Raw genomic sequence first — 108492 nt, forward strand, 5'->3', positions numbered from 1 at the left:
CACGGAAATGGGAACGGACACACAGGAATGGGAACGGACACGGGAATGGGAATGGGCATGGGAATGGGAACAGACACGGGAACGGGAATGGGAATGGACACGGGAATGGGAATGGGAACGGGAATGGGAATGGGAATGGGAATGGACACGGGAACAGGAATGGGAATGGACACGGCAATGGGAACAGACATGGGAACGGACACGGGAAAGGGAACGGACACACAGGAATGGGAATGGGCATGGGAATGGGAACGGGAATGGGAATGGGAACGGGAATGGGAATGGGAATGGACATAGGAATGGGAACGGGAATGGGAATGGGAACAGACACGGGAACGGGAATGAGCATGGGAATGGGAACGGACACAGACACGGGAATGGGAATGGATATGGGAACAGGAATGGACATGGGATCAGACATGCGAACAAGAATGGACACGGGAATGGGAATGGGCACGGACACAGGAATGGACCCAGGAATGGACACGGGAATGGGAACGGACACAAGAATGGACACAAAAATGGGCACGGACATGGGAATGGGAACGGACATGGAAACTGGCATGGACACGGGAATGGGCATGAGAATGGGAATGGACATGGGAACAGACATGGAAACAGACACAGAAACGGGAATGGACGTGGGACTAGACATGGATGTGGGAATGGGAACAGACATGGACATGGGAATGAACATGGGAATGGACATGGACACGGGAATGGACATGGACACGGGAATGGACATGGGCAGGAACACGGGCATGGACATGGATATGGGAATGGACATAGGTACGGCCACGGGAACGGCCACGGGCACAAACTCGGACAGGGGAACGGCCACGGCCCCGCTCCCCGGGCACAGCCCCGCACGGGCCGGCAGGTGCCGTGGTGCTGAAGGACAGCTCCGCCCGCCGCGCCGCGGGCAGCGCTGCCTGGAGCGGGGAACGGGCAAGGGAGAGCGGGACACCCCCGTCACCCTCACCATCATCATCCTCACCGTCATCCTCATCCTCACTATCCTCTTCTCACTCATCTGTATCCTCACCCCCATCCTCACCGTCATCCTCTTCCTAACCCTCACCCCCGATCCACCCTCATCCTCACCCCCAACCTCCCCCTCACTCCAACCCCAGAGCCCCGGGCTCCATGCCCAGCTGGGGCCAGTCCCGTCCCCATCCTGGTGTTGATGAGCCCCATATGGGCAGGTCCCGGCAGAGAAGGGCTCTGAAAGCTCCAGCAGCAGCCATGGGGGGGATTGGGCTCTGCTCCCAGGGAACAAGGGACAGGAGGAGAGGGAACAGCCTCCAGCTGTGCCAGGGGAAGGTCAGGTTGGATATTGGGAAAATTTCTTCACAGAAAGGATTGTCCAGCCCTGGCACAGCTGCCCAGGGCAGGGGTGGAGTCACCACCCCTGGAGGTGTTCAAAACACACATGAATGTGGCACTTGGGGACATGGGTTAATGGTGGCCTTGACAGAGCTGGGGGAACAGTGGGACTCCATGATCCCAGAAGGCTTTTCCAACCTAAACGATTCTGTAATTGAACTTGAAGTCCTGTTGTACACAGAGCTGCAGGCAGAGCCTACTCAGAATCTGCTTCTCCATCCATGTATCCATCCTCACCCTCAGGCACCAACCTGGCTGTGGCAACCGGTTCAAGTGTTCCTTATTCCTGGAGCTTTCCAGAAGTTCTGTCCCAAAGTGAACCAGGTCCTTCGGGCCACTCAGCTGTGCCGAGGTGCTGGAGCTGGTTGTCCAGGCTCCCTCAGGATGGCCCTGGGTGGGATCCTGCAGGCACAGGGAAAGTCACTGGAAGCTTTATCCTTCTCCTCACTGTCATCCTGACTTGTGAGGTCAGTGAGGCCCCCAGGAAGGGGGAGCCCACATAGGGGCTGTCACCCGACAAAGAGCACATTACTCCTGAAGGCCACTGTGCCTGAGCTCCACACGCTCCAACAGCTCTGCTCCAGCTGAGGCACTGAGGTGGGGAAATACTTGGTGTGGAGCCAGGAGAGGTTTTACAGGCGGAACGAACAAATGTTCAACATCACCAGGAGTGATATAAGAACTGCAGCCCAGGCTGGAGGCTGAGCTCCTCCGAACCATGTCACAGACACCTGTGGCTCCACAGGCCACAGCTCAGGGGCCACTTCCCTCTGGCTTTTCCACCCTGCCCCTCCCTACTCCTCTGGTGTGTCCATGGCCGGGCTGGGAGGAGACACTGGAACAGCTGAGAGTGCTACTCCTGCAGGTCTGAGGTTCCCTAGTGGGTTTCCTTTCCCAGGACTGCCTGTGCCTGCCCTGTGCACACAGGATCAGACCAGGGTTCTTGGAATCACAGGATGGTTTGGATCAGAAGAGTCTTTGAAACATCATCTGGTCCAACCCCCAGACACCTTCCACTAGACCACATTGCTCCAAGCTCCATCCAACCTGGCCTTGGACAGTTCCAGGAATGGGGCAGCCACAGCTTCTCTGGGCAACCTGTGCCAGGGCCTCACCACCTTCACAGGGAAGAATTTCTTCCCAATATCCAGTGTAAACATCTACTCTTTTTAGCTTAAAGCTGTTCCCCCCGTCCTGTCACTTCATGGCTCAGGGAGAGCACTGCAGCCAGGTCAGCAGTGTCCTGTCTTTTCTGGTCTAAAAAGAGCCTGTGCCCAGTTCAGCACCACCTAATGAGATGAGGCTGCACCAGCCCTGCCCTGTTTGCTGAGAGCTCTGTTTCCAGGGCACAGCACTATTTCCACCTGGGAGTTTCCCCTGCCTGGGAAAACATTATCTGCTCCTCCCACTCCCTGCTCCTGCATCACCAGCAGCTCACACATGGCCCTTGAGGAGAGAAAGGGTTTGCTCAGCCTTCCTCTGGCTTCTCTCCTTCTACTACTGCTGCTGGTATTTCAAGGGAAATATGGTTTATGGGTGTTTTCCTGCTGGTATTCCAAGGGCAATGTGGTTTATGGATTTATTTTTTTTTTATTGCAGACATGGATGGGCTGGCACTCAAGTCCTGGGTTCCTCAGGTGGCAGAGACAGCTCCTTCCTGAGGAGGTGGTGCTCAGACTTCCCTGGGGAATTTGGAGAGTTTCCATTATTACCTGTCACTAATAAACTGGCTGCCTAATGAGGCAGACCCTTGCTGGGGATAACCAGCTACTAAGACACCCCAAATCCACCTCGCCCTCCCTCTGGAAGCTGGACGATGCTTTACCCATTCTGGGAGTGTTACTTGTGCTGAGCTGGAATGAGCAGCATCATGATCACACGTGTTTGTCATGTGGGCCCAGTCCCAGCAAGTCCTGCTGCCTCCCAGCTCCCAGCCAGAATGCAGCTGAGGTTGCTTCATGCAGAGAGAGCAGCCCCAAGAACTCCCCAGGCAGAGCAGCCCTTGCTCCGGCAGCGAGTGAATCAAGGACAAGCATCTAATAGCCAGAAGGTGGGGAAGGAGTGGATGTACTGGGCCTTCTTGGAATGAGGCTGGGAAAGAAGCCATGTGCTGTGGTTCCACTTCAGTGTCAGACAGCAGCAGTCTCCTGCCCGTGGGACGCCTTTGCTCCCTGCTGGCGCCAGGATGTGAGGGAACGGCTGCCTCCAAGGGAAGGGCTCAGGGAGCCCCTCTCCAGGGGCACAGTCTCTCCCTCTGGCACTGCCTGTACCACTCTCATTCACAAATCGCGTGCCCGGGCTGGCTCCGTGCCCTCCCGACCTCAGTGACCTCGTGTGGCGCCGCTTGGCTGCGTTTGGAGGCATCTCTGGAATGATGGCAGCGAAGTCCAGCCCTGGTGCTAAACTGCCCTCCCGGGACAGCCCTTGGAGCAGGGCCTGCCAGGCTTCAGCTCCGATTGCTTCAGCTCCCAAACAATGGGTGCTGGTGGGGACTCTGAGCCAGCCCTCAGGGCACGGACTGGATTCCACAGGATCACTGAGGTTGGAAAAGACCTCCAAGGCCATGGAGTCCAACCTTTGACCAAACACCACGTTATCACCCAGCCCAGAGCACTGAGTGCCATGTCCAGTTGTCCCTTGAACACCTCCAGGGATGGGGACTACAAACCCCTTCCAACATTATACTATCCTTTCCTTGAAGAAATTCCTCCTAATATCCAGCCTGACCCTCCCCTGGTGCAGCTTGAGGCTGTTTCCTCTCCTCCTGTCCCTTGTTCCCTGGGAGCAGAGCCTGACCCCCCCGGCTCCCTCCTCCTGTCAGAGAGATGCAGAGAGTGAGAAGGTCCCCCCTGAGCCTCCTTTTCTCCAGGCTGGGCTCCCCCAACTGCTCCTGGTGCTCCAGCCCCTTCCCCAGCTCCATTCCCTTCCCTGGACACACTCCAGACCCTCAGTGTCTTTCTATCTTGCTGGTCCAACCCAGATGCCCTTGGCTGTTTTGGTGGCACTTCAGGAAGAGCCTGTGCCAATGGCGAGGGGGACTGAGCAGCCCCTGAGACCTTCCACACTCGTGTCATGCCAGAGCACTGTGGTGCCAGGCTGGAAAGAAGGGTCCAGCTGAGCTGCCCATCCTGCTGTTACTGCTGCATTCCCTGCCCTCTCTCCAGGTCCTTTTCTTGCATTGCTGATGAGGGAGGATTTAATTTTGGGTTTCATCCTATATTTGCAGGAAAAAGGCCATTCTGACCCTCCCTGGTGGGAGTCCAAACGCTTGTTCTCTAGCCCAGGAATCATGGGGTGACACAGCCAGCCTGATCCCAGCCTGGCATCTCCAGGGGGAAGGAGCAGGGATGGACAGAGAGCATGGAACTCATTGCCCTCCTACTGCTACTGCTCTTGGAGCACAGGCCTCCTGCGGGTCTTCTCTGTGTGAACCCCAGCCTGTGTCCATCCCACACCAGGTCCTGCTGCCCTGCACCCCAGTGTGGGCTGGAGATCCCCCCAGCTCAGAGGGGAGCAGGGCTGGGATGGGCTGCAGCACTCTCTGCTCTCCCTGCAGACCCCCACCCCAGGCCTTTCCTGTTCCTTCCCTGATATTCTTTACCATCTCCTGGAAGAGACCTGGATGCACATGCTTCACCACTGTTAAAATCATAGAATCTCCTGAGTTGGAAGGACTCACAAGGATCATCCAGTCCAACTCCTGACCCTCCACAGACACCCCAACAATCCCACCCTGTGCCTGAGAGTGTTGTCCAAACCTTCCTGGAGCTCTGGCAGCCTTGGGGCCATGACCTCTGCCCTGGGGAGCCTGGTCAGTGCCCAACCACCCTCTGGGGGAAGAACCTTTCCCTGAGATCCAACCTGACCCTGCCCTGGCACAGCTCCAGCCATTCCGTGGGTGCTGTCACTGGTTACCAGAGAGGAGAGCACACCCCTTGTCCTGCACCCTGAGCTGCCATCAGGCCCTGGAGCCAAGGGATTGGGAGAGCAGTGGTGGAGGTGGCACAGTGGCGGAGGTGTCAGGGCACTCTGTGCCAGCTGTGAGCCAGGGGCAGGCTCTGTGGCTGCCCGGCAGAGCTCCCTGCCCGGGCTGGCTGCAGCCCCATGCTGCTCCCAGCTGTGAGCGCTCGGAGCGAGGGAGGGGAGCAGGGAGAGGGTTTTACAGCCCGCAAGAGCAGATGTTGCTAATTGAGCCTTTGAGCTCCATGCCAAGCCGTGGCATGGAAGCTCTGCCCGGGTTTCAGAACCACTGCCAGGTCGCTGGCTTTGAAGACAGTGGGGGTGGGAGAGGGGGAGGCCGTGCGTGAATATCAGATTGGGCACAGAGCCTGAAGCCAGGCTGATAGACCCACGTCTGCACCAGCAGCTGCTGGGAAGCTCATCCCACTGGAGCAAAGGAGCCCTGGAGTGAGGGTCCTCAGATCTGCTCCTCAGCCAGGGCTGGGCCAGGACAGATTAATGTCTCAGTATAACAAGGAAGGGGGCACCTACAGACGCAGGTGGTTCCTCATTTCTCTGTTATTTCCTTTGGCGGTTAAAGATGAAGCTCTTGTGAGCAACGGCAGGTCCTGGACCTGCCTAGGAAGGAGAGAGGACCTGACGCCTGGCTTGATCAGAGCATCCTACGAGGGCAGTGGGGCACTGGAACAGCCTTCCCAGAGAAGCTGTGGCTGCCCCATCCCTGGAAGTGCCCAAGGCCAGGTTGGAGCCACCTGGTCTAGTGAAAGGTGTCCCTGCCCATGGCAGCGGGTGGATTAGATGGTCTCTCCTGTCCCTTCCCACCCAAGCCACCCCCTGTCCCGGGGGGTCCCGGGGGGTCCCGGTGTCCCCGCGCGGGGGTCGCGCCCGGCGCTGGTCCCGCTGCCCGTCCCTGGCGCTCTGCTGCCCTCTCGCGGCCACCGGGGGGACTGCGGGGACAGCGCCGGGACAGCGCGACCGGGGTCCCCAAGGAACCCCAGAGCTCCCCAAGGAACCCCAGAGCTCCCACCCCATCTCCCCCCGTGGCTCAGGGATGGGTGTTGCTCTGTGCAGCGGTGGTGGAGCCTCCCCCGTGTCCACAGCCCCTGCGGGGACAGGGGTGGTGTTACCTTGGTGAGGAGGTGATGGAGACACCCTTGTGCCCACAGCCCCCGCAGGGACAAGGCAGGTGTCACCCGGACGGGCTGTGGGAGCCGAGACCACTGCCACAAAGCCCAGTCGGGAAGCACCAGTGTGGCTGCTCCCCAGGGACAGGCAAGCTGAGAGCAGGGTGACCCCAGCACTGGCAGTGCCCTCACCCAGCAGGTGCCACCCCCAGGGCTGGGAGAACAGCTCAGCCAGCCAAGGAAAGCACCAAGCCTGGCCAGGGCTCTGCAGGGATAGGGGCATGGCCCCACCACGGCTCTGAAGACCCCCAGGAGCCAGGGCTGGAGGCAAAGCATTATGGGCATCTGCTGCCACCCCAGAGACATCACCTGCAGACAGGTCTGTGCTGGGGACAGGACCCACAGAGCTGGAAATGCCCACACTGAGGTGAAGAAGGAGCTGAGGGCTCCAGGCTGAGCTTAAATGGAACCACAAACAGGTGTGTGGGGAGGCCCAGGTGAGGCTGCTCAGGCTGTGACGGCCCCACAGTGCCCCAGGACCTGCACTCCATCTCTCTTCCCTCAACCTTCCCGCTCTCCCCTCACTCTTTTCCTCCTTTCTCCATCCCACGTGCCTGTGCTGGCTCCTCTGTGCTGAAATGGGGTGGGAGGCTGAAGGGGGGTGGAAGGATGGAGGGCAAGTAGAGGCCAGAGAAAAGTGGGGACTGAAAAAGGTGGGGAGGCTAAAGAGGGTGGGAGGCTGATAAAATTGTAGTGGGAAATGGAGTCTGAGAGTCTGACAAAGAATGTAGACCACTGAAGAATGGGAGGCTGAAAAGGAGCAGGAGTCTAAGGAATAACTGGAGAGCATTAAATTAAGTGGAGGCTTAATATAAAGCTGAGGCCAAAAGGAATAGGAGGACAAGGGGGAGTGGGATGTGGGAAAGAAGTGAGGGGCAAAGGGATGCTGAATAAACAGTAGAGCCTCCCAGAATGCGGAGGTTTAGAGGGAGTGGGAGGTGGGTCTTGGCGTAGTTCCCTCCCTGCCCTTCCCGGCCCCACGGCTCCGTGTCATGGAGCCGGGCGTGCACTAGAGGACAGCCGAGCTCCACGAGAGCGGCCCCGGGCAGGAGCCCCTGCAGCCCCCGCTCTGCCCGCCGGCACCTGCAGCCCCCGGCAACCTGTCCACGGACACCCCCGCCCCGAGCATCCCACATTTTGGAACACCCCACAGCCCGGAGCATCCCCACAGCTCAGAGCAACCCCACAGCCTGAAGCATCTCACCCCTCAGAGCACCCTCACAGCCCAGAGCATCCCTGCCAGCCCCGAGGATCCCTGCCAGCCTCGAGCACTCTTCCAGCCCCGAGCAGACCTGCAGTCCAGAGAACCTCTGGCAGCTCTGGGCATCCTTGGCACCATTCTTGCAATCTCAAACACCCCTGGCAGCATCCCCCAGCCCTGAGAACCCCTGGAAGCATCCCTGTGGCATTTCTGTAGCCTTGAGCATCACTGGAAACATCCCTGCAGCCCCGAGCGCCCCTGGCAGCATGCCTGGAAACATCCCTGCTGCCCCAGGCATTCCCCAGCCCTGAACCCTGCCCAGCACTCTCCAGGCTCTCAGGCCTCCTGAACATGGGACTGACAGGCTTGGGGCTGGCAAAGGTGAAACGGGGGGATTCTTGTGTGTGGAGTTTAGAGATCCTTGTGCTTTATTTAAATCACAAACCAGGCGTGTCACTTCTCAGGAGCACTTCTGGAGGGTCCTGGAGCTGCTGTAGTTGCACAGTAAACATGGGAAATGTTCCCCTTCTCCCCAGTTTAGGGTCAGACTGGGAGGGGGCTCTGGGTGCTGCAGCAGGCCCTGCTGCCAGGAGCTGCCACTTGTGTTAAAATTAGGGAAGGATGAAAGGATATGGGACATCCCAGCCATGGTGGTGTGGTGGGCACACAGCCCATGCTGGGGGTCCCCAGCCAGCCCCCTGCCAGGCCACAGCCTGTTCCCACAGAGGGGGCTCCCAGCTGGGAGCCAGCTCTGCCTCCCGGATCCCATCCAGAGCCAGAAAGTGTTTCCTGATGTTTAACCTCCACTTCACCCCGTCCTCCACGTGCACACAGGCAGCCGTGGCCTCAACACCAGCCTGTCCTGTCCCTGCACCCCTGCTGTGTCCCCCCTCCTCTGCTGCTCCCTGGGGGCAGGGGATGGTCCCTCAGCCCTGTCACAAACCCTCCCAGGTGTCTCCTTCCAGGGGATCAGCTTATCCACCCCATCCCGCAAGGGCAGAGCAAAGCTGGGACCTGTTGGACTGGCACCACCTTTGGAGCGCTCCTTGAGGGGGGGATGCCTTCCCTCTCAGGGGGCCTCCAGCCATCCCACGGCATGGGAAGGTGGGTGTCCCCAGCCCTGCTGCCACCCCCCCGGGTGTTCAGGACCCCTGTGGACCCCTCCTGTGGGCAGTGCGTCCTGGGTGTGGGACCCGGAGGGGCTGGGGTGTGCTCGGGGGAGCAGAGCAGCTGTGTTTACTTTCCAGCTGCTGGAGGGAACAACAGGGGAATTTTTTTTTCTTTATTCATTTTATTTTTTCGAGGCTTTGTGTGTCCTTCACCAGCCAGAAACCATCGTGTAAACATCCTGCTGCTTTGCCAGGAGGGGAGAGTGAGGGGTGGAGGACGTGTCCGGCCTCCCACCCTGCAGGGCTGCCCCTCTTGTGCACCCCCCACTCCTTATAGGGCCAGGGAGCACAGGAGGGTGCTGGCATTCCCCCAGCTTAGCATGGTGCCTGTGACCTGCTCAGTGACCCCAGGGGTCCCAGGAAAGCAGGAGACACCCTGGCTGCAGCCTGCTGTAGGTGCCAGCCCCAAGCACAGCATCCAGCAGCTGAATATCCTGCCAAAAATGGTCAGTGCTGTCCCTTCAGAGGGAGAGGAGTTGGTGCCGGGGTGGCTTTGGGCAGTACCTCCTGGAGGGCAGAGATAGGGGGATGTCCTGGGGGAGCAGGTTGGGATACGTCAGTGAAAGCCCCCAACCTGCACCCCGTGGGCAATGGAGACTTGGCTGGAGAGTGTGTGGGAAGCAGATTGGAATCCCAGTGAGGGACTCCCTGACCCCCCATCATCCTCCCCCCCACGGCAGCGGCCCCGCATCCCCCCTGCCCAGTCCCTGTGGCTGCCGGGGTGGGGGGTGGAGAGATGAGGGGGCACAGAGCCGGTGGCACAGCGCTGGTGGCAGAGGGCTCTGCAAGAATGCAGCCAATCACTCCACAAAGATTCCTGATCCCTCGTGCTGTGTGGGAGCAGGAGGCAGAGGCACGGCCTGGCACACGCTGCTGCCTCTGCCAGGGCTTCATCAGCGGGTTTGTTCCGAGTCATGGCCACTCTGATTAATCCAGGCTGCCTCTCTGGGATGCTGATTTCTGAGCCTGCCAGAGAGCACATTTCTGGTTATTATGCACAGAAAATTGTTCAGGTTCTGGCTGAATTATCGGTGTCCAGGGAAACGGAGCGAGGCCTCCGTGGGACCGATGCTAATGGCTCTGCAGCGGTGCCAGTGATGCTCTGGGGGCGTCAGGCGGCCTCAGGGAGCCTGGGACACACCCCAAGGCTCAGAGGGATATTTATCCTGCACTGGATGGGAGAGAGGAGACCCACCACTGGCCCAGTGCAGCATCATCTCCAGTGGGGAGGAGAGGGAGCATGTGACTTTGAAGGAAACCCTCCCGACCGCAGTGCTCAGACCAAGTGTTGACTCATTTGACATCATTCCCTTGACCAGGGAAACTTGGAAGAGCACAGGCAAGCCATGCTGGAGCCCATCTGCTCCCACTCCTCACAGCCCAGAGAAGGGCACTGTGTACAGTCCCAGGGCTGGGTGAGGACAGGGATTTGCTGGACACTGTTCCTGCTGGGACCGGAGCGCTCCAGCAATGGCATTGCAGAGGAGCATCCTCCGGGAGGAGGCAAGTGGGAGCATCCTGGGTGGGAACTGGGGGGCAGCTCTGTGGCTGAGGGCTGGGATGAGGGCTGTGGGGACACCCAGCCTCGGTGGGGACATCCAACCCCCAGCAGGACCAGGTCCAGCGCCCAGGAGAGGCTCAGTGACAGCGGCTCGGTGTTGTTTGCCCTGTGGCCGGGGTTTGTGACGGGGTCAGGCAGATTGGGTTGTTTTCCTGCACTTTACAATTTCCTATGTGGTACTTTAATAGACGTGAGGGCGCCTGCAGCCTCCGAGGCACTTCGGTTTGGTTTAGAAATGGAAGTGAGTAAAGAAATAAATGCACCCAGGCCTCGCCTCCCCCTCCCTGCCCCCCCTCCCTCTCTCGCTATCTCTCCACAGTCCCTCACTGGCTTCCTCTGGCTTGGGGGAACCTTGTTTAATGCAAACACAATATATTTTTAACGAGGACTGTTAATTAGCTCCGGCCCCAGCCCGCTGTGCATGGCTTCCTCACAGCTGGGCCAAGGCTCTTTCAGAGAATCATGGAATCATTAAGGTTGGAAAAGCTCTCTGGGATCATCAAGTCCAACCATTCCTCCAGCACTGCCAAGGCCACTACTGCCCCATGTCCCCAAGGGCCATATCCACGTGGCTTTTAAACCCCTCCAGGGGTGGAGACTCCGCTGGACAACCCTTTCCATGAAGGAATTTTCCCTAATATCCAACTTAACCTCCCCCGGTGCATTTGGAGGCTATTTCCTCTTGTCCTGTCTCTTGTTCCTTGGGAGAAAAAACGGACACACTTCCTTTCCCCTTTGTGCAGCTGGAGGGCAGGTGCCCACTGGCACCCTGCTCCTGGCACCCTGCTCCTGGCATTCTGCTCCCAGAATGGGCAGCCACTGCCCCAGGGACCTGCCACTGGCACTTGTTTTGTGTTGATAAGGTGCCAGCTGAGCCTTTCTCTGGGCCTTTCCCTGCTCTCCCAGGCCCTGAGGGCAAACATTCCTGGCATATTTGTCATGGTCGGCTCAATACAGCATCCTTCAGAAAAGAAAAAAATCAAATAAAAGAAAATCCGGTTCTTCCACTGCTCCCTTGAACGTTCTTTTACACTTCAGCTTTTTAATTCCAGCCCTGAATAACCCTCTTGGTGGGGAGGCCTGAAGAGCTGCAGCTCTCACCCAGCTGGGGCAGGGCTGGAGGGTGGGCTCAGCTGGTGGGGAGGGGCACAGAGGGAGCCCTCACCCTGTCCCCTACTCCTGGCACCCACAGGGACCCTGCTGTCACCCACCCTGGGCGTGGGGAGAAAGGAGCTGGAGGTGCAAAGGGTGCCTGTGGGGCTTATGTGTGGCAGGGACATGGGAAGGGTGGCACTGAGTGGCCATAAAAGAGAGCTGGAGAGCAGGCAGTGCTAAATGAAAGGGGTCATACTGTTTGTTTTTACTGAGGTAAGGCAAAAGGATCCCAGGGATGCCCCTGGCACCCTGCTGTCAGGTGCTGAGCCCACAGTGGTGGCACTGGACCTGCCACCCTGTGGCTGAGCAGGTGGGTCCAGCACCGCCACCTCATCCCCATTCCATCCCATTGCTCTCTCTCCTCACCTCCCACACTCCTTTTGTGCCCGTTCTTCCACGAAAACCACCACCCTGCACGTTTATAAGTGCTTGTTTTTGAGGTGAGCAGCTGAGCTTCCATCCCAAAGCTCCCGGAGGAATCGCCCTGCCCTGCCACAGGCACTCCCCGGTGCCGCCCGTGCCGCGGCTTGCCGGGAGCCCTCCCTTTCAAAGGACACCTGGCTCCGGGGGCGAGGGCTTCAGAGAACATTCCCAGCTTGGGAAAAAGCCTCCCAGGCTCTTCCCCAGCTGTTTGCCTCCCCGAGCCTCGTGGATGAGGACGCGCCGCTGGCACGTTGCCTCCCCGCCACGCTCGGTGCCACGTCCGAGGTACCACCTCGGCACAGCCAGGGTGGGATGGGCTGCACACCACGGCTGCCCCCCAGGATCTGGAGTCTGGGACAGGACAAAGGGCTGGAGGAGTGAGGGGGCAGTAGGAAGGGGTGCAGCAAAGCCCCTCTCCCCGTGGGCAGCTGCCCTGCGCTGCCGGGGCCCGGCGATGCTCACGGCTTTCCCACTCCCACCCCCTCATCAACCCTGAGGAAAGTGATGTTTTTGGAGAAGAATGAAAGGAAAGCCCAGGAACGCTGGCTGTGCTAATTCTGTCAGGGAGCCAAGAAATATGAAGCACCCCTTTGTTTTTTGGAGCAATTATCCTCTGTGATTTGGCTTTTTGTGTCTCCGTGTGTGCAAAACGAGTCATTATATCCCCCCTTATCTGTGGGGGGATCTGCCCTGTGCTCCCACCCCTCTCCTCCCACCCCTCTCCTCTCACCCACTCCCGGGCAGCACTGGCTGTGCCACACTGAGGCACCCAGCCCAGCTCCCCCTTGAGCAGCAAGTCAGAAAGATGCAGAACATCCCTAAAAACACAGAACCACGGAATCATTGAGGTGCTCTGGGATCCTCCAGGGCCAGAGTCCCACCTGCAAGCTGCATGATAGGGCAGTGGGAACATGGCTTCATGCTCCATGTGCTGCCCTGATCCCACCACTCAGATTTCCAAGCTTCAGGGCCGGGGTTGGGGCTGGCAAAGGTTCTGCAGTGGCCCCAAAGCCTCCCCCTCCTCTGGCCACCCCTGCACTTGGCTCTCCATCACAGCAACTCCTTCTGCAGCCCCTTCCCGAGCCAAGGGCTCCCTGAGACCCCCCTTATCTCTCCACAGGGCTGGCAGGTTTTACGAGGGGCTTTTCTTTTAAGGCACAGAGCAAATCTGTTGTGTGTAAAAGCAGGGCCAGGAATGCTGCAGGGCCAGCGGATGCTGTAGGGCCAGCCCTGCCTGGTGACACGGGTCTGGGGTCCCATCCACAGTGCTGCCACTGTCAAATGGGACATTGGAAACAGCTGCCAGATAAAACATTCCTGGGTTTGCTGGCTGAAGGATTTGAGCAGGGTTCCTGCCTTTCCTCTCATTGCCTAAAGGGAGCTTATAAAAAAGATGGAGAGTGACATTTTACATGGACAGAGAGTGACAGGACAAGGGGAAACTTTTAAATTAAAAGAGAAGACATTCAGGTTGGATGTCAGGAGGAAATCCTTCCCTGTGAGGGTGGGGAGGCCCTGGCACAGGTTGCCCAGAGAAGCTGTGGCTGCCCCATCCCTGGAAGTGTCCAAGGCCAGGTTGGACAGGGCTTGGAGCAACCTGGGATAGTGGAAAGTGTCCCTGCCCATGGCAGGGGGTGGAACAGGATGGGCTTTAAGGTCCCTTCCAACACAAACTGTTCCATGATTTAACAGCCCTCACATCTGTTCTTCCCCCCCGGAAGGGACTCCACGTGCACAGCAGTGGTGGCAGGAGAAAGCTGGAGTGCTTCGTGTGTCCCTGTGCAGAGCAGGACCAGGGAAGCCACAGCAGGATAAACAAGACTGAGCTCCTTGGGCTGCACCACATCCAGCTCTGGGGAACATCCCAGAGCCCCCCTCCTGTGTCCCTGCTCCAGCTGCAGCTGCCTCTGGATTGCAGAGGGCCCGGGCTGGCCGGTAAACACGGCTGGGGGCTGTAAACAACCTGGGCTAAACAGGATGTGAGCGAGTACATCCCTCCCGGCTGTGCCAGGGCCGGCGCACGGACACGGAGCTCCTGCAGGGCCACGGGAACGGGCCAGGAGCCAGCGGAGCTGGGAGTGCTGGGGGGTTGCAGCACAGAACATCCAGCCATGACATCCTGCTCCTGCAATCCCACACCCTCCAAGTGCGCCCTGCACAGCCGGATGGTGGGATGGGCTGGGAGAGCTGGGGGGTCCCAGTCTGGAGAAGGGAAAGCTCCAGGGAGACCTCAGAGCCCTTTCCAGTGCCTAAAGGGGCTCCAGGAGAGCTGGAGAGGGACTTGGGACAAGAGATGGAGGGATAGGACACAGGGAATGGCTTCCCACTGCCAGAGGGCAGGGATAGATGGGATATTGGGAAGGAATTCTTCCCTGTGAGGGTGGTGAGGCCCTGGCACAGGTTGCCCAGAGAAGCTGTGGCTGCCCTATCCCTGGAAGTGTTCCAGGCCGGGTTGGACGGGGCTTGGAGCAACCTGGACTAGTGGGAGGTGTCCCTGCCCATGGCAGAGGGTTGGAATGGGACGATCTGTACAGTTCCTTCCAACCCAAACCATTCTGGGATTCCCTAGTTCCATATGCAGATGCTCCATGTTCAGTCCACATGCAGCTGGGATGCTTTGCCTCCATTTCCTCACAATTGCAAAGGAAGGCTGGGAAGCAGCAGCTGCAAAAGTGCTGGTGAAAAACAAGAAACTGTGACTTAAATTTGATTTTCATATTTGTGTGAAGGTTCTTTGTGCAGTCTTGGAGCTGGAGACCCTGTGGGAGCGTTGATGGGAGCTGCTGCAATTCTGGGAGGATTCAGTGGCAGTTGTGCATGAGGTTTTGTCCCAAAAAGGGAGAGGAAGAAAAAAACTCCCACCTGGAGGAAGCAGTGGAACCCATTTCATGTCGTAATGGCTGGGAAGAGCAAGAGTCCTTGTGCAAAGCAATGCTGGGCTCATGCAATGTCTGGCCAAAAATTAGCTTGCTTGTTTAATGAGCTTCCCACAGGATGAGCACATGAGCAGAGGATTTCCAGTCCGTGGAAGGTGACACAGCAGCACCAGTGGGTGCAGGGGCTCTGGGTGCTCCTCAACATGCCCACATGCCCAAGGCAACTGGGTTTCTTATCAGAAAGGACCTGGCAAAGCCCCAGCTGCTCCAACTCCAATAAAGGAGCTGTCAGCTCCATGGGATGGGGGTCTCCTGGCAGAGGACAGTGGGGGACAAGCCAACTGCTCCCTCTTGGCCCTTCCTTGGGAACATCCTTGCCTGGAGGCTTTAATGGCAAACCCAAATGTGTGTGAGTAGGTGTAAGCCAAGGAGCCTGTGCCAGGTCCTGCTACCTACTTAATACCTGGGGCCTGTGCGGTTGTGAGGATTCCCTGCTGGATAATGAATATTTTTAGCACTCTGCTATAGTGCTCTCAGTGCCCGGAGAGGCCGGTTCCTGGCCGGCCTCCGAAGGCGGTGCTGAGGCTGCTGATGTTATTCCAAGGATGTCTTCCCCTATACAGATCCCAAGGGACTTACAGAATATCCTGATCTCTTTCTCTTTTATTATTTTTTTCCAGCTTTCTCTGATGTAAGCGGAAATAAATCCGCTGCTTTGGAAACAGGGAAAACTGCCGGTCCCGCCGCTGCTCCGGCACCGGGCAGGAGCTCGGACAAAGGGCAGATCTGTCCCTCCTCACCCCCTCCAGAGCCTGGGGCCGAAGGAAAGGTCTGTGCTGAGAGCAGAAGGGGGGGTTGGCCCCTACCCTTTGGTCTGTGTGAGGGGCTCCATCTGGAAGCACTAAGGATGGGGGGAAAGCTGAGTTTCCAGTATTGTGTTTGGCCGGGATCTTGTTGTAGCGACTGCTGTTAATGCAAATCCCGTGTTGATTTTCTCCAGCTCGCTTAGCATGGTCACAAGGCAAAAAAGCAGGATTTCTCTCCAGCTGGAGCCAGCAGCCAGGGTGGAGGAGGAGGAGGAGGAGGAGAAAGAGGAGAAGGAGGAGGAAAAGGAGGAGGAGGACAAGGGGGCCACGAGGGCATTGGGGTGTCAAAGTCCTCCCCAGCTTGAGGCACGACACTGGGCACTGCAGGGAGGAACCCACTGGGATCTCCTCATGGCCCCTGGACATCCCTCTGGGGTATTTCCTGGGCTTTTGGGATTATATTCCCAAAATTGCTGGCAGTTGCTGTGACACCCTCCCCGTGCCCCGAGAAAGAGTCAGCACTGCCTGAGCTCAGGCTGTGCCCAAGGGAGGATCTGTGAGGTGTGTCCCCCCAGGACACCCGCTCCCTTCACAGGGCCCTCCTCTATTTACTGCTCTTAGAAGAGCTCTTTCCTTGCAGTTTTAAGTAGGAATATGGGACAGTCAATGATTCCTGAAGGGAAGCCTCAAGCATTGGCGTGGGCAGCTCATCACAAGCACCCTCAGCCACTCGAGGCAGGATCCGCTTTTCCAAACAAACAGATTAATCCCATGGCCCCGTGAGCGTCCCGGGTGATATCCCCTGAGTTACTCTCCCCTAATCCCAGTGGGATGTTTCCTGCTGGCCAGGCTCAGGGGGAAGGCATTGCTGATAACTGGGAGATGCTTTGGGTGGGAGGTGACGGGATCATCCATCCCACACTGCAGAGGGCACACGTGGCAGCCCCGGGGTCACTTCTCACCTTGGGCTGAGCTCTGGAGAACTTCAACCAGGAATGAGAAAAATCCATGTGACGTGGGGAGTGAGTCCCAACACCTCCTCAGCCGGGGGCTGGAGCTGAGGATTCCTGCCCTCCCAGGGACCTGTGTCTGTGCCCCTCCCCACACCAAGGGTAGGGACAGGGTCAGCAGGTGACAATTTGAGCAAAAACTGATCCCATTCCAGGTTCTTGAAGTCACTGTGCCTTTGTAATGTGCTAATTCCTGGGCCTGGACAATAAGTGATTCCAGATCCCAGAGCAGTTATGCAGGAGGGTGATGGATCTTGGCAGCCCTCCCCGCATCCAGCACAGGGAACCTGCAGCTGCAGTGGAGCACGGCACGGCTCCTGCTGTGGGAGGGAGGGTGCTGGGAAGGGCATCAGCTTCCCAGGGTGCTGCAGGGCTCGGATTTGCCAAGCTGGAATGGCCATGGGTGGCCGTCACATCCCACCTCCTGATCCACCCGTGGTGCCACTGGGTGCCCCCCCAGCTCATCCCACCCTCCTCCCTGGCTGCTGCACGTGTCCCCCACCACAGACATCTGCTTGCTCTTCCCTCCCCCCGGCTCTCCGGGCCGGAGGTGCCGCTTCAGCCTCTCCAAGAGTTCAGGGAGGTCAAAGGCTTTTTCCGATGGTTCTCACTGGGCTGCGTCTTCCCCACAATCGCATCAAGGCAAGAAGCTCCGTGTTATCCACTGCATCTGACCCTGTGCTGAGCTCATTCCTTGGCCAGGATGTTCCCATCCCAGTTGGATTTATTCACCCATCTGCTGGTCCCACAGCACACAGATCCTGGGCTATTTGCCTTTGGATCTGCCCTCCAGGACACCTCTGGCCTGAGCACCCACGGGGTGTGGGTGAGTGGGGGGAGCTCCACGCACCAGTGCCGGGGGGTCCCAACAGCCCCTAAATCTGGGCTCTGCCCCGGCACCCAGGGCAGGGCTCGGAGCCCGAGTGGGGCCTCTGTGCAGGCAGGAGCTTGGCTGGTAGAGGTTGTGCTGGGGCAGAGTCAGACCATGTTTATTTTTTCCTCTAATAAAAAGCTAATAAAGGAGAAAATGAAAAAATAATTTTCTGGAATTTGGCTGTGTCTGCCTGGTTTCCTCTGTCCGATCCGCAGGGACACGGATGTGCCGGCATGTGAGACGTGGGTCACTGCAGCGTGGATGCTGCAGGGTATTGCAGCCCCTTCTCCTTTTCCCTTCCTCTTCTGCTTCCTCTTCCCCTTTTCCCTTTTTTTTTTCACTTTCCCTTCCCCCTTTCCTTCACCTTTTCTTTTCCTTTTTCTTTTCCCCTTGTTTTTCCCTTTCCCTTTGTCTTTTCCGCTTCCGCTTGCCTTTCCCCTTTTCCCTTCCCTTCTGCTTCCTATTCTCCTTTTCCTTTGCCTTCGCCCTTTTCTCTTTTCCACTTCCCCTCCCTTTCCTCTTTTTATTTCCTCTTTTCTTTTTCTCTTTCCCTTTCCCTTCCCCTTCCCCTCCCCATTCCTCTCCTCATTCCCCCTTCCATTCCCCTTTCCATTTTCCTTTCCCTTCTCCCTTCCTCTTCTCCTTCCCCTTTTCCCCTCCCTCCTTGCACAGGACAGGATCTGCACGTGGTGCTGCTCCAGCGCCGCAGGGTCCCATCCCACCATCATCCCACCTCTTCCCCGCTGCCCACCCGGTGCCTGCTGCCCTCTCTGCCCTCTCCACAGCCACATTCACCCCTTGGCAGGGCCCAAACCCCCCTCGTGCCCCCCTCGCTGTTGTTCTGGGCTCCGAGCGCTCCCGGGTGTAAATCCCTGCGCGGGGGCCCGTCCCGCGTTATTTATGCTCCCGGAGGGACCCCGCACGCTCTTTTATCCTCCCCTTTAATCCGAACCAGAGAGGGGCTTGGCTTAAACCAGTCTGCAGCCTTCCCGCTCCGTCCCCCGCCCAGCCCCGCTCCTTGGAAGTTCAGATAAGGGGAAGATTTATACTGGTGGTGGGGGGGGGGTCAAGCGAGAGCCACTTTTGGGGGTTCTTTGAAGATAAATTTAACTTGTTCTTATCTGGGCTCCGTGCACTCAACCAAATGTGAATGCTGTGGGGTTGGGGGGGCTGGTTTTAATCTCTGGCCCCTTCCATTTTGGGTTCATTACAGGGACATCCATCACTCGGGCCAGGTGAATAATTCAGGTCCCTGCTGTCACCCACTGTGGCACTGGGAGCACTGGGGATGCTGGTGGGCAACACTGGGCTCCTGCCTCCCCGGGGGGGCCCAAAGCACTGGCTCATCATCTCTTTGGGGTGGTGGGTGGAAATGGGGGTTCCAGCCCCTTGGGGCACTAATCACACCCCCCCCATCCGCTGACAGCCCCGACCCTGTGACTGGACTAATGAGCAGGGGCTAATTAGTGACCCACGTGCTCAGGGCCGGGCTCTTGGCGCCAGGGGTTATTAAAGCACTGCCAGCCAGGGGTGTGGGGGGGTCCTGTTGGTGGGAGGGGGGTTCACAGACCAGCTGTCCAGGAGCTTTTGCACTTGCCTTGTCCCAGGCCATGAGGCTGCCTTTGCCTGTGGGGTCTCTGCCTGGATCTCGGTGCAGAAGTGCCCCAAAACCTTCAGGGAAGCAGCACTTGTGGGTGGCCCCAGGTGACATCCCGGGGGCACCTGTGCTCCCCACATCTGGGCCGAGCATGTAAATGCTTTTTTAGTGGTTTTGGGGGTTTCTTTTTCACACAGTTTCTTGTGGTATGGAATTTTGGGGTGGAAGGTTGAGGGGTTTTGCAAGTGAAGGACATGTGTGAGCAAGGAAAGGATGAAGAAAAGAAAGTGTACAGGAAATCTTTCCCTCCTGCCTGTTATCTACAAAAAGGCAGCCACAGGTTTGCAGTTCCCTGCTCCCATGGGTCCCATCCCTTCTCTGGAGCCTGCCTGGCACCCAGGGGCTCCCCAGTCGCAGTGCCATGGGGAGCTGGAGCCTCATCCCGGGAGTGGTGGCAGTGCCTGGAGCAGCCATGTGTCACTGCAGAGGCCACTTCCCTCAGCTCCATGGGATGGTTGTGCCTGACCCGTGTCCTCGGGGTCAGCAGGTATTAACAACCCACTCCATTCCTGGGGGGAAAACAAGCCCCCAGCCCAGCCAGGAATGCGCTGCCTTCAGGGAGGCAAAGAGCATCCCGGGATGGGCACTGCAGCTCCAGGGCCCCTCTGAGCCAGGGGCTGGCTCCTATCGCTGATCCCATCACTAATTTATGTCCCAGGGCCTGGGCTGCCAGTGCTGCCTTAATTCACCGGGGGAGGGAGGGCAGGGCCTGGCAGCAGCTGTATATCTGCCGGGGGTTATCTGGGAATCCGTTATCCTGACTCTGGGAAGGGCCAGGCATTGTGGCAGTTGTGCCCTCCCCTGCCAGGATCCCTCTCATCACCCCACTGCACTCCAGACTCGCCTCCCTCCCTGGGAACACCGAGGGGTGGGACAGCTTTGAGACAGGAGCACGTGGGGAAATGGGGAGGGCAATGGCCCTGGATGAGCGTCCTGGAGGATTTGCTTCCCAACAGGCTTTTCCTGCAGTGTCTTCACTGCCTCTTTGGCACAAGGGCTGTTTAACGATGCTCCAACCAGCAAGAAACGGCTAAAGCCAGCCACGAGTGTTCAAAGTTTAAACAGAAAGGACAAACGGTGAACAGGGGAGCTGAGGTGGGAAGGAATGAGATAAATGACTTTCCTGAGGCTGTTCCAGCAGGTCTAGAAGGTGAATTGGTGTCTCATCCACAGAGCAGTGATGTTTCCCGTGTGCTTTGTGCTCTCTCCGTGCAGTGGGCTGGGGGAAAGCTCACAGGAGCCATTTCCTCTCCTTCCCACTCCCCCTGGAAGGCGAAGGCTGTGAGCAGCAGCGATCCATCAGGCTGAGGACATGTATTTGGGTTTCAATGGACTGGAAAGGAGGGAGTACCTGCGGAACAGGAGAGGGTGTTTTGCATCTGGCTGTTGAAAGGTCAGGGGCCCTGGGGATCTCATGGCTTCTCCTGATAAATTGAGGCTCTGTGCTCAGATGCTGTTTAGTGGCAGCCCCTCTCCATCTGGGAATGGGATGGGGACACCTTCCTGGAGCTCAGCAGGGAGTCGCAGGGGCAGGCAGGGAGCAGGCAGAGATGACAAGAGCCACAAGGCTTTGGGAAAGGCAGAGTCCTTCCTTTGGAAAGGACATGGGAAGCCCGAGCCCTGCTGGAGAGCAGCAGGCACAGCCCTGGAGGTCTTCCAGGAGAGAAGGGATGTGAGTGGGAATGGGAAAGGCGAGGCTGAGGGCAGGAGCCTGTGGAATGGGAGCTCAAAAGGCTTTTTTTCAGCCTGGAGGAGCTGAGTTTGCCTGGAGGCAAGAGAAAAGAGCAGAAAATAGGGTAGGTCAGGTGTAAGATGTGGCTTAGGGGGGTGAGACTGAGGCAAAGGTAGGGAACAAAGTCCTTCAGCACTTCAGAGGCAGAAACTGTGCCAGGGAATTTGTGCCTCCACGAGAAACCCACAGGCAATAACAGGGAAGTGAAGGTGGGAAGGACACTGTGGAGGAGGGGGAGGGCTCTCTGCCCCAGACTCCTTCAGAGCAAACGTCCCTGTGATGGCAGTGCCAGGGGCAAGGGGCTGGCACTGCTGAGGAGGGCCCCGAAATCACCAGCACACAGCGATTCCTCAGGACCACCAGCCTCCTCCAGGACTGCTGCAGGGGGAAGCAGCTCAGCTGCCAGACTAAAGATCGGGCTGGGAACTGGCCAAGGAAAAAAATTACTATTAAAAGTGCCGATTCATCAACTTTGTCAGGAGCAGATCAGCACTTTTTGCCTTTTCATTGCAAAAAAAAGAGAAAAACTCCCCAAATTACTGAATGTTTTATTCTCTTCTGTTTCAAAAATCCTGAAATTACAGTTAATGATAGGAAAACATATTAAAAATAAATGATAGTCATGACCAAAACAAAAGCTTGTGAAAATCTGGGGAGAGCACGTTGGGGTTGTCCTGAGCTCCACTGTGCAGATATTTTCCCTTCCCCCGTGTCTTTTTTTGGTTGTTATTTAAGATGTGACGTCCTCAATAGCCATTGCTGCTGCTGGGGATGGATTCGGATGGAGAGGGGTGAGAAGAGCCCATCCAAGAGGATGATGAGGATGGGGCTGGGGTGGCAGGCACCCACAAAGGACCCTGGCATGCTGGGGTGGATGGAGCTGTGAGCTGGGAATTTTACCTGCACCTCCTGCTAACTGCACTCCAACGTTGAACCCGTTTGTTATTCTGCTCCCATGACTTTCCAGAGAGGGATTACAAAGTCCTTGAGGCGTAACTGGGTGCTAAAGTTATAATGAATAACTTTTTAATTAAGCTTGTGGTCCCCAAAAAATACCTCGGTGAAAGATGGGAGAAAATCCCGCGGAGGGAATCTCTGCCCTACAAAGAGCGAGGCTGTGTGAGACCTGTAATGGCTCTAGCAGAAGGGCTCTCCCTTGGATAGAAAGTGAGAAAAGATGTCTTAATTGCTAATCCAGAGGAATTTGGAGCAATAGGCACAATGTCCCCTCCCCAGTTCGAAGAGGATCTGCAGGGGATTCTCGGAGTGATTAATCTTGGGACAAATTCATTATAAACAAAGAGGGGCGAACCCAAAGACTGGAGGCTCCTCTGGAAAAGGGATTTTAGTGGAGGAGAGGAAGCTGAGTGAGGGGTTTGAGCAGCTCCCAGCAGTGACTGCTCTGGGTGACCACGCTGGCCCCAAGGAAGGGCGGTGGTGGCATTTCCTGGCTGCTGTGGCACCAGGGATGTGCTGCTCCAAAGGGAAGAGCCCTGATGCAGCTCGTCATCCAGGGGGCTGGAGCAGTGGAGGCAGGATTCGGGGAGCTGGTGAATGCACCACTGGCTGTGCAGGGTGACTGTGGGGCTGTGGGACATCCCTGACAGTGGGACAGAAGTCCCTCATCCCTGCTGTCCCTTACGAGGGAGGGCACGTGGCTGCAGGACCTCAGCTGGGTGCAGCACCAGGATCCACCAAGGGTGCTGGGAAGAATGTGCTGGGGGGGTGAGGGCAGCAGGGAGGTGGGCAGGGGAACTCTGGTGGGAACCTGCTGGGAAATCACAGAGTCATTTAGTTTGGAAAGGACCTCTAAGACCACTGAGTCCAACCTTTAACCTGGCACTGCCAATTCAGCCTCTCCTGGGAGCTGTGGGTGCAGCTGTGGGTGCCTGGAGACCTGGGGTGCAGAATGGGCACCCCCAGGCACTGTGAGCCTGTGGTTGGACAACAGGAATGTGTTGGAAGGGCTGGCAGGAATGGCAGGACAGGCTGGAATGGCAGGGTTGGCAGGCCTGGAAGGACTGGCAGGGCTGGAAGGGCAGGCAGGAGTGGCAGGACAGGCAGGAATGGCAAGACAGGCAGGGCTGGCAGGGCTGTGGGCATCGTCCTTCCTCCCCAGCCCACTCACTTGGCAGCGCTGACCGGACACCGGAGCAGACCTGGCTGGGGTCTTGTTTTCCCATCTCCGTGTCCGGCGGGGCCCAGGGAAGCCCCCGTGCTCTGACCCGTGACTGGAAGCACTTGCTCAGCCGGGGCTGGAGGATGGGGGCTGGGGAGGGCCGGGGTGAGAGCGGAGCAGGTTGTGTGGTGGGGACGCACGATTTAGCACAGCCACCCTTCCTGTGCTGACACGGGGAGAGCCTGCAGTCCGGGACATTCCTACGGCTGCAAAGCCCATCAAAGACCCCTCACAACTGCAGGCACTCGCTGACTGGGGTGGCCATGCCCTGGCCCCAGGAACCCGTGCAGGGCTTGTGTGGCACCGGGTTTATTTTGGTGCAGAGCTGTGGGATGTTTACATGGCCACACTTTGCTCCTGAGCTGCTGGATCCTGCTGGGCAGGATGTGACCACTCCGTCCAGTGGCTTCTGGGACTCCGGTGCCTTGGAAAAATCCCGTGGGATGTCCCAGGAGAGGATCTGAGTTAAGGACAGTGTGGGATGCCCTGAATTTATGGAGGGGTGAGGTGTCCCTACACTGAGGTGGCTCTGGGATATGGGATGTCCCTGCATGGAGGTGTCTTTAGGGGGTTGGATGGTCTCACACTGAGGTGGCTCGGGGGGGTGTGGGATGTCCCCACATACCTCTGGGTTTGGACAGTTGTGCTGGGCACTGCCCTCGTGCACTGACCCGGGGAGGCTGCGAGTGGGGCTGGGAGGAGCAGAGGTCTTGATCAAAGACGGGTCACTCTGCAAACACATCCGAGCCCCCCCAGCACTCCCCGTCCCACCCCGCGGCTGCCCAGTAATGGCTTTCAGGTGTCCCAGAAGGGGGTCGGGGGGAGGTTCAAAGGGAGAGGTTCAAAGGGAGAGCGGGGGCTCCCCGAGCCAGGGTGACACTCCCGGGGGTGCGGCAGGGCCGGGGGGCTGTGGGGAGATGGGGTGGGGGGCTCCGGTGGCTGGATGGGGAAAGGGTGATGTGAGAGGAGTCCACGCCCTGCGGGGCTGCCACACGCAGCCCCCCCTCCTTGTGCCAGCCAGAGGCTGATGTTGAAACCTCCTATTTGTCAGTCCTGGCATGGAAAAGTTTGGGTGGGGAAAAATTCAAATATGGATATTTTTGAGGCGTTTTTACTTTCCCCTATTTCACTCCAACAACAATGTCCTGTTCCCTGCCCTCCCAATTTTGATGGAATACTCTCAAAACACGAGGTTTTCCATATTTTTTTACATGTGGGGGAGGTGTTGGCCGTTTTCTGACCCGTGCCACCACCCGTTTTACCTCATCCTGGTTATTTGCCTGAGTCACAGTGCCCGTGGAGCTTTGCCAGCACCGGGGTGGATGTGGTGCCACGGCGTTATCGTGGCTGAGAGTATTCCCCGTGTCCCAGGGCGGTGGCACCGGCATGAGGTGGCAGAACCCACACCAAATGTGAGAAAAAGGAGGAGATGAAACTCATTTTATCTCCCCCTGGGGAAAAGAGCCCCCGACCCCGGAAAAAAGGGTCCAGAACTGCCGGGGGGATAATGTGGATAACCAGGGTGGATTTGGGGTGCGGCTGGATGGTGCTGGTCTCACTTGCCTGGTGGATATTCCGGCATCCTGGGGCGATGGGGCTGCTCTGGGAGCAAACACCTGCGGGGCCAGGCACAGGGAACACAAAGGTGAGGGGTGGGATGGAGGGCGAGGGGCTCGGAGGGTCACCCGGCTCCTTATCTCCCGCACTGTTTGCTCCAAGATTAACCAGAGCCTGCAAGATGCGAAAGTCCAAGGAAAACCAGGGCTGGGTCGGGATGATCGGGGGCCTCTCCCCCTTCCCACGGCGGGATGGCCGGGCACTCCAGGAGGGCTGGCGTTTAAAGTCCAGGCAATGGCTGGGTGATTTACGACTCATTATTCTCTAGTGCAAGAGCTGGTTAATGAGCAATGAGGGCTTGGGCAGGCGGGGGGTTGGGGGGAGGCAGGCGGGGCGCGCCCATGGGGAAGGGGATTCTCCCCCAGCTCAGCCTGGCAACTGCCCGGGACAGGAGCGGGCAGGCAGCCCTGGGAAGGCCTGGAAAGGCCATTCCCAGCCCCCTCAACACAGAGACGGGGAAATAACTCCTGGACCTTTTCCATCCTTGATACAGCCTCTGCCACCTTAGCTGTTCTTCCACCACTTTCCAGTCACGCCAGTCATCAGGAGCCCGTTTATCTGACAATGTGGGACCTGGATTTATCTCATGCTTGTGTTGTAAGTGATAACACTTCCCATTCTGCTGACTCCACCAATTTATTTGGAATGGGGTGGACATGGGGAAAAAGACACTCCCCTCCCCAAAGCTGGCCTAAACCAGCTGCACTATGGCAGAACCTGGGTGAGAGGGGAGCAGTTCTGCTTAGCTCCATGTTCCCAAACAGCCGGTTACTTCTGTCTGGGGAGGGGTCTCCCTCCAAATCAGGGTGCTGGAGCAGTTAGGGTGGAAGAAGAGGACTCTCTGCACCCTGTGGCCTCAGGGCTTTGCCTGCTGGGAGCTGCCTCTGACCTGCCCTTCCCAAATCGGGCACAGTGCAGTGTAAACATTAACAGATTAAACCCCCCACAACTAAACCCCAGGGGAAGGAGGGAGGGGAGTGGAAAGGTGAGCCAGGCTGGCAGTGCCTCTTGGCAGTGCCCTGGGAAGGTGCCACAGGGAATGGCTGTGCCTGCACCCTCACCCTGGGGATATGCACCCATGCTGATCCTTTCTTGGCGCCTGGAGCATCCCAAATCCCTGCCAAACCTAGAGCAGGAGCGGGGCCAAGCAGCCCCTGCCTGACCCCAGCTCTCCTGCAGGCCCGTGGATCTGCCTGCTTATCTGGGGTCTTCTGGGGCTCCCCCCATTCCACGGCTGTTCCCAAAGCTTTGATTCCTGCCTGGAGCAGCCCCTCAGCCCAGCCTGGCCCAGAATGTGACCAGCAGGGTCCGGGCTCCTCGGGCAGGGGGGCGGATGGTCTGTGCCCCCGGGGTCAGGGACCACCATCAATCAGTGCCCAAGGGGGGTTCTGCAGCTCGGCAGAGCCTGGGCCATGTGCTGCCCACAGGTCACCGGCTGCGGGCAAAGGGCACTGCCTGGGGGCTCCGTGTTTGCTCTGGGAAGTGGCTCTGGAATAACAGTCCCTGCCCGGCTCACACTCTCAGGCCACCTGTGGGGTGTCCGTGTGGGGGATGCAGAGGTGATGACAGCCCTGCACCTCCCATCCCTGCAGTTGGACCAGCTGGGTGCCACTTGTGCTGTGGGGCCTTTCCAGCCCCCTGGGTGCAGGTGCTGCCCTTCCCATCACAGGAGCCGTGGACCAGCCGGGGAGGGCTTCCCTACCCGGGGGCTGCCAGCATGGGGTGCTCTGCTGAGGGTGTGGGATGCTGTCCTGGCAGGAACGTTCTCCTGCCTGTGTGGATGCTCTCCTGCCCACGTGGGATGCTCTCTGCCTGCCTGGGATGTTCCCTGCCTGCGTGGGGTACTCCCTGCCTGCCCGGCAGGGCTCGTGGGACACAAGCTGTTTGTGTAGAGGCCGATCACAGGCTCCTGTTTTTCCCTTGAATCTGTGATTTCATTACAGCAGTTTTCAACTCAAAGGTCAGCACAAAACCCCAGCTTAACTTCAGGTCTCAGCTGCTGCATCCCCAGCTCTGCAGCAAGGACCAAAGAGTCTGTGTGAGCCACCAGGGTGACAGTGGTGACACCAGACCTGCATCCACCATGCTCTTCTGTGGCCAAAAAGTGGCTGGTCCTGGGAGAGGCAGCCCGGGTAAATCCCAAATCCCGTGGTCCAAGTGGGCTGGAGGAGGCAGCCAACTCCTCCCTCCAAATCCCTCCTGTTTTGTCTGTGCTACAGCTGTAGGGAATGAGCAGATAGTGGTGGAGAAGGGACGGAGGGTCCAAATCTAATTTAAGTCAGCACATTAGGCCAGGGGATTATTTGGCTCAGGGAGTGTTGGCTGCAAACAGGATCCCAGGGAAGCACTCGGCATGAGATCTTGGGAAGAGCTACTGTTCCCCAGGCCAGGGTGTGATACGCTGTAATTAATATCAGTGAGGAATTAGGACGGATTTGGAGACAAAATGGCCTGAGATTAGGTTAAACAGCAACGTGATCTCAGCTTTGTTAGAAATCCACTCCGTAAAGGGCCAGTGATCGCTCACAGCAGCGGGGCTGGGTGACTATCAGGAACTGGCCCCTGTCCCTGCTCTCCCAGGCAGCATTGGGACCATGCACAGCCCTGGGACCCCCCTCATCCTGCACCCGCCGCCCGAGCCATCACCCGCAGTGTGGGGCTCTGGGCAGGGCTCAGAGCTCCTCACACAGATGTTTCAGCTTTTCTTAGTGGCCCATCTTAAGTCCCCTCTGACAGGGGCAGAGGAATCCTCTCTTCCTCCCCAGGGATCGGATGTCAGGGGAATTAAGCAAGAAACAGGATCCAAATCCTCCAGTTCCTCTCTAAGCCGCCTCTTATACCATCGGGTGCCTCCAGGTCGGTCCCTGTGCCTGACCTGGCCTGTCCCCAGCCAGGGGGGTCACACCCCACCCCATCCCTGTGTCAGAGGACAGCTCAGATCAGCAGGGTGGCTCTTTTCTGGGATCAGAGAGACAATGCTGCTTTTGGGGTCCTTTAGGCTTTTTTATAGTCCAAGTGGTTATTGGCTGCAGAAAGCCCAGACTGCAGGTCCAGCAGCAGGAGAAGAGGAGGAGAAGGAGGAGGAGCAGGATAGGGAGGAGGAAGGTGGGAACTGGGGCTGCTTTGCCCAGAGAAATCACCATGTTTGACCCATCCAGCCTTTGGGATTGCTGTGACCCTATTGGCTGCAGAATTAGCCCAGGACAGGAGGAGAAGCACTTTCTGCTGCTGCAGCCCTTGGTTCTGCTTGTGCTTCTGGGGCATCACAACCCAAATTCCTGCAAGATGGAGCTGCAGGACCAGTTTCCACATCTTGCCCAGGACCAGTTTCCACATCATGCCCCTTGCTCGTGCCCATGTGCTCTCCCCGCTGCCAGCAGCCCCAGCATTCCCTGCCCTGGATTCCCTGGCTTCTCCCTCGGCACACGCCGCTGCCCAGCTTGGCCAGGGCTCTCCTTCCCTGTGCCAAAGTCAACAGGGCCCCTGCCCAGCCGGTCCTGGTGCTGACATTCCCCCCCAGCCCATCGACAGGTAGGAAATAAATAATGTTGGAGAGATAAAGCGAGCAAACACGGGGCTGCTGCACTTCAGACGGTGTTTGCTGAGCAGGTGGGTCCCTCCTGCCCGGGCTGAGTCAGTGCCTGGGCAGGGTGGGGCTGGGCCAAGGGGGATGGTGCCCAGGGCAGCTCCCCAAAGCTGGCACTGGGGCTGTAGTGCCTGCTTGTCACCAACTCTGCTCCTCTGTGCCCGTAAAGGGGCACCTGGTCCCTTCTGCCCCATGGTGGGCACCCGTGGATCCGTTCAGAGGGACAACTGCCCCCTCAGCAGACCCTGCTCCTCTTTTCTGTGGGTCACCCTGGGGCCAGGGTGGGTGTCACGAGCCTTGGGTGGCCCCCCAGCACCCTGAGAATTCCCTGGGAGATCACAGAACTGTGGAATGGTTTGGGTTGGAAAGGACCTTAAAGATGACCCAGTTCCAACCCCCTGCCACGAGCAGGGACACCTTTCACTAGACCAGGTTGCTCCAACCTGGCCTTGAACACTTCCAGATGCTCCCCCAGTGCGAGGTGATGCTTGGTTTGATGGTACTGAGTTCTTTGAACCAGGAACTCAGTTTCCAGGGCATCCAAGGGGTTTGTGAGGAGCCCAGAGCAGCTCCAGGGACCTCAGTGGGGCTGCCCATGGTGGTCCCACAGCACCAGGAGCAGCGAGAGCAGCCGGTGTGGCTGGGAGGTGTCCCACACCTCTGCTCTCCATCCAGACATCGGGATGGCTCAGAGGGGTGGGAAGGCAAAGGAAGAGCATCCTGACTCTCATCCTGACCTTCCTTCATCCTGACTTGGGCTGTCCAGAGAGGTTGGTATCCCACAGGCACACTGCAGAACCCAAAGCGCTCGGGAAAACTCCCACCGAGCAGGGCTGAGTTCCTACAAAAGCATTTGGGAAGTCCCTTGAAACATCATGCAGTGCAAATGGAAAAGTCCTGGAAAGCACAAAGAAAATTTTTAGGAAACACCAGGAAAATTCCTAGAAAGACCCTTGTCTGAGGAATTTCTAGAAAACGGTGGAAAAGTCTGAGAAAAGTCCTACACTGAGGATTTCCTGGGTGGGAAAGTTTATTCAAAGTATTTGCAGAATTTCATATCTATTCTACACAGAGGAATTTCTTGAGAGCCCTTGTGGGAATCCTGGAATTCACTGGGATGCTCCCAGGCAAGTTGTCAATAAGGAAATGCCAGAAAACTCCCAAGAGACAGAAAACTCACTGGAAAAATGGAAAATTCTAGGGAAGTTTCTAGATGGAGGACAGTCAATGAAGCTCTAGGGCATTCCTTGAAAATGTTTCAGATTGGAGAAGTCTTATGAAGCCCTTGAACATTCCTGAAAATGTTCTAGACACAAGTCATAGGAAGACCTGTGAAAAATGTAGAAAGGCTTTAGACTGGATTTCCCAGGGTATAGAAAATTCCTAGGAAACTTTGGCATTGCAAGAAAGGATCAAGATGAAGGATTTATGATTTATCCCCAAATTCATAGGAAAAAACCTATAGGAACTGTTGTCGTGGGGATTCCTAGGAAGCTCCAGAAATTTCCCAGGAGGTTCCAGGGGAAGGACCCAGACTCGGTGCCCATCCTGATCCTCTTTACTCCACTTTTCCTCATGGAAAGCTGCACAGGACTCGTGGCATGTGACTGTGCTGTCTCAGGGACCTCAACGTGTTGTTTGATGGCAATGGGCAAACACGACATGGCACTTCAAAGGGCTCTGCTGGGGCTGCAACATCTGCTGCTCCCAAGAGCTGGGAAAACTGCTGGGCCAGGCTCATCCCTGGGCCGGGCTCATCCCTGGGCCGGGCTCATCCCTGGGCTGGGCTCATCCCTGGGCCGGGCTCATCCCTGGGCCGGGCTCGGCAGCACAGCCTGAGTCCTGGCAGGATTTACCTGGAGCTGATCCTGGTTTTGCTCTTGGGTGCTGAGCTGACCCAGTGAGTTGATATTGGGGTTGGAGAGTCCCAAGAGTCACTGAAACCACTTCCCACTTTGTGGGAAAAGCATCTCAGCTGTTTTACAAGAATTGCATTGTCAATTTTTCCACTCACTCCTTTGTAAACCTCTATAATTTTAACTTGTTTGTCTCTTCATCCCCTTTTCCAGGCTGTGGGGTCCTGGCCTATTTTAGCTCCCTCTGTACAAGCACTATCCCAAACCTCGGACCAATGTTACCCCCACCATCTCCTCTTTTCATGGTGTCAGTCTGTCGGAGCCAAGGGGCAGAAGCTCCACAGCAACAGATGAAGGAAAAAAAGGACATCTTCTCTTTTGTTCTCTCTTCTGGCTCTAAGAGTTCTTAATATTCCACTTGCCTTCTTTGACTCCCACTAATCGTTGAAAGGATGCCTTCAAAGAGCTCTCGGCAGCGGCTCCGGGATCCCTTTAACGAGCAGTAATTGCCGACACGGAGCCGCCCTGTAGGGATGGGGGGAACGCTTTTCATGTTCATTACTGTGCAATTGTGAGCAGGGAAGTTCATCTGCCATTTTATTGCTCTGTTCTGCACCAGCACTTACATTCCCCTGCAGTTCCTCAGTGCCAGGTCGGCTGCTTGAGTCATTTGGAGTCAGGTCGGAGCTCGGTGCTGGGTTGTCTCTTCCCTCTCTGGGATCCTTTTGGGGGCACCAGAGGAGGTCCCTGGCCAGACTGCTGTGGGACCTTGTTGAAAGTCCTCTCTGTTGTGGAAACAGGCTGTTCACCCCAAATCCTGCCATCATTAACTGGTGATGAACATGCAAGACCTTCCCATTTGACCTGGGCAGCTCTCTTGCCTCACCAGACTCACCTGAACAACCTTGTAGAGGACTTTCAGAAACACCAAATGTTGCAACTTCTGTGCTCAAAGCCTCTTCCAAAAGCTGAGCTCAATTACTCTAATTGAGCTCATGTTCCAGCAGGGCCGGTGTGGGCAGACCAGCCCCGGCCCCTGCCCTGGCCCCGGGACTGCCTGTGCCTGGTGCTCATCCCACTGGATGATCCTCCTGGAACATCCCAACCTGGAGGCTCAGCAGGTCTCTGTCCCAGCCAGTGCATGAGCTGAGTGACCTGGAAAATCATGTACAGCTTCAACCCAGCCATGAGGAGCTGGGTTGTCCAGGATGGATGATCCTTAGAATCGTGGAACTGCTGAGGTTGGAAAAGCCCTCCAAGATCATGGAGAGCAACCATTCCCCCAGCACTGCCAAGGCCAGCACTAACACGTTCCCAGGTGCCACATCCACATGGCTTTTAAATCCCTCCAGGGCTGGGGACTTCACCACTGCCTTGGGCATCTGTCCCAGGACCATACAGCCCTTTCCATGAGATATTTTCCCAATATCCAGCCTAAACCTTTCCTGGCACAACTTGAGGCTGTTTCCTCTCATCTGTCACTTGTTACCTGGGAGAAAACCCCCATCTGGCTCCCCCCTCCTGTCATGGAGTTGCAGATCCAGAAAGTCCCCCCTGAGCCTCCTTTTCTCCAGGCTGAGCCCCCCCAGCTCCCTCAGACACTCCTGCTGCTCCAGACTCTTCCCAGCTCCCTTCACTTCTCTGAACACACTTCAGCCCCTCAATGCAGCAGCACAAGAATAGCAGAAGCTAGAGGAAGGTAAAGGGGGATTTGGGAAAAGCTCCTTGGGCTTGACAAAGGCTCTGAGATGCTGCTGATGCTCCCCACTCCTTCAGCCAACACCCCCCGAGGTCGGACAGCTGGGAGGGAGGGGGTGGCCAAAGGGCTTCTTTTTATCCAATTTTTCTCCCTTCTTGAGTGAGGAGCTCGACAGGAATTGGCTTAAAATAAACAGAGAAGTCCTTAGGATGGACTGGGCAGGGCTGGCAGGAGCTGCTGAGGTTGGTGCTGCCGCAGACAGGGAGGATGAGGCGTGGGATAGTTCCCAGCATCCATAGGATGTTAGTTTTCGGACTTCATCAATAAGACTCTTCTCCTGCGGCTCCCCAAAATGTTTATGGAAGAGATACAGGAAGGGAGGAAGATCAAACCTGCTCTAGCGAGGCCTTTCTGGTTTTATCTGTGCTTTATGAGGTGACCAGACCTTGGCGGCTCCGTTTTAACTTGTTTTGATCTGGCTGTGCTTTATGACTATTATTCTGAAATGTTTTGACAGGCACAGGCCTCACCCCTCTGAGCTCCTCTGCATCCCCCCTCCACGGGGAGTCCGGGACCACGCTCCCCATCCGAGGCTGGGAAAGTGCTCCCACCGCCCGGATTTTCCATAAAAAAGGCACAATGCAGAGGGAGTTGTGGGGGAGATGGTGCCAGCCCTGAGGATGCTGGAACCACATTCACCTGGGAGGACTTGCCTTGCTCAGGGCCCTTTGTCTTCTCCAAGTGTTGTAGCATTTGGCTTCATGGTGCTTGTTGGTTGTGGGGCTTTCCAAACTTTGGGAGTGGTTTTCCAGCAGATGTTTGGGTTTTCAAGTTGGTTTTTTTCCCCCCCAAAAGTGTCTTTTGTTTGCACATGTTTCACACTCTTAGTTAAAAAAAAACCCAGCTGCAAACCATATTTCTGGGAGGATAATTCCTTTGTGTTTGCAGTGGAAATGGGAATGTTCCAATAAATCGTTCTCGGTTTTATTTAATTCTTTTGTCGGACAATACTTGGATCTGCTGGCTGGATTTGCAGACAGGTCAGATGTGCCCATTCACAGGGACAAGGGATGAGCTGTGCTGGGCTCTGCCAAGGCCAAGGGAGCTGCTGGGAGATGAGAGTGGTTCCTGGGGATCAGTGGCAACACCTTCCCCACCTCCTATTTACAGTCCCTCCATCCAGGTCTCCAACTCAGAAGGTGGAGTTTCCAGGGGCTGGAGCCATGGAGGAAATAATCATGGAATCCAACCCCTCCATGGGTTGGAGGGACTTTAAATTCCATCTCATTCCACCCCCTGCCATGGGCAGGGACACTTTCCACTAGCCCAGGTTAATCCAAGCCCTGTCCAACCTGGCCTTGGACACTTCCAGGGATGGGGCAGCCACAGCTTCTCTGGGCAGCCTGTGCCAGGGCCTCACCACCCTCACAGGGAAGAATTCCTTCCCAATATCCACCTAACCCTGCCCTCTGGCAGTGGGAAGCCATTCCCTGTGTCCTGTCCCTCCATCCCTTGTCCCCAGTCCCTCTCCAGCTCTCCTGGAGCCCCTTTAGGCCCTGCAAGGGGCTCTCAGGTCTCCCTGGCACCTTCCCTTCTCCAGGTGAACCCCCCCAGCTCTCCCAGCCTGGCTCCAGAGCAGAGGGGCTCCAGCCCTGGAGCATCTCTGGGGCCTCCTCTGGACTCTCTCCAGCAGCTCCACGTCCTTGGGCTGCTGTTCCCAGGGCTGGAGGCAGCTCTGCAGGGGGGTCTCACCTGAGGGGGCAGAATCCTCCCCTGCCCTGCTGCCCACGATCCCTGTGGGATCAGCCCAGGGCACGGAGGGGTTTTGGGGTACCCGGGGGGTCTCTGGGCTGGTCTTGCCAAAGTGTGGGCATCCCTGTTGCTGGAAAACTGGCATTGGCTTATCCGGATCCAGGACCTGCTGCCGGTAATTAGGGCTGTGTTGACACTCAGAGCCCGCTCTCTCTCCTCTGTTCACGCCTGCTGATGGACTAAAACCGCCCCGCTTTGTTGTTCGCCTCGCGGAGCGAGTGCGGATGATTAGGAGATGAGTGTAAAATTGCCTCCTGCTAATTTATGCAGATTTCCTCCCCTTTTCCTGGGCTCCGCTGCCCGTTTCCCTCCCGGCTGTTCCTGCCGCCGGCCCCCAGCCCTCTGCCCACCCTTGGTAGTGCCCTGCCTTGGGGATGCCCATTTCCCTGGCATCGAGAGCCCCGTGCCGTGGAATTTGGGGAGCCCCTTCGGCATCGCCGGCACCGGCCGGCGGGATGCTGGGGCGGAGGCATCCCTGGTTATCCGCATCCCTCCACCGGGCCGGGTGGAAGGAGGATCGGGCCAGGTGGGAGGAGGATGGGCAGGCAGCGAGCTGCGGCTGCGTTTGCATCTCCGTGGGTGTTTTCTTCATTAAAATGCTGTGGGAAGAGGTTACCTCACCTGCCTCCGTGTTTGTTGCTGCTCAGATGGAAGCAGGAGCCCTTTGTCAGAGGGAATGTGAAGGAGTTTTGGCTGGAAGGGCTTTCCGTGGGCTGGTGAGGACACGTGGGCATCCGGCCGTGGCCGTGCCGGCTGCCCACGGAGGTACCGAGGCTTTGGCGAGGGAAGACGGGGCAGGGCACTTTCGGATGTGTGGGTTCGATCTGGGCTGCCCCGGCGGCGAAGCTCGATGTCTCTTTTCATGGCCAAAGCCCTGTCCTTGTCTGTCACCTGCATTTCTGAGCTCATCTCTCCAAGGACCCCTTCGCCCCCCGTATCTCCTGTGGGCGGGTTGTTGCCAGGAATTATCATCTGCCGCAGAATTGCTTTGATCTGTTGCTCGTGGGAAAAGAAAACACGGATTTTCTCTCTCTTTATTTTATTTTAAGCATCGTTTATCAGTGCAGCAGCACCTTTAGGGGAAGGGGCGTGTGGGCAGGGCCCCCCAAACCATCCACCCCCTGAGCCTGGTGGCATCCAGGCATCCAGGAGGGTGGGAGGGCTCGAGGTGGGGGTGGCAGGAACCCTCCGTGCCCACCTTGGCGCGGGGCTTCGCACAGCTGGGCACACACCGGGCTCCAAACGCTCTCCCTTCCCTGCCTCCAGGCAGCGCTTATCGAGGCTGGACATGCCTTGGAGGCAGAGCTGAAATGGATGCTGCTCACTGAGCTCCTTAATTGCTTTTAGTTGTAGACTTATTAAAGAACAAGATTTAAATACCGTCAGGGGGAGGGAAAAAAAAAAGCTCAATAAAAACGAGCTGAAGAGGGAGCAGAGAAGCTTCCCGTGGTGCTGAGTGGAGTTACGGCGAGGAGTCATCAGCTTCCAGGTTTCCTATTTTGCCTCCAAATCTGCTTTGAGTTTAAGCAAATCCCCGAAGATTGCCCATGAATAGTCATGCGGGAGCTGCCCGTGCCTGTGCTCCAGCCTGCATCCCAAAAAATGAGCTTCCTGGCAGAGGGAAGATGAGAAAAAGCACCCGGTTTTCCTTGAATATTCCTTATTATTCGGGGAAGACTTGCAGACACTAGTTAGTGCTTGTGCTGAGATCTGATAGGAAAAGCAGCGTTTGCCCAATTATGGAATGGAAACGGTACCGGGGGGTCGCAGCCAAGGGGAGGGAGCGGCTCCCGCGGCTCCGGCGGCCGAGCCCGGGCACAACCCCCTGCCAGGCAGGGAGAGCTGCCCCTGCCCCGCTCCTGGCACAGCCCTCCTGCCTCTGTGTGCGTGGGTGTCTAAATGGGAGCAAGAAAAACCATCATGATTTACCTGGGGGAAATCCAAGAGCGAAAAGAAGCCAAAACCCCTCAGAAAAAACTTCCCTTGATCCCCCTTTGGCGTGTTCAGGGGGTCGGGGAACGGGAGATGAATTCTGGGTGTGTCCTGAGTGATGGAGGCAGATCATGAGGTTCATCCCGAGAAAACATGCTGGAAAGGGCTTTAGGAGAAAGACTCCCGTGCTTCTCCTCGGTGCTGATTGGGGTGAGCTGGGAAGATGGGGCTGCAAAACCCAGACTGAGCCGGTTGTTCTTGGTGTGTCCAGGTGCTGGGGGCTCTCAGTGGGATGAGGGATTCACCCAGGGATTGGAATTTGCCAAAACTTGCCTCTCCTTTTCTTGGTAGAACAGACCTTTCCTCGGTGAGGTTTCTGGAAGTTGCTCTGGAGCTGATGTGGAGATTTCAAATATCAAGTGAACACAAAGCCATGGGTCATGTGTTTCTTCCTACTGTATCTGATAACCCTACCAGCCATCTCCTTTCTCTGGAATGCCTGAAGGAAGCAGGAAACTCAGGTTTTTTGGTGGAAATGCAGGGAGCAAATGGCTCAAAGAGGAGGAAAACGGGAAAAAATGGGAGAAGAATGGGATGGTAAATGGGAAAGAAATGGGAGAAAATGGGATGCTGGCAGGGCAGGAATTCTTGCACCTTTGGAACCAAATGCTCTGGGCTCAGGGTCTCCTTCCCCTTCACTGAACCCAAAACCGTCCAGTCTGACCCCAGAAATGCCGTTGTCCATGTCTGAAGCTGGGCAAAAACAAGGAGAGGAGGGATATCCCTGGGCTCTCAGGGGTGTCCCTCTGTTCTCAGGGGTCTGTCTTTCTCTCAGGGGTGTCCCTGTGGCCTGGCAGGGCTGCTGGAGCTGGGAATTGCTGCTGGAGGCTGGCGGGGAAGGGGGTCGGCCGCACCGGGCCGGTCCGTGCCGTAGCTGCAGCTCGTTAAACTCTGGCTGGAGGCGAGAGAGATCCCTCGATAAAGATGTGAAGCAAAATCGCGGGTAAGTACAGTAATCTCCCAACTTCCCACCGGGGTGTGAGCGCTGAGGTTGTAAATAGGCTGAAATCAAAGACTCATAAACCATGCAAATTGCTCCGTGTGTGTTTGTCTGTCTCCTTCCCATGTCTTTGCCCCTCACCTCCTTCCTCTGAATCTCTATCTTTTCTATCTCTCCGCTTTCCATGAGCTCTGCTCTGCTCCCGACGAGCCTGTTCAGGCGAGGGAGGGAGCCTTTAAAAGGCATTTTTGTGGTTTTGGGCAACAAGTCAAAAAAAAAAAAAGCCTTTTTTTTTCCTTGCCACCCTGCCCCCTCCCATTCCAGACTCAGGGACACGTCACCCCAAACCTACCCAGCCATCAAAATAAACATTAATTAAGATATTTCCAGTGATGTTCACTGTCACAAATTACCAGCCCCACAAAGGATACATTGCAACTGCTCAGGATGTCAGTTTATCCCGATTGCAGAGATAAAGCTGAATTTCTCCGCTTTCCTCTCCTGCCTTTCACCCTGTCCTGCTCCTCACCAGGAACCAGCAGGGCTGGAAAAGCAACGGCACTGTCTCCAGCTCCCTGGGGTGCATCCCCCAAACCTGCACTGTCCCTGGGCACCATGGCACCTTGATCCACCTGAAGAGTGGATTTTAGGGTGTTGAGACCTGTGGGAAAACGGGGTCTCTTCCCAAAGCCCAGGGTGGATGGGGATGGGTTGGGAGGTGTGGGGAGTCTGGGGTGTGGGGATGCAGGGATGCAAAGGTATGGAGATGATGGGATCTAGGGATTCAGGGTTGCAGGGCTATGGGGATGATGGGATCTAGGGATTCAGGGATGCAGGGCTATGGGGATGATGGGATCTAGGGATTCAGGGATGCAGGGCTATGGGGATGATGGGATGAGGGGTGTAGGGGTGCAGCAAGGTAGAGACACAGGCGTGCAGGGCACAGGGGATGCAGAGATGTAGGGATGCAGGAATGCAGAGATGGATGAATGCAGGATTGTAGGGATGCAGGGTTGTAGGAATGCAGGGATGCAGAGGAGTAAGGACACAGGGGCACAGGGATGGAAGGCCACACGGATACAGGATTGCAGGGGTGCAGGGTGCAGAGGTAGGAGGGTGTAGGGGTGCAAGGGTGCAGCAGTGTGGGGTACAGGGTGCCGGGTCTCGCTGTCCCAAAGGCAGCGTGGGCCGCCCGGCACAGCCCGGCTGCCAGGAGCCGGAGCTGGCAGGGCAGGGTGGGGAGGCAGGAAAGGGAGCCCCGCTCCTCCTCCCCTCGGGGAGAGCTGTGGCTCTCGGCAGGAGGGTTGTGAGTACACACAGACTCTCTGGAGCCTCCCATGTAAATCCTGGCAGGACCCAGCCAGCTCTGAGCTCATTCACGTGAGATCACCGTCTTGGTCGGGGCACCGCGGGTGGGGACGTGCTGGGATCTCTGTGGGACCCTGCCCCGAGGGGGAACTGGGAGAAGGGCTCAGCCCATCCAGCCCCTCTCCCTCCAGGTCCCTCTTATAGTGGCATCGTGACTATGTGACCACATCCAGCATTCCTCAACCTCCTCCAGCCAGCAGGAACCCACCCTGCTGCCCAGACATGGGCTCTGGTCCTGGGGATGGGAGGGGGGCACTGGGGATCAGGTCTGACCCTGGGGATAGGAGCTGTGATCCTGGGGATAGGAGATCTGATCCTGGAGATGGCAGGTCTGGCACTGGGGATGGAAGGTCTGGCACTGAGGATCAGGTCCTGGGGATGGAAGATGTGACACTGGAGGTGGAAGGTTTCATCCTGGGGATGGCAGTCTGGCCCTGGGAATGGAATGTGTGACACTAGGACTGGCAGGTCTGGCACTGGGGATCAGGCCTGATCCTGGGGATGGAAGGTCTGACGTTGGCAATGGAAGGCCTGGCACTGGGAATGGCAGATGTGGCCCTGGGGATAGAATATCTGGCCCTGGGGGCAGGAACACATTTGTTTTCCACCATATCCAAGGAACCAAGGTTGTGACCAGCAGGGAAGCAGCCCCGGGAGCCACGAGCCTGATCCTGTGAGCACCCCACGGCAGCACGACACCGGCACAGCCTCCGGGCTCCCGGCAGCTTCCCCCGGGCAGGACACAGCCCGAGGTCACCTCCTGTTCCTCTGCCACCCTCCACCACTTCCCCTTCGGTGCTCAAACCTTGCGGGACATTTGCATGCAGCGGTGACTTCCCCTCGCCGCTCCCGCTCCAAAGAAAACAGATCCATGTGTTTGCAGATCTCGGCTTACATACCATTCCTCCGGCTTCTGCTCCTTTTTGGGGCTTTTCCTTCTTTCGCTGGATCGGTGACCTGAAACTGCACTTTGTGTTTTCCCTGGGAGAGGTGGATGAGAGGAGCTCTGGCATAGCTGCATATTAAACCCGACCTGCCCCGCGGATTTTCCCGAGGTGCCGCTGCCGCTCTCCCCCTCCAACAAGTTTTTAATCACTCGCCCCAGATAGATCCGATTAGATTTATTTTTTTTTCCCCCCACTAACAAAACCATGGAGTTTCCTGTGCTCCTTTCCAGCCGTTTAGGCCCCTTTTCATGTTTCCCTGCCTGTGGAAGGGCTCCCGGCACACCAGGATAGTGGTGGGAATTTCAGCGACAAGCTGCTTATCTTCTCTGCCAGGTCATTAACGTGTGGTTGTGCCTTTTGCCGGGTCATTAAAGGAGATGCTAAGGAATGACCTCGGCAGTGTCCCCTTGGATACTCCTGCATGCATCTCCTGCCTCCTCCAACAAGCTCTGCACAAGTGGGGACACTGTATTTATTATTAGTATAAATTATATATTTATATATACAAATACATGTATAGCCATATATAAATATATAAAAATACATTTATACACATATATAAATATATATCTATACATATATAAATATAGATAAATACACATCATCCATATACTCGATGATCTTTGTGGGTCCCTTCCAATTCAGAATATTCTGTGATTCTGTGATAAATACACATAAATTTATATACATAAATATAAAAACACATATATATCCAACTGTTTGTATAAATGAGTATATGTAAATATTCCCCCCCATATTTCTGTTGGAATCTACCACTGTGTAGTTCCCACTGCTCCCACTCCAGCCAATTTGAGGCATTTTCATTATATTTTCAACAATATTGTTTGAAGAGTTAAAAGCAGCTCCCCAGTACGTCTCACCCCTCACCACTACTCTTACAAGAGCAAGGTGATCCACTTCTGGTGGGATTGTAGCGTGAAGAGCTTGGATTTTTGGGCATTTCTGGATGTTCACACCTGTCTCCCCTCGGCTGCCCTCACTCCATGTTTAGGGAGGCACCAACTGCCTGCCAGGGATCTGCCCTGCGGTTTTGGTTTTCCATGTCGCTTCCCTCTCCCTGTCATCCCCCCAGCTGCACTCTGCCCTTATCCAGGGCACAGCCAAAGACATGGATTTGCTCAGAGCTGGGCAGGGATGTGTCCTGCCCCGAGCAGGAGCGGGAGGGTTGAGCCAAGCAGGAGTTGAGCCTCTCACCCATTTCTGCAGCCTCATTAATTAAGGCCGGTATTCCTTCCTGCCCAGAGCTCCGGATGAAAGGGAGCAGCTCCACTGAAGATGTTCAAGCATTAAGCCTCTACTCCAGTTCCATTAAAGCTCCTGATTAAAGTGCTGGACCCCGGACAATGCTAAGTGCTTTCCTGAATCAGGTTCCCTGACTTCCCAGTGCCGGCTGCTGCTCTCCCAGCTCCTGCTTTCTCTCCCCTTCCCCGCAGCCCAACCCCTTTTCAACCACCTTTTAAATTTTCTCTTTCTTGCAGGGTTTTATTATTCTTATTTAATTTTTTTTTTTTAAAAAAAACCCCAAATCCATGAGTGGCCACTTCTGAAAGTGATAAAAATCTTATTCCCTGCCTTTGGATTTTTTTTCCAGGCAATTGTAGCTTGCAACACCTTAATTATCGCGTCTCTGAAAACTGGTTAAAGATTTTAATACTTCCTTCCCTGGCCCATTATACAGCGACTTCTCAGCCCCATAAAATGTGCCTCTGGAGCCCGATGGCCTCGTGCTGCTGCATTTCCCTGCTCTGTCCTTCCCAGATGGATTAAACACCCTCAGCTCCCCCTTTTCCGCTCCCCCGGCCCCCCGGGCAGGTGGGAAGCGCCAGATTTTCAGGTGGAATATGGGCTTTTTAATTTAAATCCTATGACACAGCCAGCAAATATGTTGCATCATTTTAATCAGGCAGCACATCTGCAGAAGGTGCAAGTTTCCCGGAGCCTGAGCGCAGGAATGATGGAATAAATCCCGGGAAAGGCAAATCCTTGACATCACCTTCATTGCTGGATTTGATGCTCTGATTTCGCTGCCTCCCTGGCACCCGTCCTGCCCTGCTGGCTGCTGTTCCATGGGTACAGGGCTTGTTGGACCTCTCCATGTATCTCATGCCCTTAAAAAAAAAAATCCCTGTGGGTCTTTTTTTCACAAAGATTTGGGTTAATCATGAATTTTGGCCCCATCTGTGCAGGGCTCCTTGGAAAAGCACTTTTCAAGTGCCAAGCCATTTGGGATCCAGCCCGGTGGGATCTCATCCCTTTCATCCCAGAAAACATCTCCCTGGCCCCACGGTGCCTTTGGGATGAGAGAAGTTTATTCCCCACCGATGTTTTATTTAGGTGAGTTTTAAATAACTCCAGTGCTTTCCTGGGGGAACCGTCCCCCGGATTTCTGCACTAAGCACTTTTTCCTGGTGTTCAGCCTGAATTTTCTTCTCTTTGCTCTGTTTTATCCCATTTCTCTTTCCACGAGGAAATGTCTCAGGTAGTTTAAATGTGAAGTGGCTGTGGAACACATTCAGGGCTGCAGCTCATTATCTGATGAGGGTGTGACTGGGCGCAGAGAGACGGTGCCAGCTGGGGGGGATGGAGAGCTGAGAATTTTGGGAGCAATGCCAAAGGATTTCCATCACTTCTGTCCCACTTTGTCCCTTTAGAATGGAGCAGGTGAGGTGAATTCCCTGGATCCTCCCCCAAAATGTCATTATTGTTTTAAATGAGGTTTCAAGGCAGGTGAAGAGGGAGGAGAGGGAAGCCAAGAGACCAGAGAATCACTGCAGGAATGGGACTGTGGGATGTGTGGGAAGGGCACATGGATGTGGCACGAGGCAGCTTCTGGATCCCAAAAAGACGAAGATTTGGGAATTCAGTGATGCCCTTTCTTATCCCTCACCAGTCGTAGGCAAGGACTCCAGGGAGCACCAGGTCTGTGGGTAGCTGGAGAATCCTGGATCCCTCATGGAATGGGAGCCTGGAGAAGTGCCACCCTCTGGGACACTGGGGATGGAGCCTGTGTGGGAGCTGAGTCCCTGAAACTCGTGACACCCACACACAGGGACATCCGGGTCAGCCCTGGGAGTGCTGGGGAAGAAGGGCAGGAAAAGGGAGGGGAGATGGGAATCCCAGTCGCTCCTGGTGAAAGCACAAGGATCACCTGCCACACCTGGGATTTTGGACAAGGATGGGGTGTCATTGCCCCCCAGCTGCTCAGACCCTCCGGGGTATTGATCCCTTCCTGCTGCTGCTGGCTCTGCTCCCGCCGGGAGCTCAGCCCACTTCCCGGTGTCACCGGGGCAGCTGAGCCTGGGAATCCTTTTCCAATTAATTTATTGGGTTTTTTTCCCAGAACCATTGGAAGAATTGCCCTGATTTGGCACTGCTGATTCCCTTACCATGGCTGGCTGGGAGAAGCAGGATTTTGTCCTTGAGTGACTTTACCAGGCAGGTGTTTCCTGCTGCGGGACAGGACTGGGAAGGGTTGGGAAAGAGTATCCCGTTCTCCCGGAGTGATGCTCACCTCTCCAAGGTGTCCCACTGCCCCGGATGAGGCCTGGCCCCATTCCACGGGGCCTCTCCCACCTTATGAGTGTTTGGTTTGGTGTTGCTGAGGCATTCCAGAGTGGGCAGAGCCCATGATCCGGGTTTTTCCCGGCACGCAGCCATCCCGGAGTGCCAGGTGTGGCTGTGCCTTTGAACCCTCCATAAAGTGGCTCCTGGTGACCTTTGGATCCTCGTCGGGCTCTGCCCCCCCCCGTGCCTGGATCACCTGCTCCTTCCCCTCATCCCGAGGATCCTCCAGCACCACCAAACTGGTGCCCACTGCTTTGAGGAGACGGGGTCTGATCCCAAACTGTTCCCAAAGTGATCCCGAGGGGATCCTGGCGGCAGGGTGGTTCGGACACAGGGAACCCGTGGGGACAGGATCCTCCTTCTGAAGGATTCCGGGGCTCTGGATCCCACCCGAGCCTGTGCTGGGAGATCGGCATCGCCATGGCAACGGGCCCTGATGTCAGCGCAGGGATGGAGGGGCAGGAGAGGGGGAATGGGCAGGGAGAGGGCAGGGAATGGGCAGGGAGAGAAGGAATGGGCAGGGAGCAGGCAGGAAAAGCAGAACTGGGCAGGGAACGGGCAGGGAACAGGCACGGAATGGGCAGGGAATAAGCAAGGACCCCTGGGACCCAGCTGGGCCTGGTCAGGCACTCAGATATATAAAAATAACATTTTGGAATATTTTTTCCTCATTTCTAAGTTTTTTCCCCCTATTTTGAGTCAGAATTCCCTCATTTGGGTCTCTGGAACAGCCCAAATCCTGCTGCCCACCTGCTCCCAGGGACCCCCCATGCCCCCAGCTTGGGGTTTTCCTTGAAAAGGCAGAAAAATCACATTTAAATCTTTATCTTTTAAAAATTTTTATTAATAAGAAGCAAATTGACTCCGGATTTTTTTTTTTTTTTATAATTTCTTTAATAGATACTAAACCAACCCGAAGGTTTTGTAGTTTTTTTGTCATGGAAAGTGAAGGGATTTGAGCTTAAATTTCAATTTTTTTAATGGAAACGGAACTGACTGGGGAGGTTTTGGTTTATTTTTGTACTTGAAAGTGACTTTTTGTTTGTTTTTCAATTTTCTCAGTAAAAACGAAAGTGACGCCAAAGTTTGTTGGTTTATTTTTGAAATAGAAAGAAACTGACTTGAGGGGTTTTTTTAATCTCCTTAATAAAAAGTGAACAGACCCGGGAGGGCTTTTTACTTTATTTTTAAACTTTATTAATAGAAATTAAACCAACTCCAAAGGGGTTTATTACTGGTTTTCTAATAGAAAGCGAATTGACTCCAATAATTTTCTTAATAGGAAGAAAATTAATTCTGGGGTTTGGGTTTTCCCTCCCCATGGCTCAACTAAAACAACAACAACAAAAAAATTAAAAAATGGCAAAAAACTCCCAAAGCTCCAGAAATATTAAAAAATCCTGCACAATTAAAAAAAAATTCCATCAGAAAACTTTTAAATAAAACTTTAAAGAAGGTCAAAAACTCTCAAAAAAATGAAAAATAAAAACCCTTACAAAATAAAATTAAAAAGTCTAAAAAGTCTGAAAACAAAAAAAAAATAGAATTAAAAAAATCAAAAATCAAAAATCAGAGGACTTAAAAAAATTTAAAAACCTGTGGAAAAAAGACTCGTCAAAAATACTTTAAAAACCCTCCCAAAATTCCAAAAAACTCCAGAATCGCAAAAATCTGAAAAAAAAATATAAAAGAAAGAAAAAAAACCCTTCAAAATACTTCAAGTGACTTTAAAAACCCCACAACTAAAAACATGGGGAAAAGTCCAAAAAATCTTTTTTAAAATCTTTTTAAAAACCCTGGAAAAGAGTAAGAAAAAAACAACGAATATTTAAGAAAAGCGGGGAAAAAAACCCCCAGATCTTTTAAAAAAACTGGGAAAAAAAAAAAACAAACACGTTTAAACCCTTTAACCCGCTCCGAATCCTGGAATGTTTTTTTGGAATATTTCGGGTCCCGTTCGGGGCGTGGCCGGCGGCGGCCGCTGGGGGGCGCTGTAGGACCGCGGCTGAATGGGCGGGCGAGGCCAAGCGGGGCGCGCAGCGGGGGGGTGGAGGGGCGACGGGATGGGGACGGGGCCGGCGGGGCGCCGGTACCGGCGCCCCGCCGGCCCGTCCCCATCCCGTCGCCCCCTCTCACTCCGTTAACTCGACAGTAACCGACACAACTGGGGGGTGAGGGGGTGTCATAAAAAAACCCCAAAATTTCCGCTCTCCCCTTAAGAACCCACAATGGGCGTGCCCGCCCGCAAGGCCCCCCCCGCTCCGCTCGCCCATTGGCCGCCGCTCCGGGCTGCCCGCGCCGCTGCCTGCGCGGAGGGGTAGAGCGGCTGCCGCGGCGGGCGGCGCCTCAGTCGGTGCGGGGCGGGCGGAGGCGGCGGGTCGGGAGAGGAGCGGCAGGAGGTGGAGGAGGAGGCGGCGGAGCGCGATGGGCGCCTGACGCCCGGCCCGTCCCGCCGCCGAGGGACGATGGCGCGGCCCCGCGGCGGGCGGTGGCTGCTGGGTGTCCTGCTGGCCCTGTGCCGCCTCGCCGCGCCGCTCGCCAAGAGCCTGGAGCCGGTGTCGTGGAGCTCCGCGAACCCCAAGTACGTGCGGCGAGAAGGGGGGCGGGAGCAAGGGGGAGGGGGTGAAAACGCGCCTCGCACCCCCCCCGCGGGCAAAAATGTACCGAAACCACGGTAGCCGTACGAATTTAACGGAAACGGCGAGGTTTTCAAGGGAAAATCGCACCCGGAGGCTGCGGGCGGCGGACGGAGCGACCCCCGGCTGAGGACGGACCCGCGGCGATGCCGCGCTGCTTTTTGTACCAAAAAAACCCCCAACACCTCCTCTCCTTTTTTCCCCCCCGTTTTTAACGATGCTTTTGCTTCGCGCAGCTTTTCCTCTCTTTGAATCCGTTTTTATTTTTTAAGAACGCCTTTTGTTTTTTTTTTTATTTTATTTTTTTAAAATTTTTCACGCTTAAATTGTGTTTTTTTTTTTTTTCTCTCCCCCCGGATCGCCGCTCCCCTCCACCACTTGGATTTATTACCTTTTTCTTTTTATTTTTTTTTTTCTGGGTTTTCTCATCCGAAATCGGCCGTGGAGGAAGGCGGGGGACCCCCCCCCCAGCCGGGCTGGGTCCGAACAAAGCGGGCGGCGGGGCTGCTCCGTCTGTGCAGACACCCAAATTATATATATTTTTATATATTTATTTATGTATCTGTGGATGTGGACGCGGCTGCCGTGCAGGAACAATGCGAAGGGCCGGGATGAAGGGCGAGGACGAGGAGGAGTGCAGGGTGTTTGGTCGCCCCTGCCCCGTGGCTGGTGGTCGGGATGGTTTGGTGGCCCTTGCTGAGCTTTATCTTGTAGATCACGGAATGTTTATTTATCTTACCCTGTTCTCGCTTGAAAAAAAAAAAAATTCTTGTTTTTGGCTTGTTTTTTTTTTTTCTCCCCACCACATTTCTCAAGGCAAAAAAAAAAATCCCGTAAAATAATCCAAAGAGTTTTTGAGGGTTGGAAAGAAGCGAAACAATTTGGACAACCTTCCTGCTTGGACACGTATTCCAGCCAAACGTTTATTTCCTTTATTTCGTTGGGAAAAAGGAACTTTGCCGGCACACGCATATGCCCAGCTCTGGAAGCGCCGGGACGGCGGCTCCGGCGCTCCGTTCTCCTCCTCGATGTGTTTTTCCTCTCCTTCCTTTCGGAGTTGTGTCAGTTGGCTGGGAGCAGAGAGAGCCTTCTCCCTCGGGAATTGTCCTGCTGTGTTCGTGAGCCCGTGGTGTTGGCGAGGGACAGGCAAATAAGTTCCAGAAAATACAGTTTTATTTGGGAAAAAGAGCTGGAGGAGGTAGAGGCGGCTCTGGCTTGGTGGTGGGGGACGCCATGTCTCCCTGGTCCCCTTTGCTATCCTGGGCTTTCCTTAAGCTGCCGAGGCCTGGAAGTTGGAGGAGGTGGTGGCAATCAGCCGGCACAGGGTGGCACACCGGGAGGTTCCCACCGGCACCGACCTCCAGTGTGGAGTGCTCGGAGATGTCCCTCCAAGTGGGGTGTCCAGGGAGAGCTCGAGGGCTTCCTGGGTTTCCTCACTGGGAGCCTGGTGGTTGTCCGCTCCCAGTTCTCCCCTGGTTGGGAGCTTGGTGGTTGCCCGCTCCCGGTTTTCCCCAAATTCAGAGCTCGGAGATCGTCCACCCTCAGTTCTCCTCCCAGTGTGGGAGCTCGGAGATGGTCCATGAATGTTTCTCCCCAGTTTTGGAGCTCGGTGGTTGTCTGCCCTCGGTTCTCCCCCACCTTGGAGCTTTGTGGTTGTCTACCTCTGGTTCTCCCTCAGTTTGGATTCGGTGGTTGCCCACTCTCAGTTCTCCCTGAATTTGGAACTTGGTGGTCATCCACCCTTGGTTCTCCCCCAGTTTAGAGCTCAGAGATTGTCTGCTCCCAGTTCTTTTCCAGTCTAGAGCTCAGTGGTTGCCCACTCTCGGTTCTCCTGGAATTTGAGTCTCAGTGTTTGTCTGCCCTTGTTTCTCCCCCAGTTTGGAGTGCAGTGGTTGCCTACTCTTGGTTCTCCTTGAATTCGGGGCTCGGAGGTTGTGTCCCCTCGGTTCTCCCTGGAGCTTGGTGGTTGGCCACTCTCAATTCTCCCTGAATTTGGATCTCAGTCTGCCCTTGGTTCTCCCCCAGTTCGGGGCTCGGAGGTTGTCTGCCCTCGGCACAGTGTTCTGGGCACGTGCCATCGTGGGGCTGCTCCCGTGGGTGCCTGCCGTGGGGCAGCAGCCCTGGTGCTTCCCCATCCCCGTATCCCCACAGGGACGGGAGAGGGTGGGAAGAGCCCGAAACGTTGGCGTTGCCAACTGGGAACATGCTGGGACATGTGTGGGCAAAGCCCATGTAAGGGTTTTGCCTTGGTGGGGGCTGTCAGGGCCAGGCTGTGATCCCATGATCCTGGTCTGTGCCCCCGTGAAGTGACCCCGGACCCTGATCTCCGGGATCCATCTCCGGGATCCGTCGCTTCCTTTTACCCCTTGGTGCTCCCACCTCCGATTTGTGCCGGTTGTGTGGTGTCGGGCAGAGCCTCTCCACAACTGCTCCCAGCAAACCCAGCTGAGGAAACCAGTCTGAGATCAGTGTGCTGGGCAAAGTCCGGCTCCAGCTTGAGGAAAAGCCGTGCTCTTGGTTTGACTGGGATTACTCTTCCGGATAGATCCACTGAACCCTCTCCCCACTGTACTTTGGGCTTCCAGACCCCTTCCTTGGGTGACGCCGGGGCTGTGCCAGTCCCCCATCCCACTCGGCCGAGCTTTAACTCTTGTTTTTAGAGTAAAGAGAGCTAAAGCCTTTAAAAATAATACGGCTAAGTGGAATTTTCCAACGGATCGGAGGAGCAAGCGTGGCCCGCTGGGCCCGGCCGGCCTTGGAGCGATCGCTGTAAATAAGGAAAATATTTTCCTGCCCTTTCTGGGCAGCTGAGGGCTGTGGGCTCCAAGCTCCAGCGAGTCCGGGGCTGCTGGTGTTATCGGAGGGACTCTGATAACACATCCGATAGACGGAACCATTTCCTAATTGAGTTAAGACAGGCTTAAGCTGCAGCGCCGCGTTGGGAAGCGTTTCCCTTCGGCTCCTGGGTGTGTGTCCCAAAGCCAGCGGTGAAATCATCACTGTCTTCCCATTGTGAATAATTCTGGGTCTTTAAAGGGGAAAAAATAGGCCTAGGAATGGTTTTGTTGGAAAAAAAGTGGTAATTGTCTCAAACCTGTGACTGGGATGAGCTCACCTCTCTGAGCAAGCTTCCCCTGGGATGCCTGTGGAGCCCCTTGGAAGGGGTCTTGGGGAGCCAGTATGGCTTTAATTTTTTCACAGAATCCAACATGGGCTTTGAGGGGGGGCAGAAAGTGCTTTTGGGATTTACTTGGCCCCTTTGCTGCCCAGCTGGGGGGCAGTGGGAGCGTGCTCTCCTTGAACAGCCGGGAATTGCCCGAGAAATTCTGGCTAAATCCTTTCTCAACTCCCTTGGCTGTAATTTTGGAGAAATACTGACCCTGGTGGGCTCCTGTACCGACCGTTAAAAGGAAGCATTCCTAATAAAATATGGTTTGGAAAATTCATTTCAGGCTGGAATTCGCCTCTCCAGAAAGTATTTTAATAAGGAGGTGGGGGAAATGGGACACATCATCCGCGGCTCCGGAGAACGGCTCCTTTTGCCTCTGCTTTTCCCTCTTCCTCTTACAGAAAGTTTCACTCGGCTCTGTTCGCTCCACGGAGCAATCCAGCAACTTGCTCAAAACAAAGTGAATTTATTTATTTAAGAAGAAAAAGGTGAAGGGAACAGGGAAAAAAAAAAAAAAACCCAGACAAAAGTCTAATCTTTCATGGTATTTTTATTCTGCCTTTAATGGCATGCTGGTGTCCCGTTGGATTCCATAAGCGCCGGGTTTGAAGCCTGGCGTATCTTTGCCTTTTTTAATGCCGTTTTACGAGGGACAAAGTGCTTGCGGGAAGGCTGTTTCCGAGGGGAATGGCTGGTCTGGAGCTCCGGAGCGGGGGGCTCACACTTGTCGGAGCAGATGTAATGGAATTACTGGAGCAGTGGGCACGCTCCGGGGTGTCGGGAGTTGGGAAATAGGGAGAACACACTGGTTATTTTTAATTAAGAGTCATTTATGGCTCACGGAGCCTTCGGAGACTCCCCCTTCCCAGGCCTGAGAGGTGGGGGATCCCCAAGGGAATGGCTTTAAACTAAAAACATGGGAAGTTTAGATTGGATATTGGGAAGGAATTCTTCCCTGTGAGGGTGGTGAGGCCCTGGCACAGGCTGCCCAGAGAAGCTGTGGCTGCTCCATCCCTGGAAGTGTCTAAGGCCGGGTTGAGTGGGGCTTGGAGCAACCTGGGCTAGTGGGAGGTGTCCCTGTCCCTGGCAGGGGGTGGAACTGGATGAGCTTTAAGGTCCCTTCCAACCCAAACTATTCCAGGATTTTTGATTCTGTGGTCCCATCAGGAATCCGATGGCCCCTGTACAAAACTAGGCCTCCCCAGGGCTTTGCTTCATCTCTGAAGGCTTTGACAAAGCAAGCCTGGATGGCCTGCATCCTGGTTGAAGTTTCCCTCTGGAATGGTGGAGCCCTTCCTGAGGGGGCTGGGGGGACCCTTTCCTGTGTCCCAGGCTGTTGGGAGCTCTCCCAGCATGGGGAGTTTGTGCTCCCAGTCCCCCAAGGCAGAACCCCTGTGCCCAGCCCAGGTTTCACCAGTGAGATTCCCTCTCTCCCAGTGCCCAGGGGAAGGAGCACCCAGGGCTCCTTGTGGGTCGTTTGGGAATGACTTCATTAACTTAAATTAAGAAAAAGGGAAGGCAGGGCTGCGGCTCTTGCAGTAGCCGGGTAAATACCGCTGGATTCCATAAAATGGATTTAACTGCTTCCTTTAAAAGAAAAAAAGAGCTGTGATGGGGTGGCTGATTGATTGTAAAAGGAGCCGGAGCTTTCTCGGAGCAAAACAGCTGCTGCAGCTCCTCGGAGCCGCCTGGCAGCAGGGCCGGACGGGCCTTCCGTGCCACTTCGGACCAGGAAGGGCTGGCAGGGGCTAGTGGGGGTTGCTTCCCTGTGCCACCGCTGCACATGAGCCCCTGCACTGCTCTGGGGGTCTGAGGTGCTCCTGGGATCCTTATCCCTAATGGGCTGTGTCTGGCAGGGTGGGATAAGCCTGTGCCCTCGCTGGGCTGGGGGTCCCTCTGAGCAGCTTTACTGGGTGCTATGGGGTCCCCCCAAACAGCTTTGCTGAGTGCTCAGTGGTCCCTTGTAGACTGGGGTCTCCTGAAGCAGCTTTACTGAGTGCTGGGGGTCCCCCCAAACAACTTCTCTGGGTGCTTGGGGTCCCCCTAAACAGCTTGACTGAGTGCTCAGGGTCCCCCCGAGCCCTGCCCATGTTTGTTGGGATCATGGGGTCCCAAGAGTCGGGGTGCTTGTGCAGCCGCTCACGTGATGCACGTCAGGAGCTGTTTGGGTTACCCCTGTAAAGCGGGGCATGATCCCTTTTTCCATGTAGGATTTGTGGGTCCCACCTGCCCCTGGCTTCCCCGTGGCTCCACGTCCCTGCCCCTCTGGCAGGGCACCCTATTCCTGGCCCAACGGTGGCCGTGCTGCCGGGAAGCCTCTCTGCCCGAAGAGCGCTGGGCTCCGGTGGGAAAACATCTTGGAGCGATCAGTAGCACATGCTACTTGGAGTCTGGCAGCTGGAACAGGGTGGGGAGAAACAAAGCTGATTCCGTTCTGTCTCTAATTAATGATTGCTGGGATGGGGAGCAGGAGAAGGACTCGCTCGGCGCTATCGCAGCGTCACATCTGGGCAGGAATGCGCGGCCGGGCTTTTGTTGTGCTGGGCTGAGAGAGAGCACAGGTCTTTGCTGTTGCTTCCTGACGCTTTTCTCCTTCCCATCCCTTGTTTTGGGGTGGGTGGTATGACAGAGGATCCTCCTCCGGAGAGCAGGAGGGATGGTGGTTGTAGTGGCGGTGGTTCTCCTGCTCGTGGAGAGGTTTGGTGCACACCCGCCATCCTTTGGGAAGGGTTTTCTTGCTCCTGGTGTGTTGTCTCTTGTTGGAACACCAGCTCATGGCTGTGCAGGAGTCTTGGAATCCTATCTCTGGCTGGAGCACTGATGTTCTGCTCCTGGCTTTGTCGTATTCTCAGGATCCCATATCTTGATTGGAGCACTGGTGCTCAGCTCATGGCTGTACTGGAGTCTCGGGATCCCATCTTCAGTCAGAGCCCCAGTGCTCTGCTCCTGGCTGTGCCAGAGCCTTGGGATCCTGGCACTCCTGGCTGCCTCGGCCTGTCCAGGCTTGGTCCCAGATGAGTCGGACAAGCCAGGGCTAAACGTCCTGCTCGGTGAGGCTGGATCTGTGCACACGGTGGGATTTTCCTGGCCCCTGTGTTTTTGTGGAGCAGGTTCTTCTGGAGCTGGAGCCAAAGCCTACAGAGGCTGTGGGCGATGCCTGGAGCAGGACTCTGGGGCCTCCAGGCCCCTCCTCCCTGGGGAGGGCTGGAGGATGGTGGGGGACAGGTTTGGGGGGTTACTCCTGGTGTTCCAGTGAGCAGTGGCTTCTCCTGTGTGAGCTCTCCCTGCCGGAGCCCCCCGGGCGGGATCCGAGCCGGCTCAGGTGCCGGCGTGGCAGTGCCGCCCCGGCCAGGCTGAGCCGAGCAGCTGCACTTCAAAAATGCCAGCTATTTATAACCCTGGCTCGGCTGCTCGGGAATAACCTTTTCTTCCCCGCAGCCGGCCCTTCCCAGGTGGGCTGCTCGCCCTTTCCAAGGCCGTGGGACCGGGCTTTGCCCGGGGGGCTGTGTGGGGAGCCGGGGCAGGGGGTGTTTGGTGTCCAGCTGTGAGCTCCCCTTGGTGTTTTCCAATGACTCTGTCCCACCTCGATGCTGTGCCTGCACAGGGATCCACGTGTGCTGTGTCTGCCAGGGCTGGGCTGTGGTGAGAGGCTTAGAGTTACCTGCTTTGGCATGGGTTGGCTCTTGCTTGTGCCAACACGGAGGTGCCAGGAGGGGATGCCGCACCAGCTCTTTGTCCCAGCACCTTCATGCTGGAGTTTGGGACGTGCAAAGGGCCAGCTGGGGTGGGTGCCTTCTCTGGATGGGGTTTCTGGCTGCTTTTGGTGGCACCTGCCTCACCACTGGTGATGGGACAGGAGCATCCAACTTCCCAGCAATCCCTTTCTTTGCCCCTGGCATCCTGGTGTGCAGGATGAGCCCAGCGTTGGGGACTGGCTGCTCTGGCTGGCTCCTGCCATTCAACCTCTTCTGAGTAGGTACTTTAGGAAAAGCAAAGTGCATTTTCATGGCTTAAGAGCTGTAAATGCCCTCACATCACTCCACTGATCCCGGAGCATGTCCATGTTTTCCTTCTCATTAGAGCTGGGAAGTGTCTGCGGTTGCCTGTGCAGGGCTGGGGCTCGGCGCTGTCTCCTCTTTGCCACCGATTTTACCCTTTTCATGGATTCCTGGAACGTGGGAGCACGGGCCTGGTGTGTGGTTTGGCAGGCGGGGCCGGCAGCCCTAGATCTGGCAGGGATGGTCAGGGATGCAGGGATGGGGAGGGATGCTCGGGGATGTGCTGGTGCTGGGCTCCAGTGTCTTTGTCTGGGCTCGCTGCAGTATCGCAGCCAAACGCGAGAGGGAGGGACACAGCCCCCTGCTCCCACCAGGATTTCGAGGGGCAAATCATCCGTGGGCATTGGGAAGGGGAATGGGCACAGAGGCACTTCCCCGTTAAAGCAGGGTGGCCGGTTTTTCCCGTGCGGGGGGTCGGGCGGCTCCCGGTGCCGGCAGGGATGCCGGCGTGCCCTGCCTGCGGCCGGGCGGGCAGCATATGGAAAGGATCTGGGTGTAATGTCCCGGGCTGCTCCGCGGCTTTGCTGAAGAGGCCACTTCAGCAGGGGACGCGGCGTGGTTAGTCCTCCCGGCTGACACATCCCAGGCCTTCCTCCGACTTGAAAGAGCTCGAGTTCGCCTTTGAATCTGAGGATTTATAGCCCTTTTAGGCCTCTCCAATAAAAGCACGGCTCCCTCCTCAGACAGAGCCCACCGTCTCCCTCCTCCGGGCTCATTATCCCGGGGATTTGTGTTGCTTGCTCTCGCTCTGTTGTTCGCTACCGCCGCTTTCTTCAGATGTGTGGCCGAGAACTTCAGAGCAGAAAAGCTGAGCTGGAGCCGCCGCGGGGCCCGGCCGTGCTGCCAGGCCGTGGATCCTGGGGCGAGCATGGATCCAGAGCCAGTGGTGCACAGGGAGAGGACCCTTGGCTGGTGATGCTCCCCTGTGGCTGGGGAGTGTCGGGGAGCAGCAGTTCCCCTTCCCGGTGTGTTCCTGGTGATCCCTCAAGGACCGTGACCAAACTGGGATGAGCTCCCATTGCACTGGAGAGCTCCAGATGTGCATCCATCCTGTGTGCCCGTCCCATCTGCCTCGTCCCGGCACACGTGGACACTGAAGCACCCTCAGCCCCACAGATCCCATCTGCTTTCTAGAGGCCCCTCAAGCCTCAAACTGTTTAAAGAGTGGCTTAGGAAAGAGGCCAGAGGAACGACATAATAATTATTGTATTACAAATTGTTTCCTTTAATGGGCCCTGTCGGATTGCTCAGCCTGCTAAACACATTGTGCCCTCCCCCAGCCCCTTCCCACTGCAACCCCAACCCTGCTGGAAAATTCCACCTGGTGAGGAGCTGGGATGGTGGGATGAGGGATGGGGGCTGCATGGGCACCCACTTGTTGTCCTGGGTCTCTGTGTGGTGAGGGGAGATGGGGTGGCCCTGCTTACAAGTGGGAGTGTTCTCCATGTAGGCGGGTGGTGATTCCCGCCCATTCCCATGCTCTGGAGCTTTGCGTTGCTCTGGACATTGCATATTCCAGGGGCTTTCGGCCGATGGCACCCCAGGCTGAGGCTCTGGGCTCATCTGTCAAAAACCTCTTGCCCTGGTGCTGCAGGACAGGCAGAGCTCCCTCCCTCCTGTTCCTTCCCAGCGTTCCGGTGTGTGCTGGTGGACGGCTCCCAGGCAGCTTTTTGGCAGCTCCCAGCCCGAGGGCTGCGGGGTGTAAGGAGAGGAGCCACCAGCGGCTGTGCGAATTTTTTCGTTGCCCCCCGAAGAATAAACGTGTCGGAATTAGGCAGCAGGTTACGTTTCTTCAAGGCCAAGCAGCAAATATGTTTTAAATTTGGCAGCCGACAGCGGAGAGCGGGTGGGAGAAATTTTCCAGGTATTGCGTTACACTTTCCCCTAAAAGGGCTCTGCTTTGGGGCTGGGGATTAAAGGGAGGAGAGGAGGGGGACCCCCTCTCTTGCATGTGCTCACAGCCCTGCTCCTGCTCTGAGGGTGCTGGGGCCCGGATGCCATCCTGAGTGATGCCACCCTGGGTGATGCCGCCCTGGGTGACTCAGGCCCTGCTCGGGGCAGAGCTGAGCTGCGGGGGATGGCCGGGATTAATTTTTGGGCTTCCTCCCTCTGGGTGCGATGGGAAATTTCCAGCGTGCTGTGGGCACCGCCCCGGCTCTGCCTGCCCCCCTCCTGTCCTGTCATCCTCTGATGTCTTTAATAAACCCTTCATGCAAGAGCAGACCTGGGATCCACTCCCAGCACGGACCTGGGACTCGGCCAATTAGTCAATTATTTTAAGAGAAGAAATTAAAAAAAAAAAAAAGATGAAATGTTATTTTTGTAAGGGAAGGTCTGGCTGGTGGATCAGCTGGCATCCCCTCTGCTGTGGGAAGAGCTGGGGTGGGGGTGAGCTGGGGGGGCTCTGCACAGCCCTGTCACAGTGACCACTGCCTGCAGTCACCGAACCCCCGTGTCCCCCCATATCCCTTCCATGCCCCCCCTCCCTGTGTTGGCAGGACAGGGAGCTGCCCCTCGCCTCAAGGAAGGGAGGGAGTCTTGGCAGCTGCCTGTGCCCTCTGCCCTCGACTGCCCCCCCCAGCCTGCTCCTCATCCCTGGGCAGTCCAGACGGGTGGTCCATGAGCGTCCATCCCAGCCGGAGCTGGCACTGGTGCATCCCATTGTTCCTGGCTTCCTTTGCAGCAGGAGGAGGAGGAGGAGATGCTTCCCCAGGAGGTGGGAAGGGCTGTCCTGGTGCTACTGGGGGGATGCACAACCCCTTCCCTCTCACTGGGCCAAGGGGAGTGGGGGGCTTGGCCAGATTGGGATTTCAGGAAGGCGCTTGGAGGTGTGAAGGGGTGGAGGCAGCTGGGATTTCTCGGTCAGCTGTGTTTGGGTTTAAGATTTGTATTCTTCTTCTTTCATGGAAATTTTGTGAGGCTGTGGGCTTGTTTTGCATCCCTGCAGGTGTGCTCCCCCCTTTCCCTGTCCTTCCCTTTCCGTGTGTCCCCCTTCCCCTGCCCCCCATTAGCAGCACCTCAGCTCTCCTAATTGCTGAAATAATTAGGGCAGCAACAACCCAGCAAAGCAGTGGAGGGAGGGAAGAGGAGAGGAGGGTCCCTTGTGCAGCTGTGTCTCCTGGACCCCCCAGCCATTCATCCTTGCAACTTCATGTCTCTTGCTGGTTTTATGGCAGTAGGAGAAGTTTTTCCTGTTTTCCTTCTTTTTTTCGAGCCTGAGCTACAGGAAGGCTTGATGGGAGTAGGGGATGGAGGAAAGCGTGCGTGTGGGGTGTTGGGGATGACGGCACTGGCTTGGCTTGTCCTGGTGTTCCCTCCCTGCAGTGAGGGGTGCCAGGGTGTGGGGGAGGAGAGGGGCGAGGAGAGGTCCCACACGAGTCCCTTCCCAGGAGCAGTTCCCAATCCCGGGGAGGTTTTAATGCCTGATGCTGCTTTTGATCTCTGCCCTGACTTGGTGAGTGCTGGGTGCTGTTCCCTAATTACCCCCTTCATGTGGGGCTGTGCTGGGTGTTTGTGCTCACCCGGTCTCTCCAGAAGAAAAACCCACCCTGCGAGGGCGTGTGCGGGGCGGGGGAGCCCGCGTGCTTTCCCAGACCACGGAGGAATCCTACGGCTCTCTTCACATAGCCCTGGGTGCTCCCACCCACGGCAGGCAGTTTCATACTCCCTGCCTGGTTTCATAACATCCAGGAGAGGCACGAAAGTCTTCCTGAGCCACCTCCCTCCACTACGTGTGGAGCCCGTGGGCTTGGGGAAGTGGGTGGGAGTGCCACCCTTTTAGAGTTCTGGGGGTTTGCTGGACGTGCCAGCCAGCTGGAAAAGCCCTGGGGCCCATCAGCCGTTCCTTCTTGGCTGGGTTTTCCTTTTGGGATGCAGGCTGCATGTTGTGCCTGGGAACATTGTGGGATGTGGACAATGCCAGGGAGAGTAGAGGGACTCCTGCTGCTGTCCTCAGCCTGGGGAAAGGCTGTGGGATCCTCCTGGCTCCTGCTCTCCTAGACAAGGCCCTTTCCTCCTTGCTTTTCCTCTTTGAGGATGGAGGCACGTGGGTTGAGGATGGAAACACATGGTTTGAGGTTGGAGACGTGTGGGTTGAGGACTGAGGCACATGGTTTGAGGATGGAGATGCATGACTTGTGTTGGAGGCGTGTGGACCATCCCGCAGAACTCCCAGGAGTTCACCCATGCCTGTAAAGCAGTTGGAGGTTTGTGGGATACGGATGGAGCAGAGAAATTGTTGTATTCCTTATCTGGGAGCTCTTCCTCCTTCAGTTACTTACAGGGACCTGTTCCTGGTGTGCCCAGTTCACCTGTGTGACCTGGCAGGAGGGACCTTGCCCACCCTATGCCCTCCGTTGGGAAAGTTTCTGCTGCCTTGTCAGGGAGAGGGGGAAGAATCCCTTTCCTGGTTTCTGAGAGAGTGATTGCTGATGGTGCGAGTGGTTCCTTGCAGAAGGCCGGGGAGTGGGTGACAGATACAAGAGCGTTGGGATAATTGCTTCCAGATGCTGCCTCCCCTTGTCTCCGGGGCTGTATGTGTTCCAGCATCCCGCCAGCTCCAGCGAGCAAAAGTCATCCCAGAAGACAGGGCTGGCCGGAGCGGTGTCCGACAGCTCGGAGCGAGACAGCTCTCCATGTCACCTCAGCTTCTCTTGGCCAGCACGGTCCTATGTGGCCATGGGAGCAGTTTGGCTCGTGGGAGCTCTCCGAGCCAGCCCCTGAGCTGGGGCTTCATGAGGAATGCTGAGTGCTGGGGACTGGGATGTGATCCGGAATTGGCAGCGCCGGCTGCATTGTGCGCGGTAGGCGGCTGTCCCGGATCTGCACCGGAGGAGCCTGTCTCCCCCGGTGCGGTAAACACCGCGTTTTGGCACCAGGGCTTTCTCACAGAGCGCCGCATTCCTGGAGCAGCATTAATGATTATTTATTGGTTCTTAATGCCCACTAATGCCAGCATCTGGCTCACGCAGCGCACGCCTTCCTGCACCACGAGGCACCTCTGAGCGCTCGGCGTTGGGTCGGCGTTGGGTTGGCGTTGGGTTTGCGCGCTTTAGGAATTAGAAGGCGGCAAATGGTGGGTTATTTGGATACTCCCCTAAAGGGACAGATTTTTGAAGGGCTTCACTGCTGACCTTCTCCTTAATTACTGCTCGGCGGCGCCGGGAGGACCAGCTCAAAGGGAGTAATGAAGCGTCGGCACCGGCGCTCAGCCCAGGGCCCCGCGAGGGGAACGCTGCTCCCTCCCTTCCGCCGGGATGGGCCTCTCACAAGCTTCCCCGTGCCTGGCAGGTTGGAGCATCCACTCATAACACCCGTTTGAAGGTTGTGGTTCTGACCTTCATTTACACCGGCAGTGGGTGTTGATGCAGGATTTTTCCCGAGGTAACTGCCACAGAGGTAAATCCAGCTGATGATAAAGGTGCCAGGGAAGGAACAGGAGGGAAATGGCTTTGCTGTGTGTTCTTGCTGATGGACATGGGCTTTACCTCCCTGCAGTTTTCCCTGCTTTTAGAGCTTGGTGGGCAGGAGAAAGGAAAATGTGAACGGAGGAAAATTTACTCCTTCTGTGATTCCTGTGTGGCTTGTGAAGGTGAGAGTTGAGTCACTTTGCCTGGAACCAGCTCAGCAATTCCACCTCGTCCCCAGAGAACGTCTGAAGTCACGCAGGGAGAAATAATGCTGGGGGTTAAAAATAGATGCTGACAATAGGAAGGGAGGACTGGACAAGCTCAGTGTCAGAGGAGGTGGACAGAGCCTGGTGAATGGCATCGGGGTTGTGAGCTGCTAGAGCTGGGCTTTACTGAGTTAGACTGGAATTAAACAGCATTTGCACATGGAACCTGGAGTGGATTTCAGTTGGGGCTTGGGTGTCCATCTGGCACCCCGGGGAAAGCACCTCTGCATAAGGGTTTGTTAGGGAGGATGTGGTGCTGCCGAGGCCAAGGCTGGCGGAGAAAACAGCTCCATAAATCCGAATTGCTGGAGAAGGACAGGTGGGACAGGGCTGGGGCAGAGCAGAGCCTGGCACTGGCACCGATGGAAGTGTTCCAGCTCCCCTGGCGTATTTTAGGATTCATCCGCAGAGTGAAGGACACAAACTTGAGCCACTTCATTGCCAGCTTGTTGGTACCTAAAGTGCTTTGTCAGGCTCTCCCAGTGGCACCAGTAGCCACCTTGCTGGGAGCGGGCGTGCAGGGTGCTGCCCGTGCAGGAACAGTGGAGCTGAGCCGTGCAGGATCATGGATCCTGCAGCCCGTGCCCGAGGCTTTTGTTAAAGCTCATTGAGCCATCTGTGGCCACCGGCGCCTGACCCAAGCCCCGGGTGGCAGGAGGCTGGGGCAGCCCCGAGTCCCTGTCCCCGCGTGGGGACATGGCCAGCGCTGGCCCCCGGGGCGGCCGCCAAGCAGCAGGCGGGAGGAGATGGGGTCACAGCTCCCGCTGGAGCGGGACCAGGAGCGATTCCGGCTTCTCTCTTAGTTTAAAGCTCTTTTCTTTCTCTCCCGTTCCTTCCCCGCTGGCAGCGCGCTCGGCCCTCTCCCCCGCGCGCGGTGCTGCGAGGACAATGGGGCTGCGAGGTGGGGCGGGAGGGGGGCGAGATGAAAGGGGAAAAGTAAAATCGAAGCATGTCTGGAAGGGCATTTTGATGTAAATGGGACTTTTTGATAGACTTTGAGAGGCACCGGCAGAAAGGGCACCGGGCCCCCTTTGGCGTGCTGAGCTCCGGGCTCGGCTCTTTCATTTCCTCGGGAAAAGGGCATTTTTTCACCTCCTGTTGGGTGCAGCCACGGTTCCTCCTGGTCCTCCCGTCCCCATCCCTGCCTGTGTCCTGGTGTGGAGCACTGTGTGCGTGTCTCAATGAACTCAAACGAGCAGAGATCCTGTTCAGAATGTGAAAACAGCGACTGAACTTCAGGAAAGGGAGATGGGCCCAGCTCCATCCCACCTTCCTCCCCTGGCAGCTCCTGCAAACCTTCCCCCTCCCCGGGGAGGGTGTGCGTTTGATCCGCTCTTATGCTTTTGATCCCAGCCCTTGTCCTTGGCACTGTCTCGCAGCTCTCGCGTGTGTCGGTGGAGATGTGGCCTTGCCGTGAGTCATCCCCCTTTCTTTCTGCTGCTGTTTTATTTTTCCCTTTCCCTTCTCCTAGGAGAGCATTTAGTAAAAGGAAGCGGCGCATTCATCCAGGAAACACGAGCACAACAAACGCTCGGCGTTTATCCTTCCAAAGGTGTCTCCACTGAGTTGTCACTGCTGCTGTGACAGGCTGGGGGACAGAGGCAGCTGCTGATGGGGGGCCAGGGTTGCTCCCCCAGAGCATCGTTTGGGGGTCCCTGGTCGTGTCTGGCCACAGGGAGCCCGCGGGTGGGGGGGGTCACCACTCCGCTGTCACCTTCCCATGTCCTGGCGTGCTTGGCAGCTCCTGACCCTGCCAAAGCGAAAGGAGGAGAAACGAGGACAGAGCTGCTCCCTGGAGAGCAGTCTGACAGGTTGGGGGGCTGGGAGGGGGGGCTGGGAAGGTCGGTCAGAGCTGGCATCCACGTCCCTGTGCCGCTGCAGGCGCTGGGGAGCCCAGGAGGAGACCTGTCACTTCTGATCGCGGAGCTGTCGCTGAGCCCGGGGCTGCGCTCGCGTCCTCCCCGCACCTCCCCGCTGCCTCAGCCTCTCCACACCGAGCTGTCAGCAGCCAGGATTTACTGCTGGCATAAAACCATCCAAAAGCCAAACTGTTGGTCGGTAAAAATGGCAAAGCAATTGCAGGGAAACTTGTTTCTTCCTCTGACAACTTCTGAGTCAGTCCTTTAATCTCTAATCTAGGTTTATGGTCATTTTATTGAAATGCTAGGCTCTGCGGAGAGCTGACATGTATGACCATCATAAAGCAGGAGTTATGGGAACCCAGAATTGCCTTGATGGTCCAAGTGTCTGCAGGAAGTATTTTTAAAATCCGTAATTGGGATTTATTGGCCATTGTGGCTCAAACTGTCAAGAGAAAATAAAATAATCAGCCTGGGACTTTTTTTTCCTCATTGGCTTTTGACTCCTTCCACGTATCCTTAAATCATTTGGTGCTTTGCTTCTGTGCTTAATTCCCTTTGAATGGGGGGATGTGGGTGAGAGGAGAGGGCCAAGCCCTGGTGAGTGCCTGGCTCCCATCCTGGGGGTGCAGGCTCCATGTGCCCTCCTGCCTTCCCATCTTCCCACCCTGGGATGACTGAACATCTCCTTGCTATTCTATGGTGTATGGTGGTCAGGGACATGTCCATGGCAGCCCCGCTGCCGTGGGGGATTTGAATGTGGGGACATGGAGCAACAGGCATGACTGGAGGAGGCATCTCGGCTGGTTCCTTTCCTGGGGTGGCTGGGTTTGATGAGTGATGTGATTTGGGGTTATTTAGTTGTTAGAGGTGTCCGTAGCAGGAAGTGTGTGCTGGGGAAAGGCGTCCTCCGTGATGGGTTGGGACAGGGAGAAGAGATGCTCCTGTACCTGCTTCTGCCAGAACCTATGCCATTTAAACAATCCATTTCCGTGGGGTTACAGTGTATGGAGACCAGAGCAATGGACCAAGGGCACGTGTTTGTACCAGGTAACCAGCCCGTGGCGGTGCCACAGAGGGTGGGCAGTGCGGAGCTGAGGCTGCTCCTTGCGAAGGACCTCGGTGTAAAATCTCAGGTTTTGGGTAAGTTAAACTAACTCAGCCTTTGGAGTTTCTTTTCCCAGTCTGTGAGTGACTCCCGTGCTTTGCCTTGCCCCCATCCCTGCCTCATGGGACTGTCCAGGCTACACTGGGCAGCGTTGCTCATCCGGGCTATAGATGCACCATATGGCTCTCACTGATGCCTGCCATTCCCTGCTCATGGGTGCAGGATGCATCCCGTGCTCCTGACATCCCGGCAAAACTCCGACCCAGCCCTGAGCATCGTCCTGCCCCTTCCCCGTTATCCGCCGTTCCCAATTTTCTCTCCATTAACCTGCAACCACAAGCAACACCTGGCAGCGCCAGGTCCGGAGTTACCCTGGAACAGTCTGCTGGGGTTGATAAATATCTCTGCTTCTGTTTTGTTTAACAAATATCTTCTTTAATGGCACAGCTTTTTGTTAAGCTTCCTCACATTATCATCCCGCTTAATCATGCAGGGTGACTTTTAAAAGTACTTTCTTAAAAAATGCCAGTTTTTATCCAGGTTTTAAAATTGAAACTCATTTTTTATCCAGAGGCAGGATATAAATGAGTCTACTAAAATTAGATTAATCCTAATAAGAATGTCAGTTATCATTTCTGAATACATTAAATTTTTTTTTTTTAAATTTTACATGCCTCTTTAGCTATAATTGCTGGTGTAATTTCTTACACAGACATGGTGTGTCCTCACGGTTGACAGAAATACTTAATGCAATGTCGACTCCACACTAAGTTCCAAATTAGTGCGTCTCAGTCGCTGCCAGTGGTTTGAACTTTCTCCTTAATAAGTTTGAAAAAGAGAAAGGAAAGGAAAAAAGCACCTAAGTGCAAAGAAAGACTGAAGTGGATTTAGGGAGTTGGATGGTCAGAGACTGGAGCCTCGTGAATGGCTTTTCTGGGATAGGGAGGCAGGAAGGGATGAGGGAGCTGAGGGTCCTGGGGGTTGGAGAGAAGATTTGGGGTCCAGTAAGGGGTTTGTGGGGGTGAGTCCTGCCAGGGGCCAGGAGCCAAAGGGCAGGATGGGGTGTTCCTGCAGCAGCACTGGTGCTCACTTGGGGTTTTCCTAAGCCTTGGTAAATCATCCCCTTTCCTGGGGGGCACCCTGAAACCGTCGCTGCAAGGTGGGGGTTGGTCCTTGTTCGCTCTCCCAGCTCTGGTGAGTTTGATGCTGTGCTCCATGTTGGGAACTGGTTCTGCCTGTGGAACACAGGGAAGGGGGATCAGCGGGGCAGACAAGTCACCAGCCTTGGAATAAACTCCCCGTTAGGCTGGTGGCATCAGCCTTGTCAGGCTCCTGGTGTGGTGGCGTCGCTGGAATGTGTCCCCAGCTCGGTGGCACACAGGCGGTGGGACGAGGACTGCCACCAGGAATGCCTGAGCTGGCGGGATTTTGGGACAAGGCTCTGGGGAATCGCATCTGGCAGCAAAGGGGGGGGCAGGATGTGGTTGGGGGAGACTTTGGTCTCTCCTGCGGCTCTTGCCAGCTTTATTCCATGAGTGTGGGTGGCAAGGCGGAGGTTTTTGTCTCGGGGGGAGAACTGGGAACGCTCCCTGTCCGCAGGCAATTGGAAACTGCTGGTGCTGGAGCGGGATGGCAGGCTGGGTGCTCTGCCCCCCTCCCCCTCAGGCCCAAGGGCTGAGTTATTTTTAGGTTTAAACTCAAGCTTTCCTTACTGCTTTGTGAAAGGTCCCGCTGGGAGTGGGAGCTGTGTGTCCCAACAATGTCTAGTGACATCCTTGGGGACAGAGAGGAGCACGAGTCCTGAGATCTCTGGCTCTGGCAGCTCCCGTGACACCCGAGCCAGTGCTGGGTTCTGGTTCCTCTCCCTCGCCCGTTCCCAGCTGGATGTTGTACACTGTATTAAAGTTCAGCTGTACGTGTATCTGGCCTAAAAATAAAAGCAAGTCTGAACCAGATCTCTTTGGGCAGGAGGAGAGGTTTAAACCTGACACTCCTGTGCTGTGCTGGCCTCTCTCCTGCCCCCCCCTTTCAGCTGCTGCTGTTCCAATCAGCCCTGAACTGGGTAAACTGGGAGCAGAGAAGAGGGAGAGCAGAGGGTGTCCCAGCCCCTCCCAGTGCTGAAACCTTTAGGAAGGTCTGTCTTTTTGCTGTAGATACAGAGAAAATTGGGGCTTTTGCACCTGAATGGGGCCTCACAGTAAAGAGCACAGTGGGCAGCACTGGGGAGAGGTTTTGGGGAGAAAGGGGCAGTTTCTTCCCTGCTGAGTGACATCCAGGGCTGAAGGTGGAGACTGGATTCAGGCTTTCCTGCGGAGCTGGCTCTCCAGGCTTTGGTGATGGCTCAGTTTGTGTGTGCAGGAGGACAAGAGGGGAGAAAACAAATAATCTTTTGAGGTCTTGTGACTCATCTTTAGTTTTTTCTCCCAGACCTAACCCAGCCCCATCCACCCCCATGGAGTGGGGCCGAAGGTCCTGGCCGGCCGAGCATGACGTGCCAGTGGTGGGGCTGACGTGGGAGTGAGGAACTCTGTGACCTGGTTCCTGCTTCAGCCTGGAGAAGAAAAGGCTCTGGGGAGACCTTAGAGTTCCTTCCGGGGCCTAAAGGGGCTCCAGGAGAGCTGGAGAGGGACTTGGGACAAGGGATGGAGGGACAGAACAAGGGGGAATGGCTTCCCACTGCCAGAGGGCAGGGTTAGATGGGATATTGGGAAGGAATTCTTGGCTGTGAGGGTGGTGAGCCCCTGGTAGAGGTTGCCCAGAGAAGCTGTGGCTGCCCCTGGATCCCTGAAAGTGTCCAAGGCCAGGTTGGACGAGGCTTGGAGCAACCTGGGCTAGTAGAAGGGGGTGGAATGAGATGAGCTTTAAGGTCCCTTCCAACCACAGCTGGGGTGGACAGCTGTGGGCAGATGTGGACGTGCCCTGCATTAGGACAGGGGTTGAGAAGCTCTCAGTAAGTTCCAAGGCCAGTGGCAGCTGAGCAAGTTCCTGGTAATGACACGAGGGCTGAGGGCTGGTGATTTGCAGCTGCCTGGGAAGATGGCGCTTCCAGACAGAGCTGGAATGACAGAACTCGTTTGGCCACCTCTGGGAGCCGAGGGATCAAAGGGCCTGGCGGTGAGTCAGGGGGGTGACGCTGCTCCTGGGCCAGGGGCTGGCAGGGCTGGCGAAACCCGGGAGACCTGTCGGGGCAGGGCAGGCCATCCCACAGCCGGGCTGTGGGGAACCCTCTGCAGGGATTGCTCCTCCCTGCCCGGTTCCTGATGTTGGGATTAATCCTTCAAACCGCAGCATTGCATCCTTGGGGTGAGCCAGAGCCCCAGCCCTACCAGGGACCTGGGTGGGTGCTCTGGGGCTGTCACCCAGAGCAGTGGGATCTCCGGAGGTGGAGACACAAGCCCTGGGACACCATGGGAGCCAGGGGAAGTCCAGGAGGACCCCATAGCTGCTGGTGTATGCCCCAGGGCATGTGTGGGCTTTATTTTTGTGGTAGTCCTCAGAAAACTGGGGGAGGCTGGTGGCTCCTCTCCCTTGCTTTGGAGGTGGCCAGTAGAGTGTGAAGGGGGGTGCTGAGGGATTTGGGGACCCGTTCTGTACCCCTGGGAATGCAGCAGCAGTGGCTTGCAGCACTCAGTGTTGTCTGGTTCAGGGTAGAGGGTCTCCACTGTCCTGTTGGGAGGTTTGGGCTGGTTTGAGGCTCCTGGCTGCAGCGTGGGATTTTGGGGTGCAGGGTCAGTGAGGTGTCGGATTCTGGGACGCAGGGAGGAAGGGAGGGAGGGGCTCTCTCTCTCCCAGGACCCAACCACTGGCTGTAACTTCAGCTCTTGGCTTTCAGCCCTTCATTTTTCCAACTGAGCCGGAAAAGTGAGAGGTGGGAAGAGGGGGGATCTTGGAAAACAGTGGGGTTCGTGTCAGGTCTGGTGGGCTGAGCCCCTTGCCTGCCTTCCCCTGCTCTGGGAAGGGCGGGCTGCAATTTGCCTCCGATCTGTCCTGGCTGGGGATGGTTCTGCATGAGAATGAGCAGGCCTTGGCGGGGAGGGCCTACTCTTGGGTTCCTTGGGCATATTCCTGCCGCTTTCCCTTCCAAGTGGGCGCCCGGCCGCCGCCGCGGGCCCTGCCAAAGTAATTCTTTGCTTTGGAACTGGGAGGCGAAATCTCCTCCGTTTTATTTCGGAGGGGTCAGGGAAGGAGTGGGAACCCTGCTGATCCAACCGTGTTCCCTTTTAACCTGCCTCTCCCTCTCTCCCCCTCCCGGCCCCCCGTCCTCCGGATGAGCGGGGCTGCAGCCAGGGCACGGGCGGCCAAACCGAGGCCGGAAAACACACGGAGCCGAGCGGGAACCTGAGCTGCTTCCGATGGATCATTTAATATCTGCAGCGTCCCAGGGCTGGGACTGTGCTGCTTCTGGTGCTGTCAGGGTTTTGTGATGCCTGATGGGTGCTGGGCTTTGTCGTTCCGGCTTCCATGTTTTCCCTGGGGTTTTTGGGTGCTATTTTTCAGGATGGAGGCCATCCAGCTGCCAGCCTCTGTCGGGATGGGGTTGGCAGTGTGGGCAGGAGAAGGTGAGTGCCCGCTGCCCACACCTCGGCCCCACTGCCACTGCCTGGCCTCATTGTCTCACTTCTCTCTCCATTCCTACGCCAATTAAAGCGCCGTGTTGCCATTCATAGCCCTTATGGTTTTGTTCAGTTGTCTGTCAGCTCTTGTCAAGCCCTGTCCCCTTCCCCTCCCCCGTTTTCAAAAACAAAACCCCTGACAAACCCCCCTTTGAATCCCCTCTTACCTCACTCCCAGCGAGGGGCCCCTTTGCCAGGGGATGCCGGCGGCGGGGAGACCGCTCCCCACGCCGGCTTTGTGGGCCCCGCCGCCCCCCGGCCCTCGGCCTCCCGCTTCTGCCAGCATTAATTAGATAACTCAGCTCCTCCAGATTCCTCCGCGGGGAGATCGGGACGATACAACTCGAGGGAGAAAATATGGCTTTTTTTTCTCTGCATTTCTTGGCCAAGCCCATGGTTCCGTCGCTGCTGGAGCTGCTTATTGTGCTGAAAATAAGTAGTTTGCAGGGGGGTGTGTGGGGTGGGGACAAGCCCAGGGGACCCCTGGTGCTCCTCATTCTGCGTCTGCACCCCAGGCCGGCGCGGGTGGGAGCCTGGGGTCCCCCGAGCCCACGCCACCGGCTGCAGGTGGCAGCAGCAGCCTGCGCCACTGCTCTGGCCCCAATTAAATCTCCTCCAAACTCCCTCAATTACCAGCACTTTTTGTTTCCTGCCCTCACAGGGTTTGGATTGGGATCATTTGGGAGCAACGTCTGAGTGCACGGGGTGGAAAGATGGAGCAGCACGTGGCTGCTCATGTCAGGCCTGGCTCCTGCGAGGGCTGTGAGCCTTCTCCTCCTGCCCCTTCTCTTCTTCCTCCTCAGAGCGTTGGGGTGAGCAGCAACCATCCCTGTAGATGATGGACTGGGATTGGGAACAGAGCACACGATGGGACAAAGGAGAACATTCCTCTTTTGTGGGTGCTGCCTTTGACTGTGCTCAGTGTGGCGATGGAATGGGGGCCACCATTATCCTCCTTGGAGCTGATGGAGAATCTGGGACTCAGATGCTTTCCTTGGGCATGCCATGGTGCAGGAGGGCTCTGAGTCACCGAGGCCAGCCCTGGCTGCCAGCGGCCGTGGGGCCAGGGGCATCACTGGCTGCCGTGGCCCCTGCTGGCTGTGGGTGCTGAGGTGTGGCCAGCATCTGTGCCAACTTTCCTGAGCCTGGTGACCTGTTCTCTGCAGCGTCCTGATGGCTCTTGGTTGGTGATAACCTTGGTGTGACCACTGCTGAACCACCTGTTCCAAAAGCCCTTGGGGTCCTGAGCCCAGCGGCAGGAAAACTGGCACAGGGACAGAGAGGATCTGTGGGGATCATCCCTTGTCCCTGGTGACCTCTGCTAGCTGTCCCTCCTCTAGACTTCCTCTGCCTTGGCATCTGGCACAGGGACAGGAAAAGCCAAACCCATGCAGAGGGGTGGCAGTGCTGCTCTGAGGTGGCTCTTTTGGCTGAAGAGCATCTCCACGAGTGGGAACATGCTGGGCCCTGTGACAAGTGATGCCTTCAGTCACCTTGCTGGCTGTTGCTCTGGATCTCTCTCCCTTAGGAGAAGGGGTCTGTACTGGAGGAGGGGAGACCCATCTGTAAGCTGCGGGTTTGCAGCTGTAACCAGGGTCCTGCTTCCTTTGCCCTTGCAGAAACCCCGGAGGTGTTTTCATGGAAAATGGATTCTTTCTGGTCTTTCTCTGTTGTCTAATCAGGTACAGCTGGGCTGTCCCCTTGATGTTGGGTAAGGGCTTGGTCTTCAGAGATATGGCAGCGACTGTGCAACATCTGAAAAAAGCTTGAGGAGCTGTGGTGGGATGTCGCTGCTTCCTACATTCCCTGTGTTCCGTCTTCCCTGCATGGAGCAAGCAAGGTGCTCTCTTGAGCTTCAATGAGAGGCTGGCTGGGAGGGTTATGGTACAAACATGAGGCTCATGGTTGCCAAACCTCCATGTGAAGCATTGGAGTGGCCTCTTGGTCATTGCCAAAGCTATGGGAATCCCCAAAACCACTGACTTCCCTGTGGAAAGGTGCTGGGAGCAGGGTTGTGGCTGGGGCTGGTGTTTGACCGTGGACAGACTGTGCTGCCATGGGCATCACCCCCATTTCTGGGCAGAGGGGGCAACTTGGTTTCATTTCCCCCTGCAATTGGTGTTTCTGTCCCTTGCGCTCAATCCAGACCCTGGCTTGGCCATGACCCAGAGTCGGTCATGGCGCGCAGCTCTCTGGGGTGTCTGCACTGGGGACATCTTTTAACTTCACCTCAGAAATGTCATCCTTGGCCCCGGGGGTCACTTTGGGGTGGGTGGGGGATTTTCCCAGCCGGTGAGGAGCCTCCTAGCTGCATTAAAGCAACAAAGGGGTTTTGGGGAGCAGTGGAGTTGGAAAATGGCATCCCGGTGCTGGGGGGGCCGGTGTGCGTTGCCATGGTGACTCGTTTATGCCTCACTGATGCGTCGTGTAAATCCGTTTGGAAACGAGAAGGGCCTTTTGTCTTTGGGAGGGTTGAATGGGCCTCATTAAACCCGAGATGTGGAAAAAAAAAAGGGCCTTAAAGTGTGTCTGGGAGGGGGACAGGACAGGACAGGACAGCCTGTGGGGGTTCAGCAGAGGCTGTTCCCCCTCCCAGGGACAACGAGGAGCTGGGGGGGGCTGGAAGGTGGAAAATCTCTCTCTGAGCACCAGAGACCAAGAGAGTGGGGGAGATATGATGCTGCTTTTAGAATTACCTGGAACTGTTGGGTCTGTGTGGCCACCTCGGCTCCGAAGGACAGAGCAGAAATAGCAGAGGTCTGCCGAGGGCAAGGAAAATAATTATACATAGATTAGCAGGGGGAAAAAAGATGGAAGGCTCTTCTAAAGGAGACTAATAATAGAGGAGCACATGAAAGAAGTGGGATCTGAGAGCGCGGGGGTTCGCGTGCTCCGATTTACCCTCTTACGGCGACGGGGAGCGCGATGGACGAGCGAGAAGGCGACAGATACAGAGGGAGGCAGAGGAGAGTGTGGAACCTTTTCATTCCACTTGTAATTAACTTCCTTCCACGGGGTTTCTTTGTTCCCAAGAGTTGAATGGGAGTCAAAAAGGAGAATGGGTCCTGTGCCTCCAGCTGCTGGCACTGCTCCGGGAAAGGGCTGTAGATGCTGTTGGTGTACTGGAATAAGGTGGGCCATTGGGATTAGTGTATAATTCCTCGGGTTTGGTTGTCCTCAGCTCTTGAGAGGTGAAGTGAGTTGGGTGGGGGGCTGTCCCTGTGACATGGGGTGTCCGATGCTCTTGGCTCAAGCTGGGACTGTGTACTCGTCCCTGTCTAGTGATGCTGTTTGACTCCAGCTGTGATGGTACCACCCAAGAGACATCCCAGTGTTTGCTACCACCCCCTCGATGTCTCTTTCTTGGTGAAAACACAGACCTTGGCAAGGGCAGCGGTGCCTGGGTGTCAGCAAGGGAGCTTTGGAGCGATGGTGGGAGCGCGAGCTGTGCAGTGCCCCTCCGGTGGCTGGAGCTCTGTGATATTGGGGTCTGGAGGACTCCTCTGGGGACAGCATTGATTTCTCTGGCTGGTAGCCAAGGGTCCCGGGAGAGAGTACCCAGTGCCTGGACATGGCTGCCGTGTCCCAGGGAAGTGAGGGAGAGCGAGGCAGAGGGGTAGGGCTGAACCTGGTGTGTCTGGGCACCAGCAAAGCTCTCGCAGGGTTCAGGAGTGCTTTTCAGGAGCACACACCCAGTTCATACGGGAGTTTTGGCTTTTTTACTGGATCTGGGCCTTTCCCATCCCTTTGTGAGGTGGTTCCCAGTGGGTGTGAGCCGCGGTGGCTCGTGGGAGCTGTGATCTGGCTGGAAGGACCTGTTGGTGTGGAGAGCTGGGCCCACGGGGTCTTCAGCTGCCCAGACACCAGGAAAACCACAGAGCTCCTGCAGGCCTCGCTCAGCCGGGCACTGTCAGCCTTCCCTGCCAGACGTACATGTCCTGCATGTAAGATACAGTTATTTTTGGATTTCTTTGAAGCAAACAGCATTTAGCATATGTCATCTTGTATGTATGTCAGCATCGGCTTTAGAGCGTCTTCTGCGAGGAGCAGGTTCTTGGTAAATGTTGTTCTGTTGCTGCAAAGCCTGATGTCAGGTGAGGGGCATCGTGTGTTGTGGATGTGGGGAAAGGTGATGCTGCCCTGGAGATTTGGTAGTTGACATGGTGCAAGGAATGCCTGGATCAGGGGGAGAGGAGAGGTTGGAAAGTGTGTCAACACATTTTTTAAAAAAATATGTTTTTAAGCAGTTCACTGGTCTCCCCTAAGGAAGAACTGAAGGACTGCTGGATTTTAAGGTTCCAGATGACTTGTCTGCAGGACACTTGTGTCTGCAGCTGTTGCTGTGAACATGTTGGCTTATCCATATCTATCCATGTGTTCCCACATGGAGGAGAGGAGCCTGCACGGGGTGGGTGTGTGGAGGAGGGAGGTTTCATGCCCGACATGAATTCAGAGCTTGTCCCACCAAAGGTTTTCCTCCTCACCCTGTGTTCCTGGGCTTGCAGAGCCTCTGACAGTGGTGGGAAGGAGCAGGTCATCCCTGTGGTGTGGCAGGAACCCTGGTGCTACTGGAGCTGCTCAGTGTGGCTGGTGTCCCACTAGCCATCCCGGGAAGCCATGGGATTTTGATCCATCAGGTGGTTTACTGGGAGCCCCACCACCTCATGGGGCTGCTCCTCCTGGAAGACAAGGTGTGAGCTTCCAGCCACTGCTGGAAGATGGTATTGCCCTGCCTGTGGTTGCATAGGGTCTGCTCATCCCTGTGTGTGGATCTGTGCCCGGCTGGATTGGGATCGAACGGAAGGAGCAGCGGGCACGGCGGGGCTGGTCTGTGCCTGCCTGGGCAGCACTGCTGCCTTGGTGTGTTGGAGCTCCTGCTGAGGCACAGCCAGGGGCACAGGGGCTGCATTCCCTCCTGGGCCCACGCTGTGTTCCAAGGGATTCTCATCTCTTACTGCCCCGTTCCTCCTCTCCCAGCAACCCCCCTCTGTGATGTCAGGGTGCTGCCTCCACAGGCACTGAGTCCACTGCTCTTCCAGCAGGTCCCACCTATAGACCCCGCTCAGTCCATCGGGTCCCACGGTTTGGAGCCCTGAAGGGAGCATAGCCCTCCGTGCTGCTGAGGGGGGAGCTCTGCAAGGGCTGGGGGTCCCCAGCAGCGGCCCCCCAAGTCAGGGCAGGGGAGAGGCTGCCCTTTAATCCCGTCTCTCTGCTCCAGCATCCCGACATCCCGCTGCCAACAGAGCTCCCGTTGTTTACCCAACTCAGAGGAATCGGTTTACAAGGCTCACAAATACCCTTTTCACCTTTCCCATCAGAAAACACCTCCTGAAACAATGAGGAAATTGGACGCCGCCACCTGATCGGTCCCAGGGAACCTGCAGGGCCGGGAGCTGGGGGCCGGGGGCTGTGGGGGGATGCCTGGCTGGGATGGCCAGGATGGTCCCAGCACGGCTCTGCGGGTGGGCAGCCGTGGGTGCCACCCAAAAACCATCTCCGGGGGCTTTGAGGGGTGGAGCTGCCGATAAGTGGAGTGATGGCCAGTGCTCTCCACCTGCTCAGCTGGCAAAAAGTACTTGTTTTAAACTGCAATGGCTGTAGTTAATCATTCCCACGCCCTTGGACTCCAGGAGGAAGGATGTTACCTGTGAGCTGGTGACGGTGCCACTCACAGACTCCCAGAATGGTTTGGGTTGGAAGGGACCTTAAAGATCATTCTGTTCCACCCCCTGCCATGGGCAGGGACACCTCCCAGGTTGCTCCAAGCCCCATCCAACCTGGCCTTGAACACTTCCAGAGGTGGGGTAGGAATAAAGCTGGACCATTCTTGTGAGTGATGGGCGAGGTAAAGGAGAGTCATACAAGGTGGAAGCTGTTTTTCAGCATTAAGTTTGAGTTAAATTTTAGTTTTCCTTGTATTTTTTTCCCTCCCCACCTTAAAACAGGGAAATCAAACTGTATTTTATGGAGGAACAGCAGATTTCCCCCTCCCTCCCTCCCTGACATTACAGCGGGTGCTCTGAGGGCACGATGAATTTCCCTATTAATTTAGAAGTTGCTCTGTTCATTCCTCCCGGTTAAGATAAATCTGAAGACGTGTCCTTGTGAAGACAAGTCAAGAGTGTAATTCCTTTTTGTCTTCAGCCATCCCTCTGAACTAAATTTCCTTGTCCCTAGAACTGGCTGCAATCCTGCGTTCAGCCAACGCACGACAATTTTTGGACTCTCCTTTTTTCCTCTCTTTTTCTTGTGATAAATGTAGCTTTTTACTGAATATTTTAAAGGAGAATTTCCTGTAGAACTGACCTCTTGCATGGTAGGAGCTCTTGGTCTTCTCTAGGATGGTCATTACAAGCTGTTCTTGTGACAAAGCGAAATTTTTTGGGAACAGCCCTGCTTTTGGAGAAGAGAGAGGACACTAAGGGGGAAATGGAGGAGAAAAAACCAGGGAAATTGGAGGACAAAGGGAAACGTGTTGGGGGGGAATGTGGCTGGCAGAGAGAAGCAGTCAGAGGGAGCACCTCAAAAACCCCGTGCATGGTGAGATGGCTCTGTCTTGCTTGGTGTAGGAGACCTGGAAGATGTTCCTGGGCTAATTTCCAGGCCAAAGCCATGTGCTTCTGGAGCTGGGACTGAGCGGTCATGGCAGGGACTCACCTTGTTGTTTTATCCTTTAAACAAATAAACCAAACGTAGGCCCTGGTCCTGGAGTTCCTCAGATGAGGAGCTGCCAGCAGGATGTGGTGCTGGGATGTTCTCAGCTGCCCCGGCTGCTTCATGGCCCTTCCCCTGTTTAAAAATCTGCTTGGCCCCATCCCAATAGGCTGGTGTCGTGGGGACCGGTTGGTTTGCAGGTGTTGGCCAAGGTTTTGGCCATGGAGGTTTAATAGGTCCTCCTGGTATGGAGATGAGGGTGGATAGCAGCTTTCTCCTCCTGCTCCGGCGGTGCAAGACATCTGCTTGACTTGTTTGTGGCTTCCTGTTTGGCATCTTCTGGGCAGGAGGGAGCTGGCAGGGGCTGGAGGAGGGAGCTTGAGTCACTCCAGAATCCTGTGCCAGGAAGCCTCTGACTCAGCCCAGCCGTGGAGTGTGGGATCCAGCTGCCTCTCGGGGTGGGAACCCGGGGCGAGCGTGCAAGTGTTCACTTGCACTGCGTGTCTGCGGCCGGGAGGGAGGGGCAGGGGCTGCTCCCCTGCTCCTGCCCCGCTCCGGCCTTGCGTCAGGGCTCCGGCCGTGGGTGGGGAAGCCTTTATCGCTCCCGAGGCTTTGGAAGCCCGTGCTGGCCACCGGCCAGGTGACCTACTTGGTAGTGTGAAGCGAAGCCTGGCTTACCTGCCGGTAGTGCCGCGGATGGAGCCGGACTGTGCCGTGCTGACACCATGGTCAGCATCCCACCTGCATCCCTGAAAGCCCTTCAGGGGTCGACTTCCCAACTCTCTCATGGTCACCTTCTGCCAGAATCATGACTTGTGTAAAACTTAATCACTTCCCAAACCTACTGTGGCCAAAGCCCTGCTGTACTGGCAGTGCCAGGGTTGGGACGATCCCAGCCATCTCCCTGTGCCTGATGCCCCGTTGTGCAGCTGCTTTGGATACTGCTGGAGTTGATATGGTGGAGGCAGAGCTGCAGCCGCGCAGGGAGGATGGGCGGATAACCTGCCTGAATCCAGCTCCATGGGACTGTACCCACCATCCCTGTGCCAACTCTCCTGGGCTGGGAAAGGGCGGGCACCCCGGCTGCCCGTCTGATCTGGCAGCAAGGTGCACATGATGTCTGTGTGTCTGTCCCGCTGCTACCGAGCTGGCACCGAGCTCCGGAGCCGTGCCAAGGGCATCGGGGGGTGCGTGGGCTCTGGCTCCGCCTGCCAGCTCCCAGCCTGGCATGTGGATCTGTGGGGCTCCCGCAGCCAGAGGCCTGCTGCTGGTTCCAGCTCCGTGGCTTCTTGCTAAGACTTGTACCGGAGCCACGGAGCAGGTTGGTTTTGTGTGTTTGATCTTCCTTCCATGGAGCCTGCAGCTCCAACTGGAGCAGCTGGCTGGGGGCAGAAGGTGTCCCGGACCCCATCCAGCCGCCAGGATGGACTGGGACAAGGATGGGCCGTGTCCGAGAGCGGAAGGGGAAGCGTGACCGTGCAGCCAAAACACTTGCTTTGGCTTTTGCCATGCCCAGATTACATGAGGGAGTTGCAGCAGAGATAACTCTGCAGGAACATCCATTCCCACCTTATCTCCCATCAGGAACGCTTGTTGCCTACATCAAAGTAGATGATCTGCTGCTTCCCTCCTTGCTGCCCTAATCCTCTCCTTCATGCTGGAAAAACCTAATCAGAGCCTTGCCCCACCATAACGAGATCCGAATGCTAATTATCAGCATCTTGCCTTCCTTCCCTTCCCAATGCCCTGCCTTCCAGCCCCGAATAGCTTTCCTCCCTCCTTGCTCCTCTCCATCCGGTCCTCCCACGCTCCTGGGCACGCCGTTGAGCCTGGTGAGGCAGAAGTTGTCCTGCAGGATGCTTCCCTCCCTTCCATTTAAGGACAGGAATTCCTTGGGGAGCCGGGGCGTGGAAGGGATCCCTCCCTGCGCCCCATTGTCAGGACTTCTCCCTGTGCCTAATTATTGCCTGTCCCTGCAGGAAGCTCCTTGCCTGGCCGTCGGGCAGAGCCACGGCGTCTCCAGCCCGCTTGCTCCTCAGCCCTTTGTGGGAAGACTCCATTCCCTGTTGGATGCCAGGCTTGGGGCTGGGAAGGGTGCCCGCCCTTTCATGGCTGGCGAGCAGGACTGACCCAAGCCAGCCCTGGTTTTGTTGGAGGGAGCCCACACTGGCTCTGTTATATGCTGGGATGGGGAGGGAAGAGGAGAACTTAATTCTGGTGTCAACTATCTTGTAGAGGGGAAGCAGCAGAGTTGAAGCACAAAATAAATGTTGTGAGTGGGGTGGGATGGGCTGGTGTGGCTCCCGCTCCAGCATGTGGTAACCTCTCACCCTCCTCTCTTTCAGGTTCATGACTGGGAAGGGGCTGGTCATCTACCCGGAGATTGGGGATAAACTGGACATTATCTGCCCCAAGGCGGAGCCGTCCAAGCCTTACGAGTACTACAAGCTGTACCTGGTGAGGAAGGAGCAGGCAGATGCCTGCAGCACCGTCATGGACCCCAACGTGCTGGTGACGTGCAACCGGCCCGAGCAGGAGATCCGCTTCACCATCAAGTTCCAGGAGTTCAGCCCCAACTACATGGGCCTGGAGTTCAAGCGGCAGCAGGATTACTTCATCACATGTGAGTCGCCCTCCTCCTCCTCGCCACCGGCCCTGGCTCGGGAGGGCTGCGGGCGCCTGGACAGTGTCGCCAGGCACTTGTGTGTGACTTGGCCGGTGCAAAGAGCTGACACGTACGGAAAATATGTCCCGCTGGATGGGAGCAGGGGGAGGAATGTGTCACTGGCTGAGTGGGGTCACCGGTCCGTGTCTGGCTGCTCTGCTGTCCCTGCCCCGCTTGTGGCCAGGAGCAGGAACATGTCCCCAGGCAGGGTTGGCTCTGTGTGTCCGGAGCACTGTCACGCCTGGAGCTTATATTTTGCTGCCATCTTTGCTGGAGGCATTACAGGTCATTTGCAGGACTTTACTTGGGAAAAAGAGGAATGGTGTCCAAGGAGATGCTTGTCCTTGTCCGTGGGTGCTGCCTCCAAGAGCAGCTCCGGCAGCGGGAAGTGCCAGCGGTGCGCAGTGTGTGCTGTGATCCAGATGGCTGCAGAATTCTGCACATTGTCCTGTCCCTTTTGTGTCTTAGTGCTTTTTATGGAGGGGAGAGTGAAGGACATTGGAATTTTCTTGGGGCCTGTTGTTTGTGCATGCAGGGGACCATTGCACTGGGGTGTATCCGCCTGTGCTGGCTCTGGTGTGGATGGAGGAGGACGCTGGGGAGCTCGGCCATGTCCAGGCAGTGCTGCCAGCTCGCTCTTCCTCCCCTCCTGTCCTGCTCAGCCTGGCTGTTCCCGCCTGGCTCCGTGCATGCAAAGGGCACGGTGGCCGTGGCTCGGCTCCCTCGCCGTCACGTGCCATGGGCTCACCGGCGAGCAGCCGGCACAGGGGTCAGCCGCCCGCGTGGGAGGCGAGCGCCGGCTGGGGGAGCCGCTGCTTTCCCCTCCGTAAACAGGGTATTTTTAGCCTGGAATCTGCAGGAGGGGGCGGCGAGGCCGTGGCAGAGCTGGGGGCAGGAGGGGCTCTGCCGTAGCGCAGTGTCGTGGTGAGGCTGCCGGTGTGGACATCCCCCGCCAGCCCGGCCGGGGCTGGAGTTGTGCTGCAGAATAGTTGGGAATAAACCTGATGCAGAGGAAGCAACCGGGCCCAGCTCTGGCAGGACAGCCCTGAGCCGCCCTCAGTTCTGTCATGGGAAATGGTTCTTAGTGCTTCCTGACATGTGACTGAGTGGGTTGGGAGTGGTGGTTCTGCTCCCTGCGTGGCCATGGAGATGCCAGAGTGGCTCCTGGATGGTCAGACAGGAAGGTGTTGCTAACAGGAGAGGTGACAGCGTGGAGGACCTGGCACAACAACCCGCTGAGCCGGCTTGGCACAACGCGGTGCTGGCAGCGACCGTGGGCTGAGTCACTGCCGGGCCGGACTCTCCCGGAGTGATGGTCACCGTCCCTGTGCCAGCCTGGGGACATCTATCACCTGTCACTCAGGGAACACCAGCTCTGCAGCCATCAGGGATGCAGGAAGCCCTCATTCCAGCCCAGGCACCGCAGAGATGGGTTTGGGTTGCCAAAAGCCCTGGCACAACTCCCATGCAGACTCCCATCTCCTTCCCATATTTGGCACCAACCTGATGGCCCTGGGATGCCAAAGTTCAGCCCTTTGTGGTCCCTCAGCTGATGAAAGGCTTGATTCAACACAAGCTTTGCTCGCAGTGGGCAAAGAGGGCAAAGAGGGGCCAAAATCACAGCCTTGGGTCAGGCAAACATCTTGAAGCACTTGGTCAGTGGCTTCTCTGTGTTTGGAGGTCAAGTTCAAGCATTGATAGGGTCATCAAACTAACGAGGGCTGAAAGAAGGGGTCCTCTGAGCTACATCCCATGGGACCTTCAGGCTGTAAAGAGCCCTCAAAGACAAATATGTTCCCCAAAACAAGCTCAGAAGTGGAGCAAAGCACTGGGAAGAAGAAACGTGAGATCCCTCATATGTCATCCAAGTCCAGGAAAGTGGGGGCAGAGGGATTTACCAGCCTCTGAATTAGCCAAATTTTAAGGAGCCATTTTTCATTTCACACAAAAACTCAAGTGAAAATCAACCTCCTGGAGCTTTCGGAGGCGTTTTCACAAGCAGCTGACAGTGTGTTGCCGACTCCAAACGTGGCTCCCCAAGGGCCCCCGTGGCTTTGGGTCGGTGCCAGCTCCCCTCCAACACTGCCGGCACACCTGGGGCACTGCAGGTGACCAGCTCCGGCTCTGGCTCGGTGTGGATCCGACGGGATGCACAGCCTGGATTTTGTAAAGCCGGCATAGCACAGTTTACAAAATCCCGGCTGTGCGTCCTGTCGGATGTTTGGCTGAGCCTTTTAAGCTCATTTTTTTAACATAAAATCCTATTTATCCTCTATTTCCCAGTTTCAGGCTGTCTAGGGAAGCAGCGAGCGGGGTGCTCGGAGCATCCCTGTGGGGTGTCCCCCCTCCCCTCGGGGGGCCGGCACTGCCCTCTGCCCCTTCCTTGGACCGTTTCTGACTTTAATTTCTCTTGACTCCTCCGTGCTTTGATGCGAAACCCCTTGGAGCCGGGAGCTGCCAGCTGAACTTTGGCCCCTGGGTGGGCTGAGGATGCTCCTGTGATCTGGCCATACCCTCTGCCGAGCAGCCCCAGGAGTTCTTTCTGCCAAGAAATAAAATAGCCAAAAAAACAAAGTCAAAAGTCTCCCGAGCAGACCACCCACGTGTTGTCTTTTTTTGTCCCCCCATTTTTTCCCCCCTCCCTCTCCCCGAGCTTTGCCTGGACACACAAAGGGTTTTTTTCCTTCCTTTTCATTTCTAAGCCAGGGAAGCGCCACTGAAGCCGAGGGGAGCAGGACGTGTGCCGCTGGAAAACCTGCCCACAGGAGCCGGGGGCTTCCCGGGGTCCCTCCCATTCAGGGCTGCTCCTCGCCCTCGCTTTGGATATGCCAAGCCTTGTTTAGGGACACTTTTATCATGGAGGGACACGGCCCTAGCCCTGGGCTTAGCAATGAAAAGGCTTTTGAAAGCCGACATTCCCTGTCCCTGTCCTCTCCGGAGCCTCGCACTGGCCCCCTCCACGCCAGCTCCAGGCTTTCCTTGAAAGCATCTTTGCTCCAGAGGCTGGGCAGGGGAAGGTGATGCTTCTTCCTAAGCCTTTCCATAAAGAACAAGATGTGGCATCTCCTGCCTGCAGGTCCATGGTGAATGCAGAGGCTCGGGGGGACCGTGAGGCTCCAGCAGGATCTAGGCACCATCCCCAGGGTGGGGTGCTGAGAGGGCAGAGGAGCTGGGAATTTGGGAATTGGGTGTTCTTCTCCATGACAGGCTGTGATTTCTTCCATCCCTGGTCTCCCAGGTGCTTCCCTGCCTGCTTTTGGTGCCTGGGTGGGATTCCCTGTCCCTGGCATCCCATCCCCTCCCTACAAAACCATCCTGCACCATGGGCAGACAGAGGGAAGTGTGTGCTGGTGGCTCTCTGGGCGGTTGCTCCTGCTGTGCTGTGTGGGAGGTAGGAAGGTGAGGTCCAACAGGAAGGAATTTTTGCTGTTTTCCCCAAAGGGAAGTCTTTTCAGTGGTTCCTGGGCCAAACACAAAGCCATGGGCAGGCTGCTGGGAGCATCCATGGGGACTCCAGGGTGGTTTGTACTTGCAGACTGGTGTGTAGATGCAGGTTCTTCTGCCATTCCCTGGCCAGCAGTGAGGTTTGGATCATTCACAGCATCCTGATCAAGGCAGGCACGTGATTCCTCCGCCTTCTGTCCCTGCAGAGCTGGTGGAGAGGCTGGTGGCTTGTGAATGGCTGAAATGGGAGGGAGGAATGTATCCCAGTGCTTCAAAATTATCTGTTCAATTGCATTTTGGGTTGGCAGGAGCAAAAGGACACAGGAAGGGGGAAACTGAGGACTCTTCTGGGAAGATATTGTCCAGAGGTGGGGTGGGGGTCCTGCTTCGGGCCTGCAGGTCCCCTGCCACATGTGTGGGAGTGTGGCCATACCAACCTTTCTCCTCAACCTTGGTTTTGTGGATTTCTGGTGATTTTCCTTGTTTCCATGGCAGTCTGTGTCCCACTGGAGTGGCCTTCCCTCTCCCTGGTGCCTGTGCTCCCGGGATGCTCATGGGCAGCTCCGGCCCCGCCAGGGCTCAGCCAGCCCTGCAGGTTCAGCTCCCTGCACCTCCCTTCCTAATTCACTCCGGCTCCTAATTGCGTTTGCTGCTCCTCTTTGAACTTGCTCCAGTTTCACTATCTCTGGTAATGAGGTGCCTGGATAGAGATCCATTAATCCCCATGTCCTGGCAGCAGGGCGGTGTGAGAAGGAGCTCCCGGTGTGGCTCCCTGCCATGTCAGAGCTCTGGATCAGAGAATCAAAGAATAGTTTGGATTGGAAGGAACTTTTAAAGGTCACTGAGCCCATCTCTGGAATGCCCCATCCTGGAAGTGTCCAAGGCCAGATTGGATGGGGCTTGAAGCAACCTGGTCTAGTGGGAGGTGTCCTTGCCCATGGCCGGGGGATGGAACAGAATGATCTTTAAGGTCCCTTCCAATGCAAACCATTTCATGATTCCATGATCTTCAGCTCAGTCAGGTCTGTGAGGGGTGTTGGTGGTGCCCAGCCGTGCTGGTGCCTCTGTGCTCTGGCAGGGATGTGCCTGGTGGCGTGTTCTTCAGCCTTGCACTTGCTCCATCCTCGGACACGGTTCCCCAGTTCGTTCTCTGTTTGGTTTTGGGGTTGTTGGTGGTCCTGGAAGCCCCTTCTGTGTTCAGTGGGGTGTGGGATGATGGAGACCGCCAGACAAACCTTGATCAGCCTTTCGGTGCTCTCCAGGCAGCTGTTTGCAGATGTGGTGAGCAGTGCCAAGGTGTTCTTCCAGGTTGGATCTCTCACTTGTCCCTCTGGCAAGCCCCTGGCACGGCTGCAGTGTCTCACCTCTCCCCTGAGCCTCTTTAAAGCACAAAGGCCTTGTTTGATGACAATGCTGAAGTAAAAGCGAGGCTCTGGTAGATGTTTCCCCATAAATCCAATGCGTTTGCTGTTTATTGGGAGTCTTTAAGCCCTTCAATCCATTTTTGATGTAATAACATCCGTAATCCAATCTAACGCTTTTTGGCAGCGGGATCCGGCGGGAGCGGATGTATTACCGAGGGTTGCGTTAAACCCCTTGTCTTGCATTTCTGTTTTTAGATGCAATTAGTCTTAACCTGGCAAGAGTTATTTGTTGTAAACCAGCGCTGCCGCTGCAACGCGGCTTCGTCCCTGGGCTGCGCTACGTCAGCATTTTCAGTGTGGAGAGAGGGGTCACCTATGGACTCCAGCTGCTCCTTCCTCCCTTGGAATTTTTTGGGACACGTTGCCATACTTGCCTTTCTGGCTGTGCTCCTCCAACTTCCGTTGGTTTGGGAAGCCTTTAGCTGGTGCCAGCGTGTGTCCGCGGGGCCGCTGGAGCTCCTTCCTTGGGATTTGATAATTTCCTCCCTGGTTCCTTGGGATGGGGGCTGTGCCCGGGGGGGTTGTCAGCCCGCCAGCTCTTTGCTGATTGCATTTGAATGTGGCCACTTTCATGTGCTCCTCATCTTCCATCCCACAACTTGTTTGGTGGAGATGAGTTGAAAGCCCGAGTGCCGTTTGATGCCGTGATGGGAGCTGTGAACTTCTGCTGATAAAAACCCAATTAACCGGTTTCCTCATTCTTCCCCCAAATGCGTGCCAAGTCCTTGGCCATACCTGTCACATACCTGGGCCAAGCAAAGGCTGGTGGCATCCATCTGATTTTGGGGCTTTGCTCTCTGTCCCTGTCCTGCTGAGAGCTGATGGCAGAGGGTGGGTGGGACCCTCTCCTGCGGGAGATGCCGCGTGGGAGCCGGTGGATCTCTAACGTGTCCCACTCCCGACTTCAAAGCCGGGCTCTGGACATGTCAAACCCAAATAATGGCCCTTAGACAACACGCGGTTCCTTGTCTTGGAGCCTTGTCTGAAGACCGTGACCACAGTAAATGCGATTTTGTTGAGCCCTGTCCCTTAAGCCTCTGCCTCTTTTCTCTTCTCCTCCTCCCTCCTGACCTTTTCGGCTCAGCACTGTCCCCGGACAGCCCCTGGCAGCTGATCTCATGGCTCAGCCTTTCATGGCCCTAATAGGGATGAAAAGCCCCCTCCAAAAGGGCCGGTGTCCTGCACCCGGCCGGGAGGTAAATTCCCTGTGCTTTGATCTGCTCTGGGGCCGGGGGGCCCTGCCTGCCACAAACACCCGGCCGGGGGTCCCGGTGCCCGCTTAACTCCCTGGCTGCTGGGCAGCCTGGCCCTGCCCGCAGCCCTGGCACAGCCAAGGGTTTTGGAGATGGCCACTGGGTTGTGTCTGCCCGGGAAATTGGGCTCCCTGCATCCCAGGATGCTGTTCCCCACCAGAAACGATTTTCAAGAGTGTCTCTTTGGCACTGTCACGACCCATTAGTAGAAAATAAAACGTGTTTAACTCCTCAGTGCTCCTGAAAACAGAGTGACAAGCAGTAGTGAAGTGCAGGGGTGATGGCAGTGAAGAAGTGACATCTCCCCCTGCATCACCTGCCTGATCCTGCTCTGCCCCCACTCCTGGGGCATTGGGAATCTGCCTGTCCCCCCAGAATTGCTCCCTCAGCAGCTGTGGCGGGGGGCCCACAGCAAAGCAGCCCTGTAGTTTTTGTGGTGCATCCTCTCTTCCCCTTCCTCATCCTCCCCTTGCAGCCCCTGCTCCCCCAGCACATCTGCAGCAGGAGGACATGGAGATCCCAGGGCTTCTCCTGGAGCTGCAGCTGCACAGGCGTTGGCAGATCTGGCTCTTCATCAGTGGTCACTTCTGAGGGCTTCCTCCATGACACGAAAGAGAGATAACGTGGCTCCTTTTGGATTAAACTTTAATTAAGAGACTCTCAAGGCAGAAGCAGCCATCAGCTCGACAAGGAATTGAAACAAATCCTGGCATACTGGTGCATCCAGGAGATTTGTGCATGGATAAGTGCAGGCAGCTACTTCCTTGGCATGTTTTTTAAAATAACCACTTCTTCATCCAGACCCTCTCCCCGGGCTTTCCCCTGGCATCCCCATTGCACTCTACTGCTCCCGTAGCTGCCAAAGTGCGGGGAAGAGGCTTGTAGGGACCACTACAGCTCTGACCTGGTGTGGAAGGGTCCATGACAGTGTGTGCTGGGTCCTTTTCCACACCTGATTTCTAAAGATCTGTGTTTGTCCACCTCTAGACCAGACCAGCCATGCAGGCAGGGCTGCCCAGCGGTGTGAGGCACCTCTGGCATCTCACCTTTCCAGAGTGGATTGGTGTCACTCTCCATTCCAAGCCTCTTTGCCCTGGGACTGCTGGTTTTCTTGCTGCTGTGTAATGGCTGTGCTCTTTGATCCCCCCTGGCAGTGCAGAGCAGGGGTTACACAGCTCAGGGAGAGGCGGCTGCAGGAGCAGCAGGATCGGGGCACAGCTGCTCCCCCCTCTGCAGTGGGATCTTCCCTAAGTTGGGGGCCAGAGAGGCCCCTTTCTCCACCATTACTCAGCAAGAGGGCAAGTCCTTGTCTGGATAATCAGGGGCTTATTTGGCACGTACTGGAAATGTCTAAATCCTGCAGCTCAGGGTGTTGCTGGAGACCGTTTGGTGCCGTGCTGGTGTCCTGGAGCCAGAGGGCTGAGACCAGCCTGGGGTCCTGCCATGTGTGCTCCCTGGGAGCAGTGGATCAGTGAGCTCCTGCTCCAGCTGTTGTGGGGTGAAGCACTGGGAGCCAAGGGTGATCCTGCTCCAAGCTGGGCTCCTGTGGGTGCACGACCACAGCAGAAGCAGTGCCTGGGCTGGCTCCTCTCCCAGCCATGGGATTATTTGCATCTCTGGGCCAGGAGTTGCACCCATGTCACCTCCCCACTTCCAGCAGGTTCCTGATGCTTATGCAAAGTTTGCCTTTAATTGCAGTGGGGTTTCCTCCCGGAGCTCCTGTCCCTGCCTGCTGCAGGGCACCTCCTCCAGGCAGCTGGAGCTTCCAGAACATTTGCACATGAATCAGCCTCTCCATCCCTGATAACCTGGAGTTTTCTCTGAGCCACTGGAGCGAGGTTGGAGCCCTTAGTGGTCTTGGGGGCAGCGTTGGCTCCATGTGGGGAGGAGCTGGCATTGAGAATGGCACTGTCCATCCCCATCCCCTTCCCAAGGGATTTCTGAGTCATCTTGCAGATGTTTTCCTACCTAACAGGAGAGATTTACACCCTGTTAAAAGGCAATAAGCGCTTTCCTCCCCTCCTGCTCCCAGCGGGGCCCACAAATGACTCTGGCAGAGCATCAGGTGGGGAATTACGTGGCACTTTCTTCCTGACCTGTAACCAGTTGCTTGGGGCGGCCACAGAGTCTGCACAAATCATCTTTCTGCACAAATCATCTTCCTTTTCCAGCAACACGTAGTTTTTGTGGAAGGGGTGGATAGACCTGGAGACAAAGGGTTTATTTAGTGCCGTGTTCCCCCTGTGCTGGGCAGGGAGCAGGGCAGAAATGGATGATGCTTCCACGGCTCATCCACATGGACAGCTTGCAGTGCTGATGCTAAAGGGCCTGTGAGAGAGTCAGCAAGCTGTGGTCTTGCAGCCAAGATGTGCTTTTCGGCCTGGATGAGGTTCCCTGCAATATAACAGTGACTCTTAATTATGATACTAATTAGGGTTGGTTATAATTTTCCACCAGAAAGCTGATTTAATGGGAAATTAGGTTTTCACTTAAGTGAAAGTGTTTGCTGTTGTTCTCCCTTTGCCCCAGGAAAGCATGTTGAGAGAGTGGAGCTGTAGCAGGTGAGGATCAGTGGTGTGTGTTCTCCTCCCTTCTTCTTTCCCCTGTCACTGGCTGACACTGCCAGCCCTGTACTGTGCGTGTCCCTCCACTCCCTATAAAGATTGGGGCTAATTTAACCTTTTAATTTGATTTTGGGGGTGCTGGCCTTGGCCAGGGGGAGATGAACCCCATCCCTGCCAGACCCTCTGCGACGATTTTCATTCCCATTTCCAGCAGTGCATTTGAACTGGTGATTTTCCCACTGTGTTTGCTGGAGCAGGAGTGTGGGCTGGGATGTCCAGATTCCCAGGGCTCCACTGGCTGTCTGCAGAGTGACTGCAGGGATGGGCTCCCTCACCTTCCCAGTACAGGTGGGGAGGGACAAAACGATCCCAGTTGGCTCCATGGCACTGGTGCTGGCTGCATGGGCCGGCAGTGCCCCTGATGCCAGGTCAGTGAGCAATGGGGCCACTCCTGGGGTCAGCGGTGCTCGAGGATCAGCCTCCTCTTTCCATGCTGGACCGGGCGGCTGGAGCAGCTCTGGAGCAGCTCTGGAGCAGCTCTGGAGCTGGCAGGAGGGTGTGTGAAACCCAAGCCTTGCACCTTCTGTGCCGAGCGGGGACAGGACAGGGCCGGGCTGGCTCAAACACACGTTTCGGGGGCCGGAGGGCCCCTTCCCGGCGCAGCTGCCTCGGGAAGGCTGGAAGGCTGGAAAGCTGCTGCCGGCCCCGCTGGCAGCTTGACAGCGTGGGGTGGGCTCCCCCCACACAGCCCCTGCCCCAGGCCTGGCAAACACCCCAGCCAATGTGCTGGAGCTCATGGAAAGGGCTGGGGAGATGTGTGCAGGGTGGGGGGAGGTGTGTGGGGTGGCGGGATGTGCATGAAATGGGGGGCTCATCTCCCCACAGCAGGGCAGTGAGGAAGTAGCAGTGATAGTGATATTAATACAAATAATAACGGGATGCCGTGAGCGGGGGCTGCGTGTCCCTGCTGCCAGGGAGGAGGAGGAGGAGGAGAAGGGGCTGTAACCAAGCCGTGCTCTCTGGAGGCCCCGAGCAGTTTGTGTGCAGCGGAGCAGGCGGGTGCCTCTGCTCGGTGACCTGGAAGTGGCTCCGTGTCCCCTGGGGTGCCAGCCCTGGCTGGGATGGGGGAGGAGGGAGCTCGGTGCCCGTGATGGATTGGGCGCCAGTGCAGCACCTCTGTGTCAGCACCAAGGGACATAAAACAACTTGAAGGACCTGGAGAAGAGGGGAGGTGGCAGGAGATGGATTTTTATTTTAAGTAGAGTGTTTGTGGATTCCTGCAAGGATCTGTGGCGGTGTTGGAGCACACTGGAGATGTGTGAGACATGTCTCAAGGGTGACCCATAAGGTCTTCACCTGTGCCAGGAGGGTCTTTCAGCCTGGCACGAGTGTCTTGGCTGAGTCAAGGCTGCTCTGCACCATCTGCCCCTTGCCAGGATTGGTCCCTCAGCTCTGTTGGGATTGGGGTCAGGCTGCGGGGCACCGGTGGGTGCCGGTGGGATGCAGTCACCTCACCTAAAGTGATGGAAACACGAACCTTATGCAGGTCTGGGGGTAAGGGGGGCTTGGGGGAGGCGTCCGGGCTGCGGCCACACCGTGCCTGGCTGGGTCTGGAGCAGGGCTGTGGTGCACAGATGGAAGAGTGATTAAGAGCAATAAAAGGAAAGAGACTTGGATTCGCTACAGTCTCAGCACATTAATTGTGCTTTGGGGCCCAAATCATAACGCAACCCTGCTAGAGGGAATCCAGGAGAGAAACCAAACATCTCGCTCTGTCCAAGGCTGACCATTTAAGAGACCCTTGCCTTCATCTCCTGCCAGGTATTACTTCCAGCGTCTCCCATCTGCCAAAACCCGAGTTCTCCTCTGAAATATTTTGAGGGGAAGAAGAAAAGCTTTGGTAACACTGAGTGCTGGTGTGGGGAAGCAGTGAGATGCGAGAGCACATGCCATGGCCTGCTTGGAGATGGGACTAAGAGGTTGTGGGGGCTCTCAGTCATCTATCCTGGCTCCTGGTGTGTGTCATGAGGCTGGACTTGGTGTGAGGAATGCCAGGAGTGGAGGTCCTGTCTGTGCTTCCATGGTGGCTGAGCATCTCTAAATTGACAAGCAATTACATGGTTAATGGTATCACTGGTAAATCCTCATCACTCACCAGAGGGGCTTAATGCTCCATTAGGGAAAGGCATCTGATGGCTCTGGGGGCTGGGAGAGGCCTTGCTCTCAGTGGAAGTCACCTGGCCAGAGGTTGTTTTTGCTCTCCCAGCCCTACAGCCAACCCGTGAATCCCTCCAGAGTGGAACAGGGCTGGAAAATGCTCCTGTACACTCGTTGTCGCTGGAGCTGGATCGAGCCTCGCTCCTGTGGTGAGTGGAGGTGACAGTGTTGTTTGAGACCTGCCATTTCCTATTGCCTGGGTATTCCCAACTCCCTGCCTGGTCCCTCCGTGGTGTCACAGCTCTGCCTCCTGCTGCCTCCCTGCAGCTCCTCTCTCCAGCTCAGGGCTCTCCCACCTCTCCTGCAGCTGCTGCTGTGCCTGTGGATTTAACCTTTTCCTCCAGTGTTCCTGTGGGTTTGCTGATGCTGGATTCCATCGGCAGCTGAGGACTGGGGGTGTCACCTGCGCTCACCCTGAACGAGTGGCACAGGCGCTCCGGGACTCCATCGAGTGCCTCCTGGATCCCATGTCTTCACTGGACCTGGGCTGACCTGATCCTGGAGCCTCCTGCTTGGGCTTCCTCCACTGGGAGAGCAGGAAACAGAGCGGGAGGACCAGCTCTCCATGGCTGAACTTCACAGGGAACCACGCTGGAGGAGCCTTCACCTCTGGGTCCTTGGGGACCCCCAGCCACAGCCCCTGCCCTGCTGGACTTGCTGCTCAGCACATCCCTCTGTCCTGCGTGTTCATATCAAACCCACCAGCCATTGGACTCTTCACCATTGGGATGGATTTTGGAATTTTGACTTTTGGAAGCCCAACCAGCCGTGTGGAGCATCCAGCTTTGCTCTGCCCCATTGTGGATTTATATGGAGCGTGGCAGCGTGTCCCTGTTTCCAGAGGCCATTCCAAGACCATCACTGTGGGTTTTACAAGTGTTTTGCCCTTCTAACTGCTCCTTTTTACATTACCTCAAGCAACTGCTTAGTTTTTCCAGGTGGTTCCCTCTCAAAGCTACTTTCTCCCTCATCATTAACACGAGCAGAACAAGAAGAACCTTCGTGCCCAAGTCCTGTGTGTGGGGCAGGAAGGAAGATGCTCAGCTGTGTCCCTTTGTCCATCCCTGTGGCTCCAGCTGCCATCCCTGTGGCTTCAGCTTCCGTCCCTGTGACTCCAGCTGCTCCCTCTGTCCTCTTTGGACCTTTAATGTTTTTGTTGTATCCAGACACAGCGTCTCTGTAGTTATTTGGAGGAACTGCTGTCTCCTGTCACTGCTGCCTTTGTGGGATCTCCTGGCTTCCACACTTGAGCCACGATTTGTCTGTACCTCGTTTTGATATAATTAGGTAATTATTTATAAACAAGACTCACGAGGCCTCGCAGAGCCTGGTTTTTACAGACTGCCCCGTTCTCCCCGAATGGATGAACCTCTTTGACATGGAGCAACCTGTGGCATGGAGCTGGGAAGGTGGGAAGCTGTTCATGGAGCAGCTTCAGTGCCGTGAGCTGGGATGTATCCACTTATTTCACCCCCAAACCAGTGCCTCTGGCCTTCAACAACTGAGCTGCTGTACTCTCTGCTGGAGTTCTCTCCCTGAGATGTTTTTATGGGGAGTCTGAGCTCAGGCCCCTCTTGGTTGGATTCTGAAGAGCCTGAACGGGCTGTTGGGGGCCTTCCTCCGCATTCCCAGGCGTTTGTGTGGGGATTTGTGCTGACAGTGCTCCCGTCGGATCACCCGCCAGCGGATCCCAGCTGCCTGGATGCACAGCTCCATCCCAGGGGCCGTGGGAGAGGAGAGAACTCGGCCCAAGGACTTTGTGATCAGTAAAACATTTGCTGGTGCTTCAGACGAGAGCCTGGATTGCACAGAGGTGTTTGGAAAGAGCCGATGGACTTGGAACTGCTTCCCAGCGGGATCTGGATGTGCTTTCTGGAGTAACCCAGCGTGGAGGCTCATGGAGGCACCCGAGGGTCCTGTTGTGGGAAGGGGAGTGCGGAAGGACGACCTTGCTCTGTACTCCAGCCTCTTCCTATCCCCTCACTGACACCCAGCAGGGTCCAATGGATTCATCCCAAATTTCCACTGGACACCTGCCCTCCCACCCCCCCGTTTTTGCAGGATGGAGGCAGGATCTGGGCTGTGCAGGGAACCTGAAACCCCGGGGCTGAGCTTTGGTGTTGAGGCTTGGGTAGGTGTTGGCTGTGCCGTGCCGGCCAAGTCCTGCCTTGTGTCTGGAAAACTATCCCCGTAGCTCCGTGATTCTCCTTCGCATCACATTCCCGACGCCGTGTCTGAGCTCTGCCTGGGTTTTGTTGCTTCCCTGGGTGAATAAATCCCCGTGCTTGGATTTGGTGGAGCACTGGGATGCCACGATGGATGGAGGTGCCAGTTTGGGAACCATTGTGATCCCTGGGCAGGGCTGGCTGTGTGCCAGTGCTGCTCCACACCTGGCACAGCGTCTGTGTCCAGGGTCCTTTTGGGGTCAAAAACCAGATTTTTGAGTGTGGTCAGCAGAATCTGCCCTTTAGGTGCTTAATTCTGCAATCTCCTGGTTTGGGTTTTTGATCTCTCCTGTCCCCCCCGCCCTGAGCTTTCCCCACTGTGGGGAGAGGGCTGGAGGGTGGGGCTGTTCCCTGCGGGATGGCAGCAGGAGCTGTGCGGTTCCCTGCGCTCCCGCAGGATCCAAAGGCTTCAAAATCTGTGCTGGCTACAGCGAAAAGTTAATGTGAATTTAAGTGACTTCTGCCCTGCAATTAGAGCCCCTGGAGCCCACTGGGGCTCTGAGTTTACATTCTTCACCGAGGCACAGGGTGTAATTAGAGATGTATAATTTAAACTGTGCATATGCAAGTGTTCCCATTCTGCACCAGGAGCAAAGGAAATTATCCAGGAATTAAAGGGGGAGGAGGGTGCAGGCAGGGAGAATGGCTCACTTGTGTGGATGTGGCAGTGAGGGGAAGCTGGAGGGATCACGTCCTCACTGCTGCAGGCAGCTTTGAAGGGGCAGGAGCTGGGAATTCAGTGGGCTCTGGACTGGGGTGTGAAAATGTGGCTGTAACGTGGGCTCAGGTGGGAGGTGCTGGGGGGGAGCTGGGACAGTGCCAGGGGACAGCAGGGACCTGACTAGGGACAGCAGGGACCTGCCTGGCAGTGCCAGGGGACGGTGGGGACCTGCCTGGTGGTGCCCATGGAGAATCTGACCTGCACAGTGGTGCCAGGGGACAGTGGGTGCCTGCCCGCCTGTTCTCCCAGGAACCTCATATAACATTCCCTCTCTTTTCTTGCAGCCACTTCCAACGGGACGCTGGATGGCCTGGAGAACCGGGAAGGAGGGGTCTGCCAGACGCGCTCCATGAAGATTGTCATGAAAGTGGGGCAGGGTGAGTCCTGCCGCGCCCTGGGGTCTCCTGCTGCCCCTCAGCTGGGGTCCCTGTGCTGCTCTGGGGGTGGTTCAGGATTCCAGGGAAGCTGAGGCCACACCAGCTGCTCCCGGGAGCCCGGGTTAGTTCAGCAGAATTCCATTTTTAGGATCTTTTCTCCTCCCTTTTTTCTCTTGCCAATATCACACATGTGCAGAGCACTGGGATTCAAAGGGAGTGATTGTTCCCGGTCACCTCGTGGTCCGTGTCCCAGTGGGAAGCGAACTTGGCATGGAACCCACGAGCTGTGCGAGTGCCTTGGGGAGGGGCTGGCACAGGCAGTGCCCTCGTGACTTCCCGGGTATCCGAGGAGGGGTTGGAGCTGGGCAGGGGTCAGGGATTGGGCTTGGCAGCTCTCAGCTGTCACTGGTGGCAGTGGGACACCATGGGCTCTTCTCCTGGAGCTCCTGCTCCCCATGCTGAGCTGCCTCCCAGCCCCAGCCATGCCCTGGGCTCGTTTCGGCCCCGACTCAGATGTGCAGCTCCCGATTCTGCTTCTCATTATTGTGTTTGCACGTTGGGGCCAATATTTATAATAAACAGGCAAAGCTGTGCTGCAGCCTTGGCCTCCTGCCTGCCCTTCCCTTCCTCCCCCTGCCCAAGCAAGAAACCTGCCCCAGCCCACGCACAGGAGCTCCGAAAAGAGAAAACCAGGGAATTAGGGTGAGGACCTGCTTCCCACAAGCCCTGGAGCAGCTCAGCCTTGCTCGGTTGCTCTCAGCATCTCCCATCACTCCTGTGCCCCGTGGGAGCAGCTGGGATTTAGGGGCAGTTGTTCTTTAGGGGCAGAACAAGCTGCTGCCATTCAGGTTGAATTGAGGTTTCTCATCCATCCCTCCCCTCCCCTTTCCCAGATCCAAACGCGGTGATCCCAGAGCAGCTGACGACGAGTCGGCCGAGCAAGGAGTCGGACGACACGGTGAAGATGGTCACGCAGAGCCCGCGCAGCAAGATCCCGGCGGTGGAGGAGCCCGGCAAGCCGGGTGGGTTTCCCAGGGACCCCTGCAGAGGGATGGGGCTCTGTCTTACAGCTGGAGGATGCTGGCCTTGTTGCATGGATCCCAGGGGATACCAGGCTCTCTGGATCAAGGACCTGGATGGGTTTCCCATGAGCATTGTGCCCATCTCTGCCATCCCTGCTGCTCACAGCAGCTCCTGCCCCAGCCCAGGGACCCTCAGGCCTGGCACAGCCTGACTGTGGTGTGGAGCAGCTTGGGTTTGTTTTCCCAGCTCCTGGCAGGAGCTTTGCAGGGAAGTGCTGTTTCAGCACTCTTCTTCCTCCTCCTCCTCCTCCTCCTCGCTGCCCATCTGTTCCTCACTGTACATCTGAGAGTGCTTGGAGGAGGTGAGGTCCTTGGGTTTGTGAGCCGAGCCCATGTGAGAGCCCTTTGAAGATGGTTTCCTCAGTTCCTGACCCCGCTGAGAGCAAAATGAAATCAGACAGAGCAGGGAAGAGTTGTTTGTTTCTTCCCACCTGGATCAGCTGCTGAGCACTCCCTCCTTGGGAGCTGTGGCTGCCCTGGCCCGAGGGTCAGTAATCAGATATTGGGGGGCTCCGGGTGTCAGGGCCCACTTTCACCAGGACATCCAGGCTGGTTTTGGAGAGCAAGGGCTCCCAGGGTGCAGGCTGATGGTCACCTGGACACAAGCAATGCTCTGCTCCATAGGCTGGCAGATGGAAAGGGGGAGCAGTGATGTGGAGTGAGGGAGAGGACACGATTCCCCTCCCTGCGGATACTCAGGGTCCCGCCCAGTCCTTCCCAGGGATGTGTTGGTCTGACTGGGGTGGGAAGGTGATGAGGGGTCTGCTCCCCTCCCTGGAGGCACAGATGTGCTAAGTTTGGGAGGCAGAGAGGGGTCCAATGGATGACTCGTCCACCTGCTCCACATATGTGATCCATGCACGGACAGAGCACGGAACTGGCTGCCTGGCAGGGTCTGAATCCCCTCTCCCTTTGCCTTGCAGGCTCTGTCAACCAGGATGGCCAGGAGACCCAAGGTCCCAGCGACGGCTTCCTGAGCTCCAAGGTGGCCGTGTTCGCGGCCATCGGTGCCGGCTGCGTCATCTTCATCCTCATCATCATCTTCCTCGTCGTGCTCCTGATCAAGATCCGCAAGCGGCACCGGAAGCACACGCAGCAGCGAGCCGCAGCCTTGTCCCTCAGCACCTTGGCCAGCCCGAAATGCAGTGGGAACGCGGGCTCGGAGCCCAGCGACATCATCATCCCCTTACGGACTACAGAGAACAACTACTGCCCGCACTACGAGAAGGTGAGCGGGGACTACGGGCACCCCGTCTACATCGTGCAGGAGATGCCCCCGCAGAGCCCAGCCAACATTTACTACAAGGTGTGAGGAGCAGCCTGGGAACGGCCGATGCAGGAGCGCGGGAGCGCCGGGCGCGGGGGCCCGCCCCGGGCTGGCGCCGGAGGGAGGAAGCGAAACGACCCCCCCGGCACGGCGGGGCAGCGCCGGGGCTGCGCCGGGGAGCGGATGGCTCACGCTCACGTGCTGATTCTCCCCTTTGTATTTAGTTTTGTAGTTCTCAGCTTTTGTAATCCCGAGACTCGAGGGTGAGCCTTCAGCCTCCTCCTCTTCTTCTCCAGACTGTGGCCGGCCGTGGGGGCAGGCGCCGTGCCTTTCCGTGCTCGGGACACCGCTGGCAAACCCGGAAACTCCACCTCCCCTTTTCGTTCTGGGATTTTCCCTCCGTCCTTGCTGAAGTGCCCGTGTGCCAGCGCCGCGGGGGTCCGGGAGCCTGGAGCGACGCCGGGGCCGTGTCCGAGGAGCAGCAAGCGGCCGAGGGGGGATGAGGAGGAGGAGGAGGAGGAGGAAGCTTTGCCACGGTGCCAAGATGCAGACAACTGTGCAGGGAGGAAGCTGGCAAACCCGATTTACTACTACTACTATTATTATTATTATAATTATTTTAATTTTTTTGTAACATTTTTATTTTTGTGAATTCCGGGCGGGACTCCGGCCCGCCGCCTTCGGGCACACGCCATCGCCTCCTTCCAGCACGCCGTCCCCCCGGCCCCGGGGCACGTCCCGCTCCCGCCGCTGCCCCTGGAAACCTTTGTGTTCGTAGCTGTTGACTCTTGTTTTAGTCTCTTTATAAAAAGAAAGAAAGAAAAAAAAATATTCTATCTACACCCTGTCTCAAACATTCAGTGCGTGAGGGTCCGGGGCTCCTCCTGCCCCGTGCGGAGCAGCTGTGGCCCGGCAGCCCTTCCCGACCCCTCCGGAGCATCCCACTGTGGAGAAAAGCCTTTGGGTTTCCATTGGGCTGGAGCTGAGCCTGCTGGAAGCAAAGCAGGGGGTGGCAGGGGTAGCTGCAGAACCCCCAAGCTGGGCATGCTGTGGGAGGTTGTCCTTGGAAGGGAAAACTGGAAAACAAATGTTCCCGACCCACAGCTCATGCCGGAGGTATCAGGAGGAGGCCGGCGCTTGGGGCTGGAGTACCAGGCTTGGCTCAGTTGGGAGCTGAGCCAAAGGCTTTTCCATGCCCCTTGGTGAGACCTGCTTTGGGGACCAGCCTTTACCATGCCTGTCCCCCCACCCTGCTCCTGGCACAGGAGTGTCCTTGTCCTGCCACCTCCTTGGGGTCCCACAGCCCGGGCTCCCCCACCCTTGCCTTGCCCATCTCCTGCCTAACACTGGACAGGGTTGAGCTTTTCTGGTGGGATCATTCCCTGCTTCCTCTTCCTGGGGGGACCTGCTGGCGCTGTGGCCAATGCCAGTGGGCATGGTGGAGCTGGCTGTGCCCTGTCACCCACCTGTCCTCTGGCTGTCCCCCCTTCCTCACTTTCTTTTCCTTCCAGCAGTAGCTGCTTTTGCTCAGGGAGCAGGAGTGGGGCCAGCAGGGCTGCTCCGCCTGGGCTGTTCCCGCCTGTCCCCAGGGCCCCGAATCCCGTGTTAGGAAGTGCCCAAAGAGCGAGGGAGCTGCTCTGCTAAAGTGCCTTGACGAGGAGTGGGCAGGGGTGGGGGGGCAGAGCAGGGACGGGGGTCCCGATGGCTCGGGGTGTCCGGTGACTCGGGGGTTCTGGTGGCTCGGGTGCTGCGCTGGGGTTTGGCCCCCAGCGGGATGGGAGCATCCTGGGGTGTCACACTGTTGGGTTTGTGGTGTTCTAAGGCAGGAATTGGGGCCGGAGCGGAGCAGGGTGTCCCAGCTCTCCTCCTGCCCTCAGCATCCCGAGGTGATTTGGTTTCCAGGGCCCCGAACCAGCTGCTTCCCTAGGGAGGGATGAGCTGCAGTGGGTGCTCCTCCCTGCCCTGCCCCTCTCCCTGTTCCCCCCGTCCCTCCACTGCTTTTCCCCACGTAGCACCTTCCGTCCCTCTCTTTTCCATGGCATCCGTGCCAGTGCTGCCCACCCTGGCCCGGGAACCATCCCCACCAGGACACTCCATTCATTCCCTGCTGGGGAATGGGATCTGCTCTTGGAAATCCCAGAAAATTGTGTCTTAAAAAAATCCCCCTTTCCTTCTCCCGTCTGCCAAACCTCAGCCTGTGGTTCCCAAAGTGGCAGAGCCCTGGCTGGGCGGTGGTGGCAGTGGTGACAGTGACAGTGGAATCCCTTGGGAGCAGCGGCCGGAGTGGAGGGGCAGGAGAGGGACAATGTAGTTTTGGTTTGGTTTTGCAGACAATGGGACGGAATCTGGCCACGGGTTGTAAAAGTGATCTGACAGTGCTGGTGGCTTCCCACAGTGGCCATCCCCAGCTGACGTCCCCATCAGTCCAGCTCCTGCTGGGAACAGCTGGAAGACCTTGTAAATATGTGAAGAAAGGGTGAAATCAGAACTCTTGGTTTTTGTCGAGCACCTCAGGCTGCTGGGTCCTGGATTGGAGTGTGTCCCTCGGGTTCTTTTCATGGAAAGTATTGAAGTTTGGTTGATTTTTTCTTTTTTCTTTTTTTTTTCTTTTTTTTTTAAATTTTTTTTTTTGTTTCCTCCCCGTTTTGTTTGTGTAAATACTAGTCTTTTTTGGAAGAAATAATGTAAAGATGTTTTGTATAAACTCCGAATTATTTTCTGGTTGCTTTTTCTTAGAAAAACAAAATGAGAACTTAAAAAAAAAAAAAAAAGAAAAAAAAAGAAATTTTAACCACGAGAACGGGTGTAAAACATTGTCATAGTGCTCAGCGCTGGAGCCCACGGGCTGTGCTGGTGTGGGGGCTGCTGGGGGGCGGCACTGGGGGGCTGTGCCCTCAGTATAATGCAGGAACGGATGGGCTCCAAGCAGAGAGGGAAACTGGGAGTCTGGGATTCTATTCCATTGATTCCAGGTCAGACCTGGCTCATTCCCAGTGAGTTTCTGGCTGCCCTGGTTCCGGGCAGAGCTTTGAGCCCCGACCTGGGCACGGGCAGAGACTCGATGACACACGGTGACCTAAAGGAGCATCAAATTTATCTCCTTATTTATCTTTAACCAAAAAAAACCCAACCTGGGGATGCAGAACTCAGTGCAACATCCTGAGATCCTGCTCTGCTTTTCCAGGCCTGTGGAGCTGCTCCTGGTGCAGATTCCTTTCCCAGCTATCCCTATTTTCCATCTGCCAACTGCCAGCACACCGTAGCCTCGTCTCTGCTTGGTGCCCGGGCCGGGTTGTTCCTCCTCAGCCCTGCCCACCTTGGGTCCCTGCCCACAGGGAGGTGGCCGTGCCCACCAGAGCCACCTCTGGTGTCACTGGCATGCCTGGCACTTCCCTGTGGGCAGCCGGAAGGCAGCTGAGAGCTCCCAGTCCTCCCAGTGGCTCACAGGAGCTGGACTGGGATCTGCATTATATTGACAGAGGGGTCCTTGAAGGATTCAGAGGCACTGGAGCAGGGATGGACGTCCCTCCCTGCATCCCAGCAGTGCCTCACACCAGCACATCCGCACCATGCTCCCACATTTCAGAGCTGTGACCACGTCCACATCCCACAGCGTCACATCCGTCCCGTGTCCCGAGGGGGGACTGTCCCCACGATCAACCAGCCGCGGGGCTGCTGCCCAGCCCTGTGCCACGGCCTCACCGGAGCATCCGGGCTGCCGGTTCCCTTGTCCATCCTCCGCTGCCGTTAGCCGAGAGGTGGATGTGGGCCTGGAGCCCGGATGCGGCCGGTGCCTGTGTGGGGCACACGGGATGGGGCTTTGGTCATGCGGGAATGGTTTGGGATGCCGGGCACGGAGGGAACGACGCCCCTCTGTGCCAGCACCTCCTCAGGGAGCAGCTGCTCCCGGGCAGGGGCACATCCCGGATCAGGCCTCGGCATCCCCGCTCTGGTTGATCCTCCTGGGCTCCCGGTGGGGCTCCGGTGGTGCCGGGATCCCCTCGGCCGCGCTCCCTGGCACCGCAGATTTTCTTTCTTCGTGTCATGTTCCTCGGTTTGATTCCTTTCACCTTCTCCCAGCTCTCCCTCCCAGTAGCATATCATCGGCATCGGTAACCAGCTCTGTGGCAGCTGAACTCCATGGAGCCGTGATGGAACCTGATATATTGTTAAATAAAAGGGTTTTTTTCCTATGGAATCTCTGCTGTCTCCTGTGTGCTTTTTTCCTGCCCCAGGTTGTGTTTTGAACAGCCACAGCCTGGGCTGAAGAGAACTGGGAAGAGTTGGCTGGTGCAGATCCTCACTGGCATGTCCTGGAGGGATCTGTTGGGTTTGGTTTGGTCAGCAGCAAAGCTTGGAGTTTTTTGTCCAATATTTGCAGCGTGGACTCAGGGTTGGATGGACTCAATGGTTTTAGGATTGGATGTGGATGGATATGGTTGAGTACTCAATGGATATGGTTGGACTCAGTGATCTTAAAGGTCTTTTCTAGCCCAAATGACTCTGATTCCATGGCTCTGTCCCTCCTCTGAGGCCACCAGCTCCCCTTGGGCACAAACCCTGGGCTCAAGGGGCTGGTTCTTGGGCACAACCAGAGCCACTGGGACCATGCCAAGAGTCTGCCAGAGCGAGCAGGGACTGCCGGGATGGGGGTCGAGCTGGGGGGGCCCTGGGTGCACCAGCGGTGCTCAAATGTGGTTTGCTGGTTTGAAAATCCTCCCTCTCTGCATGCTTTGATCCCAGTGGGAATGAAATAACACTTTTAATTTTAAACAGCTTCACTGGTCCCTGATGCCCGAAGGGAGAACTGTAAGTGCCAAACGTGCCGGGACCTGCCAGAGGAGGGAGAAGTGCTTTAACAGGTTCCTGGAGCCCACACCCGGCTGAGGAGCAGGAACGCGGCAGGTCCCCCCTGCTCCGGGGCTGCTCCGGGTGGGATCAACATGGACTCAGGGGTGTGGACCCTGCCAGACCCACAGGATTGCTCCTGGTGCTCCACGTGTGTCCTGAGGCTGCTGCAGGGGGGGTTCCATAGGGCAGGGGTGCAACGGAGCTGCATCATCCCAAAACACGGAGTTTTGGGAGCCTCCGCACTCCCAGTGATCCCACCCTGGTGCAAGGTCCTGTGGAAGCCCCTGGACTGGGAAGGGTTTGCTTGGGAGCACCCTCACCTGTGGCTGTGGTGGGAGGGGACGTCAGGCTGCAGTGCCTGTGCCCATGGGGCACATGGGGAGCCGAGGACACGCGGTGGCTCCGCTCCTGAGGGCCGGCTGGCAGGGAGGGATCAGCAGGATCTTACCCCAGAGCCTCCAGATCTGGAAAGTTCATTAAAGCTGCAGAGCTGCTGATGGTTTTGGATGTCCATCAGGAATGGAGGAGTTATTTTAATTATTTCACATAAAGGAGCTTTCTGTCGAGTTTATTAACTCACCCTTGGCCAGATCCCACTCAGGAGTGGGGCAGCTGCCAGGTCAGCAGAGCTGGAGCGTTTTGAGGGGGTGGGATACTAGGAGTGGTGCTACTGCCACATGCCATGGCCAGGGTGGCACCCACATGGAAGGGGAGCTCATATGGGAAGCACCTTTATGACCTGGTTAAATGATGGGAAACTCAAAGCACCTTGGAGGTGGCAGGGAATGACAGATCCACAGCAATCCCAGCTCTGCTTTGAGACCAGGCTCGACTGGAGCTGGGACATCAGGCCACCCAGGGCCGCTGTGGGGCTCAGGATGAGCCCTAGTGTGGGGAGCACAGGGCAGGGGCACCCCCAGGGTTCCCGGATGGTTGGCTCCATGTGCCGGGGCCGTGCTGGGGGCACTGGTGCTGGCAGGGTGCTCTGGAGTTCCACCTGCCCTTGCCCTCCTATTCCCAGCACTGCCGAGGTATTGCCATCCCTGGAGCTTCCCTCCCCGCCCTGAGCAGTGGTTGCTGCTGCCCATCCAAGGGATAAACAGCCCTGGGAGGCAGCAGGGATAGAGCTGGAGCACCAGTGCCTCCAGCCCCTGTTCCTCCCTGCCTTGACTGTGATTCCCTGGATCTCGGCTGGGCTGAGGGTGAGCAGGGCAACATACCCCAAGTTCCCCTTCCAATATCACACCCCATTCCCCCATCACTGCAGCTCATTCCCAGACCCAGCCACCCTTCCCAGTCCACTCAGCCTCCTCCTCCAGCATTTCTGCTCCGAGGGGAGCATCTGAACCCCCCCAGCCTGTAAGGGGCTGAATAACAGCAATTCCTTCAAATCGCCTTGGCTGGGCCAGCTGCGGCAGCCAGGATTGGGAAGTTTATCCTTGTTTTCCACACAGTATATCCAAAATAACTAACAGGTTCCCCTGGTCGAGGCGCTGGGCTTTTCCCACAGCCAGGCTTTCTGCCTCATCCACCCGCTCGCCTGCACCTGGTTTCCACGGAGAGGAGCCTGGAAGATCCATTAGGCTGTCGTGGAATGCAACGAGTCCCGCGGGCTCCGTAATGAGAGCAATAACGGGAATGCACCGGGGGGCTGTTTGTCACGGGGATGGGGATGGGGATGGGATGGGGATGGGATGGGGATGGGAATGCGGATGGTGGTCTCTCTCGGCGCTGGGCGCTGGAAGGGATGGAAGAAGGAGGAGGAGGAGGAGGAAGAGGAGGAAGAGAGCATGGCTGGTGCTGTCACGGCAGCAGGTCGGGCTCCAGCGCTCTCCCTGTGTTCCTGTGCCGCTGCCAGCCCCGTCCCTGTGCCAGGGCAGCCATCTGTGCCCGAGGCGGAGCAGGGCCGGGCTGAGCCCCGCTCGCACAAAGGCCCCGCAGTTCCCTGGAGCTCGACCCGGCGGAGCTCAAGTGCTCGGAGAAAGGACTCACGTGCTGCCAAGGTTTTTCCTCAGGCAGGCCCAGAGCCAGAGGGATGGATGCAGCCTTGTTCCCCTGGCAGGGCTTCCAGCATCCTGAAAAGGCTTTTCCCTGGTCAGCCAGCTGGGACACACACAGCCCGTGAACAACCTCCTTGGGTATCCTGGTGGGATAACCACGAGGAAAGGGCTGGGCTGGAGAGGTTGCAGGGCTGGGAAAGTCAAGGGACCCTTGGGAGCGTGCTGGGAAGCCATGGAGGGATGAGGAGGAAGCTTTCTCCCAGCAAAACAGGGACCTTCAGGATAAATCCAGTAGTTTTTTTGTTCGTTAAGAAGGAATGAACACAAGTACAGCTCTACAGCAAACATCAGTTAATTATGTGCAAGGTTTTAATGTTCCTGAAACACAACCCTTGGAGAGGGTCCCCTGGCTGCTGGAATGGGGTCTGAAGGAAAAACAGAGATTTTCCTTCTCGGTGAGAGGAAAATGGGAAATACTGGTGCAGGGGCCACCCCAGGAGCCGAGCTGGGGGGGTCCTGCCTCTGAGCCAGCCTTTGACCCCACTGGGATTGGGGTGTCCTGGCTCTCAGCAATCCTGGGACACCGACAGGGGGTTCTCCTGCCTCTGAGCCAGCTCAGAATCTCACTGGGGGGTTACCCCATTTCTTTGGTTGCTCTGTCCCTCTCCCCTGTCCCTGGAGCACAGGGTAATGAGGACACTGTGACTGCAGGGTGGACATGTCCTGGGAATGGTGTGATCCGGGCACCCATCACTTCATCCTATCCCATGGAGGGATGTGCTTGAGCCTTCCTGCCCATTCCGTGTCCTCAGGGCCATGGATGGGAGTGCAGGGATGGGATTTGGGCACAGCTGGGACAAAGCTGTGCATTGGGGTGATCCTGCTGGGTCTCCTGCAGCTCCTGTCCCCATCCCAGGGATCACCTCCAGCCTTGGAGCTGCCCCAGCTGGGAAGGTCCAAGCAAGGCTTCGGTTTCAGCCGAGCTCCCCCCCTAATTCCTGCAGCCTGGTGTAATCCTCCCGAGTGAGCCCAGAGCCAGGTTCCTGCTGGAAATTGGCTCTTGCTGTGGCTCTGAGCTCTTTGTAAGGAAGCTGAGCCAGGAGGAAAAGTGAGCCTGTGACTCCAAAGGGCAGGGGCTGGGGGGGCTTTGCTCTCCTCCACCCGGGGCAGGGGGAGCTCAGGTGGGTCGTGGCCCAGCTGGTGTCTGGTGGCCAGGAAAAAGCCCTGAATCCTGCTGGGAGCTGTGTGGGATCCTTCCTGAGGCCTGGGCCAGGGAATAGGGTGCCATGGGGTGCCAGACCTGGCCGGCAGCAGGAGGCCAAGGGCTTCTCCAGGTGCCCAGGAGGTGTCCCAGCTGGAGTGGGCTTCTCCAGGGGCAGATGGAGGTGGGGGGGTACAGGGAACATCTGGGGAGATGAACGGGTGGGTGAAACGGCAGCTGGATCACAGAGGCAGCTGCCTGTGAGGTTATTTCCCTTTGCATCAATGAGAGGAAAGCTCCAGGAGCTTTCCTGCCACCCCAGCCCCAGCCGTTGGAAAAATGGCCCTTGGAGCTGAAGGAGTGTTGGGCTCCCATGGCCGCTGTCCCCTGTGGGAACCCCTGGTGTTCCAGCAGCTGTAGATGTGCCAAGGCCCAGTCCCCCCCCACCAGTGCCTGGGGCTGCAGGAACTTGGAAGGATGGCAGCATCCATCCCTGTATCATGACTTTGGACTGGCTGTAAATGAGAGAGCAGCTCGTGAGGAGGATGCAGGATGAACTGTGGCTTCCCACTGTTTAATGTAAATCAGGATCAGCCATTAATTATGGGTTTAACAGGCCAGGCTGGGGGGGGGGCACGTCGAGGGGAAGAGGTTTCCCAGGGGATGGATGGGAAGGGCCGAGCTTCATCCTGGCGGGAGAAGTCGGCTCTGGGCAGGCAGAGGCACACTACTGGGTCTCCACGGGGGTGGCCCTCCCACCTCCGCCCGGCGAGGTCCCCCCCATGAACCTCTGACCACAGCCCTGCCAGAGCCTGACACCTCTCCTCGCCCTCCCTGGACTTCCAACAATAATCCCGGTGCCTGCTGGGCTTTGCTGCTCTTGGACGCTGGAGAGGGGCCGGAGCGTGGCACGTAAGGCGATATCCCGGCGATATCCCGGCGATATCCCGGCAGCCGCGCAGCCGAACAAAGCCCCAGTGTCTGCGGCCCCGCGGGTCACCCGGAAATTGTCCCAGCCCGGGGGAGAAGGGTTAATGAAGGCTGAGCCTCCAGAAATCCCGCTAGCCTTCCCCAAACCAATAGAGGGGTAATTAGCTCCTAATAAACGGGGAAGATAAGCCTGGGCTGGGCCGGGGGGGGCTCGGCGGGAGCCGAAAAGGCTCATCAGGAGCCCAAAAGGCTCCCGAGCACCGGCGACGGGTCTCAGCCCTGCGCTGCCCCGGGATGCTCTCCGCGCCCCCTGCGCTCATCCCGGGGCACGCCCGGCTGCAGGAGGGACGGCCGGGAGAATCCTGCCCTGAATGGGAGAGAAAGGCCCTTTCAGGGAGTGCAGCCATGCGCGGAGGCGGCCGGAGCCGGGGGAGGCCCCGTGCCCCCGGCGGGACGGGCGGGAGGTGGCACTGGCCGTGTCCTCACCATCCTGCTGGGGCATGGAGGGGTCCTGCGAGCCCAGGGAGAGCGAAACCTGTGGAGCAAGGGAAGCTGGAGACCCACGCCTTGCAGCTGGGTGCTTTGGACCATCCTGACTGCACCGGGGCCGTTCCCACTGGCGATGGGGTGGTCCCAGCCAGGGTGGGCACCTCGGCTGTGGAGCCCCGCTCCCTCCGGTCTCCAGCATCGTGTGCTGCAGGTGGGATTCCGGCGGGAGCAAGAGGCTCTTCAGCCATGTGGGATTCATCCTGCCACTCTCCCCAGCAGGACCAGGCAGCTGGGAATGCTCCAGCATCACTCCAGAGCTGGGAGGTGCTGGGGCAGCCCTAGTGGGGGATCTGGGGATGTTTGGCTCTCACCCTCCATCTGCGAAAGGATCCCTTCCCCACCGGGGAAGGTTTTTAAAGGAATGTTTTTGCCCTATAAGTCACGTATATTAACATTTCCCTCTTCACCGTGTCCCCACCCGCCTCCCTGCTGAGGGACGTGCCTGGTGTCCTGGCCGGTGTCCTGTGTCCGGCTCCCTTTTCCAGCGCCAAAGTTGGAAGCAGCTCCAACGCGGCCCCTTTGTTTCTACCAGAGTGGGGTGAAACGTGTCCGATTAATGCTGTGCTCGACAAAAATATGCAGTTTTGGACCAGCCTGAACTATTCATTCATTCTGGGTTTGGGGCCAAAAGAATGGATTTTTAAAAATATAAAAATGTCTCACTTTGACATTTTTTAAATCAAATATTTTGACTTTGCCTTTGGAGTCAGAGCTGTGAGATCAGGTGAAACTATAGGGAACAATTTTAAAAACATTTTTTCCAACCTAATTCTCCATTCCCAAACAAACTTGGCCTTTCCTCTGGCTCTGTTTAACATGGGATTGTTTGTTTATCCTCATGCAGACCACGCGTTTGCTTTTGTGGTGTTTCTTGTTTGCTCCGGGATCCTTGAAATGACTTGATTTTGTTATTATTTGCTGTCTGAAGGAAACCCCAAATCCATTATTTTCACAGGTTTTGTTGTGGTGGGTTTTCTCCAGCACTGTCCCATTACGCACCAGCAGGAAAAGGGTTCTGGGGTCTCACTTCCCATGGATGGATCCTTGTGGGGTGGTCGGTTGTTTTTTTTGGATGTGTGTTTTAGGGTTTTTAGTGTGGGTGTGTCCTGTCTGGGAGTATTTTGTAGCAGTGAAGCTGGGGGCAGGCTGTGGGGTCATGGGGATGGGGATCCCTAGAGATGCATCCCACTCCACCCCCAACCCACCCTCTCCTCAGGGGGCTGCTCAGATCTTGATGATCTTTTCCAATCTAAATGATTCCAGGATTCCATGTTGATTCTGGGCTGGATGCGGGTGATGCTCCATGGGGAGCAAACAGGGGGTTCCTTGTGAGCTGAGCCCTTCCCCCTGCCCTCTTCCCCCCCCCTACTCTGTCTCTGCCCACCCTGAGCCCGGCTCGGCGGGGCGGGCAGAGCTGCCTAATGTGTCCTGGCAGCTGGAGCCGGCGGCTCCCGCGGGAAAGCGGCCGTGTGGATGATGAGATGTGTCCTGACGGCCCGGCCATGTTATACAATGGGCTGTGCCGCTGCAGGGACTGAGCCCCCCCCGTGGACACCCCCCGCGTGTGCGGCTCGGCAGGACAGGGGTGTGCATCGCCCTGCCCGGCTGCTCCGCGTCCCGGGGTTTTCCAGGGGGACGCTGTGACGGTCACCGCGGATGCTCTGCCGGTCACTGGCCTGATGTGCTGGGAGCACCGAGCCTGGCTGAGGGAGAGGATGGTGGGAGAGGAAGCTCTGCCTGTCCAAGGCCTCCTTTTCCCTGCTCCTGACTGCTTCCCAGACCCGGGCCCTGCCGGACCAGCACCTCCCCAGCATCCCTGTGCCGGCTGCATCCCCGGGACCGGCTGGGCTGGTGTGACAGGCGTGAACGCGCGGTGGTGACACGGCTGCGTGCCCTCATTCTTCACTGTGGCCTCTGTGTGCAACTTTTAATTGCTTTTGTGCCGTGGGTGACAAGTCCGGCTGCCCAGGATCCGCGGCGCCAGCGGAGCCGGCTCTGCCTCACTCTTGTTGGCACTGCCACAGCATTGGGGCCTAGAGAGCCTGGTATGGCTCTGGGCCAGAGAGAACCCAGAGCAAGGTGGAGATCAACCCCCCAGATTGGGGTAGGGACACCTCCAAACTGTTCGAGGTGCAGGAGAGCGTTTGTAGCCATTTCCATCCTCCCTGTCCCCACATCCTCCAGCCCCAAGCGGGTGGCAGGAGCTGGAGCAGTGCAGGGGATGCTCGTGGCCAGCTGAAGATCTCCAGTGCCAGGCTGGACTTGACCACAGTGCTGGCATAAAACATGCATTGGAGGCAGCTCCGTCCCGCTGGCCACAGGACAAGCCATCAGCTGGCAGGGGACGGGAAAGGCAGTGGGAAGGAGCTGTGTCCCCCACAGCGGGGACAGGGGGATGGCAGCGGGTGCTGTGGGCATGGAGAGCCCCCACAGCGCTCCTCCTCCTCGGCCTCCAAATGCTCGTGCCTGGTGGGAGGCTGCGGGTTCCTTCCGGGAAGAGCAGAAGGGTCCTGCAGCTCTCAGCATCCTCCTTGGCTGGCAGCTCGGCCACCTGGAAGCCGACAGGATTCAGCCTGGTTTGGAGTGGGTGGGACCCCATCTCCCCACCTGGAATGTCTTGCACGTGCACCAGGATAGAGTGGGGGGCTGGGTCCTCTTGCCATTGCTGGGGAGGAATTCGGGGGTGATTGTGCCCCAGGACAGGGTGACCCCAGCTTTGCTGGGCACTCTCCTCCCTGCTCAGGCCCCTCTTCAAGGGGGAGAGAGAAGGCAGAGCAGTGTGGGAAGGACACAGTCCTGCTGCAGCCTGGCTGAGTCTCCCCTTGGCAGAGGATTCTGGAGGCTGGTGAGGCGACGTTGCCCCCACTGTGTCCCCCATTGTCCCGTGTCCCAGGAGCTCAGGACCTCAATGAACCAGTGCACATAGTGGCAGCCCCCTCACATCCCTGTGTGAGGTGACGAGCAGGATGTTCCTGCATGGACACCCCATTCCGTGGTCCCCATCCGTGCTGTGGAACCTCAGTCCTTCTGCTAGTGGGTCTGATCCTGAGGCTGAGCCTTGAAGATGTGCCACCGCCACAGGTCCCCAAGTCCCTGCTGAGATCCAGCAACCCCAAAAATCTTGGAGCTCACCGGGAGTTTGAGGCCAGAGTGTGCGGTGACAAGGCTGAGAGACCTGGAGCAGCCCTGGAGGATGTGACAGCTCCTGCACCTCACCCAGCTTCGTGCTCACTGGAATAAGTGTTATGGGGAATCTCAGCCTCTCCCGCGCTCCCCACGGCTCCACAGAGCGAGGCTGGGCTCTGGGAGCTGCAGCCAGTGACATCCAACAGGCACTTCCTTCTGTGGCTGAGGCAAACAGGTCTTTTATTATTATTATTATTATTATTATTACTATTATTTCTAGCAGGGAGCTGGGGCTGAGCTCCCCCCGCTCTCCTCTCCCTTCAGGGCTTTCTGGGATGCTGCTCATCACGGGAGAAGCAGAGCTGTGACTTGCTCTCTGTGTGGCCACCAAGCCCCTGGTGCTGCTCTCTGCTCCTGGACAGCCACCTGCAGGGAAGGTGCCATTCCCCACCACAGGGACCATGGGGAATATATTCCTTCTTGGCTTTTTCAAGCTGCAGAGGTGTCACAATCCTTCCCGGAGCACAAGAATTCTGGTGGCAATAATGAACAAGGTACAGCCACGTGCTGCTCTATTGTCACCCTTGGTCCCTCTCTCCTGCTGGCACCGGGGTCCTGCTCCCAGGATGGGTGGCAGCAGAGCAGGATGCTGGCATGGGTCTCAACTGGTACCCTCCGGGCAGTATGGACACAGGCAAAACTCAGGAGAGGCTGCACAGAGCTGGGAGAGAGGGACTGGAGGCTGCAGGGAGAGCAGCCCTGGTCCCCCAGCACTTTTGGGGGCAGGAGAGAGGGTCCCATCCAGATGCTCCAGGGTTTGGGTCCTGCTGGTCCTGGATGATGTTCCACCTGCCTGGCAACTCTGAAGCTGAACAGCAGGAGTTAATTTGAGCTGGAAATCATTTGTTTCCTTGTCCTGCTTCCCTAGCTCAATTCCAGCTGATCCCTCTGTCTCCCCATCCTCCTGATCCTCTGCAGTGGGTGCTGGGGGTTGGGTTTGCTGTGCCTGCTCTGTCCCTTCTCCCAGGGCTCAGGGCTGCTTTGGTGCCCCTGAGATCCGGCTGGGAATTGGGCTCCTCTCCAGGCAGCAGGAGCCTTGGTGGGGCCAGGGCTGTGATTTACCACCCTCTCAGTGCCACGGGCAGGGCTGCCCTCACCCCTTCCCGCAGCCGCTTTAATGACCTACTTTTAATCCGGGGACTGGGATAAATTAGAGGCAGCAAAGGCCTGGGAGAGGTTTTGTTTGGCCTTTCTGTGGTGGTTTCTTTTTCCCCCATCTTGGGCAGTGCAACTGGGAGCCCCTTCACTCTCGGGGACTCTTTCAACCCGGCTTCTTGAAAGACTCCCCCAGAACAGCTTCTCTCTTTATTGCTGTGATTAAGCTCCTCTCCCCACCCCTGTATCAAATCCAGCTGCAGAGCTGAAGAGATTCTTGGCAGGAGACTGAAGACAGAAACAATGCTTCAAGTGGAGAAGGGGGGCCGGGGGCCAGAGCTCTTCCCAAAGCCCTGGAGAGCTCTGGGGCTTCATTAAGGGGATTTTTGCTGCCTGTGGTCAGAAAATCCTTCAACTTCGTAGCTATAAAAAGTAAATTTCCATAATCTGTTTTGCCCAAGCAAATGAAGGTGAGTGTTCCGGGGCTGGCGCCTTGGCTGCATCCAAACGTGGGTCACCTGAGGGAAAAGCCCTCCCAGGTCATTGAGTCCAACCATTCCCCAGCACTGCCCAGGCCACCCCTCACCCATGTCCCCAAGTGGCACATCCACAGGGCTTTTAGACCCCTCCAGGGGTGGGAGCTCCACCTCTGCCCTGGGCAGCTGCGCCAGGGCTGGACAACCCTTTCTAGGAAGAAAGTTTCCCAAAATCCAATTTAACCTCCCCTGGTGCAACTTGAGGCTGTTTCCTCTTGTCCTGTCACTTGTTACCCGGGAGAAGAGACCAATCCCTACCTGGCTCCAAACTCCTGCCAGTTTGTCCCCTGGTTCAGGGAAGCAGGATTCTTCTGGATGCTGAGGTAAGGTCCTTACCCACATGCTGGGATCTGCCAAGGGCTCTCCACAGGAGCGGTGGCTCAGGAGGCTGCCGAGTGCCCAGGGATGGGTGACACTCCCTGCACATCCCGGCACAGGGAATGTTGTGTTTCTCGGGGAGATGGTGCCCAGAGGAGCCTTTCAGCCTTGGGAAGTCAATAATAATTGGGTGGGGGAAAGGAAAGGATAATTAAAAGTCATCAGTAGGCTTGGCAAGGAGGGAATGGGTCTGATTCCTGTCACAGGTTGCCCATCATAGAATTCCAGAATGATTTGGGTTGGAAGGGACCTTAAAGTCCAAGCTGGTCCTGACCCAGCTGGAGATGGGAGAAGCAAGGGCACCATGATGCTCTGTGGGATGTGCAACTCCAAAGAGCCCAGGATCAAAAGGCAACTGGACATCATCGTGCAGGATAAAAGCCAGGAAGGTTTAAGGACTGGTGACAGGAATGTTGCCTGGCCCAGGAGGGTGGCATGTCTCCCTCCAGGGGTTCAGGCCCTCATGCCAAGCCCCTCTCCACCTATGGAAAAGCATCCCAAGGCACTGGAGGGAAGAGGAGCTGGGGAGAGAACATCCAGGGCATTGGCAGCCGGTTTGGGAGGTGAGGCTGCCTTGGGCAAGAGGCAAGAGTAGACCCAGAGCAGGAATGAATGTGAGAAAAGCAGACTTTGCTCTGGGTGGGGAATCACCGAGGGGTTAAAGGTTTAATAAGATCAGAGGGACAAAGCAATAATTAGCCTAAATTATGCTGTAATTTAGGAAATTAAAAACAAAGCCTCTAATGTCAGAGGAATAACTCTGCCAGCAAACAGGGGGAAGAGATGAAGAGCGAAGGGGGACGTGACTACTTGGGGTGAGGAAATCAGAGGAGCGGCCGAGCTCAGGCCGGGGGGGATGATGGAGGGAGGGAGGGGGCCCGGCGGGCAGGGGGCTCAGCCCAGCCCCCCCGGGGTGTTTGGGGTGTGCAGGCTGGGACAGGCACCTGGGTGCAGCTCTGCCTTCCCTCCCTGTCTGTGAGGAGCGGGAGGGGGCAGGAGCTCAGCCCCGGGCACTGGGGGGGCTGCAGGGGTGGGAGGGGGCAGTGCCGGGGGGTCCCTACTTCCAGCAGCTTGGCACGGTGTGTTCCCACTGGACCCTTGTGTTTGGGGGCCGCTGCCCACTCAACCCCCTCCCTGCCCAGGAAACCCAGCTCAGGGTCTCAGCAGTGCTCAGCACCACTGTTTGCCAAGGTCTTGTGCCAAGGGGGCACTGTGGGACCCCCACTGCCCCCATCGCGGGGACGGGAGCTGGGGATGTCGCTCCAGGCTGGGAGCAGCGTTTTCACTGGTGCTCAAGAATTTGCCTGGAGAGACAATCAGCTCAGCCCCCAAGCCTTAGCACATTACAATAACATCAAGATTAAATGGGATATAGGAACAGCTGTCCTAAAGCTCCTTAAAGGATCTGAACAGATGTAACAAAAATAGATTTACATTTAATTTATTAAGTTTTTCCTCCCTTAACATTTAGATAATTTGGTTTTTTTAATAGTGTTTTATCTCTGCCTGGGCCTCCCCCTCCCCCCTGTTAACCCCAGTTGCTCATTCTGCAGCACAGTCACGAGGAACAGCCCCGTTTCAGGGACTGGGAATGCTGAACTGGCCGTTTTGGGCACATTCACATTTGGATCAGCTGCCCGGTTGCAAATGAGATAAATGTGCAGAGCAGAACTAGGGCAGCGCGACGCTCAGAGCAACGTCGGACCCGACCTTGCTCAGCCTGGGCGGCTGCAGGCGCCTGCCTGTGGCTGAGGGAGCTGATTCCAGGCTCTGTATCCCCGGATCTGCTGCATGACGGGAGACGGAGGGAGAGAGGTTTGCTCAGCTCCACCGAACGGAGGTTGGGAGAGGATGTAATGACTCCCCGTAAACATGTTTGAGGGAGAGGGAGCCAAGGAGGGAGGGAGAGTGTTTAACTCCAGAGATTGTATCAGTGTAAGATCAAATGATTGTCAATTAGTGAAGGATTAATTTAAGGTGGAAAGCAGGGAAAGGTTCTGACCAGCTGAGTGAAAGTCTGGAGCAGCCCCCGGGGAAAAGGATGTGCAGCTGGGGACCAGGAGCCTGGCTGGGTCCAGTGGGGAGCTCAGATGGTTTCGAAGAATGGAACCAAGACTGGTTTGGGCTGGAATGGACCTTTAAAGGTCATCTGGTCCACTCCCCTGCCTTGGACAGGGACAC

At 56.7% G+C, this 108492-nt stretch overlaps 1 protein-coding gene across 2 annotated transcripts; it reads left to right on the forward strand.

Moving 5' to 3' along the window:
- Positions 1-45005: 45005 nt before the first annotated feature.
- On the forward strand, positions 45006-95783 carry EFNB1 (ephrin B1). 2 transcript variants are annotated; one of them, XM_017819289.1, is made up of 6 exons: positions 45022-45156; positions 74692-74969; positions 89144-89236; positions 90130-90258; positions 91242-91546; positions 91882-95783. In XM_017819289.1, the coding sequence occupies exons 1-6, from the start codon at positions 45041-45043 to the stop codon at positions 92086-92088; spliced, it is 1128 nt and encodes a 375-aa protein (XP_017674778.1). In that variant the 5' UTR covers positions 45022-45040; the 3' UTR covers positions 92089-95783. The 2 variants fall into 2 exon arrangements, with proteins under 2 accessions (XP_017674780.1, XP_017674778.1); XM_017819291.1 differs by having other exon boundaries at positions 45006-45156; positions 91242-95783.
- The last annotated feature ends 12709 nt before the right edge of the window (positions 95784-108492 follow it).

This window comes from Lepidothrix coronata, unplaced genomic scaffold, assembly GCF_001604755.1.
Source record: "Lepidothrix coronata isolate B3197 unplaced genomic scaffold, Lepidothrix_coronata-1.0 Scaffold73, whole genome shotgun sequence".
Lineage (NCBI taxonomy): Eukaryota > Metazoa > Chordata > Aves > Passeriformes > Pipridae > Lepidothrix > Lepidothrix coronata.

Bases quoted from the DNA above. Each gene is read 5' to 3' on its own strand.
- EFNB1 (XM_017819289.1), top strand. From the start codon at position 45,041: ATGGCGCGGCCCCGCGGCGGGCGGTGGCTGCTGGGTGTCCTGCTGGCC. The intron at 89,237-90,129 runs GTGAGTCCTGCC...CCCCTTTCCCAG, and splicing joins TGTCATGAAAGTGGGGCAGG to ATCCAAACGCGGTGATCCCA. The intron at 91,547-91,881 runs GTGAGCGGGGAC...CTTCTTCTCCAG, and splicing joins ACTGCCCGCACTACGAGAAG to ACTGTGGCCGGCCGTGGGGG.